The following is a 144,179-nucleotide window of genomic DNA, read 5'->3' as shown; positions in this document are numbered from 1 at the left end:
AATGTGAAATCTGTGAGTGTGAATCAGTGAAACAAGCCTGGACTTTATAAGTGATTTGCCATCAGATGACTTTCCCTTGTTGTGAACATCAGCACAAAGCAGAAATCAAACAGGGAAAAAAAAAAAGAAAAATCACAGGAGTGTCCCACAGAAGTGGCACTTCTCTGCAACAGACCCGTTCTCTGTCTTACCCACACTGGTGGCTGTCTGGGTACTCTGTAGGATACTGCAGCACAACAGGCTCCCGAACCGGACTGTCCACCACCTCCGCCGCCCCGTCCCTCAGGTACGGGTTGCCTGGCAAGTCTCCGTTTACCTCCGAGTGTGTCCCCGGTGGCGGCGGCATGCCGGAGGGCTCCTCGGTCTGAGGATCGGGCTCTGTGACCTCCTCCTCCATCAGTGTCTTAGATGCAGTGGTGGCTCCAGCAGCAGCAGCAGCAGCAGCAGCAGCAGCAGCGGCACACTGCCCGTCCACAGACCACTGAGCCCAGCTGCCTCCACAGTCTGGGCTTGTCCCAGAGCAGCAGCATCAGTGCCCACAAATCCGTTGTTAATATTTGAGCAGAGAGAGCAGCAGGTATACGGCGGCTCCTCTCACACTCCACTCCTTGGCTCCTCGCTCCCTCCCTCCCTCTCTCAGTGACTCTCTCTCTCTCCCTCTCTCTCACTCTCCAGAGCAAACATTCCTCCACCTGGGGAAACTGAGTGGAGGGCTCATTAGCGAGTCCCAATGACAGACTCGGCTCTGCCTGCCTGCGGCTGTGTTCACAAAATACACAGAGGCTGGAGAGAGGGAGCGGCGGGAAAAAAAAAGCGAGAGAAGCAAAGAAATGAGAAATAACAGACAAATAGAGAACGAGTCACCAGCTGAGACTGCCAGAGGAATCAAAAGAGGATGAGGAGGGAGGATTGAGATATGAGGCAGAAGAGAAAGTGAGTGTGGATTGTGCTTACAGTGCGCTCTGCAGGTCAACACAGGGATGCTGTGCAGCCACATCGCAGACGTCTCGTGGAGGAGAGCGCGTCCGGTGACCGCGTGCGCCACCGTGTGGAGCAAGAGCGCGCGCAGGATGAGGATGGAGGATGAAGGATGGAGATGGTGGGCGAGGCGGCGGCGACCCGGCAGGGGGTCCACACACCGAGAGAGCTGTGCTGAGTAGATCACAGCTCCCGTACATCACATCGACCCCCAACACACACACACACACACACACACACACACACACACACACACACACACACACACACACACACACACACACACACACACACACACACACACACACACACACACACACACACACACACACACACACAGCTTGTCATCAGTATGACAGAAATTACATTCACCCACATTAGCACCAGCAGGCGTGAGAGCTGGGACTCTAATTAAAAGTCAGATGGTGGTCTATGATGGATTGATGTCGGTTTTAACAGCCTACACGAGCGTATGTTGGTATTTCAACGCATCATAGGTCAAATGCTTTTCTATTGGGAGACTTACAGCCAATGATCTAATCAAACAACTTTGAAGAGCATAAAACAAATGCCTTTAATTTAATATTATTTCTTATATGCTGAAAATATATTAATTTTGGGCGTGTTTTTCCCCCACACAGTATCCACCATATGGTGTCACACTGCAGCAGAGATGAGCATCAGACTCAGTAACGATAAGAATAATAACAACTGGACGTGGACAACTCCCGAGTTCTGGTGGAGGCAGACAACAGGTGTGGGCCTGAGGGGAGCAGCACGAGTTCACTCCGCTCTGAAAATGAGCTGCAGCTCGTTTATTTCCCGAAAAAGACAATCTAGTTCCCGAGTTCCATGCCTTACCTCTGAGGGTGTTAAATGTCTAAAGGTAATCGGTCAATTCTGTGAATCGATGCTGTCTGTAGGATCCAGTTTAGAGACAGTTGACGCTCCTCAATCAGTCCCGTCGATCGATCCGAGAGATGATCCGGATGACTGCAGCGTCAAAAGTGGAATAATCCTTTATTTACAAAGCGTGCTCAGTTCTTCCCATGTTAAAACACAGATTAGAGCTCTCACTGGCAGGTTTATTAAGTGAGTGGGGTGTTTTCCTCTCTAATTTGAAGTCCAGCAGTGACGCGCCTCGAGTTGCACTTTTGTCGCCAAACTCTCATCAATGTTCCAAACCCTCTCCTCCCTGCTGCCCGCCGTATCCAGTCATAGACAGAGCCTCTGGAGTGCAGTCGCGCAAATAATCACCGCACAGCTCCAATGTCTTAAAATAAAAATCCATGAACGGTGAGGAGCCACGCACACGCTCACAGGTGCCGCGCGTAATGAGCGCAGCTCACTGAGCGCGGCGCGCCGGAGACGCACCGACCCGAGTCGATACGCAATCGAGAGTCGAGCCGCGGATTGGCTGCTTTTACGAGTTCGCCTTAATCGGTTTGTTGTGTCGCGTTCAACCGGAGAAACTGCCGGCAAGCTTTGACAACGTGTAACTGGACAGATTTATTTTCAGCCAGTCATCCTGCCTCTTTTTCTTTGGGTCTAAATCTCAGAAGTGAATCAATAAAAAACGAGCCAAAAACAGACTTGATTTATTATGAAGACACTAAAAGAAGACAGTCTTTCTCAGATGAGCCAGAAGGATAATGGCTTAGGTTGATTGTTTGTCTTTGTGTGGTAATTTGTTTGCAGTGTTAAGGACAACACTTTAGATCCATTGGATCCTTCTGTGTGGAGTTTGCACGTTCTCCTTGTGCAGTTTGCTCCAACCGTCCTTAAGTTTGTGTTTGAGGAACCTGCTTCTTCAATTGTCGGCTGGGATCAGCTCCTGCATCACTTGTTTCTTCATTTGGTTGTTAAATTGCAGCATGGATGAGTGATGGAGAGCGCTGTTGTCTCTCCTCTGCTCCAGTCTAAGCTTGAGGTCCTTTCTCTAAAAAGTTTACGTACATGGGTTAAAACCTAAATTGCACATTGGTGTAAATATGATTGTGCTGTACTATATTGTCTCTGTGTTTCCACTGCTACGGACTGGAAACCTGCCTAAGTTTTATTTTTTTATTTAACTTTTTTTATTTTCTCACTTGAAGTTTCTGTAATTTTTAGCAACATGAATAAAGCCTGATGAAGTTGGCATAAAACGTGCATGTTCACAATAGTTCAAACCTATTGTAGTGTAGGTTTGAAAAATCACAATCTTTTATCAATTAGTTTTTGTACTGATGGGTGTTTCCCAGTTTGGTTTACCTTTACATTCAATTCTTATAGCTCAGCGCAATTATCCCTTCACAGGATTTAATCTTTGGAAACTATTGGATGGATTTAGCTGTAAAACTCGATGGCTCAAGCACACACTAGTGTTTCTAACGATCCACTGGGGGATCGCCCAAATAACACTCCAGAGACAGCACAAGAAGGACAGGGCGACAAATGTTTGTCAACAAGTGAGGAAATTATGATTATGCTATATAGTCTTATTCATCTTGAGTCTCTCCATGCCAAGGTGATTGAAAAATCTTTTGGGGTTTTAATGAGTGCATTAGTGGAGTTTTCATGTTTTCCCTGAGCAAGCATGGGGTGTAAGAGCAGCGGGGAGACTGAGTGTAGACTTTACTCGTTCGACTCGAGGTGTTTAGTTCACTGAAAATTCATGTTTAAGTATAATTTATTATGTAATGTTGAATGAGCTGTTAGAATGAGGAGGATTTGTCTTTCTGCTGCTCCCTTCATGGTCACTGCCACCACAGATGGTGACCAGCATGTCGACACATGTCTTATATTTTATGTTCACACACAAACTCACTGCTCAAACCTCTTGTTCAGGTTGGTATGGCCAAAGGTGGAACCATTTCATTCAGCCTGGACCCTTTGTTTTAAAATGCTGTGTTTATTGGGGCAAACAAAAATAAATCAATGCATGTCGATTATGATTATGATATTATCTAAATAGATTTGTTTTGCTTAAACAATAAAACATGTTGTTGTTGTTGTTGTTGTTGTTGTTGTTGTTGTTGTTGTTGTTGTTGTTGTTGTTGTTGTTGTTGTTAAGCACGATTATCTAGCATATATACAAACTGTGTAATGTCTGGACCAATCACAGTCTACACTCTTCTATATTTTCTATAACAAATTTTTCCAACAAAAAGAGTTTGCTCCACTTACGGCTTTAGAGTTTGATTTGAAGAATCAAAAAGCAATCACAAGATGTTCTGAGATTACTTATTCATTTGTCTATAATAACAATGTAATCTGGGCTTTTGAACTTCGGGCAAATACACATGATCATAGGCGACCCTCAGTGGAAAATATGTGGACATCACTGCCCCCAAATTATGTGTTTGGATAAAACGTGTTGGCTCTCGTTAATGTTCATTAAATTAGACCTGTTGCATGACAGCAGGAAGCTCTGGTCTAAACTAGTGTACTGTACTGTTGCGTGTGTAGCACCTGAAAGCGAATGCTTGTATATAATGTATTTCTGTGTTTACAGTTAATATTGTATTCAACTTTAGTTGGTTATTTTCTGTTCTTGTGTTCATGTAGTTAATCATATTGGCCAGCAGGGGGCCGAGTGAAGACTGTATAAGATAAACAGAGCCAGTCAAGTGAGAGAAGAGGAGTGGCTTTGGTTTTGGTTTCCGGTGTTGAAGGCGAAGCTGTGGGTGATCCCGTTTGGTTTGATGGTGACTTGATTCTGTACCTGTCCTGCCAGTAGTAAATAAAGTCAACTGATCTTCACGCCACGTCGATGCCGTCTGAGTGGTGTAACATTTTGGAGGTCCCACCGAGATCGAGACGGACATTATTTCACGGCAGAGGACTGGTTTCAACTCCAGAAAAGCGGTAAAAATCGGACATGTGCGCTGTCAGAGTCAACTAAGTGAGCTAACGCTAGCTCTAGAGAACAGTTGACGTGTAGTGGGAGCTACGCAGTCTCGTTTCTGTGTTTTTTTACGCAAGTTGCTACGAGTTATAGTTTGATGCAAAGATGTCGGAGCAGCGAGAAGAGTTTATGTTGGAGATAGAAGCGAAATTAACTGGACTGAGCTTGAAACAACTACGGCAAGTCTGTGAGTTTTGTAAAATTACTGAAAAAGACTCCGAGGACATTCAGAACAAGACGCGCCGTGCGCTCGTTAAGCTCATTGTTAACTTTTGCGAACGTGAGGAGCTGTTGGAGAGAGAAGATGAAGGCATGACGGTGCTTTTGGAGTTGAACGATGCACTCGATGCTATGCGGGAGGTCCCAGCGGAGACCGACGACGCGGGAGCGGCGCCATCTTACTCATCGCCTGCAGCTGGCGACAAGGAGGAGGAGACGGTGGGCCAAGCTCAAGGGGCGTTGGGACGACAACATGGCTACTTTACACCGCCATCTTCTAAGACACAAGTCATGCACGAGACATCGCGGGAGAAGGAAACTCAAAGCAGAGGTAGAGAGTCCATGAGCAACAACGGCTGGCCTTCCAGTGCTGTCAGAAAGGACTTCAAGATAAATGGACAAATCGGTGAGTCAATCTCGAAGGACAGTCTGAGCTTCAGCAGCCTTGAACACCAGATTGAAAGTGGATTAAGGAAAGGTTACCCAGAAGTGGAAGTCGTGGAGGCTGTAATTCGTGCTGTAAATCCTCGCTTGAAACTGAGAAGTTATTTAGAGGGTAAAATAGACCTCACCCTAGCTACTCTCAGGCAAATCTTAGGAGCCCACTATGCAGAAAAAGATGCAACTGTACTGTACCAACAACTGACCAAAGCTGTACAGGGGGCTGGGGAAAGTGCACTTGACTTTCTAGTGCGAGTTCTGGATTTGCGGCAAAAGGTCCTGTTTGCATCTGAACGTGCTCAGTCTGGCCTGAAGTATAACAAAGAACTAGTATATAGCCAGTGTTCTCAATCCATCATGACAGGCTTGTCAAATGATAACATCAGAACAGAAATGAGAATCTATCTCCAGGATGAGACAAGTAGTGATGAGTCGCTTTTACAGAAAATGCAAACTGCCGAATACAATGAAAATGAAAGAGCTCAAAAGAGTAAAGCCACAACTAAAGCAGCTTACAGGGCAGGTTTGAGTGCAGTTGAGAGAAGTGAGGATGAGGATGGCCCTTCACCAACCCCGGTTTGTACTAAGCCCAAAAAGCCAATTAAAGATAACTCTCTATTTACAAAAATGGAGGAGAACAACACAGCAATTAGGGAGCTCACAGGTCAAGTAGCGTCCCTTGTACAAACTGTCCAGCACAGGGGCAAAATTGTCGACTACAAAACAACCCAGGCTCAAGTAGATACTTTTAAAAGACCGAAGAGACAATGTGTGGCATGTCAGCAAGAGAAAAAGGATTGCACCCATTGTTTCAAGTGTGGCAGTGACACACATTGGGCAAGGGGTTGCAAAGTGGGGGGCAGACAGAAATATTCGGGAAACGTGTAGAGGCTGTGACTGGGGGACGACCCATAGCCTCTGAAGTAAAGTCCCAGAATAACTCAAAGCTGAAACCTCAAACAGGGTGTGTAGACTTGTGCAAAGTTAAGGTGGAAAGAAAAAAACTTCCAGCTTATCATCCCTCAACATCTTCAAAAGTAAATGTGAACCTCAAAGATTACCAACCCTCTCACTCAAACAAGCCTAGTACAAAATGCAAACAAGTGGCACAACTAGTTGGCAAAAAGTGTCTTGTCTGGTGCAAAATGAACAATGTTAAGACACAAGCCTTGTGGGACACAGGAGCCCAAGTGTCCATTATGAGTGAGGCTTGGAAATCTCAAAACTTACCTGATACGATAACCCGTCCAATCAGCGACCTGTTAAATAGTGATGAACTACTGGACTTAAGAGCTGCGAATGGCTCAGCAATTCCCTTTGAGGGCTGGGTTCCAGTTAGTTTCAGTCTGTGTGATCCAAATGCAAAACAGGCAAAGGCTGAGGAGATATTAGTTCCAGTTCTCGTGAGTAGAGACATATTGCAGAGGCCTATAATAGGATTTAATGCCATTGAGGAAATTCTAACAAACAAGGAAGACCAGATTCAGCCCAGTGAAAGTATTTCCTTGCTTAGAAGTGCATTAAAACTAGGATCAGGAAAGGCAGAAGCATTGCTAAATGCCATTCAGAACGCTACAAATGAGAATGTCACTTACCTTGTTCGAACAGGACGCACATCCATTGTGGTCCCAGGGGGACAAATGAAATGTATTACTTGTCCTGTTAAAACAGATGGCAAAGTAAGGACGGAAATGCTTTTTGAACCAGAGGGGAACTTATCATTGGAGGAAGGACTTAAAATCACCTGTCAACTAATAAGTGTTTCCTGTTCCTCTCGTAAAGTTAACATTTATGTGAGGAATACCCTTCAACATGACATCACAATACCAAGTAAAACGGTGATAGGGAGCATACAGAGAATAAGTGATTATAACTTGGTGCAACCAGAGGAAAACGTTGTTACTCCCGTTGTTACAGAAAGTTCACAGAGCCTATCGTGCTCCACCAACGGATCTCCTCAAGGCGGCTCTCAAGAGAAACCATATGATCCACCCGTCAACCTGGACCATTTGACCAGTGAACAAGAAGTCGTGGTGAAACAAATGCTCAGGGAGGAATCCGGCGCATTTGCCAGAAATTCAGATGATGTAGGTTACATCAAAAACTTAAAAATGGACATTAAGTTAACTGACGGTGTCCCTGTAGCCAAAACATACAATGCAATACCACGTCCATTGTATGAGGAGGTCAAGAATCACATTCAGGACTTGTTGAACAAAGATTTTATCCGCAAATCCACTTCTCCATATGCAGCTGCAGTCGTTTGCGTGAGAAAAAGAGACGGGAGCCTGAGACTCTGCATTGACTACAGGGGGCTCAATAAAAAGACAATCCCAGATAGGCATCCTATACCACGCATACAGGAGATACTTGATGGTCTTGGTGGAAACGTTTGGTTCAGTGTCCTGGACCAAGGCAAAGCGTATCATCAAGGGAGCGTTAGTGAGGATTCAAAGGAATTCACTGCCTTTACTACCCCATGGGGGCTGTACGAATGGAACAGAATTCCATTTGGGCTCACAAATGCACCAGCAACTTTCCAGCGTAGTATGGAAGAGAGTCTAGAAGGCCTGAGAGACAAAATATGCATTCCATATTTAGATGATATTTTGGTGTACAGTAAAACATTCACACAGCATGTTGAGGATGTGCGAGCTGTCCTAAAACGACAAGAAGACTGGGGAATTAAACTGAGGCCAGATAAGTGTGACCTGTTCAAAAATGAAGTCCGCTATCTTGGCAAAGTGATCTCAGCTGAAGGCTACAGGATGGACAACAAAGAAATAGCAGTTGTTCAAGCGCTGAAAACCAAACCCCCAATGAACATAAAAGAACTGCGTAAACTTCTAGGTTTTCTAGGGTACTATAGAAGCTTCGTGCAAGATTTTTCTCGCCATGCAAAATGTCTCTATGACTTGCTCTCGACAGACGTAACCCCAAACACTGAGTCAAAGCCTACCTCCCGGTCAATTGGGGCTGGACAACTCCCCCCACATCAGAAAATAGTCTGGAATGACACCCACCAGCAAGCTCTGAACTATTTAGTTGATGTCCTGACTAATCCACCTGTGATGGCCTATCCAAGGTTTGAGGATCCATTCATTCTTCACGTGGATGCATCAGAACAAGGACTGGGAGCAGTCTTATACCAGAGGCAGGAAGGAAAACTCAGAGTTATTGGGTACGGCTCACGGACTTTGACACCAGCAGAAAAAAACTACCGATTGCATTCAGGGAAGCTCGAGTTTTTAGCGCTCAAATGGGCTGTTACAGACAGGTTCAGAGATTATTTGTTTTATGCTCCCTCTGTAACAGTCTACAGTGATAACAACCCTGTTACTTATGTCTTGAGCACAGCTAAACTGAACGCAACCGGACATCGCTGGGTGTCTGAGCTCGCAGACTTCAACATAACACTGAAGTATCGTCCAGGAAAAACAAACGCAGACGCAGATTTTCTGTCTCGTACTCCTGTGAGTATGGACTCTTATATGAGCGAGTGTACAGAGCAGTACACCCCTGACATGTTAAACGCAATATTCTGTGCTGTTGAAATGCAAAACCGTCAAGAAGTGGATTGGGTCTCAGCCATTACCTGCAACCCAAAGGTACAGGACTTAGCTGCACATGATCAGCTTGACATAAAGGTAACACTACAGGAGTTACTACAAGCTCAGTTGCAAGACCCACACATATCCCACATACTCCAGTTGAAAACATCAGGGGAAAAACCAGACAGGAGAGCTATAAAGATGGACATGCCAAAAACTAAACAGCTGTTACATGAATGGAAAAGACTACATGTTTCGCAAGATGGTCTGTTAAAACGTAAAACGGCAACATGTACTCAAATTGTGCTTCCGGAACAGTACAAAGAACTGGTGTACAAGTACCTGCATTGTGAGATGGGACATTTAGGGGTAGAACGAGTTTTACACCTTGCGAGGCAGAGGTTTTATTGGCCTGGGATGCAAAAAGATATTAACTTTTTCATATCAGAAATATGTAAATGCAACATCCAGAAAAAACCCCCAGTGCAGAGCAGAGCCCCAATGTGCCATGTGCCTGCAACAGCACCATTCGAAATGGTCTCAATAGACTATCTTCATCTTGAAAAAAGCAGGGGAGGGTATGAGTATATTTTAGTGATCATTGACAACTTCACTAAGTTTGCACAAGCCTACCCAACCCGCAACAAATCAGGCAAAACAGCGGCTGACAAAATCTTTAATGATTTCTCTCTTAAATTCGGTTTCCCTGCTAAAATACATCACGATCAAGGCAAGGAGTTTGAGAATCAGTTATTCAGACGGCTGCAAAAATACACTGGTATGACCAACTCAAAAACAACTCCTTACCACCCGCAAGGAAACCCAGCTGAAAGGTTTAATCGTACCTTACTATCAATGCTGCGGACCTTGGATGAAGAGAAGAAGGAAAAGTGGAGTGAATACGTGAGTAAAGTTGTACATGCGTATAACTGCACCATCAGTGAGGCAACAGGATATTCTCCTTTCTACTTACTTTTTGGTAGAAATCCCCGCCTACCAATCGATCTGATCTTTGGAATTAATGAGGAAAAAGGATGTAATTCACACCAGGAGTATGCTCAGAAATGGCAGCAACAAATGAAGGAAGCGTATGACATCGCATCTAAAACCATCAAAAAGACTACAATAAGGGGAAAAGTGTATTATGATCAAAAGAGACAAAGTTCAGTGCTGTCCCCCGGTGACAGGGTCCTTGTGAGAAATATGTCAGAGCGTGGGGGACCGGGAAAACTACGTTCATACTGGGAGAATCAAATACACATTGTCATCTCACAAAAAGGGAAGGACAGCCCGGTTTATGAAATAAAACCTGAATGTGGCACAGGGAGAGGCAGAATCCTCCATCGTAACATGTTAATGCCATGTAATGCTTTACCACTTCAAGAACCCGCCCAAAGCACTGTAAGAGGACAAAAACCTGATGGCCAACACAAAAAGACACTCAGGAGCAATACACAAAATGAAACATCAGAAAGTTCAGATGAGGAACAACATTACTGGGCTCATAGATTGAGGAACCATCACCACCAGCCCACAGATCAAAATGTTGCACCCCCTATCATTCCTGAAACGGCACCGCAGCCCGAACTTAATGTGGAAGCAGAGGAGTTCAGGGTTGAGACTCCGGTTCAAATGCTGTTGAATGATGACTTCTCCAGGAATGATACAACCGAACATGATGCTCCAGAGGACTCTCAAACTGGTCAGGCAGCAGACCTGCCAAGTTGTCTAGGACCCGAGTTCACTGACACACAGCCACGTAAGTCACAGAGAGAAAGACGACCCAAAGAGACGCTGACGTATGACTCATTGGGCCAACCTACTCACCGTGTGATAGGGCCTTACATTAACCCACTGTATGTGAACACGTTGGCATCAGTACATGGACAATACAGTGTGCCTTGGATACCTGTACAGATGTTTGGTCAACATCTGGTATATCCCACCCTCGTTCCCACAGGATATTACTAAAAAAAAGGAAATTTTTATGTCACTGTGGACTGTTGTGATTACTCTGTGTGGGATCGAGACAGTAACATGGACTGTTTAACTGAGTGGTTACTGTATAATGTGAAAATATGAAGAAAGAAAATAACAAAACGTGATTTGAATGTGATGTCAAATTACCTACTGTGATTCTTACACTTGTCTGGTTTAAAGAAAAAAAAAGATTTTTCTTTTAAAGGATGATATCTGCTATGGGTTATGTAACAAAGGTTCCCGTGGTCATCTAGAAAATTTGGAATGAGTTATGACATTGAAATTATGTAAATGGCAATTTGGTAAAGGTATGTCAGTTAAGTTGAAGCTTCCATGGAATGTATAGAGAAATGACAGAAATTTGGATTTTAGAGCATTTAAATGAGTACTGCACTAATAATAATAAAAAAAAAAAAAAGAAAACTACTAAGAACTAGATTTTTCCTAGGTTTAAACACTGTAGTGTCATTGGAAAGTAAAATGTGATGAGGTCACATAGTAATGTACTTACTGGGTAAAACCCGTAGTAATGTCTTTTAGGTTCCAAAAGGAAGCTGTTGCCATTGTAGGAATGTGGAAACTAGTTATTTTTCATGTTTGAGTTATGATTAATAACATTGGGTGTGAAAGATACTTTTTAATTGCTGCTAATGTTGAGGACAACATTTATTTAGCAGGGGAGGATTGTAGCACCTGAAAGCGAATGCTTGTATATAATGTATTTCTGTGTTTACAGTTAATATTGTATTCAACTTTAGTTGGTTATTTTCTGTTCTTGTGTTCATGTAGTTAATCATATTGGCCAGCAGGGGGCCGAGTGAAGACTGTATAAGATAAACAGAGCCAGTCAAGTGAGAGAAGAGGAGTGGCTTTGGTTTTGGTTTCCGGTGTTGAAGGCGAAGCTGTGGGTGATCCCGTTTGGTTTGATGGTGACTTGATTCTGTACCTGTCCTGCCAGTAGTAAATAAAGTCAACTGATCTTCACGCCACGTCGATGCCGTCTGAGTGGTGTAACACGTGCCAATGCCTAAAATATAAACTGATGATTAGAAGCTGAGAAGAATGAACTTTTGCTTTTCTTGGCTCGATCCTGACGACCCTCGCGGCAGTGGAGACTGCCCAACAGTGACTGAAACCGATAAGAGTCACAGACAGGATGAGTCAGAGCATTTCTGTGATGAACGGCTGAATAAATCAAGGAGGTTCACTCGGAAACTCTGCAGGTAAATGTACCTCTGGGGATTAAAGGGTTTTTTTTGGAAGAGGTGGACTTTGCCATCAGCGTTAAATTACCTCTGAAATGGAGCCGAGTCAAGCAGCGACACACCTGCTTTTACCAAATGAAAACTTTTCTGCGACGTCTGGAGAAGGCGCTGATGACTAGAGGGTTAATAAAGGTGAAATCTGTGGAGTCGTGAATAAAACGAAAAGAGACGTTTCCTCAGTTTTGCATCGCCACATTAAACAGATCCAGCGGAGGAGAGTTTTGTCTCCTGGACATTTGTACTATTTCCGGAGAGGAGAGCCAGGAGCTAATCCAGGACACAGCGGAGTGTCAGCATCCCTGCGAACGTCTGACAGTGTCTGCTGAGCCGGGAAGAGGTGAAATATGTCATTTTGGAAGAAGGAATTGTTTTTTTGTTTGCTCACTCTCCCGCTCTCAGTCGGACTTAAAGAAAGAAAAAAAAAGAGTCAGAGTTGTACAGGAGGTTCTGCTGACAACAACAAGCACATTTTATTGAGCAGGGAGGTTTTAAAGCAGCAGCAGGACGAGTCTCAACTCGGCCCAAACAGGAAAAATAAGCATAAACATAAAAAATATTTTAAAAAGTAAATCATTTAATGGGTTTCTTTCTTACGTTCGCAATGCATAAAGTATGACGTTTCTGCAATTTATAAAAAGAAAAATGAAATAAGAGAAATATCTTGAACTTTAATTTTTCATTTCGAAATCTTTAAATATTTTGAGACACTTTTCTTTAAATTCATAACAAAAACATAATTAGGCTAAAAAGCCTTGATATGTTTACGTGAATGATTTCATTTCAAAGTAAAGTTTAGCACAATGCTCTATCAAAATAAAACAAAAAAAGAAATGTTCGAAAAGGTGTGTGTGTTCAGCCCTTTATAATACACTAAAAAATAAATGAAAACGTTAATCTGAAATTTATTTAAGTCATTTTACTAAAGTAAATGTTTCACTTACCGGTAATTTAAATTTCAGCAAAGTAAAGATACTTTCACTCAGTTACAATATTTCAGTACAATTACCATTTCTGTATTTGAGGGTATCTAAAGTTTAAATACACTCCATGTGTTAAATATATAAGACAAACATCTGTTGAAATGAACTAAATTTACCAAAATCACACATATTTTAACATCTCTCCATCTGAGATATTCCTAAATTAGCCACATCCCTCACCGACTGTCTGGAAAATACTGTTTGTACACCATTTAGTCATAGAAATCCAAATGTATAAAAACTTCCTACAATTACTCTTATTGTTGCAACTAATCTGATGATGCAGAACTGATACTAATGACCCTGAAACTACGTTTTCTCTTTCCCGTGCCCGTCGAGGTTTGCTTTGGTCTACAGTTTCTTGTACGAAACTCTTCTGCAATATGATAAACCACCATATAAATCAAATAAATAATGCAAAACCTTTCAATTGCATTCTGAAGACACCTTTAAAGACAACTCTGCTTCAGATCATTTTATCTTCAAGCAACAATCGGGCCTGTGTTGGTTATTTCTCTGAATAATCAGCATGAAAAATCTTAAAAGAAGAACCAGTGTGTGAGATTTTCTATCATAAAGCTTGTTGAAAGTCAACGGTTTTCTGTTGACAGCAGAGCACTTTTTCCTTATTTATTTCTGTGACTTTAATCCTACAAACACCTCAGTCTAAATACATATTGTACTTTATGGTAGTTTCAGGGTGATGTTCCCACCTGGAGAGTATAAGGGGCAAAATAATGCCTCCCACCTTTTTCACTGTCATAGTTATAACTGTTATTGTTCATATTTTAAGGCATTTTGAAGCTTCGCTCACTGAGTGATTCAATGTGAGTCAGCAGGTAGATCACCCAAGAAAGAATTGAAATCCACTGTGGAGCCGCTTTTCTCCAAATAACAGACTGAACAAATACAGTATTATGTGCCTCATCTACTACGGGATTGTACAAATTAATACGGGCATAAACGTGACATTGCACACACTTATACACACGAGTAACAAGACACATTGAGAATCAGGTCTGACAGACACACAAAATAACACCATCGATTCAGCAGCTTGCCATCATGAATATGGAATATCAGGCATATCTCCCGGATTGTGCAAATTACTGGAAGGAGAGAATTCTAATACAATGTTGAATATTTTCAGTATCCTGCATGTTCCAAAACTGTGGCTGGCTAAGGACAACAGACCTGAGATAGTTAAGAGATTACACAAGTATTTATTAACAATGAACATTCTCACCCCCAGCCAGTTCGTACAGTCGGGCCATGCTACTCCCAACGCTTAAGGTAGAAGGAAGAGGCTGAACTCACAGGTGCACACACTTTTAAACAACCTTCTTCTCAAGACCACTCCCTGTGACCGTTCGCTCACTTCCTGTCCTCTCCGGCCCAATCACAGTGGAGGACTCCTTGACTCACAGTTATCCTCCTTTCCTCCTGGGGGACTCCTGGGGCATTTTCTCAAAGTTCTCACTCTTTAGGTTTAGACACTTCCTGGGTCCATGGTTGCTTCCGAATAGTAAAACTTTTTCTTTACCCAGTGGACGACGTCAGTCAGGGAAAGGCGATCCTGTTGTTGTGACAGTCGGACCGCACTTTCACTAGGTGATGTAATAATAGTAATAGTAATAGTGACGTCTGCGGTGGTGAAAAAACTACAAATTTCTGAAAATGGACCCCAAAAAGCACATTTCTACCACTTTCCCCTGTGCCTCTAACCGCTGATATAAAGTCAAATATCACAAGGTTTGAATTTTAATCAAAGGAAAAGAGGCTCCCAGGTGAATAAAAAAACCAATCAAACCGAGAACAGGCTGCACAAAAAGTTTACTTCACTGTCTTTGTATTACAACATCTGCATAATAGTCATAGTTGGGATCTGGATATTAGATTATTTAAAGTTCAAGCCACATTATTGCCTCAGTAACTTAACATGATCCCTTTCCAGTCATTGTGAGTTTCCCTGAACGCTCAGATGAGTGGGTCCCTTTAAATGTTGTCGCCGCAAGGAATTGTGGGGCAGCATGATCACGTCTTCTTTGGTAAAGGATGCATCAGTGTTTCCTAGGCTAAAGGAGGTTAAGAACGAAGAATTGAGCCTTCTTGCCTTATGTTATTAAGAATTCGAAGGTTCCTTATCATGGGCGCCACTTAAACACTTACGGGGGTAAAGGGAAAGTAGATAGGAAAGGAGATAGGAGGGAATACTCTGACACACCCCAGGTATACATAATAAAAGCTATTGTACCTGAGAGTCACTGAGGCCACATGGTGGCATAGCACATGGGAGTGAGAATTCAAGTGAAAACAGTTCAACAACAACAAACTACAACATGGATTGGGATTTACTCTGATAAACGCTGCGTTATTTATGATTGTGTGAGTTTTGACAACGATGGAAGAGATCAGCAGAGACGCTACTGTTATCGTGATGAGAGCCGTTACCTCTGCTGGCTTGTTCGTGGACTTCAGATTTATGTGCTGTAAGGCTCCAATATGTTTAATAATTTCCTCCAACAACACTTCCAGCTTTTTTTATCCTGAAGGAGGGGTCTCAGCACTTCAATGATAACTGCAAGCAAAGCAACAGAGAAGCAACACAGTCTTCAGCTGATCATTCAAACATAAACAGAAGAGAAAACATACATACTCCTTGTTTAAAGGCTTCGGTGTGATTCTTAGTAAATCCTCCACCATAAAAGCATGCAACCTATAGTGCAATTAATGCCCGAGCTTGCAACCCCCCCTTGCTTTTTAAAGCACTGAATAAATCGGGGCCAGAAGCAGAGAGAGATCAAACTGTACCTGCTTGGTGAGGTGAGATGTGAGGAACAGGTGACAGCAGAGAGAAACAGATGGTCCCATTTGCCGCCGTGACGTTTCTGTGCAGGATGTACTTTAAACCAATGACCTGAAATATCTAATCAGGCAGCGTTTTTCTTACAGTGTGCTGGACGCAGCAATCAGAGCATACAGTATGAAAGAAAAGCTTGTTTTTCACCAGCATGATTAGACACACACACACACACACACACACACACACACACACACACACACACACACACACACACACACACACACACACACACACACACACACACACACACACACACACATTGTTTTTCTAAGAGACTACGAATGGAGTTTAGTTTGTGGTCCACCAATCACATCTTGCAGTTTACTTGCACTCGGTGGAGCGCCTCCCTTCGCCAGCATGTTCGCCGGGAGCTCATAACTTTGCTAAAATCACTAATTGCAACATCATTGTGTGAAACACTGAGCGGGGGCACACAGATAACCTACTTCCTGAGTTACTACGCTCACACCGGTGTTTCTGGATACTTTCTGCATCTAGATATTAGCTGCGAGCTCCAGAACAGAGTTAGCCGTGTGCTAGCAGACGGCTAACGGCAGCTTCCTTGCTGCAGCCCTGACTGTTCGGCTCATCGCAGAGCTTTAAAGTGTCCACCACAGAGGAAATATCTTACCTCTCCAGGAGCCATTCGATCCCAAAATCTAATCAATTGGCCCTTGGGTGATGACAAATCATCTCTGAAAATTTCCTGCAATTCGGGTCAAGAGTTTTGGCGAAAAATTGGTAAAATACATACATACACACCAATAAAATGAATAAATACACACTACCGAAAACATAAGCATCGCCCAACTTTCATTGGCAAAGGTATAAAGCCAATTATGTGGATTATAAATCTGTAAGGTAATAAAAAGGAGTTGGGGTACAGTGGCAACATTCCTGGACAAGCTAATGCTCTCAAAATGTTAGCCACTTGGTATTGTTGTATGTAAGCACACGGTGTAGCGTGTTACAACTCTTTCCAGTCTCCTCCGATCGTAATGATTTGCAGGAGTGAAAGACTGTGATGATGGTTCCGTGTGCTTAAACATGACTTAAAGTGCAATCTAAAGATAAATCACCTTCATTTTTCACTGGCGGCTTAAATCACCTGCACCTCATCATAGCTGTTCATTCTTGTCTGCATAAAAATCCTCTAAAATGAGTAAACAGCAGTAAAATAATCAGTCAATGCAGTATTTAATAACGTCTTTATACTGAAAGCATTCTGATTTGGTTCTTCAATACACACACTCATACACACAATTACTATGTGCACATGCACGCGTATTCTTGATGGACTGAGTCACAGTGTGTGTTCCTGCTGTGGCTTCATGTAACTTTCTCAGAGGGGAACTAAACCGTGGATGAAACGAAAGCTCTCTCTGAGACTGACAGCTGCAGCCACAAAGCTTCTGTCCGCTTGATTATTATCTTCATAGGAGACAAAGAGACGGATTTGCTTTTGAAATTCAGCTTATACCTCCGTGACTCTGTTGGCAATTGGCGACTATTGTCAAAGCCATGATCCCACATACAACGCAAAAGCACTCTCTGGAATTAAACTGAAGCATAAGAAATTAAAAGAATGACGAGCGATGCGTCATTAAAGTTATCAGGGAAAAGGGTTAGAAGCTCTGGGTTGATTTGCTAATTATAAATAAAGCACATATAACACTCTTCGAATGGCATGAAAATCAGTGAAACTTCACCATGACTGCAGCAGTGATGTCACACCATGGAGGCAAAAGCCTCTCCCAGCATGCACTGGCAAGAGGACAAGAACACCCAGGACAAGTTGCTGGTTCATCACACACCAACAGTCCAGCACATTCACACTCAGATTCACACCTCTGGGCAGTTTAGAGCGTTTAGTGTCAGTTTCCTCCCACAGTCCAATGACAGGATCTGTTAACTAGCAGCTCCGAGATGTCTGCTTTATGCTTATTGCCGGGAGGAAGTAGCACGGGTGGATATCACCGAGTAAATACAGAGCAATACCCCCACCGCTCAATAACACTTTTTTTAAAAAAGACAGGAAACGCACCTTAGTAATTTTCAGGTTAATTTCACGCCTGCCATTTTCAGTTTTGTTATTTAGTAAGATGCAGCACAAAAAAGATGGAAACACACAGAGACCAGCCTGACGACGGGGTCTCAGTTAGATTCCTGTCACACTCTGGCGTGGTGTGAGTGTTGTGTGAAAGTACGGCTCCAGGGTGTGCACCAACTGCCTGCCATGCTCACAAGTCTGAGCTGAAACAGCTTCCATTGTACCATGAGTGATGCATTGTGGGTAACTCAATGAGCACATCACATTTGAAGAACATTGTGAAGGAAAAGATCAACAATTATGGCCAAACTTAGAGTCAAGATCCAGTTGAATTGAACCAGATTGATTGATAGGAATGGTGATGTATATGATGTGACATCCCAAAAATAAAATTGTTTAGTCACTCTGTGACAAAGAGTCACATAAAACCTTAAAAATAAAAAAAAAATAAAAAAAAACCTGAATGAATCAGTAGAATGAGAAGTAGTGGTCCCAAAAAGGGAACACCAAAGGAGGACCACAAACAGAAGACACTAACCTCCTCGTCATGTTCAATCGTCATGGAAATGTAACATTCAGTTGTCGTGGAAACGTGACGTCCCTCCAGTTGTTTTGGACCAGAGTGGAGGTGAAAATGCAAACCAAACTACCTTGTGCCACATTTTTTGCTGATTCATGCTCCACATATGCACCAAAACATTGTATTTACAATTCAGAGGGCGTACACTTCACTGCCTTTCATCACTGCCTGTGTTGGGATTGGCTCAAAATCAACATACTGCTCAATTACCAAGAAAGAGAGTGGAGTTGTTTTTTAGAGAGAACAAGAAAATCAGATGTAACTGTGGCGGTTGCACGAATGTTGATATCGGGAAAAATCTACAGGCAGGACCGGCGTTGCAGACAACCATGATCTCTGAGGTTGTTTTACACCTCCAGGTACCATAATGCTAAGGAAGCGTGATAGAACCACTCATGAGGAAAAACAAAAAGGATATGAGGTAGATTTTTTTTTTCTTTTTATCATGCACTTTTTTTTTGATGGGCTACACCCCAGTGAGTACTCAACCTTTTCAATGAGTGCTCAAGCACCGGAGCATTCCCGAGATACCTGCACCCTGGTCAGCACTAACACCAGTGAAATACTTTTGTAGTATACTGTATAGTGAAAACATGTTTGTGAAAGAACTTTCAATTAAAATCAGTGATGATAAACTCAATGTAGTCAGTTCATATCTTGTTTGTGTCTGAGGATTATCTCTCTCTGCTTGAATTAAAATACAAATATGTGACAATTTCCGCTTGGAATCACACTAAATTGTTAATTTGTTCTATATGTTGCAGGAATGTTGAAAGAAGGTCGCACAAATTCTAGGCAACATTTTCTTGGAGTTCACATGCAAGACACCTGCTGAACAATTTTCATCAGATTAAATTCTTCTTCCCAAAAGAGATGAAAGCATTGACAATAAACAGTTTTAGACTTTTCTGACAGTGATTGAAGCAGTCACGTATTGACATATGAACTGTATCATTTTGTCTGATATCGTATAACTCACACATACTGCAGTAATACTACACTACTGAATATTATTGACCATAAAAAATATTGGATTCCTCCCCAGGAATAATTTTGCATTAAGACAGAAGAACTTTAAAACTGATAAAACTGGGGTCATAAAACACTGAGAATCAGAGAACAGCCTTGAGGGTATTGAGTTTTACAAGAACCTTCCTAAATAATTAAAAAGTTTTAGATCGGAATTATATGTGATAGAACATTCTAGAAATTACGAAGTCTCCAAATTCATAATACGAGTCATCAAATGAGGAACTTATGACTCATTGTCAAGATTTTAAGATGTTTTAAAATAACTCTTTTGTCAATTCTCTTCATATTCCATGCATGGCGGGGCCTTTAAACGCTGACCGAAAGATTTTGGAGCAGAATATAAAGAAAGCAGCTCCTTGTGCAGCTTCTGAACTCTTTCAGATGGCAGATGGCTGTTCCACTTCATAAAATGAATCATTATAAACTTATATTTTTATGATACAAGTGGCAGAAAAAGGCCTAATTTAAGAAACTGGACATCTTTAAGAAGCAGTTAAAATATTTGAAAGCTTTTTATAACATATCTATTTAGTTTGATACACATATTTTATCCTGATACTTTCCTCAAACAGTGGAAGATCTGTGTCTTTTAAATTCAAATGAATGATAGAAAAATCTACAACAATTATAACACAATATAAAGAATTATTGTTCAGCTGTTGTAAAAAAAAGTAATAGAAAAGAACTAAAACTATTCTTGTGTTAGATTTTAAATACAATAGCTTTATATAAAGTCTGTAACTGTCATAGCAATAAACTGTTTGAAAACATGTTTTGATAGAATGATTAATAGTTTTGACTTCTATTTATTTCTTTAAATTGGGATTTACTGAGAGGAATTTAAATAAACAGAAAATAATCCACCGACGTGCGAAAAAGCATAGTTATTGTTCTTGGACTAAATATAGTGATATTCTGGTGATTAAAGTTCTGTTGACACACACAAAAACAAAACACGCTTTGATAATGTATTTTTTATCCAAAAATCCAACTGTGGTGATGTCAAATCTAAAAAGAAAAAAGAAATCCATACAAATTTATTCAATAAATATTTATAAATGGAGATTTTGAAGGTACCCAATTCAATAAAACCTTGATTTTAAGATCTAACGCAAAATACTCTCCTCACCAACGCAGCATCCTCAGAAAATACATAAACTCAAAGGCATTAAGTGGTTTGTTCTAATGGATCACTGTTTAACAGCAATTAACTAAAAATAAAACTGTTGAATGTTTTTGGAGTTATTAAATCAAGTTTTTGTCTTTGCACGACCGTAAGACATAAAAATCAGTCGTTCATTTCTAAAGAGACGAAATGCAACTGTAAACCAAATGATTCATACAAGCATGGAGTATTTCCAAAGAAGAGCAGATCTCAGGGAGACTTTTTGGACTGTGACATGGCTGCCGTCGTCCTGCGCCTATATTTGGTCGCTCACACTTCTGCCAAGCTCGCCTCTCACAGACGTGCCACACGCAGTACGGACAGTTTCTCTCAACCACAACCAAATGCGAAGCATCTGTGTTCCGTGGATGGTCATGTGCGAAGACTCATCACGTTGGACTCCGACTGCCTTTTTACAAGTTAAAGATTCAAAACTTTGAATCATTGGAAAAACCAAAAACTGGCCAAGAACATAAGACATGCCAGTAATGTAATAATCTGGGCATTTTTCAATGTAATAAAGCCCATAATGTAATGACTTACCAATAGTACATAATCACATTTAGATACTACAAAAACAGTATTTACATATTTGTTATCCCACTTCGTTTTTTGCATGACTCCAATACATGTCATCCTCTTTCCATCCTTCGAACACACACATCTGACCAGGCCTTGTTATGGACCACAGGAGGGTTGATGCTTGTGCTGTAGCTTCGTCTTTCTAGTACACACGTTCTCCTACACCTCTCAGGTAGATCTGTTTGGGCATCGGGGGAAAAGTTGTGAGGACTTTTTCTTCTTCCTTGCTGAACAAGCCTTCAGGCTGTGGCAATCTGCACAGCGGAGTAAACACCGAGCTCAGCATGTTTTCAATGAGCTCAGGAAAAAGGTTAGCAGGAGTCCAGGTAATTCCCACACGCAGTCTCCTCCTATCAGCTCTCCATCCACAGGATTCGTTCCTCTAACATGTGCACCTCAGTGGGCTGGATATATTGCATAACGTGTTGTTCCAGTAATGTAATGAGGCGTGGCTCCACACACTGCAACAGTACACAGTCGGTGTGAGGTGCATCTGCAGCTTCACTTCTGGTAAATATCTGGAAATATATCAAATCTGAATGAGGATTTATCGACAGTGTTTAATTACACCGTAAGCCCAGATGTCACTTCTACAAAAAGAATCAAGTACAAAGTACTGAGATTTGTAAGTTTTGTTTATTGCGAAAAAAATGTCAGTATGCTCTACTGATTGGTATGCATACATACATACATACATACATACATACATACATACATACATACATACATACATACATACATACATACATACATACATACATACATACATACATACATACATACATACATACATACATACATACATACATACATAGAAAAAAAGCACACTGTTTGAGTATTCTTACATTGAAATCAGTTGCTTCTCCTCCAGTTCCATGTGTCTTGTGGCCTGCACTCGAGAGTTTACTAGTTTTTCAGGGCTCGGTTGGTCGAGCAGTCATCTCCCAATCGGAAGGTTGCAGGTTTGATTCCCATCTCTGCCTGCCCACATGCCGAAGTGTCCTTGGGCAAGACACTAAACCCCAAACTGCCTGTGTGAATGCAGTGTGAGAGTGATGGGTGGTCGGAGGGGCCGATGGCGCAATATGGCAGCCTCGCTTCCGTCAGTCTGCATCAGGACAGCTGTGGTTACCTACGTAGTTTACCACCATCCAGTGTGGAGTGAATGAATAATGCAATGTAAAGCGACTTTGAGTGCCAAGAAAAATGCTATATAACTTAAGCAATTGATACTGCAGATGATTTTGAGTTTAATCAACTAGGCACTCAGTGAATTTACCTCAAGCTTTGAAGCTGAATGCATTCAATCTTTATATACACTGTACTTTCTTTTTTAAGGCAACCGGTTTCCTCACATTTTCTAAGTAGAGTCCACTTAAACGGGTTTACAGTGTGGCTGCTCTCCTTTATAGTCGTTAATACTGCACAGTACATTTGGGTGGTTTCTGAAACAGGATTCAACCCAGCATCTCTCACCCTGCTTCAAGTCTTAACCATTGAGACAGTTGAGAGCAGAGTGATTGAATTGTATGTGTGGTAAAAAAGAATTGAATATCGTACCGACAGGCTATGGAGTAGCAGGTCGCACTTTTACACCATAGTGAGAAAAGGTCCTGTGAAATAACTTGGTGGTTTGTTGGTTGGTGGGTTGGTTGGCTGGCTGGCTGGTTGTTTGTTTGGTTGGTTGGTTGGTCGTTCGGTCAGTTGGTCACTTGGTGGGTTGGTTGGTTGTTTGGTTGGTTGGTCGATTGGTCGGTCAGTTGGTCACTTGGTGGGTTGGTTGGTTGTTTGGTTGGTTGGTTGGTCGTTCGGTCAGTTGGTCACTTGGTGGGTTGGTTGGTTGTTTGGTTGGTTGGCTGGTTGGGTGGTGAGCTGGCTGGTTGGGTGTTTGGTTGTTTGGTTGGTCGGTCGGTCAGTTGGTTACTTGGTGGGTTAGTTGTTTGGGTGGTTGGTTGGTGAGCTGGCTGGCTGGTTGGGTGTTTGGTCTGTTGGTTGGTTGTTTGGTCGGTTGGTCAGTTGGTTGGTTGGTTGGTTGGTTGGTTGGTTGGTTGGTTGGTTGGTTTAGTTGTTTGGTTGTTTGGTCGGTCGGTCAGTTGGTCACTTGGTGGGTTGGTTGTTTGTGTGGTTGGTTGGCTGGTTGGTTGGTGAGCTGGCTGGTTGGGTGTTTGGTTGGTTGAAACATTTTTGTGTGAGGGATCAGGTTCTGTCTGGCTTTATTGAGGTCATAACTGTGTCTCTGGTTTCAGGCTCCTTGGCTCCCCCTCCTCATGTTTCTTTGCTGTTCCCTGCTCTGTCATCTTTCACTAGAGGAAGTAGAATCGTTCTTTATTAATCCCTTTGGGGAAATCTCTTCACCAAATTGACCCAATGGTGGGCAGCCACACAGCGCAGCGCTCAGGGGGAGCTGGTGGGGACCGAGGACCTTGCTCCGTCACCTGGTGACTTTGGTATAGAAATCTATTGGGCTTTCGTTTCTGTTGCTGTCAGTGCCTCCATGCTTCTGTGCCCCAGCATGGCTGTTCATGTGCATCAGTGCTTCAGCCTTCATGTCTCCATGTTCCATTAGATTATACTGAAGTTCTCCCTTGAACTTCTTCATCATAAACGGCGGTGTCTGTCATGTTGAGTCCACCTCTCCCGGGCGAAACGTCACATTTCGATGCAACTTCTGATCGGATTGTCTTCTTTTGTCTCGATGAATGTCTGAATGAAAAAAACAAACAAAACTCAATATATTATCGTGTATTGTGTAATATTGTGAGCGTGTATTATTGCCTTATGAGTGCGTAACACTGACTTATGGTTTATATGAGAGGTTAAACGCAGCAGTGCAAAACGCAGCTTGTGTAAGACACCATCACCAGCTGCCGAGTTTGAAGTCAATCAGAACAACTCCCCTGTTGAGCCCATCGAGACGTCACCGGTCTCTATTTCAGTCAGTGTGTGATTGATAATAATGGGGTCAGTGTGATTCAGCTCACAGAGCGACCTGGCCTTTGTCTGGGGTCCATTCATCAGTCCAACCCTCGGGGCTCGGCAGCACGCAGCAGACCAGCGGAAGAAAGCTTCAAGGAAAATATGCCTCACTTGATGCCCGCTGACGCTCTCTCTAACACCCGAGGACACACACAGAGTCTCAGCAGGACACCAACATCCCCAGACTGAGGACACAGCAGACCTAATCTTCTTCCTTTCACAGTTTCCACTCATCATTGAGTTCTCACCATGGTTTTTAGAGCTCTAAGAGGAGAGAGTTTATCCCACATGTGCAGGAAAAAAACCCAGAGTGAGCAAGGTCCATCCGTCCATCCATCCATCCATCCATCCATCCATCCATCCATCCATCCATCCATCCATCCATCCATCCATCCATCCATTTCCTCTTGCTTATCTGTTTCTGGGTTGCGGGGGTGGCAGTCTGAGCACTGTCACCCAGATCACATCGCACTGATTAAGAACTCACTGCAGGTGGTGAGCTCACAGGAAGGTGGCGCCCGGCGTGGCACATGAACCTACTACCTCGAGAGTACAAGTCTCATGCTCTACCAACTGAGCTCGCCGGGGGACCAGTGAGCAAGGTATCGACATTAATATTGACTACATTAACGCAAATTCCAGCTACACAAAGCAAAGTTTTTAAGATAATATTGTATTGTCAAATTTTCTTTTTCATTAATTTTAAATAATTCTAATGTTTATTTCTCTTGTAGTGATTTACTTTTTATTTTATTTGCTCTAGTCATCTGTCTAATTACAATCTTTACATGTATATATGTTCCTCGTTGTGTTGTATTTATTCTTTTTCATTGTTTTTCAGCACTTTCAATTCTACTTACTAACAGGAGCTTATTTATATCAGGGCACAGAAAAACTAAACCAAAATCCAAAAGATCCAAACTTTTAAAAAACACAAACTTACGGGAGATCACCGGAGAGCGGAGATGAAGAACGTGAGACATTGGAAAGCACAGAACATTCACCTGAATGGAAGGTGTATTGTACCAATAAAGTTTGACTGACTGAGTACATGGACTTGTCCATCGACAAGAACAAACTATACACTGATGGACATCTCATTAAGCTTGCCTGCGCCTGTGTGGACATAAATACAAATCTGCTGTTTAATGTAACGCGGTCATCATGGAACTCTGTAACATGTCTCACTTCATCATCATGATGAATGGAGCTGCAGATTGTAGTTTGTATGATGGATGGATGGATGGATGAAGGATGGATGAAGAATAAATGGATGGATGGATGGATACCTTAACTGTAGGCACAATGAAAGAGGGTAAAATCCCAGTATTCTTACTTTCTGTTGAATAATCCCAACCTGAAATCACGCTAAAAAGCTTCACATTGACACAAGATAAAAAAGTCAAGACACTGATGGAATGTTTGTTCAGGACGACGCACCTTGTGCAGCGGAGGATTTGCCCTTCAGAGGGCTCTCTTAATTGCTTTTGGTGGCGTGAAACGCGAGCTGAAGCCGTTCCCCATCGCTCGACGAGCGGCGAAACAGCCCATGTGACAGCTGAGCCCGAGGAAAGAAAGGAATGATCCAGGACACACAGCAGGCAATTAGCACATCTCTGTGCTAATCGCTCAGCACCCTACACGCGCTCCAGCAGCCATAACGGCGGCAGATTTCTCATTCAATCGTCGCGCTGCAAATGCGATTTACAACCAGGCATCCGTCGTGCGAGAATTCACGGCACCATTAGGACGCACGCGCTCCTCTGACAACAAAGCATCAATATGTGAGGCGACGCCTTCATTAGACGGTCATTTGGTTAATTGAGTCTCTTTGTTTAAAGGGAGGATCAGCATACGAGCTCATCAAGGTCATTCCACACCTCCTGCCCGCGTGAAATCAGAGCAAGCACAAATTGTCACAGCCTGACGCCAACACAGACAGGATCAGACGATGAGCCATGTCGTCACGCTTATTTGTCGCTTCCTTTGTCTTTGTAACAGTCAAACAATATATGATCTGACAAAAATAATGTGAAGAGGATAAAATCAATTAAGATGAACAGGAGTTCATAAAATCGTAACCATCAAGTCGATACCTCTGGCGACTGCTGACACTCAGCCCGGTGTGGAAAAGTTAAGCAGCTCCCTCACACTTTAGTAATAAGCCATAATACTGAGCACTTTAAGAGCGTTTTTCCTCAGTTATGTAGATTTATTCATACTCAAGTACAATTCACACCATAGAACCTTTTTTTTCTTGAGTAGATGAAAAGTTTACAATCTTCACTTCTAAGATTCCTGCTTTATAAGAACACACCAGCATAATGTCAATTTTTCATAAGTATGTACTTTTCGTACTACTATACTCATTATTGGTATACAGTTAAATGCATCTTTAAAAAAAGTAACTCAACCTTTGTGATTTTATTTGATTATTTTTAGAATAATAGTGCTTTTACTCATAGTTGTGTCCATTTAAAGCATTGTGACAGTAAATGTGCTTGAGGACTCATCCAACTGTATTGTAAATAGTACAATGGTACAGCAACACTTTAAAACGTGTTATTTAAAACACCGATGAGAATACATTTTGTGAAAGAGGTTCGACGTGTTGATGGAGGGAAACATTGTTCCTGGTGGTTTTTAGGGGTTCACCTTCACTGAAAAATAAATTGCAATGCAGGAAAAAGGAAAAAGCATATGAATCAAGCTGGAAGAGAAAAAAATATATAATTTCTCTCTCACACACAAACGCAGGCACACATTTTCTAAATATAAGCTCCCTTCTTACAAAAGCTCGGGGGGGAAGTACAAAATATATTCAATGCGCATTAATTATTCACCTCATGACAGTTTACTAAAACATTATTAAGTGTTAATTAAAATGAAATTAAATAAATGGTAAATGTGACTCGAATATCCTTCAGTGATTATAATCTAATCTAATCTAATCTAATCTAATCTAATCTAATCTAGCCACCCCCGCGACCCGGGAATGGATAAGTGGGAGAAAATGGATGGATGGATGGATGGATAGATGGATAATATAATATGATATAACATAATATGACATAACATAACATAACATAACATAATATAATATAATATATGTTAAAAAAAAACAACCCACTGACTCCAATGGTTTGCATGTTATGTCAGACATTGAAACTGATATATTTGACCATATCTCAAAAAACATCCGCTAAATTTGAATTATATTTATATTATATTTGAACTAATGCATAATTTCTTTACCATATTCGAACAGAAATAGTTTCTTTGAATAATGGAGCTTTAACCTGTTTTTGTTGATTTTCTGATAAACTGTGTGCAGCTATTGATCTGTGGAAGTGCTCCTGAGCCCATGCAGTGATATCCACAAGAGAATCGCAAATTCTCTTTTTTTTTTAATGCAGAGCCGCCTGAAGGCCAGAAGATTACAAGCACACAGTTTTGACCCTCATATTTCTCCAAATTCCCGGACTGTTATTAGTATTTTTCATTATTGATGTACCTCAGTTTAAATGGAGAAAACTGTCCTACAATTTTCTATTTTTTCTAAATGATCTCTTAATGATTTTTTTGAGATTCCTGAACCTCTGAACATCATTACATCTGACAAGCTTCACCTCTTTGAAATGCTCCTTTAAACGCACGCGTTATTTATTAGCTGCCAGTTGAAATCTACAAATACATTTCGGCTTTTCTTTTTTTATTGTCCCTATTCCAATTTCCCTGAGATCTGTAGAATTCACTGTGAGCTAATATTTCCCATTAAACTATAACTTATCTGTTCCAGCGTCTGATATGTTGTTTATGTTCTATTTGGGTTTGTTGTATTTGTATTTACGTCTAAAGCGGTCTCACAGCTTTGAGTCATAATCAAACAACGACCGGTAACCCCGAAGCCCCGCCGTGTGACACTTTACAAGCTTGTTTCAGACTCCCCATGTCATTTTCAATGATTTTCCTCCTGCGTGGCGAAGAGGAGCTTTGACATTCAGCTCCTGTTCCCTTCAGATCTGCTGGTTTGACAGCGGCCGGCGTACGTCTGAACGCATTTCAGCACAGACGGGCTGTGTGCATCCACAGAGTCATCTGAACCTACAGGATGTGACATGGACACAGATGGATGCACACCGGGTTACAGGTCATTGTTTCAGACTACAAATAGACTGCGGAGCTGACATCTGAACTCTACATCTCATAGGTACACATCAAACCTGCAACAAGCACAGCGATGCACACTAACGCAAACTTATTTTGACTGTCACGGCGGCTTATTTAAGTACATTTTCCCTTGATTGATTATGAACTGATCATGACATGAGCAGATTATTAACACTTTTTAAAACGTAAGTTGTTCGAAAGCTATAGAGCTGCTGTCACCTCTTAGCTGTGGTATTAGCATTACATGAAGCTTTTTTAGTCTCTAGTGAAATAAAGCTCTCTTACCTTTTAGTTTAGTTCACTCATTGTAAAACCCCCCCCCCCAACAACAACAAAACAAACAAACAAGATAAAATTCTATATAATCCAATACAGGACAAATGTTTTCAAATTCCTGAATGAAAGAGAGAAGAAAAAAGGTTAAACTTATAAACTCTTTTATATCAAATAATAGTTTTCATTAAAAATTTAAAAGAAACAGCAAATAACAAACAAATTAAAATTAGTATAAAGTCAAAGCGCTCTGTTATATAAAAAAAACCAACCAACAATAACAACAAAAACAAAACAAACAAACACTTTGATACTTTCTAGATCAATAATAATCTGGTTTTAATCACTTTTTTAAAATCTGGCATCTTTTTCATTAAACCAGTTGTCTACAACCTGCGGCTCTGGAGCCACATGTTGCCCCCCCAGAACCTTTCCCAAAATTGTACATAAAATAAACATTTTATCTAGTTTGCATTTTTTTTTTACGGACACAAAGTCATGTTCAAAAGGGCTTTTAAAAAAGTGTAATCTAAAATGGGGTAAAATAGTTACAACCACAAGAAACGGAGAAACAAAAACTGTCAAAACAGCCTTTTAAAATAAAATAAAATAAAATAAAATTAAATAAAATAAAATAAAATAAAATAAAATAAAATAAAATTAAATTAAATTAAATTAAATTAAATTAAATTAAATTAAATTAAATTAAATGAATAAATATTTCTGAAAGGAAAAAAAAATCTTTAAAATGACGGGAACAAGACACACAAAACTGCTTGTAAAAAAAACCCCAAAATGGTTCAAACCTCTTTAGAAAATGCTGAAAAAGAAGGTTGAAACCTCAAAACTCTGGTCCAAAACCAGCTGAGAATGTAACAAAATGTTTACCATCCTGAATTGTAATGGAAGAACCAAAACTGTAACAGGTGTGACAGTTGCACACCTTGTATCAAGCAATCCTGCAGAACAGTCTGTGATCCTTCACCACATTTCTCCTCCTTCATCTCTCGCTATCTGACAAACATGAACTCACACAGATAGCATCCTGCAACAGATTCACCAGCCATCTGCAGGAGCCATTATCGCCTTCACACACACTCCAGTTTCTGTCACAGTACCATTAGAAATGGCTGTCGACACACACGAGAAGACCCCGCCTTCCTAAATACACAGATTATTCCCCCAGTCGGGGGGCTGCAGGGCCGCCGAGAGCCAGAGCGACTCCAACACAAACTACAGGCTGCCTCTCTGTGCTGGTGCATACACTGCAAAACAACAACAACAAAAACAAACGTAAGAAAAGTCTCTTTAGTCACATTTTATTGTTATAAGCCGAAAGAAATTGTCAATATTGTAAACAAATATTGCTTTCATAGTAAATCAAGCCTCCATCTAAGTGTGACGTAGAAAAGAGGCTAGAGAAAGTTACAAGATAATAAAAGACTGACTCCACAACAGTTGGGACACTGTTTAACCCTTTATGGCAATTCATCATTTTGATTTGATTTCTTGTTTCTTTAAAACCAACCTTGATAAGTTAATGACAAATACAAAACACATTACCTTTATGAAAATAATAGATATTCAGCACGCTGAAAAAAATAAAGCTGAGAAGTCAATTGAACTTAATTGAATCTGTGAGATCAACAATAAAAATTGAAGTTAGTATATTTACACAAAGATATTGAAGTCAAGAATGTGATGTGATTATTTTTCGGCACATGAATGATTTAAGTAATTTGAGTCGATCTTTTTGAATCCACCCACACAACAAAAAAACAATCTTGGTATCTTTTCTGTGTTTCATTCGGTATTTCAAAACACAAAATACAACAAATGAAGATAAACAAAGAGGCGGGGGATATTTCTGCATTAGTGGAAGATAAATTACCGACAATCCATCAAAACATACTTTCCAGTTTTTACAGTCGATCTCAGGATCCTGAGACAAGAAAAACACAAAATTCACTTTACTTGGATTTTATGTTTCATGTTAAAAAAAAGTAAGTCGTTTAAACAAAGAAGAGTCTTGCTTGATCAATATAGAGTTCTGTTTCCTGGGCGCACCTCAGCGTGAGACTCGGGTAGTTTACCAGTCTATCCTCGTCTTATTTATTGTTTTTTTTGTTTTTCATTACTGTTCTCACCATTTTACTGTTTGGTGCTGTCTTGCTTTGTGCTTATCTCATCTGGTTTTATTGATTTCTTTTGTCCTGACATTTCCCCACGTCACATGCTGATTCCTGACAGGCTGAGTGATGACCGAATGCATGTATGTAAATGTCCACACTGGGAAACTGCAAATGAGTTGCCCCTTGTGGGACATATGAAGGTGTCTGAATCTGAATAAATAAATTATGCAGAAATCTGCATTAAAAATAAAAGAAGAAGTAGATCCAGCAGAACATTTCTATCCTGTAGTGTTTATAAACAACTGAAGTACAAATTTGATGTTCTTTTTTTTTTTTAAATCCAGCAAGACTTCCATTACAGAGTGTGAAATATACTGACAGCCAATGAAAACATCCAAGTGACATTATTCGAAATGATTTCCTTCAGAAGGTATGAAATAACACAGATTTTCTCCAGACTGACACTGGAAACTTTCAGCCTCAGTACAACACGAGCTGCGACTTGCATATCAAACAGGGACTCCTGTCTTGTGGAAGAGCCTGCCACTCCTCTTGAAGCGACGCTCGACCATCCCTTGGCCTCCGTTCCAGGGAAGAACAACACGGTTCTGCATCTGCTCACCGCCTTGACCCCACAGGTGTTCTAATCTATGGGGATTAAGATCCATGGCAGGATTTCAATGTTCTGACCCCTGAGGAACTCTAGTGGCTCATGCAGCATGTGGACGAGCATAATTAGGTTGGGAGGCGTCCACCTCCCGACGCTGCTGGAGGAAGGGCACAAGTCAAACAAATCAAAACAGAGGGACTATATGTTTTATGCCAAAAGATTATGTCGTTTGGAGCCTTTGGGGAATCTGGTCACTTTGCATCGGCACTAAAGTCAAAGAGGAAGCAGGTGAGAAAAGCTCTTTGGGAGAACTAAAAGCCATTTAAAGCTCCATCTGTCATTGTTGTGTGTTCATCATCTTGTAATCCACACATGTGTTTTAGCTGGATTCTGGTTCAATTGTCAGTTCTTTGATATTCAGATAACATTTGTCTTTAAAGACTTCAAAGTTAACAAATACTCTTAAGTCTCCTTTTCTCTGCTGCTCATCTTACAAATAAGTCTGACTTTTTCTTCTTTCACTTAATTATGTAATAAAATAAATAAACAAATAAAAACTCAGAGGACAGCTGAGGGACGATGAAAACACATCGACTTCATGATGATGCGTGCATTCATGCAATAAAACGTGAGTCCTACAGTTTTTTTGTCTTTACCTTGTATATTTTGAAGATACATACACAGTACACTATATTGCATTTAACAATGAAGACAGTGTGTTATGTGTGCGTGTGTTAGACTTGTAGAGCATCTTCCTCCCACTAACTGATGTCACTGAGGTGAAGTCAAAAGTTACTTGCATAGGCTTTATTACATTAAAAGTGAAAGACGGAATAAAAACAAAACTCCTCAATCTTATATCCTTCGGTCAACATCTATATTGTTATTCTCACAGAAGCTGTAGAAAATCCTCCATATTTTCCAGAACCTGTCAAATTTGCTGTTTGTTGTGTAATTTCTCTTTTCCAAAAGAGTAAAAGGTCGTTCTCCTCAACCACTGTGATGTGGCGCCGGGTGCAGTTGATTTCCATGAGACAGCGATACATATTTCAGTTACTCAGAAGCAAATATGCAGTAGAGATGTTTCTGTTTTGGAGGCAGTGAAGTTATGACTGGATAACGATTCAGTAGGCGCAAGCCATGATTTCTTGGCCAGTGATTTGACGAGCAAGGTCTGAAATAAGGTACCTTTTTGGTTTTTGTATTTAAAGCAATCGGTATACTAGAATTAAAGTGGCGACATCACAGTTCTACAGTTAAATGCATCTTGGTGTTTTCTACAAGCTGCTGCAGGGGCGACAGTTCAACTAAGACATGAATATCTGCAGACGTGAGGCAGAAACTATTCACCACGCCTTTTTTTTTTTTCATTCAAAAGTAATAATAATAATTAAAAAAAACAAAAAAAACACTCCCCCTAACAAAACTTCCAATACGACAGTCTGAATGAAAAGGAGCAGAAGATCAGTCTTCTATCTGCCCCTTTGTTACCTTACAATCAGTCGATTTTCTTAATGTCCAACTTTCTAAATATTCAGTTTTACAGATATTAGTGGTTTTTATGTAGTCTTTACAATATACAAATACAAAACCCTCGTTTTCACGTTTGTTCAAATGAAACATCTGACATTATTTATGTCAAAACCTAATTTCTATACTTTCTTGAATGCCAGGAGAGTTCCTGACTCTTCTACTTCTTTCTGAAGTGCGTTCCAGAAACTAATTCCTGCCAGTTCATTCCATTGCTTTGGAATCAAACCTGTTTTTTTTTTAAAGATAACTGTTCCAAATGATTATATCAGATCTCATCCTTGCACCTCCTGCTTACCAGTGTCCCGCCTCATGTTCCCTGAGGCACGCCGTTCATTACCCATCAGAACTCTGGGCTTTCCCACGAGAGGAAGAGCAGCTTTGTCCCTCCAGAGACGAGGAACCTGCTCGCCGTCATTCATCACACATGCTGGGTTGTGTGCAGTGAACCAAACAAACTCGCCAGGTCAATTCAAAGTCACTCTTCTTAACCTGTTTTCTATTTGGGGGGGGGCTTGCACATCTGTTTCTGGAGCAACATTTCCCGGCTGAGAGGTTTTTACTTCAGGCATTAAAGAAAATCAAAGCCCCTGTTGCTTCTTATTTATAGTTCCACGGCTTCATAGCAGGAAATCTCAGTCGTCTAGCGTTCACCCACTGAGGAGAGCGCTCCCTCTTCTACTTTGCATATTCCCACAACCCTAACAGCTCATCTCGGCTAATTGAAGGAAACTCAGAAAAGGACCAAATAGATTGGAGTCACCATCTGACTCATGAGTTGCCTGTGCTTGTTTCGTTTGTTTAGCATCTTTAATTAGCCTTTTGAGAACAGAAAGAACAAGAACATTTGAAAGAAAATTGCCACAGAGATAAAAATTCTTTATGAATTTGGGGTGAAATAATAAAGGTATACATACTTGAATGGTGCTTTCCACTTTGTTTGTGGAAGTGTGCAAGATCCCACTATGTGATGTTTATTATGGCATCAGCCAGCGCTGCCTCATCTGATTCCAGCTGTGTTGAAATGCTGCTGGCCACATTATGATCGGTAGAAACTGCTGGTCAGAGCTTTACAATCCTGAAACGTCTGATTGAGCGCGGTTTTACCAGATGCTTGTTATCCCATGAGTCAAATCTTTTCAGATGTTTAACTTCCAATGTTGTAATTCTAGTTTTGACCTAACCCATGCGATTAGAACGGGCTAGAATGGATTTGGATACATGTGCTTTTTTAAGAAACACTAATATGTATTCCTAAATTCAGAGGGGGTTCATTGAAAACATGCTCAGGGATGCACGAAGTAGCTTTTCGTAATGAAGTACCAGAAAACAGGACACTTTATTTCAAATACATTTATTACAGTGACACATCCACAGACCTGCAGGGAGCCTCTGCGACATCAGTGACCTTACAAAACAAAGCAAAGCAAAACAGACCCAAGAACTTACATCTCCCTTTTAATTCATGTAAAACAAATCAGTATAAGCTTGATTTTTACATCTGGATTAACCGTCGCCTGTTCACCTGTGAAGCTTCGATTCTCCACCATACCTCAGTAGATCACCTCTTAGAGATGAAGAATACCTCAGATATCTATTTCAGTGCGTATTGTCTTATCTATTTTACCGAGACCTGCAAGACAGATCGGCCTCACTATTTCTAAGAATAAGATGACTGCAGCTCTTCATTTGGTAGCAATCTTTTCTTTTTCTTTTTTTAACCGTCTTCAGTAACTATATCACCTGAAAAAAAGCAGCATATTTCCTGCCGTCTCGGCTCGCAGAAGTGAAACCAAGCAAAGCAAAAAAAAAACCATTGTACTGAAAGTGTGAAGTCAGGGAGGCAATAAGAAGCTGTGAAGAGGCCGTCCCAGCAGAGATGCAGCCTCGATGCTCTCTCCCTGCAGAGTAAACACATCCGTCGCCTCGGTGAGTGGGCGCGGGGCTAAAGTGTCTGGGAAAGGTGCGTAAATCCCGCAGACGACATGAGGAGGAACGAGGGTGTCGCCCTTTACATGCTTATTCACGTCCCGTCTGCTCAGCTGCATCGGATTCTCAACAAAAAAAACCAAACAAACCAAAACCAGCAATCCGGCGGGTAAATAAGCCACCTGAAGGTTCAACGTTAATTGAAATATTCCCTGATGCCGCCGGGTGATTCTAAAGATCAAAAGTCATGGACATTTGTGTGAATCAGACTTTGTGAAAGTGGGACGTGCTAAAACATCTGAACACACGTATAAATGAGCACAAAAACTAACATGAAGGGGAATGTGTGAAGCTTCTTTCTTTCCTTTTTCTTTTTTTTTTTTTACAGCTTTTATCCGATCTTGCGGCAAAGATCAAAATTTCATACAAAAGAAAAGAAAGTATACAAAAGCAGCAGTGGACACCAACAAGTAAACTCAATTAAAATGGAAATAAAAACATTTAACCCCCGAATCTCTGCGGCCTGCCAGTCAGCACCCCGAGATGTCTTTGGTTTTATTGCGGCGTTGGAAGCGCGTGTCGGCCGGGTCGAAGCCTTGTTCCCGGGCTCCGAACAGAGCCCAGCGCGGCGTCCTGGCCATGTAGTCCAGGGCGGAGAAGCCCCGCTGCCCGCCGCTCTCCTCCTGGGCTTTAACCAGCTCCTGGAAACGCTCGTAGTCGATCCACGTCCACCACTCGCCCCCCACCTTGAACTGAAAGAGAGGGCAGAGAGGCGCGGGGGCGGCGTTCATGGATCTGAGTGAGTGGAATCAATGACGCTTCAGAAAGTCCTTTAATTACAACATCCGCTTCGGATCTACCACATTACCTCTTAACGACCACAAATACAAATATCCGATGCCTAATAAATGACTAAATGAATGATGAACCAACAAAATAAATTACATGCATTATGAATTCATTCATAAGAAAAATAGGTTCACTAATGACTAAATAAAGGATTTAATGAATGCAAGAATGACAAACAACAAACAAGAACACTTCCTTTTTTCATCTCATCTTGCATACATCTGATGGAGAAATCTAATTTAAGACACAGCAGCGCGTTCTTACCCAACATACTCATGTCATTGTAAAAGTATGTTCATACTCGTAGTAATCCTCGTGTAACCTCGTGGCCAAATCTAAAATATCTGTGGTTGTTTGTGTGTTGATCAAAAGGTGCTGCAGGTCTGTGGATTTCCAGGGATTAGTTTTATTCTATAAATTAATTCTTTGCTCAGCTTATTTCATGTTAAAAAAAAAACTAAAAAAAACTTTTAACTGAACACAATAAAATGCAACTCATTATTTTTTAATCACAACCAGTTTATCACTCCCCAGTAGCATCTTGTTCGATTGGATCTATCTTCAAAAGGTTGTGGACTCCACCTTCCACCTATTCTATCTTTTATAAATCACAGTTTTCTATTTTCTCCATCCGTCTCGCCACAGTGGAGAGAAGAGGGAGATAAATGAACAGCAGAGTGAAGGAGAATCAAGTGACAGGACGCCTCGGACGTCATTCTGCCTCTCTGAGCCGCTTGTTTCCCCGGACCAGTGCACAAGGTGAGGGAGCGTGATCTCCGCTTTCCCAGCATGCAACAGTGCTCTCAAGTGAAACCGCGCTGAAGTGTAGGGGCAGGGTGTCCGGGGTCAAACTCGGGGACCCACCGTGGTGACTCCTTTGCTGTGGGATTTCAACTTGCAAACTTTAGATTCCAAGTCAGCTTCCACCACGGGCCCAAATCCCCCAAAACTCTAAAATGGTCGTCGTAGCCTTCGGCTCGGATGTGGGTAGAATATGAACGTCTTTAAAAAGCTGTAAGTGGATGAGAAACTCCACCAGTTCATCCCGGAGTCGACTGGTGGACAGAAGTCTGCAGCTTTTCTGCTTCCTGCTGTTTTCAGAAAACCCCTCCTGTTCTGTGTGCCTGCCTCTTTAAGAGGCGAAGCGCAAAGATCACTATCCCTGGTGCCTGCTCATTTGTTTTTATTCTCCTTTTTCGTCCGCTGGATCTTTGGTGCACACCGATGGGAGCTATGTGGCCAAAAATACGTCAAAACACTCAGAACATTTGGGAACAGTTTGGGAACAGTCTCTTTTGTTCCTTTCGCTGGCTGCACGTGAGCTGTAATGCTCAACACTGCCCCCACAGCTCACCATTGGTATCACATATCCGTGGGCAAAGAAAACACCGGGTGCAGATCAATTTGTCATGACGGAGGAGCATTAAAAATCTAGCCAGCAGAGACATTTACGGGTCCTCGTGGGCTTGCAAAACGTATCACACATGCTCACATCTAATTACAAAGGCAGGATTTGATATGCATATATATAGAGAGGAATCCCATGTCAATTTTGGAGGGGGGCAATAACCCATGTGGAGGGATTTGGGGGTGGTGGGAGTCCCTATAGACACATAAACATTCATCAATCTTTCCACAATCTCAGACCATCCCCCGTTAGCCAGTTTAACTTTCACTCAGTATTTTGATTTCATATCTAAAGTACAGTTCAAGTTTATTTTATTTTCTAAAATCATAATGCAGTTGTGTCGATTAGGTTCCCTTATACTGATGAACAGGTGAATAATACATAAATATGGTGACAAGTAAAAAAACCAAAATGTGAGCATTAGTTGCTACATTTCTTTAATTTTCTGAACGCAACCAGAAACAATATTGCTGGTTGCTATGGCCCAGGGGGCTGCAACTTTTACAACCAAAGGAGCCATTTCTGTGATTTTCCATCTGATCAAATTGACCTGGAGCCGCAAAACACGTTTCTCAAGCTTCTAAAGTGTCATATATACAGTAGTTTTAATACACATACAAAAACTGTATCTGTGTGTAACTGTATGTTGCCTTTATCAAGTTTCAGTTCCAATTTAGGATGGTCAATTTTCCCGAATATTATTTTTTAGATGTTTTGGTTCCTAATTTTAGCAGTTTCATTCTTCTCTTAAAACATTGTTTAGGACAATTTTGACATTTTGAATAGAAATACTTTAATCCCAGAGGGAATAAATAGAAAGAAAGTTGAATATCAAATAAGATTGAAATGAAATAAGCGATTTTTGAACATGTGCCAGGCTTAACGGTGAAATTAACTTAAACACAGCAAACACTATATACATAAAGGACATTTTAGCCATTATATCTCTTTTCTAAGCAGTTTTCCTTGGGGTTTTTTTCCATTTATGCCCCACCGCCCACCCTTTTTTTTTTTTTTTTGAAATTCTAGGCATTTTAACATTTGTTTCTCCTATTTTAGTTATTCTGTCTTTTTTAAAATAATAATGAAACATAATCAGTTTAATATCTTTTTTCATCTAAGAGATAAAAGTCCTTTTGAAAATGGGAGCCACTACAAGCGAGCCAAGGAGCCACATGTGGCTCCAGAGCTGCAGGTTGAAGACCCCTCTGCATAACTTCAAACCTCCTGAGATGTTCCGTCCATGGCTGCAGACAAACTTAGTGTAGCAGCAGGGGGGCAAATGGGTCTCTCTCGGTTTTGACCTCGGGGCTTTTAGCTTTTACAATTTAAAAGCTTTTGGGTGAGTCGCTGCTTTGTTGTAACCCGAATGACTTCACTGGCGTTTTGCAATTCTCAGACGTCCCTGAAATGAAGCAATTTCAATATTAAACAAAAAAAATAGGAGACGACATCACTGGATTTCTGAGAAACGCCGAGTCAAAGTGAAGGACATAGGACGGTTAACCCAGTTAAAGACGTTCTGCCGGAGCTGAGGCCGCTTCACCTCCACCATGACAGAAAAGCTGCATCGCTAACGAAGCCTGAGGAGTAAATAGGAAAAAAAAGAAGAAAAAAGAAGGAAGTTGTGCCTATTGGGGGTTCAAGTTTCCGTAAAAAGATATTTGCTCAGCTGACAACTCTGCAAACAATTCCAGTCTCTGAGCAACAAAAGCAAAAGCTGTCAGTGAGGTGGAGGCGGCCTCTGGTTTGAACTCTTAGCTGAGCGAGTAGCACTGCTTTTATCAATGGAACACAACAGGAGGAAGCTTCAGGTGTGAACACAGTGTCGGCCTTTAATTGATCCCTTGACCACTGAGAAATCCCATTCTCCAGATTCTCATATGAACCGACCTGACCAGGAAGCCGACCACTATTACTAATTCATTTAAGAGCTTGTTGAGTTCCTTCCTGCTTTTCTTCCGAATGTGAAAACACCATAGAAACTTCCTCGAGGAGATGAGATGGAAGAGGTTAAAGGCTCATAAAGAAAGTTTAGAAACGACCAAAATGCTCATGAAAAAGGAAGGTACGATGACCGAACGTCGGAGGACAAAACAGCAGACGGACCGACTCGGAGCCACGGAATGAGACTGAGGTGCTTCTCTGAGTTGCATTTTGAGCTCCTCTGTTATGTAAGTTGACACTGAAACCCGGAGAAAATCATATTCTGGATTCTCTTCCTGCCGAGACGCTGCTGCAGGAAAAATTCAGGCCACTGAAGACACTTAACAGCAAAACATCAGACTCCCCGCTCACAGGAGGAACCTAAAAATGCCTTCAGCTCCCAAAGTCTGCTGGATTATTGATGACCGTCCAAACACATACACACGCACACGCACACGCCCACTCCCACGCACACACACATTTATTTACATAGAAGACACTGATGCACATTCAAGCGTCTAGTTTTTGATTAAACTTTAATTTTATTTTCATTCTAAATTCCTCCTCTCTACCTCCTTTGTGTCCTTGCTCTTGCTGCTGTTATACTTTATGACCGACGCACAATTTTAAGTTGTTAGGTCTGATTAGAGGCGGAAAGTAGTGAAGCATTTATTCTTTGTTGATGTACTTTAGTAGATTTTGCAGGTATTTATCTGGCTGAAATTTCTTGATTTTTCCTCCTTACATAGAAAGGGAATTATTTCTTTGTTTGTTTATTTTTTTGACTTACAATATTCAAAGTTTCAACTTCTAGGAGGACGATTCAGAGTTGCAGTGAAAAGGGGAAAGCGGCTGATGGGACCAGTTATCTACACTGAAGCTGCAGGACGGGTTCAACTAAAGTGGAATCAATACTGGTTAATTATCACCTGCATATATTGGGAGTATAATTTAGTTCTGTGTTGTGGTATTATTGCATGCACTGTATGCATTACAAAAATGATTGTTCATGTATTACAATAACAATAATCATGTTCAGTGTCGTTGCATTCAACAACACATTCTCAACACATTACTGTCACTTAAATAAATTAAATTGGTACTTTTGTTAATGTATGTTTTACTAAAGTATCTTTCTATACAAGAACCTTTATCAAACCCATTTTTTTGGGTCCAAAAAAGAATTGTTTTATTCAGGCCTGTTGAAGGATGACGATATTGATAACAGGCAGGAATGAGGCCACCTCTGCTGTAGACTTCATTGTTGAGTTGAATAAAATTACAGTCTAATTTAGCCTCATTGTGATTCATTCATGATTGTAATGTTTACATAGTTACATGACTGCATATAAATATCAACAACCTTCTTATAATAAACCTCTTCTTTGTTTTATTAAGAGGAAATGTGCTTCTACATTGAAGGTTATATGAGGTCCTGATTCCACACGTTTGCTCTAAAAAAGAGCAAACTTGAGACTGTGTGGTGAGTTTAGCTTATTTCTTATTTGAAGAGTTTCCGCTCCATGTACACATTTAAATTAACTGTTCCAAGCAGTTTGCATTGTGTCCCGTCATTCATATTCACAGCGATGATTAATAAATGGAGCAACTCTTAATTATTAACGGTTTCTGTCACCACACTGAAGACAAAAACACACGCAGCCTGTAAATTATAACTATTTCTGACAAAGAATTATTTTGGTCTCCTTGAAACGAGGTCGACTGAACTGAATGCGAGGCTTTATTTTCTTCTTTCAAAGCACAGCCAAATCCCCCACAACGGAATAAATCCCATGAAATAGTTAGATGTGACTTCAGGAGTCGACGAGAATTGAAGGTGTTTTAACACGTGTTGGTAAGGATTTGGTGGAGAACTGTTATATAAATACTCTCCACCTTAACCACTCTGGTCCAAGTGTGTCTTCTTCCCATGATGACTAGAGGAGCATCATGTTTACGACGGGTCTTTCCACAATTACTTCATGCAGCTCAGACTTTTTTTTCTTTTTCTTATTTGCAACACTGTTCTAAACACTTCCTGTATAATCTTTGTGGCTTTTATGGGCGATTTACTCGAGGAATCAAACCAAGGTACAAACCACTACTCCACTGTGCAGCCCCTCGTCTCATTGAAAGTAGTAGTATTCCTCATAGGGATGCACGACATTGGATATGTGCCGATAATATTAAAATAAAAATATTGCCGATTACCAATGCCGATATAATCCGGTCAAAATCACGTGTCGGCGGGATTTCCCGCTTCCCATTCATTGTCTATGTGAAAGGCACTGCGCTGCATTCTGGGTGCGAACTGCTTGCAGCTCATTTGCAAAGCGAGGATAGATTCTACAACTGCACACCATTTTTCTAACGCCAAATCTTTTAGGAAATACTTTTCGCCGAACTGATTTTTAGCAATAAAAGAGGAGGTTTGTGACCGAGCCGCCATGTTGGTTTGGTTTGAACTCCAGGAGCAGACGGCCCAGGGTGATACGTTGGTCCAATCAGGTCCGAGCTGTGCTCCATGCTAAAGAGTCTTCATCATATATTAGCAATGCTACATGATAAACATGGTTAGAATATATCTGGGATAACTGACTAACTCAGTTCCTAGGGCAGTGTGTAGATAAACGCTTTGCGTGTTTGTACACATATTAATTTTAATTTTAGGTTCACTTATAAGTTCAGTCTCAGAGTCCAGTGCATGAGCGTCCAGTAGAACCTGGCAGAAAGGACAAAAACAAGGAGGGATTGTACATGAGGATAAAGAAGCTCTGGATAACCCACTAACAATAAAGGATATATTGGAAGCTATAGGAAATATAAATAGCGGCAAAGCCCCAGGCCCTGATGGGCTACCTATTGAATTTTACAAGGTGCTTAAAAACAAGTTAGCCCAACCACTGCTTAACATGTTTAAAGAATCATATGAAACCAGAAGTCTCCCAGAATCCTTAAGATTAGCTACAATCACTCTAATATTAAAACCTAATAAACCTCAAACCGAGTTCTCATCATATCGGGGGATCAGTCTTATGGGATGTGATATGAAAATATTTTGTACAATCCTGGCAAAACGCTTAGAAAGACTCGTACCAAAACTAATAATAGATGATCAACAAGGTTTCGTTCAAAAAAGACAAGGTTATCATAATATTAGACGTGTTCTAAATATACTGTATGAAAAAAAAAATGCAAAGGATACAGCAATGCTGGCTGTAGACGCATGCCAAGCATTTGACAGAATTGAGTGGGCCTATCTTCTGAAACTGCTTCCAAGATACGGACTAGGAGAGGAATTTATCAAATGGATTGAATTGCTATATACAAACCTTACTGCCCAAGTTTTAACTAACAACAACATCTCAGAACCTTTCAATTTACAATGTTCCACATGACAAGGATGCCTGCTGTCCCCAATTCTATTCACTCTTGCTATGGAACCTTTAGCCATTGCAGTGAGAACTCAGGCAGGACTGTCAGGGGTATGCGTTGGGGGGATAAATGATCTTATATCGTTATTTGCTGATGATATAATATTTTTTCTGACAGACTTAAAAAATACCATTCCCAACCTGGTGAACCTTATTGAAAAATTTGGAATGTTCTCTGGATATAAAATTAACAACAGTAAATCAATACTTATGTTTCTTAATGAAGAGGACAGAAAACAATCCAACCATACAAACAAACTTTACAATTGCCACAGACGGATTCAACTACTTGGGCATCAAAATCACTCCAGATTTGAACAAAATAGTTGCTACTAATTACGACCCCCTAGTGGATCAAGTTACAGAAACTTTAAATCGTTGGACAAACTTACCCATCTCCATGATAGGACGAATAAATATCCTGAAGATGTCAATCTTACCCAAATTCTTGTACCACTTCCAGACACTTCCCATGCCCTTAACACAATCCTTCTTTAATAAACTCAATAAAACATTCAGTCATTTTGTATGGAACAATAGGAAAGCAAGGCTTCGTTTTAAATTACTATACTTGCCCTATGAAAGAAGGGGCCTCCAACTCCCAAACCTTAGATGGTATTACATGGCTGCCCAATTGACATCAGCGTCACACTACTTTTGCACAAACCCACCCCCTACTTGGGTGACTATTGAACAACAATCTAGTCCAAATTTGCTCCTTAATAGTTATATCTACTCAGCCAATTTAAAAACTCTTAAAAAAACAGACTAAGAACCCCTTTCTAAAAAACACTATCATCGTGTGGCACAGTGCACATAAACAAATTGGTAATCCTTTATCTCTATCCCAATTCACTCCCCTGTGTAATAATGAACACTTCACACCTGGAAAACAGGATGGAGGATTTAAACTATGGAAAGAAAGGGGTGTCCAAACAGTCAAAGATTTAAATAAAGATGGGATATTACTTACATTTAGTGAACTGTGCCATAAATTCCAAATCCCTACAAAGCATTTCTTCAAATACCAACAACTAAAAAGTTTTCTTTCATCAAAGTATGAAGACATGATACACATTCCTAGTTTATCACTAGTAGAAGAAATCTCTCTCAAAAAGCGGGAACAAAAAGGTTTGATGTCAAAATATTATAATCTATTCAGGTCGAATTCACCGGATTCTGCGATAGATAAATTAAATGCTTGGAGAAATGACATACATGAACATATAGATGAAGCAGATTGGAATGAAGCTTGTTTGCGAGCTCAAAAAGAAACAATTAATACACGACTAAAGTTACTTCAATACAAGTGGCTGACAAGGACATATATAACACCTGAAATACTTCATCACATATCCAGCAATAATCCAGACACATGCACCAAATGTCGTGATCACAAAGGGACACTAAAACATTGTATGTGGGAGTGTAAAGATACAGTATATTACAATTTTGGAAGGATGTGCTTAAATGCTTATCAGAAATTTTTGAAGTGAAGATTCCCCTTTCTGCCAAACTTTGTATATTGGGCATATACCCAGAAAACTTTTCAAGAACAAGGAAGCAAAAGAAACTACTGGATTTTGGGCTGCTACACGCCAGGAGAGCTATAGCGTTAAACTGGAAGAGGATGGAGGCTCCTTCAACAATGGATCAAAGAAGTTTCAGAATGCATTGGACTAGAAAGACTAACTTATATTGCAAAAGGAAAACAAAGAGACTTTGAGAGGTTATGGGAACCTTACATGACCATCATAACAAATTAGTTTTTTTTTTTTTATTTGATTTTTTTTGTTGTTGTTTTTGTTGATGTTTCTTGTTCTTCCTCATTAATATTTCTGTATCCAAACCATTATGTTGTACTGTACAACGGTCTATTTAAAATTGTTTATATATTTTCGCGTGCAAACTTCACTAAGTGTGTGTGTGTGTGTGTGTGTGGATGGATGTATGAATGTGCGTCTCATGTGTTGTTTTGCTCATGTCCTCTGGTACAGGTTGATGTAACCAGACTGTTGATTGTATTGTATTATTAAAAATCAATAAACATGTAAAAAAAATAAAATAAAAAGGAGGGATTGTACTACATGTGTGTTTCAAATTGAAGTTCTTCCCTGTTTTTCCTCCTTCCATGGAATCAAACTCTCCAGAGATGCTTAAATAGCCTCAAAAATACACTGAGTGCAAAATGCTGTTCATTTTTCTCATGGTGGCTCAGCCTGTGCTCGTATTAAACAAGCACTCAGACCATTGAGCACCGACAGTGTGTCTGCGTGACTTGGAGCAGGAAGAGGAAAAGTGTGTGTGTGCGTGTGCGTGCGTGCGTGTGTGTGTGTGCGTGCAGAAGACACTGACATTTGTAGGTGAAGAGGTGCAAATGAATGAAAGTGTTGCACTGTTGTGTTCCTGAGAGAAACGTAGCATGACAAAGAAAAAAAAAGGAGAAAAAAAAAGCCCTGGAATAGAAGAACGGAGGGAAGAGAGGCAGGTGGAAATCAGTCCAGTGAAATATTGATCGTGTTCACGCTGGTGTGTGAGAAGTGGAGAGGAAGTGAATGAACAACAGAGTTTTTTTTTAAAAGCTTTTCTTGCTTCTAAGTGGGGAATGTGTTTGTTTGTTTGTGCGCGTGATCACCAGAAATGTAATAATAGTTCTGCATGTTTACACTTTATGGGTTGGCATGCTGGTTTCTCCGCACTAAAGCAGACTACAATGTAGAAAGAGTATGTTTTAATGTGCGCGCACTGTTCTTTTTAATGACATCATCCATTCATGTATATGTCTGTTTGGGCAGCCAAATCCCTTTTGGTATCTAGTTGGAAAAACAACGCAATATTGACTCGTTGTGCCTTTTATTCCGGTGTTCCTTTTCTCATAAATAGTCCTCAGATGCATCTTTACCAGGCAGGTGAATAACTCTGTAAGCAATCCCGAGAAAACAAGCTGCGAGTAAATAAAAACAAAGCAGGATTAGACGTTTGTGCACTTCAGAATAAACCCAGCTAATCCACTGAGTACAGCCAGCAGTTTATATCTGTGTGTTTGTGTGCCGACCGTCTTGAGAGAGCCAAGAAAACATTTAATCATCATTCATCAATTATTGACGGACAGCTTCTCTCGGCGGCGGCCAGCAGCGACTGATACCGTCTTGGGCGGCGTGCCTCTGTTGGAGTAAAACTACTCTGATGGCTGCATACTTCAAACAAGAGGGCGGACAGGAGACTAAATGATATCACTGATCAAACAGGACAAACAAAAAATGAATTCAATCACAGGAACCTGCAGAGAGACGCCGAGTTTTCAGCAAAGTTACTTTGAAAGAGAATTAATAATAGGACTTGTGAATAGCACATCATTCCAAGAGGATGCCACGTGTATGCCTGCAAACGGTTGCTGTTGCAGAGTTCACTGATATTCCAGAAAACTAGAACTGCAGCAGAAAGCAGGAAGAGCCAGGAAGCTGCACGGACTAATGGACTTTATATCACTCCGTCATTAATATCTATTTTTACATGTGTTTATGTACAGAACAAGTGAGTCAGTCTCGATTCGGCTGCTAACTTTTACACATGTTGACAAAGCAAATCATTAGAAGCGTGGACTTGGTGAGTGTCGCACCGTATGCTATTCTAGGAATCGAACCAGGGTCCCACACCCTCAAGGCACAAACCTTCAATCGATGTCCACGACGACGTACATGTATGAAACAAATACATATAACTGCCAACCTCCTAGGTAATTGCGTTACATATTGAAAATGACTACCTGATAAAACCCAGGTATCTCATGATAAGATGTGCGAGGTATTAAAACTAAATCTAATTCTTGAGTGATGACTGGTGCAGGCTCACATTTCAGGATTATAACGGGTGCTGTAAAAGAGCCATGAAGACTTTTAGACATTAGTTCACATGATTGAACATAGTGTAACCGCCTTAACACATTTCTAATAAAGTTTAGGACAAATTATAAATGTCTCCACTGTACGTCGATGCCTCTGATTTCAGTTTTTAACAAGTGCAGGTTAGTGAAATGCCATGAGCATTTAGTTACAGAATACACACATACATTATGTCACATACACTTAAAAAGTAAAATGGTAAAAGGATTTCACTCATATAGCACTTTTCTATTGCTTGTGCAGTCCCAATGAGCTTTACATTGTTAATCACATTCACATACCAATGGTGTAGGGAAACTGGCGTTAGGTAGTTTAATTCTATGATTTGACAAAGTTTTTTCTCAATAAATCTTTTTTTCCCCCATTTGTTTTCACTTTATTTGCTGCACCATTTAACCCACATTCCTATATATTTCTCTAAACTCGGTGCCTACGTACACTGCTGGTCCTGAGTAAACAATGTTCTTTACGTGTGGAAGCATGGAAATGACAATAAAGACCTTGAAACGTTAAAAGCTAAATGTTTTTCCTTTTCTAAACAAGATTAAAGACTTATATTATAATTGTCCCTTGATCAACTCTCTATTTGCTGCTGGAAATCCGGAAGGGTGGTTGCAAAAAAAAAAAAAGAAGAAGATATATCCAAGATTTTCCATTTTGTTATAGCATATGGAGAACTGTTTATCCAGCAATGTGTTTTGTATTTAATAAACAGAGGCAATATGTCCGACACACTTCTGATTACTGTCTTTTTAACTGTGCCACATTTGAAAGGAATGCACATTTATGGGATGTGTATGTATACAAATAACCTTCTCTAAAAAGGCTTTTCCTTGGTATTTACTGGTGTTTGTCTGGTGGATAGGATGGTTAAAATTTGGAGATCCTAACCGGATAAGTCAAACACGGCATGTCGACACAGAAAACCAAAGGTAACAGCAAAAAAAGTTGTTCAGCATTGGTGGAGACGATTTTGAGAAATGCAAGTTGCATTTCAAAAGGGAAAGAAAAACTCTTGTTTGTCTAGAATAATTGCTGAAAAATTCCACTTATTAAAACAAAAGTCCTTACTTTTTGTGCAGAGTCTATTTGTGTTCTTACCTTGGTGTGTGCAATGAGCAAACAGTTTGAATGCTCGTGCTCGCAGGCGATCTCATACTGAGGCAGCATGTCAGCCAGCTGCTGGACGAAGGCGACCACTTCCTGGTGCCAGGGAACATTCGCCATGGTCAGAGTGCTGGCAGAGCTCTCCCCGCAGTACGTCACACCCTGGACACACACAAGCAGCATGATTAGAAACCAAGTGGCGGAAATACCGAGCTCCAGAACACAAAGACACATTGGAAGGAGCAGAAATGTAAAACAAAACAAATCAGACTATTACACAAATAAATACTCAACACTCAAGGGAATTCTTTGTATTTTTATTTAATTTTTTTTAACCATCTGTAGTGATTAGTACAGGACCTAAAAACTGTACTAATTCTTGTGCCTGCCTCTATAAGAGGTGAGGCAAAGATTACTATCCGGGGCGGCCATTTAATGTTGTTAGTATGCTTATTCTTAATAATAATAATTTATTTATCTGCCATATTTTCTGCGTGCCATTTAATTTATTATCATCATTTATTTATTTATGCGAGCACAGACACATAAAGCACATCATAATGTGCGGAACATATGGGAATAGGTTGCCTCAACTTTTCTTTATGATTCTGCCAACCGTGTCCGAATAAATCCCCCAAAAAACTGTGATAAAATGTCCCATACATAGTGGATGGGAGAGGCACCCCATGGAGGAGATCAAAGGGGAGGCAGGCACACAGAATTATAAAGTAATATTATTACGAATATCAACTGGTCCTACAATTTGTCCTCATGACGTGTCCGTCTGAAGAGTGAACACCTTGTTTCCAGGGGACACTTGCCCTTGGATATTAGGGTGTCCCTACATCAGAGGTTTTAGTGTATAGAGTCTTTATAACGTGTATACATTAGCAGCAACCAAAATGTCAAATACAACACAAGACCAAATAAGACTAACAAAGTTCATGAAAATTAATTAAACTTGTAATACACCTTTGGTTGGGCTTTTATTAGAATTTATCAAAAATTTAATTTGCAAAACATCTGATCACACGGTGCTTAATTTAGAAGCGGAGGCGTAATTTCCCATTTGGGTGGTGGGAAGAATCGAAGTGCAAAGGTATCTGGCTTTGTCCAGGAGGATCAATGAAAACAGCAAGATGAAAGCTCCGCGCTTCGTGATCAATAGCTGCAAATCTGTGCCTCAGCTACAAGTGATAAGGACAGAGGGGCACTCAGAGGAGAACAATAGCCCCCGACGGCAGAGACAAACTATTGACGGGCTCGGCTGGGAGCAGAAAGGAATGAGGGGGCTTTGAAAGGACTACGTGTGGTGCCCTTTTCCGTGCGACCTCAAGAGAATCTGCTCCAAAGTCATTACCCTCTGCTACGCGCCCTGCATCTGCAATCACTTTCATCATTCCCTTATTTTTTTTTTAAGGATCCACATTAGCGTGGACACACCACTGCATCATCACTCCAGCTCCAGCTCTTAAATAATTATTAGGGTCAGGCTGTTGTGTGGTTCACACTTGTATTGTATTTCCATGTCCAGCTGCCACTGTGGGTCCAGGCAGTTAAAATGAGATTGACCTTTGTGTTCATAACTTGCTTTCATTGGCAGAAACCCCTTGAATTACACACCATAAACACCGCAGAGGTCACAAATACAATCGACTCAGAATACTAAGAACTTTTAATATTTTTATTTTGCTATTTCACAGGGCAATAGTATTGAATCAGCATCTCACAGAGTCGCGCAAAGGTGAATGAGAACAGGAGTGATTGTGTGTTACACTAGATTTTAGAGAATGAGGGGTGTATCTCCTGATTCAAGAGCTTCCTCTCACAATGAAAATACTTTCATGGTAGAATAAATGGCAACTCATGTCCAACTCATGTTTAAAAGCCTGAGTCTATTTAAAGAGCGGTTGACCTTAGAGAAGGTTTTGTCCTTCAAGAGGACGTTAAAGCTCCAGTGTTTGATTTCAGTTCAATTGTGTTGGAGTGCTGAGTGGAAATGGTGAAGAGTCATGATTATTTTATTCTATTTTTCTTCATTATCCAACTGTAGCATTGTCACAGACGAGGCCGAGTATCTATAATAAAAGAGCAGAGGAGGAATCTCTCCATAGACAACAGATGTGATGGGCTGCATCGTTTTCTCTCTTAAGAAAAATGTGAAGAATGTTCTTCAGCGAGGATGGCACTGTGTGTTTGTGTGTTTATTCATTCACGTGTAAGCTGTAGCACACATCCAGCAGGTCGTACCAAGTCAGGACAATGTTATAGTTCCATATGTTGATTTGAGCACATTTTTTTTATTTCTTTATGCATATAGTTTAAGTTCACGATTCCTACCCATAAACATCATTTTTGATGATGTCTCTTGTGCTAACCTCTAGTACCACAACGACATACTCCACCCCAGACTCGAGGCTTACCTGCACTAAAACAACCAAAAAGCTCTTTTAAGGAGGACCAGTCAAAGTGTCTCCAAATCTCTCATGGGTCTTAATAAACACACGGTGTTCATTCATACACGCAGCACCTGTGTGCCGGTGTGTTGTAAAGGAGCCAAAGCAGCAGCTGTGCGACAGTAATTCTCTGATTGGCTGGCCAGGAACATTATTTGATCCTCATCCTGGTATTTCAGAGAGGAGAAACAGGAGTAAATACGTGTGTTTGTGTTTATGGACGTGTTGGCAGGAGCAGAATGTGTGTAAGCATCTTAGTGAGAAAAATAACTGCAGTTAATAAAGGTAAATTTAAAAAGCTTACAACGTAAAGCACTGAATCGTGTTCCTAAGACTTAATACACACACAAAATGTGTTAAAAAAACAAAAACAAAACATCTAAACTAGTGTCACCTACGTCACAGTGATAATTCGAGTGGAATCACTCTACAACATTAAAGTTTTCAAATTCATTTTATAACAGCACATGTGACATATATATATAAAACAACCATATAATTGATCAAATGTAATAGTTTCTAACTAACAACTTATGTCATAATGTGGGTTGCACAGTGGTGTAGTGGTTTGCACTCTTGCATCACATCGACAATGTCCCCGGTTTGAGGACGGCTTGGATTCAGGGGTTTTGCTGGAGTTTGTATGTTTGTGCCTGGCTTGTTTTTTTCTTCTCTAATGGGAAATATAGGCAAAATATTTTTGAAATATCTTTAACCCTTATATAGTTTCCATATTTCATGCTTTCACAGTATTATCAAGGTCAATTTTAAACCAAGGCAAAAATGCGTAAATAGCTTGTCTGACCTTATTAAATGATTAATTTATCCTACTAAATGTTTGGCAGACCAGGGACAGTGCATTTCTTCTCTTTTGAAAAAAAAACTAATTTCCCTCCCAAATAAATACACAATATGGCTGTTTCACGTGATCCAGATATCACAACTCCACCAATCTGAGCTTTGCTAAATCCAATCAATGGAATTTATTTGCCTGAAAGCAGTCATTTGTCGAGGGAAACTGAAATGCTGCCGCTCCTTTAGAGGTATTTTCTTGTTTTTCCCGGTGGCAGACTACGCGAAAAGCTGTCTTAGGACTGATTCCTTTCGTTCTGGAAATTGATCGACTATTTTCAGGTTGCCATTCACGTCTCTCTGAGCCTGTCCACTCAAGAACTGTGGGGGGGGTCTCTGACTTCAGGGGTGAACTGCAGCTATTTCTTCAGTAATTCAACCACATACGTCCAGCGGGGCTGCTTGTGGATTCCTCGCACAAAGCTAAACATACACAGACAGTTGGATTGTTGAAGGCTGGAAATATAGGGGGGGGCAGGAACACTGGACAAAATTGATGAGAGACTTGGAGTTATCAGCCTTGCCTGGAGGCCCACTGAATAAAGATCAAGTATACAGGACTCGGTATAAATCACAGAGCAGGAGGAGGGCCAATAGAAGAAGATCTCTGGAGATATATGAATGTGCTGTATCAACAAGAAGGTGCAGGAGAGAGCGATGGAGCAAAGGAGTGAAAGCCTTCCAACCTGTTCACATAATAATCTCTTTCTTTAATGGAAATCCTAAATGCTGATCATGGAGGCCAAGTTCACTGTGCGCGTTTCACTAAATTTATCTCAGTGCATTACCCGACCCCTCTCACTCACTCGCTCGCTCGCCAACAAATTCATTTCCTTCCTGGGTGAGTGAGGGACCAGAGACAGGTAAAGTGGTACTGACGCTGCCGTGGGATAATAAATCTCTAACTGGACAACAGCGGGACTTGCGGATGGTGCATTGCTTGGAGGAAATATGCTGCAGCACATGAGATGATGAACTCATAAATGATGAGCTAATAACGAAAGATCTCGCTGGTGGTGCTGGCGGAGACACTCATCCCTATGCAGTCCATCACGTTCACAGATCCACACTTCAAATAATTCAAACATATGCACAACTCTGGTGTATATATAGAGATGGATGACAAGTTGAAGGACAAATCCGACTGCATCAGCAGTAAATTGTAGGAGGAAGAGAAGCACTTCCTTTCATAAAGGTGAGAGTCATTTTTTCTGGCATGGTTTGGGTTCACTTGTCTTCTTAATCTCCACTTTTATGAAACATTTAAACCCCGATGGGAAAGGTCTCTTTCACATCGAGCGCGCCCGCTTTCACACGGCCGGGAAAAAAGGGGCTCACTGAATAATTCACGGTAAAGTTAAGATACAGCTGATCATTTGCCAAAGACTTTGCAGTCACCATCACAAAAGCAAGAAATCTTTTGTAAGAACAGAAACACTCCTGGGGATCGACAGAGGAGCTCCTCTGATCACTCATCAGTGGTTTCCAACACACCTCACCCTGCCTTGAAGACGCACGCACGCACGCACGCACGCACGCACGCACGCACGCACACACGCACACAAAAAAAAGCAAAACGCAGGTTATCAGATTTGCTCCAGATACTAAAGTGTTTTGCTCTTTACTATTTTGCGAATCCAACTTTGATGAGCACAGAGCAGTCAAACACTCCATATCCTTATGCCAGAGCATTGAAACACACGGAAAAAAGCAGTTTTTGGGGTTTTCTCTACCCAGATTAAGGAGATGACTCCAGATCGTACCAGAAGTTAAAAAAGTTGCTTGTCCGATTCAGGCTTGACCATCTACGGTTTCTCGTGATTTAGAACCGCACTTCTCAATATGGGGTTTTTCCTATGGCTGTTTGGAGGTTTTCAAAAATAAATTTCAACTTTCTTATTGTGGAAACGGCCTGCTGCGTCAACTAGAAGGCTTCTGAGCTTTTGTATGTTGGTGACAATGGGTGTATTCCCCACCGTTGGGCTTCACTGTAAATGTTTGAGGGTTACACCCACTGGATCAGAGGAAATCTGAGCAAAGAATATAAATAGTTGGATACATTTAAATTGAAAATAAATTTATTATTAGTTTATTGTCTGTGATAAATCTTCTTTCATTTAAAAAACTGGTTTATATATAGATGTATCTCCTTCATTCAGGCCAAATAAAGTTAAATAAAAAAAGTTTTTTCATAAGCAAATGCACTGTGCTGTCAAAGGTTTGAGATAAATGTAAAGATTAAAGACAAACCTTTGTTTAGCCTGTTGTCTTTTCCACAAAAACAAGACAAGCGCTTTGGGCAATATGTGGAAAATAGGTGGGAAAAATGCAATACTTCAAAGCCAATTTCTATTTACAAGAAAATCTGTAAATAACAAGAAGCCACATCTCATAAAGAATATTAGCACACTGCTCAAAGACCTCCGAATATACGCTGGTATAGTCGTACGAAAAACTGGAAAAGGCAAACGGTCAGTACCAGGACTGAGTATAAAAAGAACATTTTAGAAAGGCAGAGTCTAACATTTGTGCAACAATTTCAGCAAAGCAGTGAATAATTTGAAATACTTTGACATAGATGTCAGGTCTTCAAACATTTCGGAGAAATAAATGTCAGACGCTGCTCATCTTCGTGGCGCACCACTGCATCAATATCAGGGCCAATTTCAGACTAGAAAACCACTGCAAGGCCTCAGGGACACCTCCAGAAATCACAGTTCACATATGAAATCCACAAATGCAAGGCAAAGCTGCATCACGCAGAGAAGAACTCACATCTGAAGACAAGTCATATATAAAAAAAAAAGCCATTTAAGCCAAAGTTTAATTATTCATGGACGTCCTTGTTGCCATGTCCAGAGTTTTTTTTAGAACATTGCTGCTGCCATCAAGTTCAAAATGAGTTCATAGCTTTAATGAAGTAGTAACTAAGTGGTGGTATTTTCGATATCTAATATGCTGTCTGTGTTGTGACTAAAATTTGATTCAAACAAGTGAAGATGGACTAGTTATAATAACTCGGTTTTTTTGATAATCAATCAGTGTGTGTGTGTGTGTGTGTGTGTGTGTGTGTGTGTGTGTGTGTGTGTGGCACAGAAAGCCTCCATTTGTGTTTTACAGAACCTCATTTTCAAAATGTCCAGCGCAGCAGAAAAATGTCAAAATGTGATGCATTTTGCTTCCGCTCTTGGCTTCGCTCTCTGTGTGATAAGCGGCAGTGGTGCATGAATGAAGGGGGGAAATCTGAGCAGAGTTCGATTATTTTACGGCGTCACTTCCAGCAGAGAGTCTGGCCCGTAGAGCTTTATGTGATGAGTAACTCTCTCCGAGTTTCCCTCCACTGCAGAGTTCCCTGCTGTCTTGTTAGTGTTGTGCTTGTGCTGGTGTGATGAAATGTCATGAAGCGTTGGATCAATACACACTCAAATGAGAAACCTTTAGCAGTGAAGTCGGCTTCGGTGGGTATCGTGCCGTCTGATTTCTTTTTTTTCCCCCTCCACTTACCAATTTATCTTAAACTGCAGCATGCAGACTTCAAGTGGTTGATATGGATGAGATGAGATTGCTTCTTAAACCGTGTGGCGCTTGTCAAAAACATAGGTGAGCTCTAAACCTGGTGTGACAACCTATTCTGCTATAATAACGGATCTTACAAGGCTCTGCCTCTGCTGGGTGTCAGCTTCTGAAAATAGCACTACTTTTGCTTCAGCCCAGCATGAGCTGAGCTCTGTGGAGAAAGTCAAGCTCCTGTGTGTCTACAGGACGAGACTGTTGAACAGTTTATTGGAATCATCAACTATGCGTTAAGTATCGTTTTGGCCACCTTTTGGTCAACACAAATAGCATTTTTACAATGAGTCTGACCAGAGGAACCAATATTTGAAACAAATCTGTGAAGCGTCGGCATTTAAGAGATTTCACCAGCTCCTTGGTGGTGACTGTGTTTCTACCGACAACAGTTGCATCATGAGGATGTCGTGACGGTGTGAGTAAGCCAGGCTGAACTGTACCGTGTCCACTGCGCCAGACACAAACTGTGGAGGTAGATTAGTCTGCTAACCATGCTCATTTAACACAATCACACTCAAGGCTCAAGCATGTTTGACGCTACATATGGCGGGATGAATCCTTCTGTCCGTCTTCTGTGTTCAGTATGTGTGGAATTTGGCACTCAGGGGGGGTAATACCGCTGATGACCTGTGGGGGCAGTGTTGTGCAGTGTAGCTCATGTGCGACTACCAAAAGGAACAACAGAACTTGGAAGACGACAGCAATTGTGGATCTCTTTGTGGAAAAACTGAGAATGCGTGTGTGGACGGAAAAATACCTAGAATGTTGTCTGAGCTTTGGGACGAAGAAACTATAAAAAAATTTGGTTAGTTGTTGGTCTTCTATATCACACTATCCTCTAGATGTATTGATATATAACCACACCAACGTAAAAGATCTGTGGGAGTATGAAGTATGACACATGGCAATGTTTGAAAGGCACATACCAATTTATATCAGTAAAGGAAGTGTATTTGGACCTTATTACAAAATTATAGAACTAACTTAGGCCACGTTTACACGACAATGTTTTGTTTCAGAAAGGTTTAGCGTTTACACTGCAACTTTCTGAAAAAAGATCTCCGTTTACACAGCAGTAACACTGAAAACGATGTAGTTTGCATGCCAGGCCATGAGGTGGTGCTCTTGGTTGTTTTTGTAATGACACACATACATGCGTGCAGAGAACAATACGCTAAACAAGTTAACATAATTGGAAGTACCCAACATGCGTATGGACAAGAGAAACAGAAAAGTTCCATCTTGGGAGACGGTTTGAAAAGCTGACGGTTGCAGTGGCTCCGAGCACCGTTGTCACGTAACAGGACTCTCAAAACATGACAACATTACAGTTTTACTCATTTTTGTGTAAACGGGGCCTGAGATTAATGGATTGCCAGGCCGGTTTGAAACGCAACACCATGGCACTCACATTTGTTTCTTAAGTTGTAATTTTATTAATTGAGTACTTCACGTTTTCATTTCTCATATTTCGTTACCTGAAATTTAAGCTTTAAATACACTCTACAATATTTGACTATGATAGTTGCATACATTAAAAGTATGTTCTGTGCAGTAAAGATCATTATTTTACTTTAATCAAACTCACAGTTCGGTTTCTTTAGGGTCCACTGCATGGCACCACCTCCTTCAGATCCTCAGTAAAAGATTGCTTCTTTTAAATAAAGTGAGATGTCTCTTATCAGAAAAAGTCTGCAGTGTAACAGGGTGTTTTATTTCTTTCTGTTTGAGTCTTGTCTAAAGGTACAAAGTTAAAGAACTGGACTGTTTGTCCATTTATAAATTGTGTATATTTTCTTCCTCGTCCACATAAATGCAAAAAAGTCCAACAAATATTTGCACCAGAGCCAATGTGTTCCCATAACAATGCAGTATCACAACACCCAGGGGAGAAAAACACAAGTACAGCGTATAGTTCCTGAATTGTGACAAACTTATTCAAGTAAAAGTAGCCCATACATCTGTCAGTCCTGTCTGTGAAGAGTGCAAACATTAAATTTGTTCAATTTCAAATCGACTACTGTAGAAGTTGAAAATTTTTCTGGTACAACTTGTTTAAATAAGTTTTTATATTTTGCTTAACCAGCAGTGAGAGTATAATTGTTAAAAGAGCTTGTAGAAATTGCTTTGACATTTGTCGGCACATGACAAACTTGAGTGTGGGGATCTGAAAAGTAACAGGGTGAGGATGATAATGTCTCTACATGACGGCGTACAAGCAGTCGAGACAACGGTTGAGTTCACTCTTGCCAGGTTTGGTCCCATTAAAACGAACCCTGGTGTGTGTGATTCATTTCTGTGAGTGTGAGCAGCTGCTGTCTGAAGTGTGTGTTACGTGGGAACACGGTCATTGAGCCTACTTTCTGTAAGTAACCACAAATTTAAGACAGCTTTTTAATTCAGAAAATGGCTCCCCCCCACCTCCCATGCGAACGTTTCCAAGGCCAAAAGCTTACGTGCCGTAAATTAAAAGGAAGAGCAGCTAATAACCTGAGAGTATCAGTGGGAATCAAATCAGATAAAGTGACTGGAAATACTGAAAGTCTGATACTGTAGGAGTCCTGAGCACTGCCGGCTCGGTGAATGCTCGGCCTGGCCACACGAGAACGCCGCTTCATGTAACCACATCGTTTCTGGTCGATCATCCACACGGCGCGGCGTTTCAGGAGCACGAAAATGTTTGTCTTTTTTTGAAAACGGGTTCCAAAGTGGGGAAATTTTAAAAGGCTGCCTCGACTTTGAGGTGTGGATGGACATTCACTGAAAACGATGACGTCATCGCCCCGCCTCTCGACCTCTACACCCCAGCGACCCTCTCTGCGACTTTAGTTACCAACTACAACAACAATGGCGGAGTAAATGCTCCCGATCGAGCTGCCGAAGCTGCTGATGCGAGTCAGTTTATTAAGGCGATATGATACAGCGCCCCTTAAAGGCCTGGCATATGAAAAAACATTGTTTTGAGCTGTGTGGACCGAAATTTCTTTTAAAACGACAGGGAGAAAAAAAGATTGTTTTGGCTTGTGTGGACAGGGCTTGAGGCCCGCCCGACGCTGTGAAAAACTAATATATGATGTTTATGCTGGGAGCGTCTACGACAGTGAGGTCTGCTCAGTTTTAGTGGCGTGCAGACTGATATTAAAGCGCTGACACCTGTGACACCAAAAGTATCATAAAACAGTGTTAAAATATTGATCTTGAGACCGTATTTATTAAAATACACAAAACCATTGTGAATCGTCAAATATTAAAGGTGTTCAAAACCTTCTATGTGTCAATGAAATGCATAGTACAGCTGTACGAATACACCACACATCCCGCCACACCAGCCTTTCACATGTAGCATGCAACTGCGCTTTCCGGTGCAGACAATGGCAACGGTGATGCATATGAACTTTAAAGAAAATGATCTTTAAAGAAAAACCCATGAACAAATTTAGGAATCAGCATATTAATATATACATATTTCTATTAAGATGCAGGTTATGCCTCAAGATATTTTTTTTTCTTTTTACAATTATTTACAAATCATTCAGGCTTCACATTAAAATGTCACAAGTTAATTTTGCAACTTGCAGAGAAGTGCAAAACATAAAATAGTGCGCATACATACAGAAACCTACATGGCAGACGACATTTAACAATCCAAGAGGGAGAGATCATAAAACCACATCGTGGCCGTGACTCAAACGAATAGTAAAACAGATGAAAACAACTTGGCTCCAACAGCCTATCAGCTATAAAATCAACATTGTTGAAAGAGCCATCAGTGCATATTATAAGTTCCTGCCTACCTGTGAGAAGGCACATAATCAGATTTGGTACGACTCCCTCTTCCCTGTCCAGAATTCAGAAGGGAATTGGTTTTAGGTAAAAGAATTGCTGGGACGTATTGTCCTTTGTGCGAGGAAGTGTGAATGTTTGGATTGATTCAAAGGGAACATTCTTCCACTAGTAGAAGGGTGACCAGGTCATTCTGATACCTGAAACATCCATGGACTTTTGAGAAAAGCTTTTGTTCAAGGTGTCTTTATCAGATCACTATCGATGATACTGGTTTTGGTTTTACTTGGTATCGGAAAGCAAATATTTTGAATTTGCCCATCACTTCTATGCTGCGATTTTCAGAAACGGAGGCACTGACCATAAGGCAGAATAGCCAACATAAAGAATTTTGAGTCCATTAGAGAGCTCATGTGAGACAATGTAGTGGGGACGTGAGGGAGACGCGGCTGAGCTGGTTCGGTCATGGATGCGATAGAGACGTGTAAACAAGGATTCTGAGAATGGAGCTGCCAGCTGAAGAGGAGAATAGGAAGTCTAAAGAGGAGATTCATTGATGCAGTGAGGGAGAAAATGTAACCGAGGAAACGTAGTAAGACAATGACCTACTGTGGTAAAACCAAACAAGAACGCGCTAAAAGAAGAATTCTACCGAGTTTCAGCAGATCTGTTCAAGGCTTCAGTTACAGAAGTGGTTCAAAGAACAAAATACAATGGAATTTACCTTGTTGTATATGTGTTTATATGTTTGTTTGTTTTTTTCTAAATGCTCGCTGTGCCTTGAATTACCACTTTGGGACAAATTAAGTGATTGAATGAAGTTACATAGCATACTGGAGACATCAATCTTCATCTCTTATAATGACAAAATGTTCATGGTCTCACTGGAGCAAAACTTGCTTTAAAGTTACTCTGAACTGCCTGCCTGCAATAATATGTTCATGGCAAACCGAAATGTAATCTAGAATAAAGACGAGGATACTCTTTGGCCTGTCCCAGACAAAAGACGGAGGATCACAATGATATCTTTGATCGTGGCTTAAAATCAAGGACCACACACACATTCTCCTTCTACCACCATACTGAGCTTTTTAACTCCTCAGAGACACTTTTATTATTAGTTCACTTCATATATTGATTAACCTGAAGGTACCGATGGGGTACATGGATGATGTACAGGTCTGAGGTACATCATAGCAGTCTTCCAAGTCCGATTCTGGAAGAATCCTCATCGTGCAGTCAAATGTATTTTACTAGATTGTACTAGAGTTCATAAAATCCAGCGTTCTTAACCTGCTAAAACGGAACCGGATCTGATTAAGTTACACTGGCTTTAAGAGCTTGACTGTGGGAGGGTTTTTTTTGTACCTGAGATCATAACAGATGACCAAGCTAGAAGAATAGATTAAATGCCTTTATCCTCTGGGATTGTTAAAGTATGCTCTATTCTTTTCTATATATACCACAGTTCTCAAAAATAAAGATTTCTTTAACTGAGACTCTTCTTTCATTTATCAGATTTTCACCTCTTGCAGTCTCAGGACACGCGCATAATCAGCAAACCGACTGGAAACGATGAATTGGATCCTCTAATTGTTGAGGCAAATAGAGACTAATGCTGTGAAGAGAGACTGAGGGCTTTGAAATGGACAGAAATAAACCGACAATGACTCCTTATACATGAAACCTGCACCTGGGAACTATGAAGGTGGAAGGAGTGATATTGAACTGTTCGGACAGTAAAACTTCCAGAACACTTCATTAGAGGGAGAAATAAACACTGTCTCGCGTAACCCACAACCTCACAGCCATTAACGCGGCCACTGGACTTTCAAAATGTTTCATTAGGCTTCTCCCACATGTGCTGACCCCCTGACTTCTCATTACAGCTCCGGGAAAGTCATCTCATTATTTTGAGGCGTAAATGTTAGTTTTCTCACAGCTCTGAAAGCTTAATAGTGCTTTGTAGTAAATCTTGTATGAACGTTAGAGAGACCTTGGCTGTCACTGTCTAAACTATAAATTAGATGCTTGGTTTCTTTGGTTGGGATACCTAATGCCCAAATATTGGTCATGAAATTTGCTAAAATTAGATCTTTTTTCCCACTTTTTGGACTTACAAGCCCGTGTTGCACAAACTGTCATCCTGTAATGCGCACCTCTTTTTTTTTAAACCCTTTATAATTAAGTAATTGAAAAAACTTTAAGATGCACAAAGACATCTTATTTTTTAAATCTTATTAAACACCAGTAAATGCTTTTTTAATACAAATAATAATAATAATCTTTTCAGCTGCTCTCTTTTAATGGATGTAAATACAGCAAGTCAAAGCATCATACATATTAAACTTGGCAAATTTTTACAACAAATGTCCTCAAATCGGTGCCAAAATGTTCTACCTTTAAAATGTGTTTAATTTGGGCACATCTTTCTCTAATCCTCCGTATGAAGTTGCTGAATATAATACTATCAAGTCAAGGAGTCGATATGACAGACCAGATGAATTAAGCATCTGTTTAAGAAAGAAAGGAGCAGACTGTCAATTGCATTTTTGTGTACAGCGTTTTTGTTTTTTATTATTATTATTATTATCATATTTCAAAGACAATGGTTGAAACTGACTTGACAGAGGTAGACGTTCATAAATAACAATTTCTAGAAAAAATACAAAGATAGCGCCTTTCTCAATGTATAGCTCACATTCATGTTTTTGGATTGTCATTAATTGATCATTGAAAGGCTACTGAACTATTGAACGCTTCAAACACCAGTTACTTGCCCAATGAGCGTTACAAGGGGGATCTCAAGGTGCCTACAGTGATTGGTCAATTTGGGATTTTAAAAAAAAAAAGCAGATTTTTTTTTAATGCAACATGAGAGGTTAAAAAAAATTTCCTAAAACATAGAGTTTCCATATAATTTCTGGAGAGAAAAAAACGATAAAAAAAACAAAACACTCATCTTGTAAGATAATGTCTTCCACTGTGAATGGAAGGTGCTCGGCTGGGCCTTTATCTTTACACATCTTGGTTTCTGTGTACAGTGCAGCAATGCTAGTTAACTGATAACATCCAGACAACGATACAGAGTGAACATCGAAATCAATATCTTCCTCCAGGAAACAACCCCATTCACTTGCATGTGCCGCAACACTTTCTAGTAAATACAGCCAATAGTGAAGAGGGTGTGTGTGTGTGTGTGTGTGTGTGATGAGCTTTTATTTGTGCACCGGTCAGCAACATCAGAAACACAGAACATAAAAAGGTGGCGGACGTCAACAAGCGCTGCAGGCTGCTGCTCATCTCGCACCACTCTCTCCACTTCCCTCGCACATGATGCTTTTTAACTTAAATTAGGATCAAGATTGTGAAACCAAGACGGGAAAAAAACAACAACAACAACAACAACACGTTTTTGTAAGAGTATTGCTTCTCTTGCTCGGGATCTTGCTCAGATATGCCATCTATGGCTGCAGGGATAGTTTGTGAGTCTGGAACTACAATTCTCACAAATTCCAGCACACATTAGCAACATGACGCCAACTCCCAAAAAAAATGAAAATACAAATATAGAGGAGTTCAATGAGTGCTGCAGGGGCATCTTGTCACTTCCTCCATTCCCTTCAAAAATAATGATGCTCATTAAATGGTGCAAAAATACATTTAAACGTACTTTGTGTTGTATCTGTAGGCTCTTTTTCCTATCTAGTTTATGATCTGAGCTCAAGAGTTTCCTTTCCTCTTCTGGAAAACGTCTAAATTGGAAACGTGTGGATGATTTTCAACGACCCTCCACCAACGCTGGGTGCTAACAATGCAGCTCTAGCTTGGGAAATCAGTTCAAACCGCTCGTGCAACACACATTCGCTGTGATTGGCGACTGGAAATATCAGTCAGATGTGGTCACTTCAGTGTTTGAAAAGTACAAAAGAAATTACATTTATTTCTATAAATTGACTCTTGTAATCCAAAGGCTGTGTAAAGATGCCAAATTGCCCATGCTTGATCCTCTTTGCCCATCTATGAAATTACAAATAAAAAAATTGCTGCTATCGTATGGTCAGACATGACAGCAAACAAAAAAAAAAACCCTAAAACTACAGTTTCTTCTACTAATGCAGCTTTTTGTAGTGGTTAAAGCCAATGTTGCAACAATACTGTAATTTTATCAGCACTAGTGACAGAGTTAACTCGAAGTTGAAATTCCAAATTGGAGGGACCGGGGTTTTTAGAACTCAACTAAAATAAATAATTTGGAATTTCCAGACTGGAGCACACTAGTGCTGTGGTCTCCAACCTCCTGGGAGTTCGAAGTCTACCTGCTCCTACACATCTAATTTCAGAGACATTGTCGTCACCAAGTTTATAAAAATGCCCAAAAAGAATCCCCTCATTGCAATCTGGTGTACTGCAGCAGCGAGAGAGCAATCAAAGTCCTAACAAAGAGTCTTTTCTTTCCCCCCCAAAGTATTTTTTTTACTATACTCAGACATTCCTTTCATGGGACCTTTGACTTGAATCGATGGAGGAATTATTCATCAAGATAGAAAAACAAAATTTTTTCAGTTGTCTTAGCCAGACTTTTTGATTCTTTGCTGCGCAGTTCTGGCAGTCTTCTATTGTCATCACTCCTTTATTAATCAACCAGGATATGAACAAATGTTATTTCAGAATCTCCCTGGTTGCTCTGATATACAGAACAGAAACGCAGCTGAATACTAAAATACTTGGCGGTGCTTTCTGGCAGCCCCAGAATTTACAAAATGTAATAGCAACACTGCTGTTCAATCCCAAACATACCTGTAATTTCTGGAGAGAGGAATCTATTGTTACTGTGGGAGCCAACAAGCCCGTGAAGCTTAAACTAGTATTCAGATTGGCAGTTAGGAAAAGTGTGGAAATGTAAATTGGAGAAGAAGCACAACGCAGGCAAACGTTTCCAACAAGGGGGGAAAAGTGGCGATTTGATCAGAAGTGACACATGCGACAAACCTCTGCAGCAGATTAATGAAAACACAAGCCGACCAATGTTACGTGCCCTGTTTATATTCTACTTTCATTTTCCAACCAATATGCATGAGAACACAATCTAATGCTGATATTTCCCACACTAGGGTTTTACTTGAAGTCCTCCGCTATCAAACAGTGCGACGGCCTTCAGAAAGGCACGTACCCCACAAAATGCTCTGCTCTGCTCTTGTCTAGAAGACAACAGTGCTCTTGCTCTGGGCAGCTGCCGGGTGTGATCCAGTGAAACACCGAGCTGAAAAGACCGCTGGGTTCAGCACAATGCCGCCTGGATAAATGAAGGTTAAAAACAGTAATAGCAGGGAGCGGCGGGATCCCGGTGGAGTCTGTCATGTGGTGAATCTCAGCCGTCAAGCAGAAGTGAGATGTGTTCTGGATTATGAATGAGAGCATGTGGGGAGGTATTCCCACGTGTGGGGGAAGAAAAGGTAATCCATGAATACTAACTTTGCCCGTGGTAAGCCTTTCACCTGCTCATATGCTTTTATATAAGGACGTTTAAGATTGAGGCATGCATGTAATGGGACACAGGAAACTATACTGGGGTGTGTTCTGATGCATGTATTCATGTGAGATGACAGAGAATACGGCAACTAAGTCACTCCCCTGCAGTGAAATAAAATGAAGTACAACTGAATCTCGACTTTGGTGGGGGAACTTCAAAGGTCAGAAACTCTCTGATATCTGAAGCAGAGACAATTAATTGAGCTGGCCTAATTTCTATAGAGTGTATGCAGAGTTTAAAAGGCGGGCAAACTGCAAGAGACAGCACATTTTCAACAGTTTCTTTAATTCTAAGGAGGTAAAACTTATTATCCAAACAAAGAACAAAAGTTCAGAGTTTGACTGTTTTCCTATGGGTGCGTCTGTTTTATGTTCAAAGGCAACATCAACTAAATGGAGGGGCAAGAGAAGTGATGAAATAATCAAGGACAGCACCACGGACGTAGGGTTAGGAACCGCTTCAAAGGGAAGTCTATCGCTCAACAGAACTTGCAGATCTATACGAGGGACGTGGACATGCAAAGCTAACTTTTGAACACTTTGTAATGACTTGAAGTAATCAAAACCTATTTTATAATTACATTAAAGCCCAATGCAGTAGGCCATGAAGAGATTGGCTTGTCTTGATTCACAGGGCTTTTTTGTTTGCATGTTCTCCTTGTGGATATTTGGGTTTTCTCCAAGGACCCTGTGACCAGGAACAGTGTCGTCCAGATCCAACAACTTCAGGTGATATGTAGCATGTGATACATCCGTGATGGTCACATCAAAGAGGCGTACCTTAAAGACTATTTGCAACAGAAACCTGATCGAAGTAGTGCACAGTGGTTGACTCAGTTGGTGTGGCGCCCCAGGTCTGGACTTATAAGTTGCTGTAGCTTCGATTAGCATCAATAGCCTTAAATAAGCATCAGCTTCCTTTTCTAGTGGCCTGCTGCTGTCTGCATGTTGGTAGTTTATCTAAAGTCGTATTGTTGCAGCATATTTTTGTTATTACTTGATGATCTAGTTTTCTTAAGAAGCTTTAACTTCCAGATGATCACACTGAACTCATGCAATAACGAAAATTTGCTGCAACAATACTTGGCATTCAATTAAACAACTTTACTTGGCGTAAACCCTGTGCAGTGGCCTTTTTAAAAAAAAAATAAAAATAGGCCTGATATACTTACTAGAATAGAAATAGAATTAATTCTTTGAAGCATTGCTACACATAGAATACATAGGAAATAAGGTAAAATATCAAATAGGACAGGAGTAACATTAAATATTAATATGTACAAGGCTTTACCGTGACTGGAATAATCATAGAAAGGATGAAAATAACAGAAAACGCAGCAAACAGTAGTCCCAGTGAGGACACACACACACACACACACACACACACACACACACACACACACACACACACACACACACACACACACACACACACACACACACACACACACACACACACACACACACACACACACACACACACACACACACACCACCCTGAGACGTACATACATCGTACAGGAGTTGGATTGATTACAGGACGACTGGCACAGTAAAGTAAAGCAGTGGGTGAAATTGGAACGCTCTTCTTTTTATATGAGTTTTCTTTGGGTACGCTCACTTCTTTCATATAAGGCGTGACGCACGGTCGAAAACTGTAGGATTTATGGAAACTGTGACAATGAATGAATAGAAATAAAAACAGACATGGATACAAATTTCTTTTTGTCAGATATGAAATATTTTCCCGTCACTCTGTCATTTGCAGTGTTGCAGAGGAACGACTGAAAAAGATGTTTATTACGCAGGTGCTGCCATGAATGCATTCAGTTTTGCACTTGCTTCATTCTTGATTCCTCATTTATTTTCATGTGAACCGTCAGGCATGACGGTGAGGCTTTGGTGAAAAGTAAGCTTAACAATCTGCATTATCAATTTGTTTCAGAGAAATTGAATAAAAAGTGATTTAAAAGAAAAAACAACAGTTATAAGATGTGACAGCTTTTTTTTTTATTGGGGTGTACGAGCTCATTAATGCAACGTAATCTAGTGCTGGTATTTATATAAAATATCATATCAACATTTTAATGTTTAGGAGGGGATAAAACCTCACATTTGGTCAAATTTACAGAATACCAATTAAAAACATTTAAATCACTGATTTGTTGAAATACAGCCAAAAGCAGCTCAACATAATATTACAGATTTTCTGCATTATTAACAAGTAATCAAAGCTATAAAGAAACAAGCTATTCAATCATAAACATAGTCCATGTATTTTAAAACAGGACAACTGCGATGATGCATTTCGAAATATTTAATTAACGAAGTAATCACAATTAATCTCCAGTTAAAATGTGGTTGAAATTCCATTTTTTCCCCTCCAATCAAATGTGAAGTAAATAAGTAATTTGCAAATTCCCTGGCATGGTTGGTTTATAATATGTTTTTCAGAAGACAAATATCTTATATAAGAAGGAGTTTTAAGAAATATCTACTCTATTTCTCCTGCCGCTCCAGGACTCCTCCGCTGATGTGAGAAGCAGAATAATGAACACGGACTCGGGCATATTTGTCACTATGACAACCGTAGCGCTGACTGCCACCAGGTGCCCCCTCCCACCACTATTTATACCACGTCCGCCAAACGACCAGCGAGAGGTCATGGTGGCACACAGCCCACCGCTCCAGTGAGTTATCCCCCTTATATGGTGACGTGCAGGACCGTGTGAAGGTGTTATTCACTCCAAATGTTCAGATTTGGAAAAAAGAGTATACCGTACTATTGAATCGAAAGACTTTCTGTATGTTTATGATGTAAAAAAAGATCAAATAACACAGCGACTGCACATTTTACTGCTTCAAATTATGATATTATGATCCGAGCACAGATACTTTGATGATCTAGGAGGAAATAAATAAACTCAGCCTGGAGATAAAGACATGAAATGTATTTTGTCCTTCTTGCCTGACACATCCCACTGTGCATTAAGCAAAAATAAAAGGTTAATAGACACTATTGAATTTTTTGACATTAAGTCGAACATTTCATTTCACCTACATGCAATTATGTACATTTAAACTGGTTGTGCACGGTACTGTATATACTGTTCATAAGTGTGTTTATGTTTTGAATTCTCATTTGTATGTTTTATTCTGCTTTCATTTGAAAAAGTAAGAAGTTTAATGTGTGGAAAAAAAAAGAAGATAAAAATCACCTTATTGGCTTGTTTGCTCCGTTTTGATGATTCGCCTTCAGAAGTGTCATCCAACACCGAACTGTAATCTGTCCAATCTGATAGAAGTCAACAAAAAAAGTGTGCTCCAAACGCTCTTTTCATTTTTCAGCCAAAAGTGGCTAACTGGAGTTATCAGTATCTTCAGGTCAAATCTTTTTGAAGACCGTTGTAACAATCTTCAAGGAGAACGGCAGTGTGCCTGCCTGAGGACGGTAATAATGCGCCGAGTCCAGAGGCTATGAATATTTTCATATTTTGAGAAAAATAACAGAGTTAAACCGAGCAGTTCATTTCTGCTTAGTTTCTTGGAGATCTGAAATGTCTCTTCATTTTGTTCCGTTAAAGTATTAAAACTCTTCAGTTCACTTATATAGTGCCTTGCAGCTGTGTGAGCCCCAAAGTGCTTTCCATAGTTCATCACATTCACCCATTCACTCACACATTCACACACCAATGGCGGCTGCAGCCATACAAGGCGTTATCACTCTAATGGCAGCAGTTTGGGGTTCAGTGTCTTGCCCAAGGGCACTTCTCATAACACAGCAAACTGATGTATTTACATTAAAATGCACAAACCTTTGTCCCAAGAGAAAGTTACTCCTGACCCTGCTCAGGGTGTCTGAGCCCAGTACAATCTGTTCTGCTCGCAGACTGCTTGGTGGGTCTCCTGACTCAAAAGCGTATCAAGTGAAATACTCACACTGAACCGTAGAATAGAATAGAAAATCCTTCATTAAACCGTGAGGAAATAACTGCAAAATATTGATAGAAGGTGGTGTGAATCTGGAAATCTTTATGTGAACAAAGCACAGTGAAGAGCAACATAGAGACCACGCCCTGTGTCATTGGTGCAAGATTCAGATGTCTAAGCAGACTTGGAATATTTACCTTTGCAACAAAATAAGTACTGAATCATCCTTCTGAGTTTGTTCCGAGAGTTTAACCCTCTCATTATTTCATTAACTGAATTTATTTGAAGTGTTTGCGAAGGTACCCGGAACAGTGTGGCATGTGCGGTTCTGACGAGAGGACGTAATATTTGTGGGGTGATTTGTGACGTCAAATTCCAATATGGGAAAAGTGCAAAGTAAATTTGATCCACTGGAAAAGATGAGCGTGTGTATTCTTCTATTCTAAGTATTTCATACTCTAAATCACGAGAGATTAAGATTCTTAATTGCTTGCTTTAATGTATTTCTTTCATTTCTTTGTAAAGCATTAATATATTTCTTTTATTTCTTTATAAAGCACTGTGAGTTGCCTTGTGTCTGAATGGTGCTCGACAAATAAAGTTGTCTTGACTGTAGAATTGTGAAAGAAATCTGCGATGAGTGACAGCTTCAAGTTCTTTTACAACATTATTCAATCCCGATGTGTGTTTCTGACTTTATGAAGAACATCATGTTTACAAATGAGTGACATGCTGGTGAATCGTGTCTGTGATTGGACGGTACCATGGCTACAGTAGTGCATATTCTGGGTTTATGGTACTTTTTGAACTTTCCAGATACCAAAAACTGCATGCATTGGGTATAAATCATGTACATATCTAGAAGAATCCGTAATGTCTGAAAGGCCAAAAGAAATTTGAATATCGGCCTTTTGACTTCAGTCGGCATGGTACACTTAAAGCAGTGTTGAGATAAAACAGCTGGAGACACAACAGGAATCACAGGCTCGTCATTGAGGCTGTTTGCATGGGTCAAGGGGAAAACGCACACGTTCTCCCACATGCAGAGTTCAGATCAGTTATTTACTGTCAGTCAATGTTTCTTTCAGTTTAAAGTGCAGAAATTCAAGATTATGATGTTATTCAAAAGTTTTGCGTGGCTAAAAAAAAAAAGCTGTGGCGTTAAAATTGGGATGCTATTGATTCACTTTCACTCAAATTACTGATGTTTTTCTGCTCAATTAAGTCAATTATATAATCTCATGGGTCGGTGCTAAAACAATAGTAGATGTTTAAGCGTGCAGTAGAAGGTATTGTGAGCTTGGAAAGCGGTCTGGTGGTTTCATTTGTTACAAGAAAGCTCAGGACGGAGTAGACGGAGAGAAAAGGCCAGTTTACTACAGACAACCATCAAATCTCAGGAGACAAATATAATGGGGGGGAAAGGGAGACACGGACCATTAATTGTTAAAGGAGAAAACTCAAAGTGACAATAAAAGCATCACTGAAATCCTACCTTGACCTCAATGAAGTCCGGCTGGCCCAAAGCGATGAGCTCCGAGTAGGCCAGCATCTCCTCCACGTTCCAGGCTTTCACCAGCGTGAGTCTGTAGACCGTCCTCTGCCTCTGCATGGACACACAGGGCATTTGTTCAAGATGAGAAAGGTGGGGGGGGTGTATAAGCGATTTAAAGTATAATAGAATGTCTTTTTTATGTGTAATGGCCACAGTGCAAATTGCAGTGAGAATACATCTTCCCTTTTTTAGTTTTACTGTGAGGGGGGTAAAATCCATCTCACAGTCATTAAAGCTACTCCCCCAGCAGAATGGACCAAACACGTCACATACATCTCGTTTAAATTCAAGTGGAGCAGGGGATGACTGCTGTCGCACATCGAGAGGTGACTTTTACAACCCAAAACTGTCTCTTTTATTTGTAAGTCGCTGACCGTGACGCTTTGCGGTCAGTAACATCTGTTCTGTGCAGACAACACAGCGGCTCACAGATGTCCTGTCCGCCGATATCCTGCCTGAATTATCACTGAGAGGTGAGCGTATCAGCTGCACACGCTGAGTGTTACAGCAAAGTTGCATGTGTTCATCCCGACGAGTTAATGTCCACTGTGCAACACCTACAGTAGGTCACCTGCATTTGAAAGCACATGCAGTCGAGCAGCTTTAAAAACACTGAAACTGAAATGGAAATAAACTTTATGGGAGATGTAACCCTGGACTGTATAAAGTTAACGAAGAGCAACAATTAGAAGTAGTAGGAAACCATATAAACGCACGGGGCAGAATGGGGAAACCAATTGCTGTCCTTCAGTCCAATCCAAAAGTTATTTTCTCGGTGGGGGAAACGTCATCCTCCCAGAGCGCCAAATTATAACAGGTTGTTTAATTATGTATGAGCATTGGAGGGAAATGACATAAAAAGCTGGCTGCAAATTAAGCGTGTTGAACCAGAAAGCATATATTTGATTATTCCCATCTCAAAATGCCTTTACATTCACAGCTGCATGGCATTATTACTATCAATATTGGATTTATATATGGATAACTGACTTTAATTTAATCTTGTGAGCCACAATTACCCAAGTCTGACATACAGCTTTTGCTCTCGATCAGTGTTTCTCCATCGTCACCCCTCAATGACAAGCTGTGAACCAAATGAAGAAAGAAAAAAATGATAATCCACTTTTCCAATCAAAATAAGGCCTGATTTGAATCTGCAACAGTTGACAAGATTATTAAAATGTGTCACTAAACTAAAAGCAAAACTCTTCACTTCAGTGACAACTGCTTTTTTTTTTTTTTTTTTAAACTTAGCCAACCATGTTTTCATGCACAAATATGAGATCAAATCTCTGCTGATACGTCATTTCAGATGCTGCATCCGATTTGATGCATTCATTCTCATGTGCCAAAACCTTGTGGCACAAAACACACTCATGTTTCTGCCCTCAATCATCTTCAATATGATACAAATCACTTCAGATTTGTTTCCGACCATGTTTCACCAGGTTCATTACCACATATGATACCTTACTGTTGTACTGTAAAGGTGTGCTCATGGTCGACGCCTCACTGGCTGTCATCAGGAAAAGTCTCACGACCCACTGAAAACAGGCCGGCGGCCCTCTTTTGGGTTTAGAACCCGTGCTTTTGAGCAATGTCACCCTGATCTGCAACTTGTGCTCAGATAATTTCCTCTGAGTGGATGAGGTAGTAAAACAGCTGCGTCACAGAATCACTGCCGCGTGGAAGAGGTGGTGAATTATTGACAATATGATGGAGAGGACGAGAAGCAAGGAGAGACTCAGGAGATGAGAGAACGGGGGCAGTGAGGACAGATGGCATGACAAACGCTTGATACAAAGAAACAACTAAATGACAACGGGAGAAAGGATTGAACTCTTTCCCTCACTTCCTCTCCAACATCCTGGTTATCTGTAACACCAGGTCCTTTCAGCCCAGTAAGGAACAGGATAATTGGACATTGGAAGCAGGGAGGTGAGGTATTTCAAGCTGTCTCTATTCCAAATCCGACACTCAGGCACAACTCTATCAACCCCCCCCCCCCGTGCACTGGCAGGGAGGCCAGGTGGAGGAGAGCTGTCAAACCGAGAACAGAGAGGGATAAGCACTGGGGAAGGACTGAGATAGAGCCCACCATGAAATGCAGACTTAGGACTCTGGAGCTGAGAGAGGCAACCGATGGCAGCGAAAAGGATTTATTTTAGGAGACTGCACAGAGTGGTATCATCACCGTGAGGTGCGCACGCACGCAAACCCACCAGTACAGGTGCCATCCTTATAATCACCATCATATGAGGGCTAAACTATACTATGCATGCTTCTATGAGGAAATAGTTCTGCTTTGGTGGTGATTTGTTCACTACAACAAGACTCAGACAGCTTCAATAATCCCAATGAAAGTAAATCAATTCAGCAGTGTACCTACAATAGTCAAGAAAAATAAACAAGTACACACAGACAACAATTGGCATTAGTGATGAGCGTGTGGAAAGACGCACAAGCAACAAACAACCACAAACAATCCTATTTTCTTGACAATAAGTGACACTTTTTTTTTGTTATTTGTCTGATTATGTAGCTTATAAGTGAAAATATACTGGTACATACCATCGGGGACCACTAGATGTCACTGTAGGATGACAGAATGCTGCGACACCACAGAAAAACTTTCATTACTACCGTACTCAAATGAGTATGAGCTAAATATCATCAAAGATTAAAAGCTACACAGCAGAATTTGACTGTAAAAAATGTTAAAAAGATATACTCTGGTGAGGACTGGAAAATGGTTTTGACGCGTTCATGGGCAACAATGATCAAGGTCCAAGGCGCAGTTTTGTCTTTGGATATGGCAATCCGTTTATTGACATTCTACTGTCCAACAGTTTATGTCTATCATCATTTACTCAGCCCACGACTGATGAGTTCCTTATGATACTATAATTACAACAATAACTAAATAATCTTCTCCTCAGAACCTCCCACTCACCCTGACCTGTCTCCCTGACAGTCTAGAAAGTGATTGCTCTCCACGCCCTGCACACTTCAATTACCATCAATTTCCTGGAGGCTTTATAAAATGCACACATGGCCAATCAACAGGTCAACACAGAAAGATGAATAAACAAACAATAAACCCAAACGAAACATAAAATGGCTCCTTCATCCAGAATGTGTGCTCCTTTTCCATCTTCACGACAGATGCACTTTATAGTGCAGAAAACATGGTACCGAACCACCTCCACACAGCCTCATGACGAACTTCAGGAAACAGTTTGTTCTCCAAAGTGGCCCGAGGGCATTAAAATCATTTTGGGGGAAATTGTTCCAAGATTTTTGGACTCCCTGCCTCTCAAATGGGAAACATACCAGTAAGTCTCTTTGCAGGACATTAAATATCTTGGCTGTGACCTTCACAATAGTGCAGAGCAGGGGTACTCAATTCCGGGCCTCCAGGGCCAACGTCCTGCGTGTTTTAGCTCTCTCCCAGTTGCAACACACCTGAATGCAATAAGAGGCTCGCTGTTGGGCTTTTTCACAAGCTTGATGATGACATCAACATTAGATTGAGGTGTGCTGAAGCTGGGAAATCCGAAATGTGCAGGAAATCGGCCCTCCAAGCCAGAAACTGAAGACCCCTGGTGTAGAGGCACTTCATGTCTTTCAACCAACAAACTGCACCGATGCCAGCAACAGGTATCTAGTCGGATACCGTACGAGGGAACGTCTACAACTGTGGAGACACGGTTATATTGGACAGCCTCTTAGCAGCTAATTAGACAGAAGAGCAATGCTGGCGGTTCATAAAATTGAAGAAACTAAATTTAGATTATGCTTTAAGCTTGTGATGATCCGTGCTTTTCTTCATTAACCAGCGCAGTACCAAATGAGAATTGTGTAGTTCTACAGTGTGGTTATATTCTAATAAAAGTATGTGGTGATGGTGTATGTTTGACAAAGCTTCAGTAATATTAACTTATTACAGTCGGGGAAATGAAAATGAGCTTTAACGGTAATAAAAAGATAATATCACAAATTTTCTAAATGTATTCCGACAGAAAATAAAGGAAAAGGTTGTCATATCTAAATCTGAAAATTGTTAAAGGATGGATAAAATGTAATCCAATGTTCATTTCATATCATAATACAATTAGTGCTGACGTCAAACTTCAATTTGGACTCAAATATAAACGCCATAGCTTCAAGGACCTAATATTCAAAAGGGTTGTAGACTTTGAACTGTGCAGATGCAGTACTCAGCATATCATTACAGAAATACTATTATCAGAACAACTGCATGTCAAGACAATAATTAAAAATATACGTCTTCAAAAACAGAAACAACTGTGACTGTTCTCATACGCAGAATATCTGATTGCTGTCGAGTCTCTTTACAAACAGTGTACACAGCTGGTGTCATCTTCAGCATGACTACGCACACGAGGATGCTGAGTCAGGAAACACTGATATAATTAGACATTTCTGACAACTCTGCAGCATATTCTCCAGACTGACGGCTCCTCTGACTATCACAGCATGAAGGACTGTTCAAAATAATGAGAATCGATGACGAGCAGGAAGTTTGCCAGTGGGCAAAAGTGTCACTTCTGCTCTGCTCCTGGAGGAAAGTTTCTCACCTGTAAGGCCAAAAGTGACATACTCTTCACTGTCAGAGTCGGAGAGGTAGAGAGAAAGGCTGGTTATCAAAACCACAACTGGTTCATAATTTGGCTATTATTTGATTTATGTAATAAGATTTTCTTCAACTAAGACATAATGAAAAACATTGCAGGGCAAAGTTATTTAACGATTACAAAAGTGTGTGTGTGTGTGTGTGTGTGTGTGTGTGTGTGTGTGTGTGTGTGTGTGTGTGTGTGTGTGTGTGTGTGTGTGTGTGTGTGTGTGTGTGTGTGTGTGTGTGTGTGTGTGTTTGTGTCATGCAATTCATGAAAATCTGCCAATCTCCATTTACATTCCAGAAGTTGATAAAGTGACATCATCAGCAGTCTAAAAGTCTAAAAAGCTCAACTTGTTTTCCTTCATTCTTTTAGATCTTTTTGCAGTCTGAATTGTTCAATAACTGGTTTTCTAAGAGGATTTTGTAAATGCTGTAATTTTTCAGCAGTTGCGCTGAAGAACAGAGCAGAATGAAGGGTGTCTGACAGTGGAACTGGACGCTGGTGATCTGTGCTTCCTCCTCAGGTCTGCAGCATGAGAATTAGCTCGCTGTCTGATGTTCTCGGTAATAGCCTTTTCCCTCCCTTACTATCCTCGAACCATCCAACAGCGCGAGATGCAAACTCTAAGCTTGGATCTGCTCGAGGGTTTCTTCCCGTTAAACAGGAGTTTTTGTTCCTTTCTACTGTCGCCATCGATTGCTGACATGGAATCAGAAGAGACCTTTTACAATTTTTTTTTAACAACCTTATCTCTAAAGCAGAGGCAGCACCAAGCATAAGGCTGAGAAAAACAGAGCATCACCTCTATGAAAAGATAAAAAATACCATCATTTCCAGACTATTGAGCACACCTGAATATAAGCCGCACCCACCAAATTAAAAAAAAAAAGAAGAAAGGTTGGAGTTACGTGGTGCACGCATCACTCATGTATTGGCGGCATGAAACTGGTTAAATCCGCAAATTAGCCGCGTCATTGTTTGAGCAACAGGGTACAGAGCGTATGAAAAAAAGTAGCGGTTTCTAGTCCAGAAATTACGGTATACCAACAATGCCTCTCAAGTCACGACAGAAACTTCACGTGTGAAATGTTCTGCAAACATTAGCCTGTTTTCTCGACGGTGCAGGTTAATAATGTTACACTTCAGCTTCTCCGCTGTCACATGTGAAATACTTGACGCATGAGCATTCCTACATGGTGTCTAATCAGTGTAGCACAACCTCATTGAGCATTGGTATGCGTGCCAGATAGCAGGGTTTACATCTTTTTTTTCATGAATGAAGAAATTCCCAATTTACACACATGGAAACAATACGCACGGCTCGTCATTACGAATGCTAAGATCACGATGGGAGTTTGGTGCAAAGCGCCTGGAGTGCCGGTATCCCCACGTCACCTTTGATTGGCAGACACTCCTAGGATGCCTCGCGGCTCCTTGGCTGATTAAACAGACGCGCTGCAGGATGTGCTCCTGTTCTCAATAATTTATTTAATTAAGCCCGCACGCTTCTCGACAGAGAGCCATTACGCAGTCCGATACACTACGTAAGGAGACCAGATTTGAATATTGTGGGCATTAAGTTGTGGGGGGGGAAAAAACAACAAAATAATAATCATGAAATTAATATATGTGATTTTTGAAGGATAATTAGTTTGATTCCTACTGATAGACTTGAAAGCACCACTGTGTTGTAGTAAATTATTGAATCAATTTAACATTATCCAAATTACTGAATCTCTAATTACACAGACTTTATGGAGGATGTTATAATAAGCTCCACTGTATTGCCAGAACATATTAGCAAATACTTTCATAGAGGGTGAAATAATAACTGCGTACATTTTCAGAGAGGTTTCCAATTAAACAGAGGAATACAGATTTTCAAAGTACAAAAATTGTCCTTATTCTTTAGACTTGTATGATGTGCTCAGGTCAGTGTCTGTATGTAAAAAAAAAAAAAAAGATCATAGAGATAGATAAAGATTTACACTTTGATGAGTCAGGACAGTTCTGTGCACCATGTTGAATTCTGAATTTGTTAAAGCCAGGCACAGATGGTTGAGCGACCTACCCAAAAAGTTCCCCCTTTTTCACATCCCCGAGTCATAAGTCATGAAAACCCACTGGAAATACAGAATTTACACGGAGCAACTGTGCAGCCAACAGCGAAACTCAAGCAAATCTGTGGAAATTTCTGCTCGCAGCAGTGTTTGCATTGGACGGCGCCGTGCTGTAGTGGCCTGTTCTCCATGTTACAGTAATTAGACCATGTGCCGAGGGCTGTCTGTGTGGAGTTTGCATGTTCAACTTATGGCAGCATGATTTTCCTTTGGTAAATTAAATGGTGACTCTAAATGAGGGGCGTCAAACATAATCTGTCTATTTGGGACACTGTTGCTGTGTCGATCAGACTCACCATTAGAAGGAGTTTGTGAAACCTCACGTACTAAAAGGCTGCAGAACTCTGTTGTTCTGAGAGGTTTTGCAAACATCAGTCAGTGGACAACAATAATGGAGCATTCAGAAGATCGCACGTCACACCATTTTTACTTCACAAAAAATGCATTAGATATGAACCGATTAAGGATTTTCTTGTATTCATTTGTTCTAAAAGTGAGAGAATGTTGAAGTAGTGGGCCTTTTTAGTTTACAGTATGTGGTTGAACTGATTTTGCTCAAAATATACGCACTCGTGTGTTGTGTGTGATATGAAAATACATGTAAGCACATCATAACTATTGCCATCGTCATACTGTGTGCGCTTGGCTACAGCAGCTTCATCATTAGCAATGACACAGACCATGATTTAACTAGTATTAGAGTTTAGAAGCAAAAAACAAAATTATTTTCTAAATGTAGAACCATGTAATGATAACCTCACTGGGTGGTATTGTACATAAAACACTATGCATTTGTCACAATTCCTTCTATTTTCTGAATGGAAACGAGCAGCTTTAGCTCCTTCCCTGGAAACAGGTAAAGAAGGACGAGGATATGTTCATCTGGTCATTTACAGCTTTAACCTTTTAGCTCACCCTTTCTGCTCTGCCTGACTGAGTGAATTTAGCTCCACGGGAGGCTTTACCTTCTCCCCCAGGGCCCGGAGGCTGTCCAGGAAGCGTGGCCAAAAGTCCTTGAAGAGTGGCCGATCAATCCTCTTCAGGCTGTCTTTGGTGCTGGCATCCACACTGACATACAGCTGGGTAACTGGCACCAGGCTCCTGGAAATTAGACAGGACGGAATACAAACAGGATGGATGAGCATGATGTAGACAGAAAGCCTATACAAACATGGCGGAATTTAAACAAAGCACAAAACTTTAGTGTGTTTTGCATTATTTTACTTTATTGCAACGATGCTTCTTGATACTAAGTGTTGTACTCTTTGGAAGTTTGGTTCATTCCATTTAAATGGCGCCACATTAGTAAGGAATATGCATTTGTGGGATTAGCAGCGTTCTATTCTTAACCATTCTGATGTAATTCACATTTGTTTTGAGCAATTTCGTCACTGAGTTGAGGTATCAAACTGTCTAAAGTCAAACTTCACATCGCTGAACCTTTCGAGGATCAGTTTGTTCAAACTGTTGACTCTGGAGTGACCGACACAGCGATGGCTGCCTCGTGAGAAATGATCCGTCCCACAACATGTTCTGGAGAATCCTGTTATTTGAGACGAATAACTAATCAAGAGTGAACGTCATCATGAGCTGTGTGGGAACATCTTTAATAGGTGCAACCCGTACGTTCTGAGGCTCAAATGCATGAAACATTTTAACGGCAAATTCATTTCCCATTTCTCGTACATATCGTTCCAAAGAAAACCTCTCAAATACCAATTTTCTTACTTTTTGGAGTCAGTTTCGAAGGACGTAGAGTAAGTGTGTATGTCCATAACACAAAGAAACAGTCTACATCTTTTGTTCAATTTCCTCTTGAATCTCAAGTGTATTTATGTCACGTCCATCATTCACAAACAAGACAAAAAAAATAAATAAAGTTTATCTGTTTGACTCAGTGTTTCACTTTCTGCCGGTCTCGATTTGAGAACATACAAGCAACTGGGTGAGAAAAACACTCAGGGTACTTGTCCAAGAGGCAACAGATTCATTGCATGGGCAGATGGTGGAAAACGGAGGGGACAGTGAAGGAAAAGGAAAAAAAAAAAAAAAAAAAAGCTGTGAAAACCTGAGGAGTGTTTCTCATCAATATTAAACAAGGAAAGAGATGAACTTATTTGCGTGTCGCTTTATTCTGGCAAAATGTGTAAGAGCAGACGGACACACCGGAGTAGTAAACACACTCAGAAAAGTGTAACAGATGAAAGAAAAGGAGCTGCAGCTTTTCCTGTGGTTTCAGATTTTAAAACAAAAATATTTGCTGTGCAAGAGAGCCAATTATACGTGAAGACTCAAAAACCTCCCAGTCAGCAAAAGAGAGTCGGGGGAAACTTGAACTCACAAGATAGTGCACAGTTCTAATTGTGGCTGTTAATAATAAGCATTTCTCCCTTATTAAAGCGGGACTGGAATAGACGCTCGATAAGCTGCGGCAGCTCCTCTCTGACCAGGCGGCGCGGGCAGCAGGAAAAATGGCTGCTGGCTGCCGGCCTTCAACTTGCTCAATGACTATGTGACAAGTGAGTCTGTGACAGGCTGGTCAGCTGACACTCGTGATGCGTGTGCGCAAGTCTCGACAGCTTGCAAGTGATTCTGGACCAGAGGGTCGGGGAACAGCGAGCGAAGCAAACCGGGAACTTGCTGGGAGTTTGCATCCAGCCTCCATTACAGAGCCGGGCAGCGTGCAGCCTGCAGGGTCTTTGCTTTTCCCACAGGGGCTCACGTGAGGTCAGTGGGGAAAACAGGAATTAAAATAAAACTTAGTGGACGTCACGCATGTGATGCCGGCGGTTTTTCCACTACTGAGGCTGTGCGGTGAGAAACCAAAAAGTGGAGCTTCTGGAATCGGTGCAAATGAACAAGCGACGCATTTTTATTAGTTGCATTCAGGGGAAAGTAGATTCTGGTAGAGTGTGGTTAGTCTGGGTAGGGATGTAGAGCCGAGTCGTCTGTCCCCAAGTTGTATTAGCAGAATATGTTGATACTTTTGTGTAAACAAATTTTTTGGGAAATATACTGAAAGCTGTTTTATATATTTTTATATTATCATAAATAACAAACAAACAGTGATTTCTTAAAAAATGTCATTTCCTTATTCCTGCTAACAGGACAATGAATGATGACTGCTTGGAGGCCCCACAGTTCAGTTGTTGCTACTAAACATGAGAAAGGAAGCAGCTGTGCTGTTCGTACAAAGTGCCCGCTGTGGGATTTCCTCCCTCTTGAAGGATAAATTTCCTGGATTGTAAAACCCCACATAGTAATGATAATTAAAAAAAAAAAGGTCTGCAAGCTGTTGATCGCTTCCTTAGGAGAGATGTACCTTAACTGTGTCTTAAGTGCTGCGAGTGTCGTTTCAAATGACAATGTCCTCAGTCGCAGTCTCGCTTGATGTATTTAATTACACACAAGTGAACCAGGAAAAAGGTTCAAGATCGGGGAGGCTATAGACTCAAAAGCAGAGCTGAAGGAGGAAATGTTTATGTCAAGTTTTAGTTCATTTAATTGTCCATATTGGACATGGATGGCAGAAATTATCAAGACCTTTAATGTTACTGCAGAACCTAATTCCTCTCAATAAAAAGTGCCCAGACGATTATTGCATCGTTACTCCATGCATAAATGAATATACATGATCGGATATATTGTCTGTAGGGTCATGATATGCAAAAATTTACATCTCGCAATGCCCTCCAATACCTGCATCCTCCTCCTCCTCCTCCTCCTCCTCCTCACCATCCCGAATCGTACAACATGAACCGTCCCTCGAAATTGACCCATTCTTCATCCTGGTCACTCCCATTAAAAACCTCAACTTGCTCAGCTCTGCCACCTCCAGTTCAGTCTTTTAATGTGTGCCATCGTCTCTCAACCAGTAACTAATATCCTCCTGAAGTACGCTGATGAATTTAAATAACTGGTGGAACTGTTTTCATAAAGACAGTTTAGTTTAATTCCACTCCTTACTCCCTAATATTAATCTAATATTATCTCATATTAATCTAAGTTAATCTAAGTTTAAATTATTGGTCTGAATGGTATATAGTCTAGTTGCTACGCAGCATTTATTTAGAGTGTTATGCCTCAGTAATGTCATGATCATGTCAGATTTTGCACATTGAATCCACTTCAGGGGATATAAACATAGGTCAAGCAATTCACACTTTCAGCACTTTTTTCAAAGGGTTCGATTCCCCGTCTTCCCACGTGTCGAAGTCGCAGACACCTGAACTCCAATTTGCACCGAATGGATGGACTGTGCTCCTTGCATGGCAGCCGCTTTCATTGGTGTGAGTGTGATCAGCAGTGTAAAGCGCTTTGGGGACTGCTCAAGCAGTGGAAAAACGTTATAGAAGTGAAAATCAGTTTAGATTTTCAATAACAAGTTTAGGTAGAAAATAAGGACCTGGTCAAATCTCAACTTATCCAACATTTTCAGGGGTGTGTCCCCTCCCTATTATTCGTCTGTCACATTAACACTCTGTGGCACGCGACGTCCAGCCGTCTAAAATCAAGCTGATTTTCTTTCTCCTCTACCAACACCTCTGGTGTCGTCTCTAATGCAGTCATAGGTTTTTCACAAATTGCTGGCTGTCTGTGAACCGTGTACCTTGGCTCCGGCTCCTGAACGAACTCCTTAAACCCAGACCTCGGCCAGATGTTAACCGGTGTCACGTCATCACACATAAACCGTACCAGTTTGTACCATTGTGAGTCCGCGGCAGCGAAGATGTCATTCTAGCCTAGCCAGGTTTATCAATAGCAGGTGTGGCCTCGGGGTACTTACTGTGCTACGATACTTAATGTGTATAATGAGTGTCCAGGTGCAGAGACATCCGTGGAGGTTTTATGTCTCATCATCCATCTATATTGTTTGTCGATCAGAAAACTGTTTAAACAATACAGGCCACGTGACGTTCATATTTGACAATTAGATTTGATTCCAGATTTCAACAGAGTCTTGAATTGTCTTTTTAACTGCATCGACAATGGTGAGCTTGACAGTTGCGTTGAACCGGTGGAGAGTTTATTTCACTGCTGGGACGCACAATGAAGTTTATCTTTCCTTCCTCTCAAATCTCGCTGGGATCTTTATCACAGATCACTCCTGACACTCCTCTCTCTCTCTTGTCCGCATTGACTGCACTCTCTCCTTCACCTCTCACATGATTCACTTCCGCGTCGGATGATTAACCACAAGCACCTAAATTTCAGTGTCCTCCACTTTCGACCCCCCCCCCCCCCCCCCCCGACTCTTTCAGCGCCTTCCCTCCCATTCATACAATGATTCAGTTTTATCCTCATCCTCTCGAATGAAAACCTTCACTTCTTCAGGTGTGTCGTAACCTGCTTCCTTCGCTCACTACGGATCACGACAACCTTCTAAAACTCTCAAGTGAAGAGCAATGGTTTATTATGTCGATAATAAACCACAGTTACGTCATTGAAATATAAGCTCAAAGTAAAAAAAAAAACAAAAAAAACAACAACATGAATAATAAATGCAGAAAGCAGTTTTAAACATGAGCTTGACACTTGAGAACTTATTTACTTTGTGAAAATTAAAGTCTATATTAGTCTAAGTTAAGGAACAGAGGTTGATGTATTTCAGGATTACAATTTGAATTAACAGGTGAAAATTTGCAAGAAAAATACAATAATTAGATGAATCGAAAGCTGGAACAAAAGCTGATTTAAACCATTAAATACGGCACTTTTTATTAAGAGAGATATTCATCTTGAGCTGAATCTAATTACCCAACCCTTGCTCTCTACAGCAGGAGTGTCAAACTCTTACCACAGGGTCCACACACAGTTTGATTTGATCCCAATGGGGTCAGACCACTTAAGATATTATTATGATGAACAACATAAAACTACTCAAGAATAGAAGTGCAATATGAAATCCAACCGGTCCAAGTGTTTCCCTTCAGGGATCGAATCCCTTTCATGGTTTTGACAGACCCGCTCTACAGACTCTGTAATGTAATGTTTCTTAATGTGGGATACATGCATCAAATCACATCTAAAAATGAAGCAGAATGAGGAAAACGCATCTCTATTTGGGGCTTGAAGTCAGCGACAATTTTCTGCTCTGCGAAACACGAGTGAACAACTGCATCAACAAAAAGAATAAACAGAAAAGTTCTGTCTGTAACTTCTGATATAAGTCAAGAAGTCACGAGCGACATCCAATCCTCAACTGTACAACTCGGCCTTAAATAAAACATAACTGCAAGCAAAGCAACCTTTGTGTAAAGTCGCAGTGTAAATTATGGACTAGATATCTACTTGGATATGCTGTTTAATGTTCAGTGTGTCTCGTGGAAACACCTCTTTATCCCTACACATATACAAATGATAAATATAAGGAAAATAATGATGCTTTCAACTTTGAAGGGATGTCAGCAAATTTTATACAGTGCAGTGACAGTTGTTGAGCAGAAGCTGCAGTCTTGTGAATAACATGCCGTGGTCACATTACTGGTCCATTCTCACACATTAAAGTTGTTTTGCTTATGCTCTGCAGATATTAGCCCAGCTGTGGTAGTGCCTTGTAAAGTGAACACTACTACCCACACTCATGGTTGTGTTGTTCCACAGGGTTGTGTTAGGATCTACACCTTTCAGATTTATCCATGTTTTTAGTAAGCAATGATTTTAGGAGGAGCTGCACACATTTCAATCGTCTGTAGAATAATATCTTGACTTACTGATAGAACAACCCGAATGAATGATACTTTTTTTGCTTCGGTATTCAAACAAATACTAAAGTCTGGATTATTGGAACCTAATCCCCACATGTAACAAGCTGACTGACTTTGTGGTATACGTATTTTTTTTTTTTTAACTTCACATATCAAACAAGTCTGCAGGACTGCCGTCTTTAACTTGTAAATCATTGCTAAAATCAGAAGCATGTTCACTCACGACAATGTTGGAAAAATTATTTGATGCAATTGTTACTTCCTTCATATTCAAAATTATACATCAAATGTGCTGACACGAACTTCTCTTTATTGTTTCACTTTAAGATTGGAAAAAAAAAATCTTTAGAAATCCTGCAAACACTGAACAAAGATGCTCCAACACATCTAATAAAATCAGTATCATCAAACAAATCACTCTTGGTTAGTCTAAGTCTCACTTTATTTCAAGAGCTCCAAGTTTCAGATCAGGAGGCTAACATAAGCTCTTTTTTTTTTTTTTAGATGAGATTGGAATTGTCCAGTTCGGGTTCAGACTGGTATGATATCACTATGGATCATTACCTTAGTTAAACTGCTTTATAATGGCACAAGACCTTACGTAATAAAGACATCTCATCTCCCATGATGTCATTGCATGTCAAGAATTGATTATTAAATGATCATTAAGATCATTTATCTTCCTGCAACAATCTCTAAGTGTTAGGTTCAAAGTTTTTTTTAATCTGTGGTTTCAGCTGTAACTTGGATTGTCGTTCTCAACGACAAGAACAATTTACTGGAATCGATATCAATTTTCCGTTTCCATTTGAGAACATGTTTCAAGTTCAGACGCCAACATTTTGATAACCATCAGTGTAAACATGGGAATACCACAAACACTGAAAACACTGTAGTTTGCATGCCAGGCCACTAGTTGGTGTTGTGTTTTTTTTATTTTAAATACAGCCACAAACACATACCCGCAAAGAAAAGAATGAATAAAACATTGGAGGTGATATAATTTGAAAACGGTGCATTCTCAAAACCATTTTTAAAAAGTGTTTGTTTCAGACAAAACACTGTTTTTTTTTTTCCTGTTAAACAAAAGTCTTTCCTCTCCACTCTGTTTTTGCTCACATGGGGTTTGATGAATAGTTTTGTTCTTATAATTAGAAATGTTAAGCCCTGATAGACAACAGTGCTGTAATATAACCGTTCGACTCCTTTGCAATGAGAGTAAACATTATCATGTAATTTTAGGATGGAAAGAAAACAATGACACCCACAAAAACAGCCTGTGCAAGTTGATTTTGCCGGTACCTGATTTCCTGGGGGAACTGTGCGTTGGTGACGAGGAAACTGGAGATGCGCTGGTGGTGGAGGAGACGGATGAAGGTGTTGATTTCGGGGTACATGATTGGCTCCCCCACCAGGGAAAGGGCACAATGCTTGACTGCTAATCCTTCTTCATAACGCTCCGGCTTTACTCCAGGGACACCTGGAGGCAGAGAGGTCAGCGGTTCAATGCCGGAGGGTTTTGAAGTCAATACGGCCGACGAGGTAATCAATGTCTCCAAACAAGAAAATTAAAGTCCTTTGACGTGGGAGACAAATCAAAGCGCTTGTGGGAAATAATTGCTTCACGTTCAGGTTTGCTGTGAGGTCAAAGTAAATAATAAACCAAACTTATCACAGAAAATACACGTGTTGCTTATGAACGGAGCAACAGAGAGGCGTCATATGCAATTCATTCTTGGGGCGACATAAAGTTTGATTTGATCTTGATTCAGCCATACAAGTAAAAAGAAAGGATAACAAATCAATACAAACATCAAGGTTTCACCTACTTTTAAAGCAATAAATGAACAGTCCAAATCTAATGTACTTTTTTCTTCTATATAACCTGAAATCTAGTGTTCTATAGTGTTCCTGTTTTCACAAACTCACCCTCATGGTATAGCTAGAAGCTAATGCTGTTTGACCTGCAAGAAGGCTTCTGCTGCTGCATGACGGATTTCTTAGCTTGGAACATTTTCAAAATCTGCGTTGCATCATCTGTATTCGTCGTGAAACAGTGAAGCCCCCAGTGGATAAATCCAAAACAGCAGCTACTTAAATAGAACAAATGCAGTTGATCGCTCCTTCTTTTATTTTTCGGTTAATTAATGATCTGAACCTTTGACCTCTTCTGGAGCATAAAGTAAAAAATCTGTCTCACTCTATATATCTTGTGCTTTTAAAAGTCTCAGTTTATTTACCAACACGGAACAAAATACTCTGCAGAGGTTAAATGAAATGTGATAATAAGCTCAAACATTTTCATACTGCTCCCTGGCATCCAATTAAACACAATGCAAACGTCTTCCGCAGCCATAAACTTTGTAACTCTTACAGAAAAGTCCCCACCAGTTATGCTGGCACCAGCTTATACACCTGTTGTGAGGAGGGCAGAGAAGCTTGTTAAAAATGTCAAGCAATGGACAAATGACAGTACTGAGGAGCTGCAAGGATGCTTCGAAGCCACTGAATGGTGCAACCTAATGGCTTCCTCCAGCAACATCGATGAGCAGGAGGACACTCTGACATCATATATCACCTTTTGTGTGGACAACATCGTCCCCAACAAAACTATCCCCCCCCCCCAACAAACCATGGGTGACAAAAGAACTCAAAGCTATTCTCAACCAGAAAAAGTAAAAAATATTTTTCTCCGGTTCTGACAGTGAGAAAAAGGAGGTCAATAAAGAGGTGAAACGTGCCATAAAACTTGCCACGCTTAAGTACAGGGACAAAGTTGAACAGAAATTCAACAGCGGGAACCTCCGATCAGCCTGGCAGGGTCTCAGAAATATGGCAGCTGTGAACACAACTTCCACCTCTACAAAAAGTCATCCGGGTTGAGGGCAGCAGTCCAGCATCACTGCCATCATGACTTCAACTCTTTTTTCAGAAGATTTGCGACAGACAGTAGCGCCCAGCTGGAAACAACCATCTCCTCACTAAACAGCAGCGGCTCTGTACTCAACATCAGTGCTGCAGATGTGGTGAGAGGCTTTGAAAGGGACTAAAGTCAACATATCACCGGGACCTGACAAGATCTGCAACCGCATTCTGAAGCACTGTGCTGAACAGCTCAGTGGAGTATGAACAGCTGGGTGGAGTATTTCAGCACCTCTTTCAGAACTCTGTTGCTTCCTCCTCAGTCCCCCAGATGTGGAAGCACTCAACTGTAATTCCCCATCCCCCCCAATAAAGTACTGCGAGGGTGCTAAACAACCTCAGGCCTGTTGCCCTAACACCACTAGTGATGAAAGCCTGGGAGAGAATTATTAAACATCATGTCATCACAGCAGCAGGTTCTCAGCTTGACCCGCTTCAGTTTGCATATCGAGCAGGAAGGGGGGGCCGATGATGCTCAAGCTTTAATCATTGACATCATACACAAACTCCTGGAAACCCCAAACACAATAGCTAAGCTGCTGTTTGCTGATTGGTCCTCAGCATTTAACACCCTGTAAGAGGCTCCTCCACCCTTTGTGAGCAAGAGACTGCGAGGAGGGCCGGCGGGATCCTTCAGGACCCGTCACATCCGCTGTTCCCTGCATTCAAGTGGCTCCCCTCTGGACATCGCCTTCGCTGCCCAGGCTGCCGGACTCAAAAGAGGAAATCAACTTTGGTCCCCAGAGCGGTCCTTCTATTCAATGGTCAGCCAAGCTTCACCTGCTGTCTCTCTGCTGGCGCCCACTCGGCCCCCAAACCCCCAACCCTATGACCTGTTGACTTTCTCCCTCTCTGACAAGTTGCTGGGACCACAACTGACTATATGACTATAACCACCTGGGACAGGGCACTGAAAAACAGTAGATGAGATTATCTATGTCTTTATATTTAAATATGCAGGTATATGGGATTTCTGATTAGATTAAATTGCCTTTGGGGATTAAATGTTGTTGCTTTGTGTTTTGCCGCATGTCAGAGCAACAACCAGCAATGACTGGACCGGTGCCAACCAGTAAAATCTCAGAGGAAACTCCTCATACCATGTCATGGAGGCCTATTGTGATATCGCTGTAACAGTGGCAGACACCATTTAATTTTACAGCAAGTGCAGTGATTCTTGATTAAAGCACATTTTGGACCGTTGCCTTCCTATTTTCTGTAAAACTGTCCGTGGGTTACTGTTAACTTTGCATTTTTCTGTGGCCGGATGGACCACATGACGTGATTGCTGCTGCACTCCCTCTGAAGGAGAAATTAAATCTCAAAAGACCATCAGAGGCATGGAAACGCAAACAGAGTTCTGAATGAAGTGTGTTCAGAAAAAACAACTGAATAGGAAGCAGAGAAGAAAGTAAAAGGCGTAGAAAATCTAAATTATGTTATGAATGTTATGTTACGAATAGAGTCAGTATTGCACTTTTTCTGGTTAACTTTTTTCAACACAACCAGAGATTTGACATATGCTACCGTGTCTTCTGATTTCATCCCTCTAGATTGCCGCCGTCTCTTCTTGTAGCTCGTGACTGACTTGGTGATGTTGAAATCATGGCTGTGTGGGAACTGGACCATCTGCTGCAAGATCACTTGTGCTTCTTGTGGTTGAGGTCATTGAAACCACATAAGAATTGAATTAAGAATTTAATCGGGTAAATATCGCTCTCAAACCTGGTTGGGGCGTCTCTTTCTGAAGTGGACCGCTCATTCATCTTTTAAACTGTTTTATATAATCGAGACCATCACAGCTGACAATATGAGAAAGCAGGTTACACTCTCAACAGGCGGCTCGTCCATTTATGGGGCCACCGTGGAGAGAAACATAATCTCAGTCACACTGAGCCGATTTTAAAGGGACAAATTAACCAAAAATGAATGACGGCACCCAAGACCACTCATGTATACGTACATTCACTGAATGAATGAATTAAAATAAAGTCCTCAGACTTAAGTAAACAACAACCATTACCAGCAGTGTGCAGACTCTGGATTTAACTTGTGATTAGTTTAAAATGGGTACAAATGTATTAACCATTTCCAGTGGCCATGTTTGTAGAATCTTTTTCAATGTATAACTTAGGAAGCACACAACTTGCTGTTCAGAAACTCCTCAAAGGATTGAGTTGGTAAAATAAAACAAGGCCACACAGCGTGCGTCTGGATGAAGGTTCAGGGAAGGAGTGCGGCCTGCTTGACTCCAGCGATTCTCTCAGCTCCAACAGCACTAATAGGACTTTCAATTGTAAAAACGACTTGAACAACAAATAATTGAATTCATGCACTGACTTGCACTTGGACGCTGCTAAAGAGAGAACATCACCAACTGTCTTTCTTATATGCAAATGTACAGCATAGAGCTTGTAAATTTGACCATGGTGCTTTGGGAAACATGGTCAAATTCACAGAGGACAACGGGAGCAAAGTTTCATCAAAGAGCATGTGCATCAGATCTGCTGATGCAGAATTCATGAACGACTGTGAAAACAAATGGGGAAAAAAGCAAAGGCAAATGCTCTGCCAAGCTCTTATTTATTTAAAAACTATTCCCTTTAACCCTGATAAACAGTATTGCTTAATGAGGGAAATCAATCAATAAAGAAATAATTTATGACATTATTGGCAGGTATTATAGGATTGTTTGTTACAAGGAGGTAGTAAACAAAAGTTTAAACAAACCAGAAACATCTTTGTCCATCCATAGGGCAAATAGCCATTAATGTCATATATGTTCACCAACACAAAAGCCTGAAGGTTCACATTTATGCGACTACCGTAGAGGGTGTTTGGATGAACCAAAGCCAATCATCAGATGCTGTGTTTATTTAGAGCAATAGTGGCTGCTTTGTCACCAAAGAAATCATTTTCAAAATTCCACAAAAAAAAAAGAGTGCGTAGCGCTGCTTTACTGAGTATTACGCAGTGTGGTGAAAGCTCCTGCTCCCTTGTCTGTTTGGTAATCACCTTTGGGTTTCAGTGAAGATGCATCCATAGAACAGCAGCCTGTTTCTACACTGTGCGTTTCCTGCATGACTCATTTTTACCGTCATTTCATGTCGTGCTCCTCTCTATGTGAAACTAAAAAATAACTTTTCAATTACGTTTTTTTCACCCAGCTAAAAGGTTACTCAGCGCTTGTTGTAACTTAATCTTCTTTTCTTTGAGGTAGTTCCCTTACTTCACCGATATCGGCATCCTCTTCTGACCCAGTGCTTTTTTTTTTTTTTTTTTTTTTTAAACTCACACACAGATTGGCCTGGTTTGATCCATGAGTGCTGCTGCTTATTTTGATTGACGGCAGACACGGCTCTGTGATGGCAGCACCGCTGCTTTCTTTGCAGATAACTTTTAAAGTTTCTGAAAAATGTCTGTCCTGTAATTTTCTGACTTTTCAGTATTCAGGTATTATTCTAAATTGTGGGAAGATTGGACAGGAATGAAAATTTTCTATACCATCTCTATACTAAAAGAGACTATTAACATTTAGGAAAGAGTATCTTTCCTGAATTATTATCATATTATTACAATTATTTGTCATTCATAACCATGCATGGATTTTCTATGCCTGCTTGTTTTAGGAGGCTGGAGCCAATGCCGCCTGACAAAGAAAATCTACATTACAGGTAAAAGGCTTTGTGCATTGTGAAGGAGCCAAACTCACACACACAGTTTGCTCCCCCAGCATCAGGCCTGAAGCTAAGCAGCATCAGAAACTGAATCGTCAGCCTCAGAAACAGTTTCTATCCCGAGGCTGTTAGATTGCTGAATGCGGGTGGTCCTCTTCAGACACCACCGGCCCCCCGCTGCTCCGCCACCATGGGGATATGTAATACAGGCCAACTAGACTTATCCAAACTCTCATTGCACTTTAAATACTTGTACTTTAAGATACACACCAATATTTTTTATTTATTCTGTGTATTTTATTCATATTAAGTGTGTTATTTACATATTTCATAACTCAGTCCTTCACTTTTTTTATTGGCAGTAAATAGAAAATTAACTACATCCATTATCTAAGTTAGTAATCAGTTACTAATTATCACCAGCTAATCTAAACCCACAGAGAACACACACTAGGGATGCACCGATACCACTTTTTTCCAAAATTAGTAGTGTATGAGTATTTGCATTTGAATACTCACCGATGCCGATACCGAGTACTTAGGCCAATACACATTTCTTTTTTTCCCACAGATGTTATTTGAACACATTGTGATGCACTGACTTTCAAAATTTGTTCTTTTATGGCACTGCCACATACACTGTAAGAAAACATGTCAATAAAACTTTTGTTAGTGTCCTTATGCTGGATCTAGCAAGAAGCTGTACGCAAAAGTAAGTGGCCAATAAACTGTTCATCTCAGAAACTGAGTTCCATGTCCTGCTTTCCACCGGCTGTGAGGCGAGGGAGTTAACCCTGAAGCTGAGGACAGCTTCGGCCCGCATTAGAAGTTGGTCTCCCTTGCGTCTTCCGACCACGGTCTGGACACCGGAGCAGGAAGGGTTAACACTTTGTCATAAACTGAGAACTAACATTTAACAAAAGTGCTTTCAATAAAATTGTCAGAAACTGCAGGGTTTCCTCTACATTCATTTAGGAGTGGCGAGTCGCCCGGGGTGGGGGTGCGCTCGGTGGAACAGCTTTGAGCAAGCTGTGCCTCCTCCCTGGCCGCCCGCGCTTTACAGTGAAGTGCCGTAAACCGTTCGCTGCCGTAAAGTGGTATCGGTGCCGTGGTATTGGTGGCAGCTTTAGGAGTATGGGTACTCTTGCCTGGTATAGAACCAATACCCGATACTGGTATCAGTATTGGTGCATCCCTAATACACACACAAGATAAACTCAAGCCACAGTTTCCAGATAATAAACATCTTTCCTGTCTGATTGTGACGAATAACATTAATTACAGCCGGCTGCATGATATTTAAAGCCGTGATCTGATGAGACAGTTGATGCAGCAGTCCATCGGGGGTGGGGGGTTCGCAGCAGACACCACCCTGCTTAATCACACTGAAGGTACCGAGGCTTTGTCTGGGCAGTGCATTGTGCTGGAAGGATTCAAATGTATCACTGTCAATTGTAAATGGAATTGAAGGCTGCATAATGTGATTTTAACACTGAGACTGGAAAGAAGATTATGCAGGATGATGATGGTGTTGGACTAAGCTTCTAATCAGGAGTAGAAAGTTTCACTTGGTAAAGAGCGGGTGGAAATGCAAAACTGCCGTTTTTACTCAACCAAAAAAAAAACCCAATAAAAGCAAATGAGTTACAGAATCAAGTCTGCTGTCAACAAAAGCATATGTTCAAATGAAAAATACTGCTCCGCTAAGCATTTCTGATGAAGAGCATTATAAAACACCCTGAATGAGCGCTCCGAGGAGTATATTAGTTATACCGTGGCCCTTTGAAGACGATACATCTCAGAGGCTTTTAGCATTTGACATTTATATAATTCCCCCAGTACAATGGCTTCACTGTTTATGTTAATGGGATCAGCAGCAGGCCTGAGGTTGGAGAGATCGCACTCTGTCTGTGAGGTCACAGGATCACGTCAGTTCTCGCTGGATGGAGGTTTAGTCCTTCGTGTTGGCAAATTACACCTCGGTGCATCACAAACTGTGTGGCTTTAAGTGAGAAGACAGCACTAAATGCAAGGATAGTTTTGTTTGTTAGTGTTTTGTTTGTTGAAATAAAGCTGGAATATTACCTAACTAAAGAGGGCAACGACTGTAAGGAACAGGCATTTGTGAGATGAGCAGCAGAGTTGAGTGAATGAATTCTTTCTCTGAGAAATCATCTAAAACATCCTACATAATCTATACAACTGTAGGTTGTGATTGATTTCTGTAAAATGGGAAAAAGATAGAATGAAGACCGTGATGTAGAAGTGAAAATAGCGTATGACTGAAACTAGGAAAGAAAAGAAAAGAAAAGACTGTGCTCAATTGGAAAGCAGCCAGTTGTGTAAAGTGATTTTGAGCTCGACGTGTGTGTGTGTGTGTGTGTGTGTGTGTGTGTGTGTGTGTGTGTGTGTGTGTGTGTGTGTGTGTGTGTGTGTGTGTGTGTGTGTGTGTGTGTGTGTGTGTGTGTGTGTGTGTGTGTGTGTGTGTGTGTGTGTGTGTGTGTGTGTGTGTGTGTGTTAAACTTGAAGCTTTCTCTCTGGACAGTGTGCTGGGCCGCCTCGTTAATGTGGCCTGATGAAGTGTTTAATTTAACACTCATAGGCAGGATTATGTCATTACGCAACCCAACCTGGTCAAAACTGTACCTGAAGTGCTCAAAATCCATCTGGTAGAGTCATATTCTGCCTGTCAAAATGTAATCCCTTTAATGAATGTTTAAAAAAAAAAAAAAAAAAGATTGCCTTCATGTTTTGATAACACTGCTCACAAAAAAATCTGCTGAGGGCACGCTCACACGACAATCATTAAATCCTGTTTAGACTGAGCTTTAGGCGGCCAACCAGCCGTTCTCAGCCAACACCGGTAGCTGCCAGAGAAGAAATCCAAAATGCCAGGAGAATTGATACAAGTAGTGCAAACTGTAAACAGATTTCTTTGAGCTCAGAGTCAACAGTCCTTCTTGTAGTTTTTCCAACATTTACAAAACCCTGAAAATGTTAATGCTTGTGAGAACTCAGCTGAACTCAAAAGTGAGGCTGAAGTTCTGCAGCAATGACGGCGGTGACGTTCGGACCATTACAGACACAAAAGGAGGTGCCAGAAGAGAAAATTACGCTGTGCAAGTGTGTGTTGGTTGAGAGGTGAGGTGATTTATGTGGCGGTGTAGCCACTGTGTGATGAAACAGCCTAGACGAAGCGTTTTAATCTTCGCTCTGCTTCATTATGTAAAACGTCGCAGGAGGTCATGAGCGGTAAACAGCAGTGCTGGGAAAACTTGGCTGCATATTTATTACGATAAACAGAATTATTGTTGTGGGATGGCGCGATGATGTAGTGGTCAGCCATTTGGCCTCACAGTGAGAGTTCACCTGTTTGAGTCCGGAGGTTGGGAGTGAGCATGTTCTCCCTGTGTTTGCATGGGTGTTCTATTAAAAAAAAATGTTATCTCCATTAATCACTTTCCTTTCACGATCAAAAGGTTTTTTGTTTTTTTTTAAATTTGCAGAGCAGGAGAGCACAGTGCATTTAAACATAACGTTTCACAGTTAAATCCGTCATTTATGACACGAAAGTCGCACATGTCGAAATCACGACAGTGATAAATTTGCGATATACTGTGCAGCCCTGATACTGAGCATCTTGTCATAGTTTATTCATCACACAGTTGCTGGACACAACTGCATCCCCACCAGTATTGCCACTTGTCTTCGGACTGTGGGAGAAAAACCAGAGCATGCACAGTGAGAACATGCAAAGGTACATCTCACCTCAAGCCCAGAACCGAACAATAGATCTTCTCACTGTGAGGCAAAAGTATTGAACCGCACACTTGTGCTTGTGCGTCTAACAGAGTGTGTCCTGTCCTCCATGATGCGAGCTTGGATTGTTTCCAGCTCCCTTGGATGAAGCGACTATAGAAGATGGACGAGTGACTGGATTATAAAGATTCTTTAAAACCTTCATCATCACTGCCTACTGATGTAACGTGCACGTAAAGTGTATTAAATCAACATGCACCCGTGATTGTGTTTCACCATAAAATGTGTGACCTTCCCCAACACCAACCTCTGAACTGTCGGATCATGTTCTGGTGCTTTTCCATGGCGTCTTCCAGAATCTTCTCTGCAGGGTCCATTTTCCAGCGCCACTCGGTGCCCACGGGGTTGGTGTGATGTCTGTTGGCGAGGCAGAAACAAATATCTCAAACATCGAAGGTTTATGACAAGGACAAGCAGCACTCCTTATGGTCCGGCTCACCAATAGATACGGACGGAATTACCTCCAGATTCCAGCTTGAAACTCGTGGCAGATGTCACATCTGACGAGATTCATCTTTCTGTAAATGCAACGCAGCTCCAAGGCACTTTAGATTTAGACCAACCAACCTCCTGCTGCACCGACCACTTGTCACTGGTAGCATACGTCGCTACAGTTTTTCCACTACATGAAATTGCTGGTGCAGCCAGGATTCAAACCCAAAAGACGCGACACAACAGAGGACAGTTTCATAGAGATAACGCATGGTAAAAAGTAAATAGAAGTACACTTTTTTTTCTGGACTATATGTATAAATTCCACCAGTAAAAGGGAAAAAAAAACAGCAACAACATAACTTGTGTTGGCCTCGCACTTATTTATCCGTGTCCAGATGTAAAGGTTGTTGTTTTTGTGCTACAACCTTCTGGATATTTGTTCCGCAGCTCTGCCCATTAGTCTTCTTTGTTTTCTTCATCACAGTAACAGTTTCTCTGCTTTTCTCCCTCGAAAGTTTCTAATAAACTCTGAACTCTACCTGATACTCTTTTTCGGTTTCCTCCTGCATGTTTTAGCATCTTTATTTAAATTCTGCTGTGTAGGCTTGTGCTGCCAGTGAAATACTATAATAGTGATGGAGGGTTATTTTTCCCTGTGGTACTGTAGCAGCATTCTGTTGTCATACAGTGACATCTAGTGGTCCCAGATGGCATCCGCCCATATATTTCCATAGATAAGACTCATGACCAGACAAACAACTGAAAAAAGAGTGACTTATAGTCCATAAATTATTTTCCCTGCTTCATCAGTGCTTGTCTTGCTTATGCAGTTTAGATCAATGTGGATCTATAGGTTCCATGAAGATCCCGTCAACCACCTGTGCCACAATCATACCCCGAGCTACTAATATATATATATATATATATAATGAAAGGTAAAAATAAAAACACACCAGCTGTCTCTTTTATCACAGACCCTGAAATTGTAATGAAATGTGTCTGTTATGTAATCTCACTGGTATCATGTCAATGTAATTATCAACAGATCTTGTCTATATTTGTGAACGCAGCATAGCACACAATACAAAATAAATTATATATTTCTAATGAAACTAACACATACAATGCATTGCTATATAACCTTTACCGAGGTATTTATATGTTAAAGAAACTTCAGTTTCCTATAAAGTCCTTTATTTATCCCACACAATTAGACATAATATATTGCGCAGTGGAATGCTTTAAGTACATGTTGCGCACCGAAACAACCGTTTTTAAATGATAGAGGAATAAAACAAAAACAAAAATTAAGATTTAAAGCACAAATAAGGAAAAGAGCACGCTACATGACAAAATTAATTATATCAAAGAAAGAAAGAAAATTATTGAACAATTAATAATGATAATAAAAATAAACATTTTAAAGAAAAGCGCTGCCTAATTCAGTCTAGACTGTGTTAGAGGAATCTGGTTTTTTTGACACTTGTTTTTTTGGGGATAATGTGTAAAAATAGCCTGTTTCAACAGTTTTGTGCTGGCCGGGTTGCTTTGTTTTAGTGAAAACAGTGAGCTTCTTTTTTAATAAACTGAAAAAAGAAAAGAAAAAAAAGACTCAAAAACAGATTTCTCAAGCGTTATTTTCACCTGATATTAACATGCAATCTGTGTCTTCTTTGGAAAAAGACACTTTAGTTCTTGAACAAAGAGGCAAATATTGAGACCGGCTCACAAATCGAAAGTGAAATATGTGGGTGTGTGTGTGTAATCTCACCCTATTAGAAAAAAACATATTAAGCTACAGAAAGCATCGTATTGTTTGGTGAAAGCTGTCTTAAAGTGTTAGTAACACCGACTGTCCAAGTCGGACTCTTTGCTACAAAAAAGAAATCCTGACGCACAGGTTTCAGATCTACACGTATTCGCATTGACATTTTTGTGGAACTCTTAACTGTGCCTGTGGCCTCAGGGAAGCGGCGAGTACAACCAGCAGCAGCAAAGCATCAAACTGCTTATTTCTTGTCGGCCCACATCGCCGCTTCACGGGAGAGCGCGCCACATCTGTGGTGACGGGGAGGCAGTTCAACCGCAGCACGCTCCGACGGCGACCTCGCAGCACTCGGCACAGTCGCCGTCTCAAATGGAACTTGAGGGGAGGGAAAGGCCCAATTTCTCGCCGACGTCAAGATGAATCAGCCTCCACGTTCAGACCTCACGGCTACGGCGCCCATTAGTCTCCCGCACGTAAATCATTACCTTGTTCGTAACAGAGAAGTCTTCTGAGATCCGCCTGGAGTTGCGGGGTAAATGTGTTCGGTTTGGAGCGGAGGAAAACAGAGCGGGCAGGCAACAAACAATCCTTCAGCTCGAGGAAACTGAGTTTGATGGATTCGTAGTTTAGATTTCATCGACTCAAGTATCTTCACAAGTAAATCATGACAGATCTTTATTAAGCTTAGGTCCAGTTTTCTTTGATTTGAGTCGAATATACAGTTATATCATGTCCAGGGAATTTTTAAACCTGGTTTGGTTGCTCCCCCGACAGTGGATGATTTTGATGTATTGCAGCGATATCACGTATTACATCATCCGCTAACAATGCCGACATTAAGTGGATAAAGGAACAATTCACTCTCTAGGTTTAATCAATAATCCTGAGTGACTGCTTTATTTACGCGCTGAGGACAATTGTAGGGCCCAGTCCACAAAGATGGTCACAATATCTGTCCGTCTTTTAAGCCGTTTGATCCAACTTGGCGGTTGTGGGGATCTGAAGGCAGGATCATCGCGGGGAGAACACAGACACATTCACGGCAACTGCCAATTACGTAGTCACCAATTAGCCTCAAATGCATACGTTTGCAGTGTGGGAGGAAAACCGAATTAGCCAAAAAGAAACCCACGCACACACACACACACACTCGAAAAACTCTGCACACAGACTAAACACAACTGTGAAAAGATCAATTCAAATTCTGTTTGCTGTTTTGCTCATTAAAGTCCGCTAAAGTGTCAAAAAGCCTCTTGCTTTCATTTGATGATCAACACATTTCTGTGTGACGTCTCCAATGATGTATCTACTGTTTTTATGACAGATATAACACGTAATTTAACTGAAATATTTGATATTTTTATAATGCTTAGAGAGAAATGCCACTGTTAACCTCACGTGTCCTGACCGGGCCCGACACGTCAAACCAAGGCAGGAGTGATGTTTATTTGTGAAAATTCATCTTGTTTGGAAAAAACTGCACAATTTCCCCTTTTAACAGCAGGACGGTGCCCCATGGTGCTGTTCTGAGTAACACTGGTGTCAGCGGTTATCAGGTAACTACCGGCATAGGTGGTGAAGAACATAATGATGATGATAAATGAGTATTTTGAAAGTAATCAGGTTATATCAATAATGGTTGAATGTCTAAAGAAACTAGAATGTTTTGTGACATGTATATGCAAAGACATGGAGATGAACCAGAAAATCCTAACTCCTAATATGATCACTGTTATGAATTATATGTCATATCGTGCAAAATTCACAGTGTATTTTTTTCCAACAGTAACATGCATCCCCACACCTGGAATGACGCTCCAGAAATTAAGAAAATCTGTCATCGCTCCCCCTAGTGTGTTGCTCCAATGAGCCAATCAGAAATCAAACCCTATATAGTGTCATCGGGGGTTTAGCCAATCCCAATCAAGGTACGACCTCCCTTTGACCCTCCTACAATTAGGCAGCTCTGTTCCGGCACATGACACCACTCATATGATCCAATATTCAAATGGATGAAAACCAAGGAAAAGCTGGATTTAGAGCTATATATTTTGAATAAAACATTTCTGGACCAACGAGACCATGTGAAAGTGTTGGATAATATCATCCCTTTAAGTAAAGAAGATGAAAATACAAATTCATCTTCAATGAAATTGAGTACTTCGACCAACTCTAACGACTGGCAGCCCAGCTGAGGTAAAAAAACATGAAGAAATGTGAGTTTAAACCTGCAGGACCGTGTGATGCTACGTACGTACCTCCAGCAGAAGACGCACTTATTGGCACACGCCAGGCTGGGCGTGGTCTCCATGCATCGGTGCGACTCGATCCCGTAGAAAGTGTGCTTGTAACAGCCTCCTCTCCCCCGCAGCATCGACTAACCAACAGAGGCGCAAGTCATACGTTCAGTGGGTTAAGTTTAGCGTTTCAATGAACAAAAACAGAAAGGCTGAAGGTGGTTACTTTAGTCCATCGACAGAGCTTCACTCCCGAGTGGCTCCCAATTAGCTTGTATCCTGCACAGAAGCATAAAAGAACAAACCGAGTCAAGAGTTGAGCTTTTATAGCTGAGATTTTCTTTTTGTGCACAAAAGGAAGCTGAAGTGTCACGAAAACACCTTTTTTCACCCTCTTTGTCCCTCTTTTATTGCCGTGACATTAAAATGGCCACATTAGGACAGCATGCAGGACTGTTTGTGTTAGGGGTTAGAAACCTGTGAGCACCTGGAGCTTATACATCATTTTATAAAAAAGAGAATCTCATATTTTATCTTTCAATTTGTTGCTCTTCCTCTTTAAAAGAGTGTAACTATTCAGAATTACATCACAACCGACTTAATATGCATCTCTAAAAATGTAAATGTCTTTGAAATGGTTTTGTCAATCAGGTCTACATTCACAACATATAAATTGAAAGTTTAATTATTTTTTTTAAATGACTGTCAACTGAAGAGAAACTACATTAACCAAAAGATAATCCAAAGACAACTTATTAACTAGTTATGAGTTTGCAATTCTTCCGTATTATTGGCTTCATGCAGCTGAAAAAGTATTTGGATTAGGGTTTTTGTGCCTGCTGTGATAAAGAAATACATGGTTGGTTCCCACTAGAATTGGTTGCTTAAAGTAACACTCCATCTCTTCTTCTGCATTTTTGATGTATATGGTGAGTCGCAGCGCCCCTAAAGGCCCGGCACATGTACTACATGCCCTGAAGCCTCGTGTTGAGCCGTGTTCATAGTGACGTGTGGACGGAATCTTTTTTGAGAACCCCGGGGAGAAAAAAGATCGTTTTGGCTCGTGTGGATGTGGCCTTAATGTTGACAGAACAATGAGCAACACTTTTCCGTCTCCTCTTGTTGGATTTATTTGAATGTACAGAAACACTTCGCAACATGTGGAAGCTGATTTACTCGCTGGGCGACAGATGGGAGAAACAACACGCTCCCTCCATTTAGCACGTTTACTTCAATGAATATGTATAATCTGGCGTTTCTTCCCCAACATGCCAAATAGTGGGAGGCGTAATAGAATAGATTAATTTACCAAATGCAACGTGATTCACAACGCCTAAAAGAAATTGGGTTTACAATTACTTCTGTACTTGAAATCTTATTTAACGACAGAAATGTGCAGATCGTCTCAAACTGGAGCAGAAATGTTTGCTGTTATAGTGGTGAGAGACGCTTCTTAAGCTTCCTCCGACAACTTTTATTTACTTTTCCTATAAGGAAGGAATATGAATGCGTCTCATCTCAGGACTAATTTCATAATTTTTTCCTGATGCGTTCGATTTCCCATAGCGTTGACTTATAAACACATTTTCTTCAATACTCTGCTTTTTGATCAAATTCATATTTTTTCACTTTGCAGGTCCAAGCATTCGATTTTAGATGCAAGCAGTTACACGTGCAAAACCTTGGATGAAATGCTCCAGTTTATGCATGTTGTCCATCACAAAAACCAAAGAGCAGCCTGTTTGCATGCCGAGTTGAACTTAACTCTCTTTGTTTGGGAACTTGGCAAGTCCGGCCGTTATAATTTTGTTTTCTACGCATGTCTGGAAAACTCAAATAGGTTCATAAACTCCTGCGGGGAACTTATTTAAATTTGTTCATATGCTGCTCTTCATACACTAAAAACAGCAATAAAATATATTTTGTTGCTAATTTTATAAAAAGCAAAGATTTAGAAGTTATCTGGAGTCGTGTGATTTTGATGAGATTATTATGCCACTGCTTTGTGCACTTTTCTTTGCAAACATTAACACGTCACATGGCCGCATTAAAACGTCACAGAATACAATCAATAAGCATAAATATTAACAATAAGTCTTAAAGATTTCGGATTATGTAAATATGCAAATTGTGCAGGCTCTCTGCATTCTAAAAAGAATACTCGTCAATGTGCTGATTGATTTAAAGATATATCATATCTGAAAGTTTATAAATTGTGTCATTTTTATTCTGCAGGTTAAAGATGTGTTGCTCATCCAAGGTCACACAAGTTTTCCTCTGTGGTATCGGTCAATGATTATTTTTGATCTGAATTAAGTGTTTCAGTGATCAATGAAATCAGACATTTTGTAGTCATGTAAAAGCTCCACTTTTTAATTTGGAAGATTGTTTGAATTTCAGCCACTATTAAACCTTCAAATGGAAGTTCGCTTATCAAAACAGCAGGAAATCTGTACTAAGGTGTGTGTGTGTGTGTGTGTGTGTGTGTGTGTGTGTGTGTGTGTGTGTGTGTGTGTGTGTGTGTGTGTGTGTGTGTGTGTGTGTGTGTGTGTGTGTGTGTGTGTGTGTGTGTGGAATTTGATGCCGGATGAATGGAAGACAAAATGTTATTGAATATATTTGTCGAAAAAGGCAGAGCGGTGAAAATACTCGTTTTTGATTGAACAGTCGGATAAAACGACATGCCACAGATCAAATGCATCAAATACAAACTCGGGCACACACACACACGCACACAGACACACACACACACACAGATGCACAGACACACACACAAAATTCAATTTCTTTTTCTCATACGCGTAACATTTTGGCCTTTTCCTCTTCGGGACAAAAAACAAAACCATGCTGAGCAGCTTTAAACCGTTTGTTTCACCTGAAAACGCTTCGTCCTCCTCTAACCTTGCACCTACTGACTGCAAAACAAAACATATTGAACTACAAGAGGGTACCAACCACCAGAAGAAGCTTTATTTACATATTGACCGTTTTAAAGTGGGCAGTGTTTTTCACTTTTTCAGTGCTTCTTTGTAATGATGAAGCCAAAATGAGGTAAAGGAGGATGGAGAAGAAAGAGGAATATAAAGTTTTACTTGGTTCCCCTCAGAGTTACTGTGTCTACTGAAAAAGAAGGATTATGGATGAAGTGTTGTGGGTAAATGAGTGAGAGGGAGCGCTCCATAACGAGGAAGAGGAGTCTTCCTCAGAAAGGCGAGTGAAGCCACACCATTGAATCTTTTTCTTCATGTGGCTTTTTTCCAAACATACTTGTTCCGTTAAATGACTAAACGTGCGGCAGGCTGCATGTATTTATGTCTCTGTGTGTATAATTAAACTGAAGTTCACCCTCGGAGACAGACGAGCGGACATGGAGCGATTGAGAATGAACGAAGAAACGGAGAAAGAAGAAACGAAAGTGAAATAATGAACGATTGAGGGAGAAAAACAACCCGGAGAGAAAATAACAATAAAATAAAGCCAAAAGGAAATGGTGAATTGATTTAACTTATATAGCACTTTTCCACCTCGTAAGCAGTCCCCAAAGCGCTCGCGCTGTTATTCACACACCACTGGAGGCAGCAACCCTGCAAGGCACTCCACCCGCTGGCAGCTTTTTGGGGGTTCAGTGTCTTTGCTTAAGGACACTTGGACATGTGGACAGGTGGAGATGGGAATCGAAACGGCGGCCCCCAAAAAAAAGAACAAACTTCAAAGAGAAAAAGAAGAGAATGAGTTAATGGGAGAGGAGGACGGAATGAACAGAAGAGAAATGAAACCAAGGATGGAAATAACAGGATATGGGATGAATCGTCTGAAACTCAAAAAAAACACATTACATTTTTGGAGATCTGATGCAAAACAACTTTACCTCAATGTGAAGCGGCTTTTTCACTGAAACATTTAAATATCCCAAACAATCATTTCCCGCCGCGTCTCAGTCAAACGTAAATGAACTCGGGGTGTCGGTTCCTCTGCTGCGGTTTCCTTTGTCAATCCATTAGTCACGCCAAACTATCCCCGACACTTTCCTCAAACTTTCTTGGACGCTGCTCAGGCGTCTCAGCAGCGTGCGACTTTTGCATCAACATCGTGCCGAGATAAAAAGAAAGAAAAGAAAAGGCTGCGCTGGAGAGCCATCCTCTCCAATACTGATCACACGTGAAACAATGCCAAAAACCTTCATCCTCTGTTCTTTCATCCTGAATCAAACCAGCGGGAATGACTGCTGCCAACATTAGCGCCACGAAATAGGTCAACATTTGGTCAAATGAAACGACGGCCTATTTATAGAGTGTTGTGTAAGCTAACGATGGGGTGGCGTTGGCTGGTGTGTCTAGCAGCAGTGAATGGAAGGATGGATAAAAGAGGGGAAGAGGGTATGAAAATAACAGGACACTTGAGTCTCACGCCACTGCGTAAACGCATACTCAAAAATAACGCGCGATGACAGGCTAAAAATGTAAACCACAGTTTGCTTTAAACGATTATTACAGTTTTCTGATTTGCTTTAATGAGACTGTGATGTTCATGGAAACAGGCGCACTAAAAAACTGGACATAAATGGTTCAGCAGTTTCACGATTTTGGCTTAAAAAACAAAATCCTGGAGATGTTTTTATCATCTTGGTGACAATCCATGAGCTACAATGATCACGTCTTTAAAGCCACCCCTTTAATATGAAAAGCAGGTTTATTTTGCACCAATACTACAAGATCGTTTCTTCACAGTAAAGATTGGAGTTGCACTGCACAGTGTTAATATGTGCTATTAGAGCAGCTTCACACTTCACCTCCCTGTGCGGCAGCTTCAATCACCTGCAATTTCAATGCCGAACTGACCGAGACACAACCTAAAGGTTCTTCTGACCGCTTATTTCCGGAGGGTATGAAGAGACTACAAAAAACCAGAAGTACTTAAGGGTTGGGAGCAAGAACATCTGCGCTCAAATTTTATTCGCAAATATTTTAAGCTTCAGTATTAAATCAGAAGACGGATAGTTTTAGCTTTTTATATTATTTAGTTTCATTATTTAGGGGATTCATTGTTCCATAACACATTAAATTTTGATTTATGTTTTAATCTTATTCGGTTGTGTCAAATATCAGTTTGACACTTTCCTTTCTTCTGAATATTTTACCTTGTTTACCATCAGATTTATTTCCACGTTAACATTCCATCAGGAAAGTGACCGTATTTATTAACTTCTGCAATTCGAAAAAGGAAATATCCCAGAAATTCAGTCAAAAATCAACCTATTATTTAAGAAAAATGTAAATATGTGTGATAGATTGCTTTGTGAACTTGGACTAATTTTATTATAAATAATTGACAAAATGGAGTGATTATTGAAGTGTCCAAAGTGAAAATGTCTTAAAACATGCATCTCTGTAGGTTCATTTTCTCAAGTATTGAGCATCCTACCAGGGTTGCAGGGTGCACGATGTCCTTTGTACTGAATCAGCTGGGAATGACTGCAGCCTCACTGCAACGCCGGCTATTGTAAATTCAGATAGACTTGACTCATAAGTTATGTATTTTAAGCGAATTACAACTTTCCGTCCTTGTGGAAAGCTGGAGGTTAAGGATATGCAGACAGGCAGCTGGTGCACTTTAGTCTGTAATGTGATTTTTTTTTGTTTTTTTTAAACAATGCAATGCAGCGAGATAATATGAATATATTATCTGCAGCCACTGGTGACACCCACCAGATGTTCTCTCCAGAGTCTTACACGTCGTAAAACAAATAAACAACAAAAAAAAAAAAGGATTCTTAACTAACTGATGTCCTTCAAAAGTTTGTGACCGAAATGCGCTTGAATAACCTGTGAATTTAATTTTCCCATGTAAATCCCCTCGTCCTCACCTTGCTTCGTCAGTGCTTTTCTCAGTGCCGGGGTGATCATCTCTCGTCTTTCCCCTTCTTCTCCAATCTCCTTCACTCCATTCACTCTGGATGATTTCACCATGTGGCCATTTACCTGGATCTCCTCTTTGCTCTGGAAGACAAAGAGTCGTCGATGTTAGGGAAGCAAGCTTGTGCCTGGACATTCGCTGGTTTGAAGCCAACGTCCCATAGGTCACATTTGGGCGTCCTTGACTTGAGCAAGGCATGCCAAAATCCCCCCAACTCCTCCGATTGGGCATTCGGTGGAAATATTCATCAAATGGGTCATGTAGATGATTGAGTGCACAATACGTCACAGATTTAACATTTTCGCGATATAAACATGCAATATACATATCACAGAAACTGACTCAACAGTCTCATGCACTCTGCATCTATGCAAGTTCAAAATGATAGAATTTCAACTATTAAAGAAAAGTGGGATGAATTTCAATTAAATCACAAAACCTTCTGGCATTAACAAAAACTAAATTGGAAAAGAGCACGGTTAACATTGTATATCAGGTGTGCACCTCATATCTTGGAAGTGAACAAAACCAATTACTATGTTTTGATTGGTGTGACAGACAGAAAATAACTAATAGCTTCGACATAAAATCTAAACTCTGAGCATTCTCTGAGTTTCTTCTTTCTCTGATCTCATGCTCATCTCATTGTGTATTCCTTCTACATAAATGCTTCAAAAAGAATGGCAATTTTTTTTTTTTTCGGAGAAGACAATATAAGGTGGCAGAGAATAAATATAGGGGTTCGAGGAAAATGCCAAACTCACACGAGTTCTGAAGAGAAAAAGCCATCTTCTGTAACTGTCAAGCTCAAGACGAACACTCAGGAATCAATTTTGCGCTTGCAAACACAACGTTGATTATGATATAACTCCCTCTTTCTTTAAAACACCATCATTAATCACACCTGTCAGGGGAAATACAGTGCTCTGCAAAGGTTTTGACATGTATGAAAGAAAAAAAAAAAAAAACAGGCGACTGCTGTCAGCTCCTGCAGCTCGGACACAAACTTTCTCTTTTATTACTGAAACAGTTCAGAGAAATGTATTTGTCAACACAAATATGCTGTGCAGTTGAAAAGTTAACGTGCCGCTTCGTAGCTGACAGCTTTGAGTGATGCGTTCAGGTGCATCACGTAAACCCGCCCTCCGACATGTTAACGAGCTGCGGGGCTCATACAGTAGCGATGGCGATGATTAAAATATGACTGATACAGTCATTAGCGAGCTGGGACGTGCATGCGCAGCAAACACGCCAGTGCGTCGGGGGCGGAAAACCAGCCAGGTCCGCCACTGAGAACAAGTATTATCTTTCAAGATTTTCTTACTGATTTGAAAGGACGTTGAATTTACACCAAATCCTGAAATGGTTCCAATTCTTCACATGGACAGATAAAACAAACAAACGAAAGAAAAAGTGAGACATAATCAAAAAAGAAAAACGGGTCAGGAGTAGGACCTGACTGATTAATCTGATTATAGCAATTCAAGAATGATCTGTAATCTGTTAAAAGTTGGCCGATTGACACAGATGTCAATTAGGACTGACGCCAACTCATTTTGCATGCATGTATTCTGTTTATTTGCACTAAAACATTTGGATTTGTGGATGTCTGTGCATTATTGAGCCGCAATGTCACTGGTCTGACCCCGTCTAGCTCCTCTGAGCTAAAATGAGTTTAACACCACTGGCTTAAACTCTACATCATCTAATTTTATATATTCATGGCACATCATCTATTTTCATCTATTAGACATGATTGCTCTACACATATGCACATATTTGTGATTTATTTCCTCTTCAAATTGCTCATATGCCGCTTCTTCCACAGAATTTCTGATCAATGTAACTGAAAATATTCAAATGTTTAATTCAATTTCAGTTCAAAACTTAAATTAATATCTTTCTAACAAGTGTTTGGAACTGGATTCAAGCTATCAAACACAGCCAATACATATTTTTTCTAAATTAAAAATATGTTAAAATTTTGTCGATATATTGGTCAACGAAAAAAAAAAAATTGTTCCCTATTATCGAGTTAGTTTCGGCCCCAAAAAGTCCACAGCAGTCGGGCCCTCGTAAGGAGATAGAAAGCAAATGTAAGGAATGAACACAACAACACGGGAGCTTTTCAGTCGTGCGTTTGGAGAACAGGGAATAAAAGCGTGCCCGCGTCGTTTAGATCTGCTCATGTGCGATTCATCCACAATTTTCCTGAGAATTAATGGTTTGGTCTGTTTTGGGATTACATGAGGAGACTAAAGAGTTACAGTGCTGCCCAGTTCTGGAGAGGTTTTATTTTCAGCAGTCTGCAGTTTTATCGATAATTTATGCCATTTATTTTTTCGTCCTTACCCTACAACCATTTGTCACTCACACCTGATAGTTTTGCACAGGAGCCACAAAAATGCTGAAGCAAACACAACCGCTTCTAGTTGTGAATGTGAAGTTTGCAGCGAGTTTGCCCTTCAACTGTTAACAGTGGCACGGTGGTCTTTTCATCATCAACACCGGAGGCCCCGAGGTGATAACAGCCGCAGGGCCAGAGCCAATACGATGTCGGGTTGTCCGGCCGTCTGTCCCATTCTCGCTTTCAGCACGATAGCTCAAGAGCACCTCGCGGAAATTTCTTCAATCTTGCGCCGAGATGATTTGGCCAGATCTCGGTTACGGACCTCTAAAAATCAATGTCACGGTGTCCTCGGTGTCCCATTTTATGTCTATAATATGTTGAATTCCCCCCGCAATCCCATGAAAGTCTTTTTTTTTTTTTAATACTCGATTTGAACCTCATCTGTGCACAGAACTAGATTCTGGCTCATCCAGATGTCTCTTTGTATATTTCATGCACAGATGGCCGCACTGACTTCGGACTTAAAACGACAGAGCTGGCTGACTCTAGCAGATGACACGGCACGCCGAACCATCGCTGGCTGTGGATTCCTTTTGTAATAAGGCATCTAGTATACATAGTGTGCATTGATGCTGCGCACTCAAACAAAGCTCCACTTTACCCTTTCTGGCTGTCACACGGTGGTTTCACTTTTTTTTGAACACATACATTTTGTCGTGATTTTTACAGCCCTTGCCCCTCTTCTGCCCTTCAGCTGCCATTTCTTTGACATTTTGGACAGTGGGAAATGAAAGCTGAAAGCACTTTGATATCTATTTATAGCTGTGCCTGACTTTGTAGACATCAGCTACTTTTAGTCTTTGGATGCTCAGACGAACCTACGATGACGAGCTGACAGCACTGAATCTTTTTACCCCCCCCCCCCCCTTCCTTCCCAACAAGCCCCTATAAATTAATTAAGGTTTTAGATTTAGCAGAGAGTCATCTTTATTAGCCGGAGTCTGAATTCAATTACCGTTTCTTTTCATTTAAATACATGAAATAAATAAATTAACAATACGGACGAGCAGCTTTTTGCTCCAGGACTATATTTCCTGAGTGTAATTGTTTTTGTTTAATTTCCCCATGGGTGCTGAAAGTTGTTCATTGTTTTAATAAACATTGTTCTCAGACAGTATGTAATAATCTTGTTTTCAAGTGCATGGGAGCTCTACTAGAACGCCTCCAAGATAAACATGACTATTTCAAAACTTCAGTCTCATTTGTTGCTAAAGCTTCTATATTCTTTTTACTTGAAATATGTCATTCTTTCTCTACGGCCGAGATTATACAACTGCACCACGAAGCATTGTGCATAAGGCTAAACAACTGACATATATGTTGCGCACAAAGAAGATTGATGATATCCTGCAACATGAGATCAGGTGTTGCCTCTCTCTGAGAAGAGCGATGGCCGTCTTGCTTTTCACATTAACCATGTTTAATGGCAGCTCCACCCAGTTTCTGCACCGGCTGCCACTTCCTATGCTCGTCTATCGGGATCCATACGTCACCTTGTCAGCGCCGCAGCGATCGTAAGACGGCGATACCGTGTCAGCCAGCGGTGATGAATGTCCGTGAGGAGGTGACACACTGATCCCTGTAGGGGTGCAGCGCTTGTTCACCACCAATGCTAAATGCTACCCTGTGTAAATAAAGTCTTTGTGTAATCACTATTACTTTGAAAAAAAAAAAAAAAAAAAAAAAAAACTCTCTATAGCACTGGAAACTACATCACTTCCATTCTATCTTTTCAATACACTCCCGGTGATCTCCACAGCTCAGCTATAGCAGCAACACTGTTGCCTCCCAACTGGATTCTTCTCCGAGTCCATGTGGAGTTTGCATGTTCTCTTTGTTGTCAGGAAGGGTCCAATCACCATCCACAACATTCACTGGTTGGCGGCTATCCTTTCTAGAAAGCGTCCGATCAGGTATTTCGGAGTATTTGAGTATTTCGTAGCGGGCGGAATCGCCGGTGCCAGGGAGGATTAGTGATGATTAGTGATTAGTGGACAGTTTTTAACAACGAATATTTCCAGCCAGAAAATGCTTAACTTGAAGCTGAAAAACTCTGGATTAAGTTTTCTTTTTGTTTATTTTTAATTCTCCCTTACTTCTTTGATGTTATTGTGGATTATAAATGTTTCTTCTGAATTTTGGAAGTTAGATGATTGAAACTTCTCTTCTTAGAATTAAAATCGTTAAACTTTTTGAGGATCACAAATTCTCCTCTAACTTCCTGCGACATCCATCTCCCCGCTGTACTCCCTCGGACACATGATTGGTCCCAGGGACTCAATCCAACTTTTTATGGACCCGTTGCTTTCATTTTGCGTCCATTGCGAATTAAAAAACTGAATGAAGATGCTCGACTGTAGTCGGAAAGTGGTGTCGATGACCCCGCCCCCAGCTCATGACTTACAGTGCTTTAGTTCTTCCATTGCGATGTTAATCTAGCAAGTATCTGGAAAAGATAACGTAGAGCATTTTTGAAATTCCATTAATATATACACAATGACCCTAAAAGCTATTTACTGCTTTGAATATTGTCAATACTAAAATAAACGTTCTGCAACATGGTTACTGAAGGGTTACATCTGAAGCAAACCAAGCAGCAAACGAATATTCAGGCTTTACTTCTCATGGAAATAATCAGACCCGTGGCTTTTGTCGAGGCCAGCATCGTTCCGACTACAGAGTCCTCCACCTGATCCCGCCTGCCGAAGCTGTAAACGCATAACCAACAACCGAATAACTGTTTAATTAAGCGTGTTCATCAGTACAAAAATCTCATTCCAAGAACAAGTGACTGGGTTGTTGTAAAACCTTCGCTCAATCAACTCAATAAAAGAAAACAAAGTACAAAACTGTTCAGAGGTAAATGACATGCATGAGCCATCCCTCGCGAAAACATGGAAAGGAACACAATGTGCCTCTTTCAGGACATGAGGAGAGACGAGCCGAATGAAAACACAGCGAAAACTTCCTCTCGTTCTCTGCTTGGCCTCAGGTGTTCAGTCTAGCAGTCTCTGCTGCATAATAATCTTAAAATGGTGTTTTCTCACCTCCCACCAGGAAGAATTGAAGTCCTTGTAGCTTTCCAGCAGCCCTGCATGCTCTGTGTTCACTGTTAATAATCATAACTACAGAGGTGGTTCATCACTCCTGACTGTGCCAGAGGCCCTTTGGATGAGCTCTCTTTTTTTTTTTTCTTCTTTTTTTTTTTTCGAGGAGATGCAGGGAATAAGAAAGCCATCAAGCTGCGTCAGAACACTCCCACGTCTCTTTCTGATGTGGAAAAAGGATTAGGTATTGCACCGGTATCATATTTGGAAACTTTTTTTTTTATAGCTCAGCAAATCATGGAGATTGAAAGGATCGTATATTCTGGTCTTCAAGGAAAGAGTTCGGTTACCCAAAACACACTCGGTAAATCAGAGGCAGAAATAGCCACTCCTGTGGTCCCATCATAGAGACGATGCGCCTCAAGCTGTCCCATCCAGAAGTCTAGCTGGAGGGAGGGGAAGGCTGTGTAGCATGTAATTTGAAGCGAGACTAAGCTTCGTGTGCCACTCAGATAGCACTAACGTCCACTTTCTCTTCATGCACCCGGGACATGTACAGTTTTGACAGCACACACAACAAATAGCCAACGGTGAAGCAATCTGTCCCTGCAGTGTGTCTGTGCAGCTCCGGTGATTTATCTGGCCCTGGTCTCAGGTTTCCCGCTGCTCGATTTTCACCCCGTCTTCAGAGGCTCAAGGACAGCAGGTATGCCAGGGCCTGTCTGGACTCCCAGAACTGGGAGATCTCACGGCACCGCGTCGCACGGTGGGGGTGATGTAGACCGACAACATTGATAACACAGAGAGAAAGAGCATGAGACCATGAGGAAAACAAACAACCTCAAAGCAACAAGCGCTAATTCTATGTTTGTAAGATTTCTCTCGACCATTCGAAGCGGGTTAATCCAACAGGTTTTCTGCTCATTACTGATCGGGTCATACTGGCAATATGGAGAGCAAATTAGTCCAGACAACTCTGCCCCTCGCTGCTTCTTTAGGTTAAGATCGGAGGAGCCCAGAAAAAGTCTTTTAAACCAGTCGTAGTGGACTTTACATTTAGGTCTTATTATTCAACAGAAGCTCGACATTGGTTTGATGTATTTATTGTCCATTGTTTTATCATATTTTTAACAGGTTTGTTTTATTGGCATTTCAGCGGGTCTTTTAGTTAGTTATTCACTTTTTAAACCTGTCAGTGACCCTGTGAGTGCCCGTCCACGTCTGTGCTGTATTTAGTGTCCTGTGCTTTTTAAATGCATCAGTGTTTATCGCCAGGTGCCGTCTCCTGCTACTGCAAAAAGAATCTACCTACGGGTACTAAGGAAGTCCGACAGCAAACACAAACAAATAGCCAACAGTGGAGCTGATGGGAAGCAACTGAGGGGCATCCTAATGAGGCCGCAACCCCCTCAACTGGCTCCTCTCAACGATAAAGACTACAAACTCTACTTTTAGACAGATTCCCCAAAGGACAAAAATGTTTGCATTTACAAAAAGAAACGAGTGAGTCACAAACATACCAAAATACTCTGCAGTATTTGATTGAGGCTGGGTACCAGGAAATACAGACTGAAGCATTCACATGAACAAATTGCGATTGTTCTCAGTGGTGGAGCGAGGAACATGTGGCGTGTGCTGCTCTCAACTTCCCCCTGTTGCTCACAGCGATCAAGGAGGAGCAGAAGACTTTGTTGTAAAAGCCGTAACAAGATCAGTAGCTTTTGTAGTGCCAACCGGGTTAGTACATGCAGATTAAGGGAGAGGTGGGGCTGTGACATCAGCCTTTCAGCTTTTATGACTGTCGAGACAGCGACGCTGAGTGAGCGTCTTCCCATTAATCCGCTCTTAGGGCCGCTTTCCAAAATGAGCAGTTTCGCTCTCCGAAATAGGTTTTGTGAGGACAGAATGTCTAGTCCATAAATAGACACACACACACATCAAAAGCAGTCTGTGTCTCTTCTGGGCATCTACCTCTTCACTCTATCCACGTTGACGTGAAAATGAATGACCAGTCAACAGACCCAAGTCACTCCGGTCCAGTACAGGTCTGAATTTAAAGCCGATCACTCCCGACATCACATGTGGATAAGCCCAGGAGATACTTGAACTCCTTCCGAATATGTACACAGTTTGGTTTACCAACAGCACTTCAAGTCATAAAAGCATCTCACGTCTGCCTTCTGCCTCTGATGCCGAGGCTGAAAGCGTCACAGCAGAGCCAAAGACGCCGTGCAGCCGCTCAAGTTAACGGTTATTTTCACACTAACTGCTACCTGGCAACTATCCCAAAATATGAAAACGGACCGGCCTGCCAGAAACAGAAACCTCTCATGACAAACATTATACGAGGAGCATTTGCACAAAATCAATTGCAGCGACAATACAAATGAACCTTGCTGGCATTTGGCAGGATCCAAACTGAAGCGCGGCCAAATCCTGATATAGACTGAGGCTGGGCAAAGTGCGCACTGGCAGCCAATCAGAGACTGCGAGTCAGTCTATCACTGGGCACATTTAAAGACAAAACAGTTGATGCGAATATGTATTCATCACAAAGTTAAAGGGTCCAGCTTCGCGACAAGCAACAACATTATGGTAGCTGTGGGTTTGGAATCTGCTTCCAGTTACAAGGTTTCCTAACATCGTAGTAACAATGGCCTTCGCAGGTCGTTCTCAAGTCGGTCCGACAAGATAAAACCAGGACTTTAAAATAAAACTTGAAGGATTCACAGACTTGTACTGACACGACAGACAAGACATGCAGGATTTTTTTTGTAGTTTGTATTTAATCCCCAGGCCAGGCGCTATAAGCCTACGTTCGATTCCAGGCCAGAAGATCCAACAACAATCATTGGTTATCCGACTTCTTTCAACAATCCAGAACCATTGGTGTGTTCTTGACTCTGTATTATCAGTGTCAGCTCTGTAATGGACTGGGGACTGGTCCAGGGTGTGTCCAATATCCTTTTGGACCTGCTCCAGTTTGGCATTACCCTACTTTGAATGAAACAGGGATTTTCCATTGACCTGTGTCCTCTGTAGTGGACATGGAGTTCCTATAGAGAACATAAATGTAAAAGTGAATAATTATTTTTCCCTTGTGCTTCAGTGACAGAAGATTGAAAACAAAATAGTCCTCTGTCAAGGTCAGTTCAAATATTTGCTTTGCTTGACTCCAACCACCTGATTATAAACCCATGAGGGCTTGGCTTTTCGAGGACCATCATAAAAAAAAAAATCAATGCCTCCAAATGGGAGTGCCGTGAAGAGCGTGATTACTAATGTGAGATGTTGTAGCTCCACATTAGACCTGCAGATCACTCGGTGACTTCAGAGAGTCTCTGCCATCACCTAGTGGTCAAACACAGTCACAGTGAGCTCCCACCTCCGGTCATGATGAGGGGGGCTCAGGAATCATCGACTATGATCGCCACTGTTTTTTTTAAGAATGCAAATTTACTTACACTTTATAAAGCGAGGCTGTGGTTAAATGTTTTCATGTCTGCGTCATGTTGTACCCAGGGGACAAGAACACAATAACAGATCATGTCATTAATAACAACTACAGCAGGCGAAGCATAAAACAGTGTTTAAAATCATTTCCAAAAACCTCAGTTAAACACTCCTTGCATCAAAACTCACACTACTTTAAAGGTGCCTGTGAAGAGCTTACTGAGCGTGGTGACGGCGGAAAGGAGAGAGATAAGGGAGGGGAATCGTAGCCAACCCATCGCATGACCTTGATGAGTCGCGGAACTCTGCATATTTTGCAGCCGTTTGAGAAAACGGGGTCAAATTTACACCTGGAGCAGCGAGGTACTGTGCTCCGGCTCGACGGGCGGAAGCCATGTCAAGTTGTACAAAATAAATCAAGCCAGACAAGAATCTGTCACACGAATGGCTTAGTTAATAAAGTTATTCACAAAATAAAACAATTCTTCTGGTCAACAGATTTTTGTGTTTCACTTTAATAAATTTAACATGGCCTCATACCTGGTAGCAACAGGCCGGGTGCTGTGTAAAGCTGTGTAAGAGACGGATCATAGGAAACATCGTAGGAGCCAGGTCAGTGGATTTTTCCACATGTACCATGTTTTAGTGTGAATGTAGGCATCTGGCTCTCATTACGGTATTTTCTTTCTTGTTGCATATTCCACTCACAATTTCAGTTTGGCTTGGTTAAATACGTGCCGTCTCCTGGCAATAACAAATGTTTAATGTTGAAACTAATTACATCTTGCGCTGGTTTATGTGACCAAATTATGCAAAAGCGACGCTAATTTGTTACGACAGAGCAACTCTGTCATCCCAGCGTTAATGACACGAGCAAAAAACATAGAGGTAATTAAGTGTTACAAGAAAAACGACATTAAAGTTTTCTGCCTTTGGCCGTGACAAATGTATACGTGTATGTACACAAACAGGAATATCCTCTGGGAAGAGAATGAGAGGGGCTTCCCCATGAAAAATGAGTAAAAACCTCTCATTAAATTTCTAATAAAGAAGTCTCGCTCTTCTCTGGTAAGTCATCAATGATGTCTTTTTAAGTTTCCAGCAGTGATGTTTGACAGTGTTTTATCGTAGCAGTACAAAGTGGCCTGTCCGCGCTTCCTGCAGCTCACACGTGGTTTATACGCCGTGACATTAATGTCACAATAAAGGCAAAAAAAGCCAAGAAGACTTTGAATCTGACACCCAGCACCCTCAACAATAACTTTGGCCACCAAGCGTTGTGTTTTCACATCCGAGGAGGTGAAGTCTTCTGTCAGGAGCAGTTAAATAAAATATTGTATACCAGAGCTGCTCCTTTGAGTTCCTGAAACAGGCACCAAAATAATCTCGGAGCTGTCAAAATGCAGCGGGGGGAGAAATATTTTCTAACTTGAGTGAAGAGTGTTTATTTAATTTGTGCAAAGCCACAATGTAAAGTCAACACTAAGGTTATAAACTGTTGGTTCAGCCGTAAAAGAAATCACTGTCATTGAAAGCAATACAGCAGAATTAGGTTAAAAAAAAAAAATCCTCCACAGTGCAAGTGAGTAAAAGGATTAAAAGAAGAAATACAAAGAAAAAGACCTCTTCCATTTCTTCACTTAATGCTCACTTCTGTGCCCAGGCCCTTAAGATGACGGCTCGTAACAAAGGTCCGATAATGTCTTTTTTCTCGTCATTTCTTTAGCTGCTTTTCTTGAGTCACTCGATCCTCACAAGTCTGCGAGGTGGGCGTAATGGCTCTTACACAAGCCTCCAATTCTGGTCTGCCGGGGTCTGATGTCTATCAACCCATCTGCCGTTCCTCCTCTTCGCTGACATAATTTCTCCCTCAGCCGAAACGCGTTCAGATTGAACAAAGGTGGCGGGAGCTCGACGCCACAACGGGGCCTGCTTCCCGATTTAACACAGGGACGCTGAAAATAAACCTGTTGGATGGCGACACGGGAGCTGCAGTTTAAAATGATTCAACTGTCGCGTAACTGTAATGAAGTCAGGCGAACAGCTGAGGGCTCCAGATAAAACTGATATTTACATATTAAATATGCATTTCCTCTTAGTGATACGAGGTTTCCTGTCACGCCTCCTACAGACAGTTTGCTTAGTTACATCTTAAAGGTTTAACTGTCCATGGAAAAGAGGAACCCCCCCCCCCCAAAAAAAAGGTGGATGTTGGTTGTTTAGTTTGTCCTTCTCTGCCTGCAAGACGCAGCAAGTGTTTACCTGCCAACTTGCAATGTCACGTCTTAGTGGAGACAGTTTGGTGAGCTCACTGGAACTTTGACCTTCGAGGGTTGGTAACCAACAGAGTGTGCCATCACCTCTGACTCAGTGCAGTTTGACCATGTCAAGATGTAATTCTGAAGAAATATGAACTAAAAAGGGTATCCAAGTGTTGTGACATTTTTGTTGAGTCTCTCTTAAAGCCCAAATGCACTAAGACGCTAAATACTCCGACAGCTACACAGAGAGTCTTCTTTACGTCTGTTCTTGCGTCATTTCGTTTGCTTTCAAGGAGCTTACAGTTGTGTTGCAAACACGGAGCCCTTTGCTCCGGCAAAGCATCTTTTCTTTCCAGTCACCTGGTTGGTGCCTTTAGAAATTAATAAGGAAACGTAACTATACGCTACAAATTGTACTTTTTTTTTTTTTTAACGAGGCTTTTTCAGATAATACATAATGTCCAAAGGGATACTCACAAGCACGTCGCTTCATCTTCCATGGAAACCAAGTTTGGAAGGGTTTATTTTTGTTTCCGACCCACAAAATAAAAATAAAACCTACACAGTCGCATGTGAGTCCAGATCACTAAAACCTGGGCAATTGTTTGTTTGGGGGGGAAATAGACTGAAATATTTCGTCCCCGTTGGATGTCAGCAGCGTGCAGGAATAGAACTGATTGTTTATTTCTTCGTTATCAATTGTGTAAAAAGACATCAAAGCCTGAAATGCAACCTGAAATTCATTGTTTTCCACCACTCAGCCCAGCCTAATCTCAAAATATCATCAATTTTGAATAATTTATGGTGAAAAAGTCATCAAGCTCAGCGTCCGATAGATTGAACTCACAAGTAAAATATCCTGAATATCAATACAATATCCTCTTTATTTTTATTAACTTGGTCAAAGCAGAGGATGTTTGTTACCATGGAGGACAACAAAGGTAACGTGTGTTAAATACTCAATCATTTTATATAAGTAGAGGAAAGAGTCTCACCTTTGTTTTCTTGACACTGCTCATAATGTTACCCAGGTCCTCCACGTCCACCACAGCGCCAGACTGTTTCTCCTGTAGGCCAGACTCGTCCTCATCACTGCTGGACTCCATCAGATCCTCCTGAGGCCCCAAGAGAGCAAAAAAAAAAAAAACAAACAAACACAACAATATGATTAGAATTTTTGTTTAAAAAAAAGGGGTGTTTTCAGCAGAAATATAAGTTACATCTACATTGTAGTCGTCAGAAACGTCAGAGCTTCATCACCGTAGGCCAAAGGCTGTCTAGATCTATGCCTTTATTTTGAAAATTTTTATTCAAAGCATTTTTTTTTTTTTTTAAGAAACGTTTATAACCCAAAGATTAATAAACAAAAGGGAGAATTAAAGTAAAAAATAAGAAGAAAAAAATTTAATTAATCATCAGACAAATTGTAAAAAATAACAATGTTTTTCTGCGATTCTTTCAGTCTCTCTACGTCTCTGTTCAACCTGCTGATGACACTTTGTGTCCAGGTCAAAGCCTCAGTACGAGTATGAGGAAAAACATTTCTGAGAACAATATTCTATTTTCAAAAACAATAAATATCACTTTTTATATTACTTTTTTTGGATGGAATTGACAAGTAAAGAAGATGAAGCGATCTGAGCAGTTCGGGACCGAGAATTTACCATCTAGTTTGTAAAATAATCACAGAAATTCAAATAAAATAATAAAAAAAAAGGGCAATCATTCTGCCTTTCATTCTCTTTATAGAAAATATCAAGTAGTATGCTTAAAATTTTGTTTTTGGGAAGAAAAAAAAAAGATTTTGAAACGCTTATTAAAGCTGGATGAGAAGCACCTGGGTAATCACCTTGTGAGAGAAAAGTAAGTCAGAAAAGGTCGAAATAAATCCACCTGAATAAAGTTACACTGGATAATGGGAGCGTCCTGACTTTTACTGTGAAGTGTATGTCTGTGTGAACGTGCATACTGACGGATGGATATGCATGTACATGTGGAAGGATGGATGTTCAGTGTTCCAGCTTCTGCCCACATGTCAATTAACAGGTTGACACACACACACACACACACGGGCGCGCTGCGGCGGGCTGATAAATCTCCATGTTCCCCTCGTCTCTCCAGTCATCAGTCACTCCGGTTCCGGTTAAATGTCACCTCTGCTGAGCGTGCTGAGTGTTGCAGACTGAGGGGAGGAAGTCTCGGCTCCAGTTGGCTCTGAGGCGCCGGTTACCATGACGACCAGTCATCAGTGTGCACCGTGATGCATATGAAAACCCCAGTGTGCGTGAGTATCTATAAAATGTCTTATTCTCTTGTGAGAATGTGTAATTTCAAACCTTCAATGAGAGGGGGGGAGGGGGACTGGCATTATTCATATTTTGATGTGGAAAAACGGCCCTAAAAACAGACAAATTTCATGCAAACCTCACAGAACTAAATGTACTAAAACGACATCGGCTCCGCTGGAAAAAGCACCTGATGAAGAGAGAGTTGCACTCCTGAGATGCCTGAAGGCTTTATGAGTTTTTAATCACATTGTTGAAGGAAGGCAACGCGGGGCCATTAGCCCAGCCCAGCCTTGCTTCACGCTCCTGTGATAAAAGCAGAAGCTGGGGTGACGCGCTCTCGTAACGTCGGAAGAGATCAACACGAGCCCGACAAAATCCTTCCAACGACAAAACTTCCTCCGTCTCAGACTCTCTTATTCTCTTTACCTCATTACTCACATTCACCATCAGGAGGACGGAGCAGGCGTCAGAAAGTACTCAATGTACCGTTAGGGAGTTTTAGAGATCAAATATAGAATAAACAACACAGAATTTGCAACAACTAATACACCAAACTAAATATGCTCACTTCTTTTCTTCTTCATCTTCCCTCATCCCGTTTATGTTCTTGCGTTTTAACCCGCATTCTTTGCATCTGTATAGTCTTTAATCCACCGACACAGCATAAAGTAAAAACCTCCCTTTGTTGAAGAGAAACTACCTAATACTTTTAATTATAACTTCATTATGGACAATTTTGTGTTTCGTCTATTAACCGCAGCAAAATGTCCTTTTCTTCTGAGCCCGGAGTGTCTTGCAATAATAATTTACACCACAAGGTGGTGTTGAGAGTCAGCCAGAGAAGCTGCAGGAGGAATAACGAACACGCCAGTGACTAAAGCTCTTGGTCACGACACAGATCTTCCAAAAATTGGAAAAAAAAAAGCAACTGCAAAAAAAACTAACAAACAGAAAAGAACAGGAAAAGCCCAGACTGGTGCAAAGATGACTCAACACTGCCACCCGATGTACAACAGAGGCATGACTTAAATATCAACTCATTCTAATTCAAACACAACCTGACAATCATGTTTGTGTTGAGATACATGGAGTTATATTTAGACAAAACATAATGATTTTAAAATTAAGATATACGAAATAATCAGAATTTGCAGATGCAAGTCAGATTTCAAATTCACATTTTCCTAATTTGATTGTGTTTAGCTGAGACAAGATGCTCTGAAGTGAAACTCCTCCAAATATTGGGCATTACTTTCTTTAATTTCTTTATTCACTCCACGGGTGGTGTTGGCTTTAAGTCTCTCTTTGAGCGACGCCACAGTAATACTGCCGAGTGCTCAACAAAACAGGTCGACTGGATGAGACGATTCTAAGTCATGCAAGAGTTAAAGTTTAAAGGATTATTCATAACTCTCACCAACTTGCTCAACACTGATTAATATAAGAAAAAAAATTTTGTAGAAAAGTCCATCAACTTCTCCAAGTTAAAATGCGTCTCTATTATTGTATTTTTGGAGAGTGTGTCTAATTTTAAGAGTTCAACTGGATGAATATACTCGGTAACATTTGTACTTTTTATAAATCATCATGTAAACAGCATAATGTGATATGTTTCATTACATCAGTGATCTAATTCAGGAAAAATTAATAAAAACACCAAGATTACTTCCAAACACTCCGACGTCTTTGTGCTTGTAAACCAGTTCATCTGACTCATTTAGATTTTGGTACAAACTCTGACTTGTTTTCTGTTGGGTTTTTTTAGGCAAGGAGGTATTCTTTTTATGTCGCACGGTTATGTTTTTGATTTTTACTCACCAGTCTCACTGTTGCCTTGTTGCTGCAATGTGCTATATTGATACAGGGGGGAAAGTGCAGAAACACAGAGGCCTGAATCTGAAGTGGCAGAGAACAGCAATGTTACCAGCTGAGAGGTCTGCAGCCAAACAGCATCAAGGCCTGTTTAAAATAAGAATTTTAGAAAATAAAGTGATGGAGTCACAATAAGACAAAAGAAGAGGAAGTTCTGGAGCGAAGACCAAACAAAGCTCAAGTTGAATAAAACTAACAGCTCATGCCCGCTTCGGTTGGAGTCGCCATGTTCAGCAGCACAAGACCGAAGCACTGAAGGTAGCAGGTTTAAATCTCACGGTCACATGCCATGTTTACATTTTTAAATAGCATGTAAACATGTCAGATATGATTATTAATATTTGAATTTCTGTCCTCACCTCTGAGCTGTGGCCCTGCAGAGGAGCTCCTTCGTCCTCCTCCTCCTCTTCCTCCTGCTGCTGCTGCTGCTGCCCGCCTCTCTCCTTGTTCTTGCAGGAGCCTCCGGTCTGACACTTCCCGCTGCAGCTCTTCTTCTCTCCTTTCACCAGAGCCTGCAGGCGTTTCAGGAGCTTCGCCTTCCAGGAGAGGAAGTCTGCCTGGACGCTGCCGTTGCGGCTCTTCACCACGTTGCAGTCGCCCTCGCCCCTGGTCATGATGCGCATGCCGCTGAGCATCCACAGCCACTTGTCCACATTCTTACCCACCTGGAGGGATGCACAGCAAAAAGGTCACCGCGGAGCTTCTAATATCCCCTAAATAAACTGCCGGCGGAGGTTTATCAGGATGGAACAAAACATCAATCCTCACCGTATTATAGTGGCCAACGTAGACGGAGTTGCCGAGCCCGAACACTGCGTATCTGAGGCCTTTCAGGAAGGTTTTCCCGTATCTGAAGTCGGTGGAAGCCTCTTCCAGCCACTTGCAGAACCACTGGGCGTTCTCCGTGGGCTGGCCGTCCGTGTAAGTGGCCACGAGAAACACGCAGACCGTTTGACCCGCACACTGAAAGCAGATAGAAACACACACAAAACCCTATAAAAAAAAACTATAAAACACAAGCCTGTATCCATCTGACAGATGATCATTGTTGAGATATTTGATCTGATCAAACATTTATAGCGCAACAGTGAAGAGACATGACTTGTCGAGGCTTTTGCTCGCGGTGTGAACATACTGCAGATCTCTGAACTCTGATCTGTCAAAGCGTCACACTGAAGACGAAGGCCGCTTGATGCCCCGACGATCAACAACTCACAACAGCAGGAGCCTTCAAAATAAAGTTAAAAGGATCGAGATTCTGCAAAGCGTTCGTACAATTTTGCACAAAAGGTGATGGATGTACAACTTTCATGTCGTAACACAAAATAAGCATTAACAGCAAATATTTGACGACATTTTTCCAGCGGCACAACACACAAACTCTGCTGCTCATCCCACAAATGTCTCAATAGAAGTATGGCACCACCTCAAAAAGAAATAATCAGGAAGAAGAGGTGAAGGCAACTAGGAAACACAAACACACATTTTCTTACCGTCGGTGTGTCGTTTGCAACACATTTGGATTTCATCTTGTTTTACTTTTTCTCTTTTTTTTATTTTAATTCTAACGTGAAATGTTGAAAGGAAAATACATTGTTTTAATTCTTTTTATAAAGTGTAGACTTGGAGTGATATTGCAAAGATTCTCATCACTGTCGTCTCATAGCGGCACGATGCCCAGTTTGAGTCGGGAGAGTTCCCCCTGAAGTTTGCATGTTCTCCAGTTTCTTCCCACTGACAGACGTCGGACTGTTCCGCTGAATAAACTGTTGTTTAGTTGTTTGTCTTTGTGGCACGTGGCTGACTGATTTCCCCTTCACTCCCTAATGCAGCATGCAGCAATCTGTCCACTAATTGAAGAGGACCCACTGGTGATCAGAATCCAGCAGCAGCATCAGTGCGAAATATTCGTTCTCTGTGAAAGTCAAAGAGTCAAGGCAGTGAGAAGTGAAGGGCGAGCAGAGAAAATCTGACAAATCTTTGTCGTGAGGATTTCGGTATTAAACTATGATTTATTAAGGAGTTCAGGTCGACAGTTGTATTATTATTATTTTTTTTTTTTTAAGATTTTCATTCTCGCACCTGTTTATACCTTTAACTGCAGCAAACCAGAGGAATGAACGACTTCATTTATGCAAACACACTGCATAGTTTTAGGAGTCCAGGAGGGTAAGCAATTCAATCCACCAGAGGGCGCCACTCCGAATTAACATAATGGCCAAAAACAAACAGGAACAATTGTGTTTAATGGGTAATATTTCATATAAACATTCTGTTTGATATTTTAATATCTCTTTTGGTTGTTTATAATATTAATATTTTATGTTATAGATGTCCTTTGTTTGGTTTTTTTTGGTTTTTATCAATTTTATGAAACTTGTATGAGTTTCAAATGTGTTTTATCGAGTTTTCATTTCAGTTACGCCTTGTTTTCATCAGTTTAATTCTTTAGTATCGTTAGTATTATATAGTTAAGATTAAAATATGTTATTATTTTACGTGTTCTGTTCTTCAATGTCAAAAAGAAAACTTGTTTGACGTTTCTTTTTCATTCCTAGCTGTCTTGTTCTCGCCACTTCCTCCCCATTTTATTCTGCCTTTACTGTTTCTTTGTCCTCCTGAGTTTTGTTTTCATCTTACCAATCTTCCTGTGAAGCACTGTGTTCCTGCTGACGCTGCTTCGAAAAAGAAATATGACTCGTTTGGACTCGACTCACCTCATCAGCCAGCTGATCATCAGGATCGTAGTCTTTCATGTCGATGACTTCAGCAGGTAAACCCAAAGTCTTCACCTCCTCACACAGCTCTTGGGCGAAGCCCTGACCACACAAGAGTCCACATTCAGACATTTCTGGGAACGATCCTTGGTAAATATTGGCTTTCTCTCTCTTGAAATGTGTATATTTTTTCTGTTGATCCCTTGTCATTTTTTATAATTCATCAGATTAGCATGCATTTCAATCTGATTATCACTCAGTTCTAATATTTCTCAATCTCCCTTTTAAAAGCCTCGTTTGTAATTCTTGTTTTTGTCTTATTTTGTGAAGCACTAAGAACCTACATGGAATTGGCAATAAAAATAAAGACTTTACTTTAAAGATTATACTACAATATCTTCTTGTACAACTGCTAACTTCATGAGTCGTGTCTGGCATGTGGGTTTAGACTCTTTCATGTCTGAAATTCCAGCTTCGGTTTTGTACATTTCATGGCTTTTTGTTTGCGTGACATTATTCGGTACTTATATGGCTGTATTGATCTCATTGCTCATGCCTTTATAGTTGATTATGGTACACTAAACTAACCCGTTATAGTTTATTATCGTATATCCCCTTTGGTAAATCTTATTAAGGTGCTCCAGGGAGCTGATGGGGGTCAAGGGTCTTGCTCAGGGACCCACAGTGGTGACCCGTCCACTGTGGGATTCGAACTTGCGGACTTCCGATCCCAATCCCGCTTCCCCCACCTCTAGATCACCACTGCCCTGGTGATAGTTAAATGTATCTTGACGTTTAAGCTCTCTATGAACAATATCCGTACCTTTGCTGTCCCAGTTTGAGAGCCATAGAAGATTTTAACTCCTGACACGTGAACCTCCATCTCCTTGTGGGACTGGTGACTGCTCCTCTCAGCTGTTTTGACCAAAGAGACATCCTCTGAGGACAAATTATGCTGAAGAGACATAAAAACTGAGAATTGGTGGAAAGGATGACATTAAACATTAGATGCCCAATAATGTAAAAAAAATAATAATAATAATATTAATTGCAGATGAGGTAGAAAGCGACTCACTCTCTTCAAGACCATCTTCAGTGACAACCACAGGCCACAGATGAGAGCAGCAGCTGTATACAGGTACAGCCGGTTGTGCCACAGAGACATGAGGTAAGTCTGGCTGGGAGGGTGGACATCCTCCGAGTCTGGAGGGACAGAAAACACGCCAAGACTGAGCCCAGGATGATGAAATGACTCAGCAGACACAAAGCAAAACACACACTTCAATCTGCGCGTAACAAAACAACCCAGTGACTGCAAGCGGCGGATAAAAGGCGGGTGACTGCTGACAACACAGCTAGCGAGAGCAGCCGAAGAGGAAACCTGACGTCAAGTTCATCAGCAGGTCCTTTAAAAGTGTGTAAATAACCTCACCTTTCGTGACTGAGGACGCCGGACACACGAGGAGCAAAGTGGCCACACATAAAGTCAGCATTGTTGCAAATGACAGCAGCTACATTAAAGTACACAATCCTCAGCTGCTGCGCAGGAGGCCACCATGTTGTTTGGTCGCTGAGCATGCTGGGAAATGTAGTTTCCCAGCATGGACTACGTCAGACTTTTTTTGACTACAGCACTGTATATTTAATTTTCATACGTAGGCAATGATAATAATAGTGACCTTTCGGGGCACTCATTTTGATTCCTAAAATCATCTGAAAAATTATTTTCTAATATGAATATAAACATATAAGCCACTTCATAAAACATTATACTCTAGGAAAAACAAGAAGTATTTGGCAGAGTGGGTTATACTTTACGAAAGTATGAGTATTTATTTTTAAACAATACATCTAATTTAATTGGTATTTCTGTTGGAAGATCACTGAAATTACAGATGTGATATTCCATCTTGAAAATCGTAATCTTTTCAGACAATTTTCAAAATATAAAAGACAATCATGCAAATGTGAATTCACAACCATGCAATATATGAACTGTGACAAGTAACTACCTTCTCATTTATTATGTATATCATTGTTTATTATTATCAGGGGTATAGACACCTCTCAAACGCAATAAACTTGAAACGAGTTAGAATATGAAGTATGGTGACTAACTCTAGGTTCTGGATTTCAACTGAGGATTCGTTCATTAATTAACAACTTCATTCATTCATTCATTCATTCATTCATTCATTCATTCATTTGATTTCAGAAAAAATAAGAGTATCATTAACTGACGCCATAATTGATGTTATATATTGGGGTTATTTGTCAGGGACCGTGTTTTCGGTTTGTAAGAAGAGATGCAAAGCTTAAAATTTGCCTGTAAGATAATGTGCAGATTTTACATAAAACAATATCATGAGACACGCAACACGCTGTCCAGTAAACTCTTCAATTTTTAAATCAACAATAATATTTCTTTGTGCGCAGTGTTCTGTTGTGGTCAGATGGTAATACTGCAACAAATATGTTTCCGATGTTTTAAAATTACTTGTGAATTCATTTATCGTAATACACCAAATACAACTGTTAATTTTTTCATAAATATACTGTAGCATGTCATGTGAGTGTGAGATACATTCATTGATGCACAATCGTATGATATTTTATATTTTCTTAACGTTGCTCGTATTACATTGTCGTAATATTATTGTCATTAACAACAACATTTTATGATATAGTTTTTTTGAATGTTACTGAGGAATATATTTTAGTTTTCCCATTTAAAAAGCGCTCAATAGAAAAGTTTTCGAAATACGAACACGGAACTATCGTGTCGAGTCTGTATTTCTCATCGGACAGGTTTAAGACAAACACCCAGGGACTCTTGTCGGTGGTGCTTTTACGGCTAACTGCGTTCTCTCTTTTTTACTAATTGAAGACAGTTCGCTGTCTTATAATTGTGAGGGAAAAAAATGTCGATATTCACGCCTACGAATCAAATCCGCCTGACCAACGTGGCGGTGGTGCGGATGAAGAAAGGTGGGAAGCGTTTTGAAATCGCCTGCTACAAAAATAAAGTCATGAGCTGGAGATCAGGAGCGTGAGTCACACCGAAACCTTAGTTAAATAAACTAGTTCATGGGTTTATTCCTTGTCTGAGATCATGTGGATCAGATGTGTTTGAATGTGTCGCCTCGTCTTGTTTCCTCACAGAGAAAAAGACCTGGACGAGGTCCTGCAGACACATACTGTGTTTGTTAATGTGTCCAAAGGGCAGGTGGCCAAGAAGGACGACTTGACCAAAGCTTTTGAGACAGATGATCAGACTGAGATCTGCAAACAGGTCAGTGCATACATACACTATCACACAGTGTCCACTGAAGGTCTGTGGTTTTATTGTTGACTTTGTGACTAAAGTGACACACATCAGTACTTAATTGTGACGTATAACAAAAGTCAGGGTGGATTGTTAAAGAATCAACATTTGTGTTCTGATATTTCAGGGACTGACTGCTTGAGCGATTGGTTGTCAGCGTGGCATGTCAAGTTGTGTCTTTACAGTACTACATGCTTGGTTTGATGCGCATTACTATTTAATACTGCTGCCAGCAGATCGACCATTCTGGTGTTGCAGCATGTGATTCTAACACAAGCAGAGCTTGTCCTTCCCAGTGCTATTAGGAATGTTGATGCTTTTTCTCTGTGGTTCTATCGTATGAACTCTTGAGTATCACAATTTCATATAAGAGTCAACCATTTCACCTCATCACATTGTTACCCTCATCATAAATAAGCTTCATAGTTTTGGTTGTTCTTTTGAGTTTGTTTAGTGACACGCTCCCTTTTCGATCTGCTCTGTTATTAATGGGGGTTTTTTTTCTCCTGCTTTTTGTGGGCAGATCTTGGCCAAAGGAGAGCTTCAGGTGTCGGACAAGGAGAGGCAGAGTCAGCTGGAGACGATGTTCAGGGACATCGCCACCATCGTGGCGGAGAAGTGCGTTAACCCCGACACCAAGAGGCCGTACACGGTCAACCTCATCGAGCGAGCGATGAAGGACGTCCACTACTCCGTCAAACCCACCAAGAGCACCAAGCAGCAGGTGAGAAGTCAGCGAAGACCTCGACTGCGTGACATCGTCCCCGTTTACATTACTTTACACAAGCGGCATGACCCAGGTGCCGCTGTGGTTTACTTTCTCACAAATTCGCATCATGGATGTTCATCCAGCTGTGTGATGCTGGCACGGTGTCATGAACCCAAATCTGTGAGACAGCTTACAAGTACCTCATTGAGGCTGTGCTCCTGAAAATGAACAATTCTGTTCAAACAAGTAATAATAATAATACATCAAACTTATATAGGACTTTTTTTTTCTCGCCCTCAAAGACACTTTACGTAGCAAAAACAAAAATGATGAGAAATAACCATGAAAATAAAATAAGAGTTAAGGAAAAGCAGGTTTGAACAGGTGGGTTTTGAGGAGGCATTTGAGGTTCTGTTATGAGTCCGTGTTCCTGTTTGGAACTCGCTGAGCTCCAGTGAAGCTGTATAAACAATGAATATAAGAGCTGTCACTACTTTCTGCTTGTTCGTAGTTGACGTTGTTTTTCGCTGGTCGATCTCGGTGTCATTAGTCCCTTGTTCCCTCACCACCTTGTCAAACTGTAATGTTGCTCCGGGTTCTCAGGCGCTGGAGGTGATCCGGCAGCTGAAGGAGACCATGGAAATCCAGAGAGCTCACATGAGGCTGCGGCTGGTGCTGCCCGCCAAGGACGCCAAGAGGCTGAAGGAGAAGCTGAAGCCCCTGCTGCAGGTGGTGGAGAGCGAGGACTTCGACGAGGAGCTAGAAATGGTGAGTGAGGTTTCTTAAGAAATGCTCCGCCGTGTTTCCTCTCGTGGGACTGTTCATGTCTTTTTCTTTGCATTTGAGAAATGCTCTGAGTTTATGATTTTCTACCGTTTGACTCTATTACACTGCCTCTCTCAGGTCTGTCTCGTGGATCCCGGCTGCTTCAGAGAGATCGACGAGCTGATCCGATGTGAAACGAAAGGCCGCGGCTCCCTGGAGGTCGTCAGCCTGAAGGACGTGGAGGAGGGAGACGAAAAACTCTAGAAAGCCACCCAGCGGGGACTGAGCAGCGTGTCCACACTAACCTGCTTCACTGAGGAACGACAACACATCACGAGAACTTCCGCAGCTCGGTTCCAGCTCAGTTAAATAGCCCAAAGTGAGAGTTTGTGATCTGAATGAGGTGTGCAATCTATTTCTAACAGAATTTAAAGGTTGGTTCTGATCTTTAAATATCTTTTATTTTTTCAGTTCAGTTCATAATCCATTCTACCTTCCTCATGCTTCTGTGTGCCATTTCTTCTCATCTAAACAGCTTCTTCAAACACGACAGTTTATATTTTGTTATCATATATGTCTTTGCTTTGCAGCAAATAAATATTAAATCATATTTTGGGCGTATTATTATATAGTGATTTTTCCAGTATGCCTTTTTTTTTATATATCTCCAATGTATCTCAATACTTCCTAAATTACTTATACGTACACATGATCACATTGGTTATAAACACCCATTTAAATTGCGGGATTCAAAATTAAATGACAACGATGTTGAATATTATGCAATTTATTCCACAAATTATAAAAAAAAAAAAAAGCTACAATCATGTTTGTTTGTTTTTTTTAATTTCTTCAATAGTGTCTTCTTAAAATACACATTGGATTCAGACCATGGAGCGTCGCAGCGTCTTTGTTTTGTCACTCATTCAACGGCAGAGACTGACTTTATTTTATATTTTTTCAAAATATCATAAAAACCTTTCTTGCAAGAATTCCACGCGAATATATACCCTCCAAGAAATGTATAGCAAATATTTCAGTGAGTTGTTTTCACAGAAATAAAATAAAAATGAACTGCAACTCTCTTGGTTCTTGTGGTTTGGTTAGTTCTGATTGGATAAGACACATTTCATGTGTGTTCATGTTGTGTTCAGAAGTAAAGTCCCACTTCAAGGTGGGAAAAATGCATTCAACTGCTCTTGAACTGGGAAATTCCCACTGGGAACTGGAACATGTCTGAGTGGGTTCTGAGATCATCTAAAGTACTACCCACTTTACGCTCTTTACCTGGCGTAAACTCCCCCAATACAAATATTAATTGGAAATAGGATGTGTCCGGTGTTGAACTAGGACAAATCCCAGGGAGTCGACAGGACTTTATTGTGATACCCAGTCAAACCAGTAAATTCAATTTCAAATTACACCTTTCCGGCTGAGATTTAAAGAATTCCAATTCACTTCCAGCTGGTGCAAGATATATCCCATATCTATGAAGGTTGTTTACCAAGCAAAAGTGATGCTGCATTCAAATTACAATAGGAAAGTAGATGAGAAAACATCTTCAGCGATGCTGAAGCGACGACTCTTACCAGAAATAAACTAGAAGCAAAACCCGAAACTAAAGTTTATCCACTGTTGTGGATTTATGGTTTTTATTTGTGCAACGAAGCATCAACAGTCAGCAGGTTAAAACAATGAATATAAATGGGAAATAATGCAACTTGTAGTATGGTAATAAAAACATGACAGGATGGCATTTAATTATTTAAATTTTTATATATTTTAGTTATTGGCATTTAATTGATATTTTATCACCTGAAGACTCACACGTTGCTCGACATCTTTAACTTCCTCCCAACTGAAATCACAGCTCTAAGTTCCTGTCACTGAGGGTGACTGGACGTCTCACCTGTCCCTGGCTCAGAGGCCCCGTCGGGTTGTATGGATGAGCCTGATGGAACCTGCTATATATATATATAAATGAGGAAATTATATAATAAGTTGACAAATAAAAAGTAACGAATCACCTCAGCGGACAATTTGTTTGTTTACATTCTCCCCGCGGTTTGCTGCAGGAGCCTCCGCTAAAGCGCCCCCTGGTGGGAGGCCAGGTATTACAGGACAAGGACGGAGGACAGTTAGATGATAAGGCGTCGTTAAAAGGCGTTGCCATGGTAACAGCTGTCTATCGGACGTCAGAAAGCCAGAAATAATTAGAAGTTTCTCACTTCTTTTCCAGACTTCGGACAGTCAAGACGTATTTTTGAGAGTTGCTTCAGCAAAACAAAGGATTTTTCAGAGAGTTCAACCACAACACATTCAGTAAGTACTGAGAGAAGTGGTTTACACTGAGCAGGATATACATTCATGACACCCAAATGACTCAAGTGGCTCTTTTTATCCATATTTCATCATTATTAGCTGAAATATCTGTGATACCATGAATACAACTGAGGAATGGGTCAAAAAACTAAAACCTATGAAACATTAATCTAGAAAACAAACAGAATATATTGTTGCCAGAATCTAATCTGCACTTGGATTTACAATCTTCTCCAGCAATCTAATTTATGTGTGAGCCGACATGAAGTAAGCTTCACGTTGGCTCAGATATTAAATATGTCTTCAGTTTTACATGACTCAGAAGATAAGACACTGGTCCCACTGGAATAAGCTCAGCTTGTTGTTTCTCTGTGTGACAAGGGTCAACACATCTTCCTGTTCCACACAGTCAGCATTTTACGACCAAACCAAGCAGGCTGCAGTGATGGATCCAGACGTCCACTTTGAATTTTCACTGGCGGCTCTGGTGAACCAACTGTTGGAAGCAGAAGACCCTCCAGCTCTATCCAGAGCTGTGCCAGTGGTTCTGTCTGACCACAGTCAGGCACAACATGATGGTGGGCAGATGAGCCCAGGAGCAGTTCCTCCGGTACTGCAGATGTTGAGTCCCGTGACGGCTGCTTCAAACAACTGGCAGGCTGCTCGGGACAATGAGGCAGGGACAATGAGGCAGGGACAGGTAAGATACCCAGCAAGAGGGAGGGACAGAAGTCCTCACCCTTTGACTTCAACACATTTAGAGAGCAGACCTGGAAAAATGTGATGATAAACTGACAAATTACTGACAGTCACTTCTATAATGACACAGGCTTACTTCAAATATATCAGCATGAACATCCACTACTGAAGGATTTTGTTAGTCAGCTGACAGAAAAACAAAATCACACTTAAATATTTAGTGATAAACATTCTAGTTGTCGTTCACACATATGAGGAACTCCATCTTTGAGTTTAAGATGTAAACATCACTGGACTTTATTTCCTCATTAGTCTTTTATTCCTGGTCATGATCTCATGGTTTTATTTAAATATCAAACGTTGATGTTTGAGTGCTGTTTGTCTTTGTATTGACGGACTGATGTGCCTCCTGCTTACTGACACTCACTTCTCCCTCAGCAGAACACACAGTATCAGTGGCCGGTTTATAACGGCTCCTCACCTGCAGACCTCATCCTCCCTGCAGCTCCTGTCATCCCAGTAAGAAACTGAACTCTCCATGTTGCTCATTGACAGTTTGTTTCTTATAGTTAGTAACACTCACTTCTCCCTCAGCAGAACACACAGTATGAGTGGCCTGGCTATAACTGCCCCTCATCTGCAGGGATGAGGACTCCCCATGCTGTAGACCCAGTAAGATCATAGTGAACCACTCAGACTGTACAAGCAGGTTGATACTTATCATACTATTACATGTGGACTTACTCTCTGTTGTTTGTCTCCAGTGGGACAATATACCAGTGATCAGAGTCACACAATATGTCACCAACAAAACACAGCCTGCTAAATCACTGTGAGTAAATCAACCCATGTAAATGCAGCTCTTTACTTCCTGTGTCTTCTCTTTCTCACCATTGAAAAGCCCGTGTCTTTTTGTCTGTGCAGGAATAGAGAGACTGAGCATGTCCTTCCTGCTGCTGCTCCTCAGACTAATGTCAACATTTCAAAGTAAGTTTGTTTTTAGTGGGTTTGTCCTGAATGTCTTTCTCCTCGATAACAGGCTCTGGGTTTGAGATGAAGTGGATGAGGTTTCTGCTGATGCACCTGAATGCCGTCATGATCAGCATCTTTCATGAGACGATCATTTACCTAAACACCTTTGTTATTGATATTTTGATCCTTTCATATATTCCTTCATGTTGAAAGTGTTTATCTCCTGTCTCCACAGTGTTAGACGTTGTTCCTGTGCCCTCACACTTTGATTTTCTCATGTGTTCTTATAGAAGGAGACTGGATGAGGACCAGCAAGGCAAAGAGAAGCCGTACATCAGGAAGCCACCAAACGCTTTCATGATGTTCCTGAAGGAGCAGAGGTCCATCGGAACGGCTCGTCTCAACAGCGGAGGAAGTGCGGCGGTCAATAAAGTCCTGGGAAGGAAAGTGAGTGTCTCGTCTCCAATGTCACCACTCAGCAGTCAGTGGCAATGATAATCTGATGAGCATTATATGAACAAGCTGGCTTTCAGCTGAGCATCAGTGTGTGTGCTGACAGTGTGTTGTCCTTGGTCAACAGTGGAAGTCGTTGTCAGGAGACCAGAAGGACAAATATTTTGATCTGGCAAGAAGAGAAGCTCAGCTGCATGCTGAGAGATTCCCAGAGTGGTCCACCAGTCAGAACTATGTAAGTGAGCTCTGTTTCTACAACATGTCATGATGAAAACTCATGAAAGAATCAGTCAATATTGAAAATGTCTTTAATTTACAGGGAAAGAGGAGAATGAGGATAAGAGCTCCTGCCACAGCTAAGGTAAGGTTTGATTGCTGAGTGTCACTTACATTAGATTGGGCGACAGGGTTTGGTTGGTAGAGCGGTCGTCTCTCAGTGGGAAGGTTGCTGGTTCCATTCTCATCTCTGCATGCCGGAGTCACTGAACCCCAAACTGCTTCCATTAGAGTGACAGTGCCTTGCATGGCTGCAGCCTCCGTGTGTGTGAACGGGTGAATGTGATGAACGATGTCACACGCAGCTGTAAGGAGCTATATAAGTGAAGTCTATTTATAATCTGGATCATAACTACAATTTCAACATAATGCCAATTTTAATGAAACTTTCTGGTGCAAAGTACAGTGAAGTGTATATAGAGCTTCATCACTCATGTTTTTACAAACTCACCCTGACAGCAAGGCAGCGAGCAGCAAGGCAGCGAGTGTTCATCCTGATCTCAGGTCTCAGTCTCGTCTTGTGTCCACTACTCTGAAGACATTTGTCGAAAAAAAACTAAACTGTGTTTTCTATGAATTGTTTACAATTTGCTATATAGTTTGGCCGGATTGGAGCCTCCTGCAGGCCGGTTTTGGCCCACAGGCTTTATGTTTGACACCTCAAATACATTATATTTCTAAAGAAGGGAAAATGTTGTGACAACATAGTGTTTTCACTGAGATATTCAGTTTAAGGTTAGAGTTGTTTCAGATGATTCAACTACTTGGAAATAACTTGTAATATTCTAATTCATTCAAAATAAAGTACAACATGTTGCTTCACACACATATATGCATTTATATTTATGTTGTACCCTCTGCTTTAAATCCTCCAGATGTAACTGAACATCCCGACGACCTTCCAGGACCAGTGATAGAGTCTCATCACTCATCAGCAAGAATCCAGACTTCATATCCAGACAGGATTGATTGTCTGGATATACATGTACATATGCTTATACATATACTTATACTTATACTTATACTTATACATATACATATACATATACATATACATGTACATGTACATGTACATATACATATACATATACTTATACATATACTTATACTTATACATATACTTATACTTATACATATACATATACTTATACTTATACATATACTTATACTTATAATTATACATATACATATACTTATACTTATACATTTACATATACATACACATGTACATATACATATACTTATACTTATACATATACATATACTTATACTTATACATATACTTATATTTATACTTATACATATACATATACTTATACATATACATATACATATACATATGCATGTACATATACATATACTTATACTTATACATATACTTATACTTATACTTATACTTATACTTATACTTATACTTATACATATACATATCCATATACATATACACATACATATCCATATACATATACATATCCATATACACATACACATATATGGACACATATATATATATATATATATATATATATACCTACATACACGTACATACATACAGACATACATACTCATAGACTCATATACATACATATTCATACACATACATATAAAACAGTTTCATAAAGCAACATAATTATTGTACACTACACAGTATTAATTTGATTCTGTCTGCAACAGACATGTACAAATAAAAAAACTATTAAAATGTACTGTTGGCCATGACTCTTTTTGAAACTATCTCAGGGACGTTTCTACCCTTTTTCCAAAATGAGTACTATATGAGATATGAGTACGGTACTTATAAATGTAAATGTCATGTGTATGATGGCTGCAATGTGATTGGTTAAAAGCTTTAATATGGAAATACACGTCTGGAAGCAGCACAGCCGGGGGAGAAGCTGTGAGAGGAAGTTGCCAGGGTAAAGAAATCTGCCTGAGGCCTTCACATTCAATCCTGGAGGCGTCCGCAGCGTAAAATAAGAGTCGGTCACGCTGCTGCTTCAACCAATCAGATTTTGAGTTGGCGACTCAGGACCTGCCAGCAGGTAACCTCAGCGTTTTCATGCCCTCTGATTGGATCGTCAGTTTACTCTCTGGCGCTCGCTGACTCCATCGCTAACAAACTGCAAAACAAAAATATAGTTGTGTTGATTTAATAGGCGGTTTTATTAAGCGACAATGGCTGAAGGAGATAAACAGATTTGGTTGCAGATTTATTGTATAAACCATTTTCAAGAGGTCATTGAACGCACCGCAGCACTCCACGTGCAAGGAGGTCCAATTTACGCTCACTACAACGTCCATGGCAGGACTTTAGATTATATTATCTGCCATCTTTTTATTTTAAAGACCATGAAAAGCTGATGTTTGTCACCCTCCTCGACCCCCAGAAGTTTCAGCAATAGCAGCCGCTTTTCTATGGAGCTGCAGCAGAAGGAGAGTTGTGAACTTCAGATTTTATTTCATCTGTAAAGGTATTTATTCTGGCTACAGAAGTATCTATCTGTGATGCAACGGCTCTTTATACTGCATTTCTGCATGATAACTTGGTTTTTGTAGCCATAAAGTTATTGAGGGGTGGATTGACTCAGACCAGCACCAGTGAACGCTGAGGTCTGAAATATACCGCCGCCACTGCGTTTGTTTCCTCTGGGAGAAAATGTCTCATTTCACCCAGGTTGGATCCAAAGGTGACGCAACATCATTGGTCTTGGTGGGAGGAAAAGTTGTCCTCAGAGCACTCCTTCTTCTCTTTGAACAAACCTAACAGCAATCACTGCTTTAACAGCATCCAAACTGTAAACAGGCTGTACACATGATGCTGATGACACTACTGGCCTGTACTGTGACGGTAACGTGTTACTCTAATCCAAACCAGTAATCAGATTAAAGTTACTAATCAAAGTCACTGTGCGTTACTATTGTAGCGTCCTGCAGGACGAGTTTCTTGTCTGGAAAAACACTTTGTTATTCAACACAACAGGGATCGATTAATCAAGCTACTCCTCCATTCAGCCAATTGGGAACACACACACACACACACACACACACACACACACACACACACACACACACACACACACACACACACACACACACACACACACACACAAATAATTTTCCTTAGTAGAAAGATTAATTGGCAGGAAGTGACGTTTCATTTTAGCCACCTCAGCTGAAATCTGTCGAAGTAAGATTTTTATTTTCTGACCCGACACGGGGCCTCATCTATAAAACCTTGCTGATATGTGAAGACATTAAATGTATGAGATGAATCTGGCTTCATTTCTCCACCTCACCATCTGCGTTGCCAGTTTCCCCTGTCTCCAAAATGTGCATGCGCAAGGTTCAAAGTTGGCGTCCCGGTACGCACATTCTCCCACAAAGTTTATTTCTTTAGATCACAGACTTTGTATCTTTCAGGACCCGTTTAGTGCGTCAGCAACCTTTATAAATGAAGAGGAAGATCTTGTGCAATCCGTCTTTTGTGATCATCAAGTGTGTGGTCTCTTGATCGGTGGAGATTTAAAAAATCCTGTAGTGTGTGCCAGGCTTTAGGGAGGCTGCAGGATGGAGGAGCTTGGACACTTTGTTCTTCAATTAGAGTATTGATCATTTACACCAATATACAACCATATAAGTCAAAAACATGTGGAGACAACAAAAAACTATTAAGTTATATCGTGATGAACAACTCCCTCTTCTAAATCCTAAATCAGACTTTTACTTCAATTCTAGTTTATTGTCACATATAAACCACCAAACCTGTTTCCTCTATACAATGATATTCTTTTCCTGCTGTTCACAGAGAATGACAGCAGCAAAATGGCACGTAAAAGAAAACAGTGCAGAATCGGTCAATAACTTTCTACAATACACAAACAGAAAGCAGTGCAAGAATAGGTGAAGAAATGTTTATATACAAATAGAAAAACAGGAGTAAAAAGATGCCGCATGAATCGGGTGCAAGCAGTTGTGTGTCGAATGTTTTGTTTGAGGGAGAAGGAAGAAATATCTTCTCATCTATTATAGTTCCCTTTGCTTATTGAAGAAATGTTAAAGATGCAGTTTCCTGTTACTGGGATTCATGATAGTGAATACCCGAACATATTGAAGCCTGTGAGGATTCCTGATATTTTGATGTAGATTGTTACGACCCACGGAGGGAGGGAACATACCTAGGGACTTGAGAGACAAGAGGTTGATTTTGTCACACATTGTTTATTTTAACCTTAATTTCATTGTCTTGACGGAGAAAACCCTTGTCCACCTTTTCCGAAAAACCAAAAAACAACTTGAAAGTAGGAAAAGTTCAACTTAAAGATGAGCGTGACTGCCCACCCAAACAAACAAACAAACAGCTGTGGCCATGGCCCAACTCTGTACAGGGCCGCCGAACCAGTACCGACACTGGGCTAAGGAAAAAAAACCTCAGACTCGACCGCGAACGAAATAAAAAAGCAAAAACAGGTCGGCCGGTCCAGCCACACCAAAGAATTACTGATTCCTCAGAAAGCCTACCAGCTACTGGGAAAGCCTGACGAGTGACCTGGAACTGCTGACTGCGGGAGAGCGCAGGGAGACGACGCTCGTCCAGGACGCAGAGATGAGGTGAGGGGCGAGAGACACGTGAGCCCGGAGCCCAGGCCTGCTGTGGAAATGCACGGTTAAAATAAAAAAACAAACAAAAAGGTTGGTCTTTTCCATTGTCTGCAAACGACTTCACTCCATTTCACTTGTATTACTCGTGCACTAACACCTTATTCCCCTCCTTTGTTTCCAATACTTCCACCACCTCAGACTCTGGAAGCCCCTTTAGGCAGAGCACCAGTCACAGACTCACTTCAAGGACATCAGATGACACATATCCAGCCTTTTGTCTGAAGCTGTGAGTCTGGGTGTGTGTGTTTGCAAACCCAGCTGGATAACGGCAGGTTTATTTATTTGACGATTTACAGATTGCACTTGAGCAGAGAAGTCTCTCTGGGCTTGTCACAGTTCGATCGAAAGGATGAGTCAGAATACCAAGTTTTTTTTTTCACTGTGCACAAATATTCTCTTTCAGAAATATAAAACCCTCAAAAACAAAACTCATCTGTAACACAGAGCCATTTAGATCAGGGAAACTTTCATTATTGCGACAGCCATGAAAAAATGTAATCTATGTCACCATTGGGCCAAACTGTGGCTGAGTAAATTCACCACGAGGATCTAATAGATTACTTCCAACATTTGATAAAAATACCTATAAAACTCAACATGTATTGAATGGACATGCATATATTTCACGTTTCTCCTTGAAAACCATTATAATATGACAGTAATTACATTTTACATCCTGTTAAAATGTGGTTAATATGACATTGATCTGACCGTAAAACCAATTCCTCATTGTTTCTTATAAACTACAGACAATAAATGAGGATGGCGGCCACCAGTTGCCAATCACCTAATTCAACCCTTTCTGTGTTTTTCTTCACGCCAAATGTTCCGACAACATTGTTTTTACCATTGAAATATATCTCTCTACACAAGGTTGTCGTAGTTTTACATTTTTCATGTTTTTGTTTAATTCATGAGGACTTCAATTCTCTAATTTCAGTTCAGTTTTAATTAGATTTTTATGCACGTTTGCTAGTTTAGTTTTCTTTCTTTGTTTTTATTTTACATCCTGCTGGGGCCTTTCTGCATGGGGTTTGCATGTCCTCCCCACGTGTGCATGGGTTTCCTCCCACAGTCCAGAAAACATGCATTGGGGATCTGAGCAAGACCCTCGATGTCATTATTTTCTTAATGATAATAACCTTGTCTCTTGGGCTGGGCGAAACATCGACTATACATTGAACATACTCGATGTATCGCAGCTTGTTCTCTGCAATATACAAAATGACTATCGTGAATATTCCAGTATCACACTGTGGCTCTGAGCCGCGGGTATTTCATTGCTGGCGGCAGCCGGCGGGCTCTCAGAGACAAAATGAGCGAACCTACAGACGTCCCGTACTCTTGCCGGAGCTTCGTCATACACCTTAGCTTAGAGGAGTGCGAGCGGGGAGCAGAAGTCGAGGCGGCCGGCTCCCATCGCCACGAGGCAACACCTCCATCCGTCTCCGGCCATGGTCCAGGACCCCGGGCCCACGTCGCCTGTCCATCAATACAAATACAAACTAATAATAACAAATAATTGATTTTATCAGGTTATTACATATATAAAATAAATAATGAATGACTAAAATTCATTTGAATGTGTGGACTGAACCTCAAAATTAACACATTTTGTGCCTAATCATTTTACAAAGTGCTGCGATTCTGTGCGGAGCATGAGTGAATCCATTGCGGTCAGGGGGCTTTTCCCACCAGAAAGAACCAGCTGCGAGTTCGGAGGCAGGGCCAGACTCAGCACCAGTTCTTTGTCTCTCCACCGCCAAAGCCAAGGTCTGCATGCCGCTGAGTTGTGCTCCGCTATGAGACGCCCCATTATTATTTTCTACCCACCGAACTTCTTTATAATGAAGCGATACTTTTTGTTCATCAGCAACTAACAAATAAAGTACATACTACTATAAGTGAAAGCTTGGATTTATGGCCATAAAATGAGCCTTTTAATGGCGCTTCATGTGAAAGAGAACTTTAATCAGCATGTGTTTACGCAGGTTGCCATTGGAAACGGCAGTAGAGCCGCATTCTATCATTCTACACCTCCATTCCTCCTGAAGTTGATGCATTTGATTCAGACACATACAGAAATAAAGTGAAAGGAGCAGAAATTCACAGTGTAATGCCAAAATGTTGAAAAATAAGCCCCAAGCTCATTCACACGTTATTGTTATAAATGTTTTCTCAATGGCCACTCCAGGGCTCCGGACTAAAACAAGGCGCACGTGAAAAAACACCAACAGAGCTACGAGGAGACACAATGTTTTCTCGTTCTTTGGTCTGCATCCGAGGTTCAGGCCACATTAGATGGAGCCACCCCGGACCAAAAAGATGAATACAGTCCGTCTCCTCATTCCTGTATACACACTGCAAACCAGTAATCAGAGTATAGTTACTTCTCCAAGTCACTGTACGTTACTATTGTAGCGTCCCGCAGGACGAGTTTGTTGTATGGAAAGACGCTTTATTATCAAACAGCTCTGTTCTCCTCCAAATGGACCCAGACATACACAGTGCATGCAGTCTGACCTGACCCGCCCCCTTCTCTATTCTCAGCCAATCACAGGTCAACTCGCGCTCACGATGTTCAGGTGCCACAAAATAATTGGAGCCATGAAATATCAACACTGAACCATATCATTGCAACAAAAACACAACTGCAGAGATGTTATACAATTTCTTTCTTTTTTTCTTTTTCAAACATTCAATCAATGAAAGACTTGTGCTCGGGGGGGGGGGGGGAATTAAAAGGTTGCATAGAGCAGGTAGTGCAAATAAATAAATAAATAAACAACAACAAACTGCAACTACATCACTGGGTAACTAAATACCAGCAATAGTAAAAATCTGATACTACAACAAAGAATGTAGGTGTATTAACATCAGCAGAGTTTTTGGCAAAACCGGTTGTCCTTTTTATTTGAGATGGTGGGGGGTTTTGTAGGCAACTGCTGAACTAAAAAGTTACTTGTAATCTAACTTAGTTACTGAAAACAACAAGTAATCAGAAAAGTAATCCTTGTTACTTTTTAATGGAGTAACAAGGATTACTTTTTAAAGGTAACTGCCCCCCCCCTCCCCCCACACACACACACACACTGTCTCCTCATAAAAATGACAACCTGCCAATATATTATTTTTAAAGAAAATTATAAGAATAGTGTAACATCTCTGCAGTTGTGTTTTTGTGTGTTTTTGTGTGTTTTTGTTCCAACGTTTCAATGGCTATATTGTTGGTTCCTATTATTTTCTGGTACCTGAACGCACCGTTAGAGCGCGGTGGCCTTTGATTGGCTGAGGGTGGAGAAGGGGGCCGGGGCAGGTGTGCGAACTTAAAGGAAAGATTCACTGTGTGCGTGTCCCGGCGGGCGCGTGTGTGTGTGTGTGTGTGTGTGTGTGTGTGTGTGTGTGTGTGTGTGTGTGTGTGTGTGTGTGTGTGTGTGTGTGTGTGTGTGTGTGTGTGTGTGTGTGTGTGTGTGTGTGTGTGTGTCGTCTGGTTTAAGGAGAAGGAATGGAGGAATGGAGGAGCAGCCAGTTAATCTCTATTTGTTCTGTTCAGTGATAAAGTGGCTTTAAAGACAAGAAACTCGTCCTGCAGGACGCTACGATAGTAACGCACAGAGACATGGCTATGTAACTTTAATCTGATCACTGGTTTGGTAATAGTAACAAGTTAGATTACTGCTCACTGGTCATATTAGAGTAACGCGTTACTTTCTTCAGGCTTTTTAGTTGTTTTTCTCTCCCATATCAAACATACCGGTCTCGTGAATCCTTTCCACAGGAAATTTACTGTTTCCCAAATAGCAACTTGCTGAGTTCCCAGTTACATGAATGCAGCATATTATAATAATAATAATAATAATAATAATAATAAGAAGAAGAAGAAGAAGAAGAAGAAGAAGAAGAAGAAGAAGAAGAAGAAGAAGAAGAAGAAGAAGAAGAAGAAGAAGAAGAAGTCCTATAGCAAAGGCACTTTTAATAGTACCACTGTGCCTCATAGGAAGTTTTAACAGTAGTTTATGGCAACAAGAAAGCAGTAACTCTTACTCAATAGCATCTTTTTTTTATATATATATATATATAGGAACAGTAATCTGATTTTCAGGAATATGAATTACATGTTCGCTCTCATTACAACTCAATGAAAAAATCTGAAAGTTGCTCAGTCTGAAAAGTATAATCAGATTCAGTTCAGTGTAAATAGAAAAACTCACAAGTATTGCTTCAAGGTAAAGTTGAACCGTGGGACTGAACAGAAACAGTGTTATGCAACATCAACAGCTTGAAAAGAACCTTAGTAATCTGATGTTACAGTCCTCCATGTACCTCACTATCAGTAATTATGTTCAGTTTAACCAGAGCATGATTACACAAGATGTGTAACCAAGATTTGTCTTTTAGTTTGAAATGTCACAGTCCTGTCAGATGGGCTCAGATCTGCGTTCGTACTGGCTGCTTGTGAATGTGGTCCTGTTGATCCTGCTCAGTGGGTGACTGGACTCGTCCTCCAGGTCGGGGTACCTGCTGCTCTCAGGCGGCTCCCCCTCCTGCCTCTCCTTCCTGGGGCATCTGGTGGAGAGGAAAACCCCACCGGCCAGCATCAGAGCAAAGGAGATCCATCCAAGATACAGGGCAGGCCCCCAGTCTCTCCTGAGCACCACAGCGCCCCCAAGTGGCTGGCTTGTGTGGTGGCAAGTCCACGCTGTGGGAACCAGCAGCAGGATCGCAGACAAAACAAAGAGGCCACCAGACACAACTTTGATCTGCCCCCGCTTGGGGAACCACACCATCCCCGCCGCTCCCACCGCCACGGCGAAGGCCCCGGCCCCGATGCCGGCCACGATGAGCGCTCGCCACGTCCGGAAGTTCCCAGAAAGAGACATGAGAGCCTGGTAGAAGGAGCAGTGCAGGCTGCCATCGTGGGCCAGGTCCCAGTGGTCCCACTGCAGCCACACCCCGTCCCAGTAGGCCGGCAGGGAGGCCGTGACATTCCTCACGCTGCCGCTCACCGTCCACAGAGCCAGGACGCGTGTCAGGATGGCGCACAGCCACCCTACGATGGCCACAGCGAGGCCAGCCAGCTCCAGCTGCCAGTCCATGACTCCGACCGGCCTCGACGGTCTCCTGACTGCAGGCCCGGGCTGCCTCGGAAGAGAAACAGCCGGCAGTGGAGCAGCTCAGTGAGGGAGGGGTGTTATTTCAACGTGTGTGTGCATGTGTGAGCCGTGTGTGTGTGTGTGTGTGTGTGTGTGTGTGTGTGTGTGTGTGTGTGTGTGTGTGTGTGTGTGTGTGTGTGTGTGTGTGTGTGTGTGTCTGTTTTGCATGTCTCTTCAGAAAGGGGAAACCAGTTTTTCGGTAGTGTTGAAAGGACGGCACAGCGTGTCTGCAGCTGGGTGGAGGAGGGAGATCCCTCTGTTTCTCTGCCATGGTTTCAAAACAATCCCTTTCTCCAAACTTTCTGCACAGAGAGAAACACAAAGCCTTCCCCTCTCCTCTCAGCCCTCCGTCACCGAGTGACGCTTCTGAGAGGAAACTCGATTTAAAGAGCCACAAGTCCATTCCGACCCTCCGATGTTCTGTTCTCCTGGCAGGAGGCGAAGGGAATCCCATTGTGGCGCAAAACTGTCTGACAAAGGACCAAACATTCAACTCACAGGCATTTCAATTCTGTCTTTTTGTTTAGAGATGGAATAAATGTCAAGATGGGCATCAAGTTGAACCAACTTATCCTGAAGTGCCACCAGTAAATTCTTTCTCAAAAAGGAACTTATACCTTGTTAATGGGGCTTTTGTTTGATTTGAATCTTGTGAAGCATTTTTAGGATTCATGAAAAAATGACCAATAAGTAAAATGGACCAACAAGATTGCAAAACTTTATTTAAGATTTTTCTAATATAAATAAAAAGCCGTCTTCTATAATCCAACTTTGGGTTGTGGGGTGCGGGGGCTGATCGCAGCTAACTAAGGCCTCGTTCACACTGCAGGGAAATGCGACCCAATTCTAATTTTTTACTCACAAGTGACCCATATCCGACCTGTTTGGTGGCTGTGTGAAAGCACCAATTAAAATGTTATCACACCAGACCCAGGCCTTGATTATATGTGGTACCAATTTGGATTATTTTTCTACGTGCGACTTCTTCGTTATTGACAGAAATTGCAGGAATCCCCCAGTTTGGGGAGCCGAACTCTTTTACCTTTAAACGTTGTTTATTTCGTGCATTTGTGTGTTTATTGCGTGTTCTTTGTTACACTTTTTATAGTCTGATGGTTTTAACATGATTCCTACACAGGCTGAGATTTGGGCTGGTTTTTTATTGAGTTGTGTGGGTTTTATGTTGTTTGGACTGAAAATAGTGAGTCACATCTGGCAACGCTGGTGCTGAGCGGCGTGCCATGTCTTAATAACGTGTTAAACCTCTTCTCAGAATATAAACTGTATCAGAGGTTGAAAGTGAGATATTTACCATTGGATGAAGTATTTAGATATTGATGAAGGCAACTCACCACAAAAAAACCTTTGCCTTCTTTTAACTCCTGGTGGAAGCATGATTGTGTAGCATACATGTAAATTATGTAATGTGTGGACCAATCACATGAAATACAAACTACTGCAAATGACAAATATCAAGACGACAGTTTGGCAAGCCTATAACATTCAGACCGCAGCAAACAAACAAAACAACTATAATCAGATGTTAGGACATGTTTTTTTATTGTTTGAAATATTGTAATCAGGGGCCACAGGGCCAAATCTCCTGCTGCACTACATATTTCCCCTCGCAAAAATATTGTGTTTGTGACGTTCGTAGCATCTACATTTATGTTTTCACACATAGTTTTTGATGGCGTAGCCACTTGGCGTGGGTGTTTTAGCCCGCTTGTATCCACTGGAGGGGAATCTGGCCCCCCGAGGCGGACAGCTCACACACAGAATGACTCCGCCACAGAACAGCAGCCCAGATGTCACAAAGCCGATGTATATGGCTGCTCCCAGCTCTCGCTTCAGCACCTCAGGTACTCGAGGGTTGTGGAAATCCCTGATGATGGAGTTGGCCGTCCATGAAACCGCAACTATGGTGGCGAGGGCTCCCAGGCAGAAGATGGCGCCCGAGCTCAGCACCACCTTGGCCTTGATCCGGGGGTGACTCAGGCAGTTGGTGCACCGAGCTCCCAGGAGGAAGATGAGGAACCCCAGGCAGCCCAGCACCAAGCTGATGCAGATGAGGCCGCGTGCGGCCTGCAGGTCCGGCGACAGGTCCAGCAGGGCGTCGTACAGCTTGCACTGCATCTGGCCCGTGTACTCGCTGACGCAGGTCATCCACAAACCCTCCCAGAACACCTGCATGACCACCAGGTGCGTGCCGATGAACGCCGTCACCTTCCACATGGGCAGGGCGCAGATGAGGATGGTCCCGGCGACGCCCGCCATGGACAGGCTGATGCCCAGCTCCTGCAGAGCCATGGGGATCCGGACGCACTCCTACGGAAAGGACAAAGATACAAAAGATACTGTATGACATGTGGATCCAAGCATGACAAAGTTTGAGTCCCGTGCATTCATCTCTGGCTTTGTATCTCCAGCGTCACATGCAACCGTCAGCCAGAACATTAGGACCACCGACAAATGAATGCCATTCGCTTCACCTGTTAGTGGTGGAGATATATTAGATAACAAGTAAGCACGTTGTCTTAACATTTGATGCACTGTAAAGCGGAGAAGTGGGCGATGTCAGTATTTCAGCGATCTTGACAAGGACCAAGCTGTCATGTTTCAACACTGATTTTAGCATATTTCCCTACAGAGGTCCAAGGAAGGAAAAAAAGGGATCTCCAATCCCACCTCCAGACTTTCAAGACTTATGATCTGCTGCTCACATCTTGAAGCCAGATCCCAAAGCACACCCTCAAACATAGTGGAGTCCTTGTATCCATGGCAGCAACAGTTGGACCGACACAATATTAAAATGTGCTACGACGTTCTGGCGTGTGTCTGAGCTTGTCAACTAATAATCTGCTCACCATCCACCAGAAGTTTCTAATCCTGGTCCTGGTGGGCTGTAGACCTGCAGTCCTTTAATGTCTCACTGCTCAACAACAACAACAACAAAAACATTAATAAGACTCAGTTATCAATGTTTTTTTTTCCCCCATCAAAATCCTGATAACAAATTATTACAATAAGATGTGTTGAAGGACGGAAAATTTTGCAG

At 41.0% G+C, this 144,179-nt stretch overlaps 5 protein-coding genes across 5 annotated transcripts in view; 1 reads left to right on the top strand and 4 right to left on the bottom strand.

The window, feature by feature from the left end:
- The window catches only part of LOC308106930 (calcium-binding protein 8-like), a 93,167-nt gene extending 92,279 nt beyond the window's left edge, over positions 1–888 (bottom strand). Inside the window, exon 1 of the mRNA XM_080458974.1 lies at positions 192–888. Within this exon, the coding sequence (XP_080315100.1) occupies positions 192–397 (206 nt within the window). The 5' untranslated portion in view covers positions 398–888. The remainder of the gene's footprint in view (positions 1–191) is intronic.
- A 33,682-nt stretch (positions 889–34,570) lies between these two features.
- tyw1 (tRNA-yW synthesizing protein 1 homolog) lies at positions 34,571–123,369 on the bottom strand. Its single transcript, XM_080459386.1, has 16 exons — positions 123,221–123,369; positions 122,864–122,991; positions 122,612–122,743; positions 121,789–121,890; positions 119,840–120,034; positions 119,431–119,736; positions 115,907–116,026; positions 103,691–103,823; positions 98,054–98,106; positions 97,849–97,967; positions 93,635–93,744; positions 84,272–84,449; positions 77,228–77,363; positions 69,440–69,550; positions 47,816–47,983; positions 34,571–35,947 (listed from the first exon to the last, which is right to left on the bottom strand). The coding sequence occupies exons 1-16, from the start codon at positions 123,279–123,281 to the stop codon at positions 35,726–35,728; spliced, it is 2,274 nt and encodes a 757-aa protein (XP_080315512.1). The 5' UTR covers positions 123,282–123,369; the 3' UTR covers positions 34,571–35,725.
- A 1,215-nt stretch (positions 123,370–124,584) lies between these two features.
- sbds (SBDS ribosome maturation factor) lies at positions 124,585–127,672 on the top strand. Its single transcript, XM_080459385.1, has 5 exons — positions 124,585–124,837; positions 124,951–125,080; positions 125,637–125,837; positions 126,426–126,590; positions 126,726–127,672. Exons 1-5 carry the CDS (start codon positions 124,710–124,712, stop codon positions 126,849–126,851), a joined length of 750 nt encoding a protein of 249 aa, XP_080315511.1. The 5' UTR covers positions 124,585–124,709; the 3' UTR covers positions 126,852–127,672.
- Positions 127,673–140,091: 12,419 nt separating this feature from the next.
- On the bottom strand, positions 140,092–142,181 carry LOC308107866 (claudin-3-like). The gene has a single exon (XM_080460439.1). It carries the CDS (start codon positions 141,062–141,064, stop codon positions 140,387–140,389), a length of 678 nt encoding a protein of 225 aa, XP_080316565.1. The 5' UTR covers positions 141,065–142,181; the 3' UTR covers positions 140,092–140,386.
- A 479-nt stretch (positions 142,182–142,660) lies between these two features.
- Positions 142,661–144,179, bottom strand: part of LOC308107309 (claudin-4-like) — a 143,416-nt gene continuing 141,897 nt past the window's right edge. Inside the window, exon 2 of the mRNA XM_080459591.1 lies at positions 142,661–143,449. Coding sequence (XP_080315717.1) covers positions 142,796–143,431 — 636 coding nt within the window. The 5' untranslated portion in view covers positions 143,432–143,449 and the 3' untranslated portion in view covers positions 142,661–142,795. The remainder of the gene's footprint in view (positions 143,450–144,179) is intronic.

This window comes from Lipophrys pholis, assembly GCF_963383615.2.
Source record: "Lipophrys pholis genome assembly, chromosome: 3".
Taxonomy (NCBI): Eukaryota; Metazoa; Chordata; class Actinopteri; order Blenniiformes; family Blenniidae; genus Lipophrys; species Lipophrys pholis.
This window is presented reverse-complemented; position numbering and strand designations above follow the sequence as displayed.

Coding starts and splice junctions, on each gene's coding strand:
- tyw1 (XM_080459386.1), bottom strand. CDS start 123,281: ATGCTGACTTTATGTGTGGCCACTTTGCTCCTCGTGTGTCCGGCGTCC. Junction 120,035..121,788: donor ATGATCAGCTGGCTGATGAG/GTGAGTCGAGTC, acceptor ATCTGCTTTCAG/TGTGCGGGTCAAACGGTCTG. Junction 47,984..69,439: donor CGGACTTCATTGAGGTCAAG/GTAGGATTTCAG, acceptor GTGTGTGTCCAG/GGTGTGACGTACTGCGGGGA.
- sbds (XM_080459385.1), top strand. CDS start 124,710: ATGTCGATATTCACGCCTACGAATCAAATCCGCCTGACCAACGTGGCG. Junction 125,081..125,636: donor AGACTGAGATCTGCAAACAG/GTCAGTGCATAC, acceptor TTTTGTGGGCAG/ATCTTGGCCAAAGGAGAGCT. Junction 125,838..126,425: donor CCAAGAGCACCAAGCAGCAG/GTGAGAAGTCAG, acceptor CCGGGTTCTCAG/GCGCTGGAGGTGATCCGGCA.
- LOC308107866 (XM_080460439.1), bottom strand. CDS start 141,064: ATGGACTGGCAGCTGGAGCTGGCTGGCCTCGCTGTGGCCATCGTAGGG.